Below are 144,179 nucleotides of genomic sequence, written 5' to 3'. Positions count from 1 at the left end.
TGAGCCCAAGCACAGAGTTCAGCAGTAAGGAGAGGACTTGAGACAAATCCTAATTGCAACCTGCAGATGTTAAAACCCACTGGCTGGATTATTCTATGTCCCTGCTAGCCTTAAATCCACATGATAGGTTACTAGACTGAATCTGTGCACAAGAGAAAAGATATGCATCTATGATTTAAATTACAATATTTCATTTAATTTTTTTAGGTAATAAGCTGTAATTAAGTTCCTAAAATATGAAAGTATAGCAGATTATAAAGAATTGAAGTTACTAGTTCAAGAAAACCAATTTATGTAACCTAATTACTCATAAGAAAGTTGTATTGTGGAAGGTACAAAATTTACTCTCTGATGTTGATAGTTCTACATCTATGAAAACAATCACACTTTGTAAGTTAATAACATGGTTTTACAGCTCAGCACCGTAAGATTTTCTCTTATGGTTAGGCTGTGCACAGGTATTTAATTGCAGGAAATATGAAAAAATGTGGTGTCATTCTATGCAAATTAAATATCAAACAGTAAATCAAATTACAAAATATGCTTTCTAGTTTTTGTTGAAAAAAGTATTGCAAAAGTGTGCAGTGTAATAACATATATGAAAAAAGACACTTACATTTTGTTCCAAAGTAGTTATATCTTGTTCAGCTTTTGAAAGCTTAAATTTGTATTCACTAATTTGTCTGTTGGCATCTCCTAGACAAAAATTGACATGAATGTGTTAGTCAAAGCAACTCTCTAAAGTAGTAGTTTCCTTTTTAATTAAAATTCATTAAAAATACCATTTTATTGAGAAACCCATACCCAGGATCACAAAGAGGTAAATGTTCTTTCAGCAGTCTTACAAGAGTACAGAAAGGAAATAATTTTGTTTTATTTAGAGAACACAACTACTGTCTCTATATAATGTGCATTAAATCTCAGGTACACCAATGAGATACACACCTTGTTTTAAAACACATGTTTAGATCAGCGAACTAATTCCTTGCAGAATAGAATCAATATAATAATCAACAGACACTGCAAAATGCCAGACCACAATAAACATAATACCAGCAGCATTCAGCTTAGACATCTGTAATAGTATTTGAATAAGGATCATCACAAGGCTTGAACCTGACTGACAAACTCTTAAGGAGCTTTGCAATTTATTTTGGTGTTACATTTGAGCCCTCACATTGCCAGTGCTTTGTTCATGTTCATTAACACAAGCATATTAAATAACAGTCTCTCAAACAAATAAGTTTTCAGCTGAATAGCTTGCTTGTAATGAAAAGCATCTTATGCTTCTATGAAGCAACACTAAATATTAAGTTAAATTTTCATGCTTTGCTTCAGGACAGTAGTCTTCTAGACTAGGTTTCTATATCAAACATTGAACAAAATAATCCCATAGAATATGTATTTTTAAAAAAATCTCATCTGAAATTCTATTGTCTAAAAATTGTATCCAAGTAGTGGCACCCACTTTAGGCAAGGTTATCAACTGAAAAATACCTTCCCAAAATGTTCTCCAACACTGAAAGAGGCAGATTTTTAAGGTATTCTGCAGTGAGAAGTCATATTGCAACAAAGACATATTCCAACAAAAACCTATCTATACAACAATATAGTCACTTACAATACTGCTAGTGCACAAGAGGAGTTGGAAGTCCTCTCTGCAAGAAGAAAAACTCCGAACAGTAACCATATACCTACTTTGCATTTCAATTAGCTGCAAGTCAGAGCCATTTTCCAAGTCTATTGAATCTGGATTCATGCTATCACTTTTAGAGTATTTCTGTCGTTCTTCTTCTAACTGCATCTTCAGTTTTCTAACCTGAAAAAGAAAGTGTTTCTTTATGAAAAAAAGACTCCCAGAAGTTCAGTAGTTCTGTATCTAAATGTTCAATGGTAAAAAGGCAGAGTAGTCCTGAGATACCACTGTCTGAGAAGGTTCTGTAAACAACAATAGCAGAGCGATGCAGGGGAGTCACTCCCTGAGGTCTGTGGCTGTAGGCCCCCATCCCCATCGCTGGGCAAGTGCCCTCTGCATGTCAGTGCACAATCCAAGCCCACCGGTTTGGTTAGTACTGCAGGGATATCTGCACAGTGCAGGAGCACCTTGTAACTAACACAGCTCACTTTTCAGAAGAGGAGATTGTATTAAATTCCATTTATGGATTTCTTCTACTGTGTATCTTTTCCACTCCAAACACACACAAAGATATTGAACACTACCCTAGTGAGCTTACAGACAATAATCCATGGCTTTTTTAGGGGCCCTTTCTCACACTCCACCTGGAAACAATGGTCCTAGGCAAGTCTGTAGGGCACGTTAATAGTTTTTAATAGTTCCATTTCGTACTACAGCGCCTGTCTCTCAGTTTTTCCAGTAGTCAGGGAACATAGATTTCTCAGCTATGTGCCCTGCATATGGACATTATGAAAGAAGTAGGAGCTACTTTTTGGACACTCTCATAAAAATATAGTTCTACAGATTAGCAGTATGTGAGTTAACCTGCAAAATCTCCATTCATTATACAAATCAAATATATGATCAGTAATTTTTAAATTATACACTGATAAATATGTGCTTACATATTTATATATATTTAACACCATAACTTATTGGCAGTCCAAGAAAAGTTTCTATACTATAAGGTTCATTCACAGCAAACTGAAATATTGACAACAATGGTTTAAATTTGCAATGTCTTCAACTAAAAAGGCAAGAAGTGTAGTATTCTTAACAATTGCTCAATGGCTCTATGTTTGCCCGAGTCCTTTCTTCTCAAAACAGCTGTATTTGAACACAATTATTTTAATAATATTAATTTTATCCATGAGTTACCAAAATGATCAATGAAATAGTATCACTCAGCAATTTTGAAGAAAATGTCACCTGAGATTATGAGAGTGTAATTGTACTGACTTTAATATTTCTGCATAACACAAAATAAAAGAAAGAGCTTTAAGGATATGCACTAATAGCAAAGTCAGGATCAAGTTAGATTTCAGCTAACCAGTGAAATGAAGTTTCTTTACCAACCAAGATCAAAGTCTCATGGATAAGGACACTAGCAAGAGGAACGACTAATTCCTGGTAGTCAGTGAGGTAAAAACTTGATATTTTATTTTGCTTTAGTGCTTATGTATTTGATTAAGCACCTTTGTGCTTAACATTTGTTTATTACTTATATATAAATAGACTGCAAAATGATACACAAAGGTATACTTCTGAAATGAGTAACTTAATTTACCTGGGACAGTAATTCCTCCTTTTCTCCAGCCAGTTTTCGTAGCCTGATATCTAAAACCAAAGAATCCAATTAAAAATCAGATAAATCTGTAACTAAGAATATGTTTTCCATAACTTTTTGTTCCATTCCAAATGAAATGTTCATCAAAGCTAATAGCACTGGGACCACAAAACTTTGATACTTTGCTAATAACACAACAACCTTCAATAAATAGCAGGTAAAAGGGAAAAATACTTCATTCACACTGTTTATTAGTATAACAATTCTAAAAGCAAGACCTCAAGTTTTTAATAAATCTTTAAAGCAAATTAAAAACTGATGATTTTTTTAATACTAAAACAGTTTTGTCCCAATATCTAGAACAGCCATTTCCAACAGAAGTTTTTTCTGATTGTGTATTCTTTTCCCTGTCTTATTTGAAGGTTGTCGTCTCTTCAGGGAAGCCACTGTTTTCCCTGTATATTTAGAAAGTTTGCAAAAATGGTTCCCAAATGACAAAAAAAGTACCTGGAAAGGGACCCACAGGAATGCAGCAATATATCTACTTATTCACAAAATCAGTAATGACTACAAGCCATTGCTACAATCAAGCAACACTGTACTAAGACTAGAGCAGCTAGTCTTGTAACTTTGACAGAAATTAAGCATAATAACATTTGTATTCCCCTGTGAGGGAGCCACAGCAGAAATGCATATCTAGTCTAGTTTCTGTCAATATAAAAATATGTAACTATTACATATTATGTACAAGTAAAATTCAATTATATAGATTTTTTTCTACATGTTAACAGAGTTTTACAGTGGATTGACTTTGCATACAATAACTTGCCCAACCTAAGGATCAAAGCAAGTTCAAGTAACTTAACCCCAAATCCCTCAATTAGTGTCTCTGTTGTCCCTGTCATTTTATGAATGCTTTTAAAACTTCTTTTTCTAATGAATGTGATGGAACACTGCACTTGATGTTCTTTCATTGATTACGTATACTTCTAAAGAATTATTTTCATGAAACACAATGGAAAACATACTAATCTAGAAGATGATGCTTTTAAGCAATATGTTTTCTGTTAGTATTAGAACAGGAACTGAACCAAGAGAATTAATCTGTTTCAAACATCTAAGCACATATTTTTTCTTACTCAAAAGATACACGTCTTTTTACTCAGAACAAATAAAAATTAAAATCAATCCTGAAAGTTGTGTAAGCATATATTCCAGAAGCATCACAAGTGCTTGCATCTGCAAATGTAAGTCACACACACTGTGAGTGAGAGGAAACAAAGCCCTCAAAAACTCTATAAAGTATGCTAGGATACTTTTACCTAGTGGTCCTTCTCCTGCAGATTCCAAGACCTGAGCAGCTTCCTGTGATACAACCGTTATTGTACCAACCACTGATTCATGGTTTAGATCACCATTTGGTGTGCCATCTGGAATTATAACTAATCCATGTTTCTAAAAATGCAAAACAAAAAATAAACTAGTCATACAACAGAAGTGCTAAATATAAATCAACAGATAAATTTTTAAAGAGCCTTTCAAGTTCATTGAAACAGTTGCAATGATATAGACCATTTATCCTACCCTAAGGTCAGGTTTTCAGAGTGGACAAGAATAGTAACCATTCTTCCTCCTTTTTACTGACCTTGATTTCATGCCCCATTCCTGGATTTGTTACTGTAAAGTAACTACTGCGAACATACCTGTCCTCTCTTCATTGTTTCCTTCAGGTCAGCCAACTCCTCTCTGAGCTCATCTCGCTCATTCTTAATGCAGGCAAAGTAATCTTTCTGTCTTTCTAGGGCCTGGGCTCAGGCAGATAGCAAGAAAAAGAATGGCACAGAGAAAAAGCATATGACAGCAGAAAGATTTTCTACAAGTAAATACAAATAGCTCAATATAAGAAATTAAATGTGCTTTTTAAATATATAGTAACATACAGCCCTGATAACTGCCTTCTACAAGTTGCATCTAACTTCATGCTTCATTTGTCATGATTTTTTTTCCAGACAAGTCTTAGATTTTTTGAGAGATTTTCTTACTCAGTGAATTCTAGCCTTTGGTAAATTTTGATAAACTAAATTGAGTACCAAAAGAGTAAGTGATTCTTCTTCATACAGGCACTCTGCAGCAATAAACAAAATTTGCTGAAACTCAAATGGCAAAGATCCTAAATCATTACATCTACTGAACTAATTTCTCTGCCTTTTATAAGGTACAGAAGTAGAAATCATACCCAATGGAAGACCTTTAATGTATCCACTCATGAATACTAGTTTATTTACTTGATGCTTAAGGGTTACAACACCATTTACTAAACCCAAAGCAATCAGTTTTAGAGGAAAAAAAAGCAGCAAACACTAGTAGCACTATTTTAGCACAAAAAAGTATGTCAGCTAGAAGTATAATATGGGTGAAGATAGGTTTGCCTAGCTAAGCTGGAGAGGTTACCTGGCAGTTAGTTGGTCACATTTACTTGACTGGGCAGCATACAATACTGCATGCATTAAAAATAATCCTCATCATAAAGAAAGTGCAAAACTATACACAGTTTGGCCAAGAAAATGATCCAACTAAACATTATGTTATGCATGAATGTGTAGGAATGGACTGATACCATGAAAGAAATGCAGGTGTATATATTTGTTCTGTACTTGCCTCATGTAACTTCAGTATGCTAAATTTTAATAATAATCTAGAATCTGTATACTAGAGCAATATTTAAAGGCATTACTTAGTTTCAACAGAAAATTTTGACAAGTGCTGTTACACTTGATTTATTCATATGTAAATGTAACATTTAAAATAAAGGCAATTCAACATGAATGAAAACAGTAGCTGACGTCTTAATTTTAAAATTTGTAAGATGTCCTTTTATTTCCTAGATCTCTAACTACATTATAAATAGCGTGACAAACCTTATAATTATATAATTTTGTGCTCTAGTTAAAAGACACATATATCTTTTTAATTTCTGAAGAACAGTGGAAGAGATAGAAGGGGAAGTAAGCTCACCACTAGAGGAATTGACACAGTGGCCCAGGATCACAGACACAGACTGTATGTACTTAACAGTGTCCTGTGATGATGCTGACCTTCCCCAGACATATTTTCTATCCTTACTCCCTAATAACACAAGTGCTGGAAAACAGAAAATTCTGATGGGGGAGGAAGTGAAACTGATATAACTATGTATATCTACCTATGTAGATGTAAGTAATCATTATTCAAAACTAGTAAAAATCCTAGTGTTTGTACACTCAGGGTTTAATTTAATATGACATGGATTTTGCAAAAAATCTACCTCTGCAATTCTTCTGTTGGGGCAGGAAGCAGAAATCAGGACAACAAAGTTCTGCAGACAGATTTTACCATACTTATATGAGCAAAATCTGATAATATGCCAGAATCCAGAGATGTTTGGAATCCTATTTTCTAAATATTCCAAAAGCCTTTGTAACTTTTATACCAAACTAAGAGTTGCCATTACTAAATGAAAATTTGGAGCCACTAAACAATAGAGTAACTGTGTATTTCAGGAATATAATCCAATGTTGTAACTCAGTGTCCTCAAACTGATCTAATTTAAGATCAAATATAAGCACAAATTTCAAGCACTGTAAAAACAGGACAACATAAGAAGGCAGGTGTAAAACGAAGTTCTGCTATTTTGTTCTGTTTGCCTCCCTTTCTTTTTCTGAAACAGATAAAATGTCTTATATGCATTGTAAAATTCGGTTACAATTTTAGTTATAAAACTACATTGTGATGCATAGCAGAGACTTCTAAAGCTGGAATAGAGTAAAAATTAGCAACAGGAGGGAGAAAGGCTCAAAAACTGTGAGCTAAGAAAAGTATGTAAGTATTTTTAAATATAGGAAACAAGAGAGCTGGATTTTTACATTTTCTTCTCTAAGAGAGTTCAATTCTGAGAATTAAAAAAAAAAACTAACTAGAAAAATAATCAGTTATGGTGTTTACAAGAATACAAACTGTCAGGGTAATTTTGGCTAAAGGAAAATATATCTATCTTGTCATTCTGGCTGGTAGGTATATTTGAATATAGGATATACTCGTACTAATTCTGGCAATGCATTTGAAAGAGCACAAAAATATTGCATGAATTGAGACAGTCCAATATACAAATGTGAGAAATAAGTATGGAAAGGATAGGGTAAATTAAAGATAAAAAGCTTTCAGAAGAATGTTCAGAAAACTTTAGAATGTTGAAGTTTTTTTATGATGGAAGAGAAAGACTGAAACATGAAAAAAGGTAAGATAGCATAGTTTTTGAACTGGCCACCACCAGTTAAAAGGCAACTTTTCAAGGTGACTTGAACTCCAGTAAATAAAACAATTTCCAAAGAAATCTGCATATATTGCAATATGGTACAAAATTCAGGTGGAAAGAAATAACCCCTGAGCTGTCAAGAGGCAGACAATTAATTTTTAAAGACTTTCCAAATAACTCCCTATTGCCACCAGGCAATCTACTTGTGCCCTAAAACAGCCACAAGTTCAGAGACACGTAGTCATCACCGATGGTAAGGCTGACTCAGTTCTACGACATCTGCCTGCCCAGAAGCAAAGCTGACAAACCCTGCCTGACCTACATTAGCTGCATAGTATCAGCACAGTTCTTTCTGTACCACCCTCCTTCCTATACAGGAACCTTAGGGATGCTCCTCCAAAGGTCACCTACAACCATTGTTTCAATTATGATTCTCAACACCCAAAGTATTTCATGTATCACATCACAAAACCAGCTTGGTTCAGTGTTGCATCCAAGCTAACCAATTATGCAACTATCAGTAGTACAATACAGGAATGCACAAGTTGGTTGCAGAAGTTAATTCAAGATCATATCTTTTACCACTACGCATGCCATCAAAAGTTTTGCAAAAAAATTGTAAATTTGTATGTGTAACAGTTCATGTCATAGATTTAATTAGTACTACTTTTCATTAAGAAAGTAAAGTGTGGCTCATTTTCTGAAGAAAAGAAAGACTGCAAAACATTTTATTTAAGTTGGGAGTGGCCTTAATTTCTTTGGAGTACACAGAATTCCTTGGGGTGTAGAGGGCATCCATCTACTTCTAAATTTAAAAAAACAGCTTTCCTCCTATATTTCATTCATACCCCTATTTTTTTATCTTTCCAATTATTTGTCTCCTGGAGATGAAACACTTCTTTGGTTATGGAGTCTATATTCTCCTGCATACGTTGATTCGCCTGTGGTAAATAGGATGAGGGAAGAATAAGAGAGGAAAGAGAAGTAAGGAAATGGAAAAAAAATAACCCAAACATTAAAATAGATAAAGGAAACTAAGTATAAAAGTCAACTGAAGAGTTTATGAGCATGAAGTTACAGAAACAGTGTGCAGTTTAATGTAATGTATTTCTCATTAATTCATGCAAGAGAATGGTATTTAATTCTATTCAATCACTGCTGTTGGGAAATCTTACTGCAGCTACAGTTACTTTTCTTTAGTGACTTTTCCCACTGCAATCTGTGGATAGAAACAATTATGCTGCTGTACTTTCCAAATACCTTCAAGTCCTCTTTGGAAGTGAATATTAATGTTAACAATTGGTTTTATTAATTTTTTACAAAATAATCTTCTTGAAAGTATAAAGAAGGGAGTTTGAATCAAACATCCAGGAAGCAAAAGACAACTGCTGACTGCTTTCTGATGCTATGTGATGCTTCCCCTGCAAACATAATTAAAATGCTTAGCTATGAAGATGACGTAAGAATTTTAAGTGCTAGAGACAACTTTTCTCTTTCTTAAGGAGTGAACTTGATTTTACATCTGGGAACAGAAGACAATGTCTTTCTGCAAAAAGCTACATGGGTTCAGCTAGATTTTGTTAGTGTTAATAGATGGGGAAAAGACACAATAGGTGGTAAATATGAGTCAAATCTTCAAAGGGACTGGATGTATTAGTGACTATTTGACACATGCTACATTCTACCAAAGTAAACACTCCAGAAAAATCTACTGTACATTCATGGTTCATATACTTAAACCCCACCACCAAAGCCCCAAACAAGAATGTGCAAAGCTGTTCTTTAATTCTCAGTGAAGTCAAAGATAACTTAGAGCAAGCAACAGAGACACAAGAGAACTTTTTAGGGCTTTTGCTTGTCAGCATTTATGCAAACTCAAAATGCTGATACTTAGGATATCCTTTTCTTCTGCTATTAACATATCAACTCCAGTTCATGAAGCAAAATACTTCTAAAACAGAACTGGGACTTTTCAGAAACCATTTCAAGTTACAGTACTACCACCTAGAGAGCACAAGAATATAGTGAAAAAGTAAAGCATCAATGAACTATTACACAGCTTTTGAAAATGACAGTAGGGGACTTTGGCCTATGCACTTAAAAATAATCAATTTTTACTGCAACGAAGAGACAGTGGGAAAATTATGTAATAATTGAAACTACAACTTCCAACTAAAATATTTGGGAAATGGACATCCATATACTGCTGACAATTCATATATATATATCTCTTTTTGGACCATTTTAAAATGAAGACTGGTAATAGCTCTGGGATTTCAGGGTGGATGGGTTTGTTTCCAGAAACAAAAGGGAAAAGGGGAAAAAGAACCGTGTGAGAGGGGGAAAAGAACACACTGCACACCCAGCAACATGGTTGTGGCCCAATAACATGCTGACCAATGTTGCTGTGTATTATGCTTGATTGGTAAGCAAAGAAATATTCAGCATGGCAAACTTCAATTGTTGATACTCATAAAAATTAGAAATAACTGAAATGGAAACTTTTGGGAAAGGCAAAGAATAACATTTGGTATTATCCATGCATCAGAACTTTTAGCTATGGAAAATTATTTTGGCCACACAAATATTAATTCTTCCCTCACAACAAAGAAAAGATACTAGGAACATTCATGAGAGAACCACAATTCTCACAGGAATTAAAGGCTTTTCAAGATATAATACATTTGAAAACCTTGCAGAGACATTTTCAGCTTCATAAATTTGGGAGGATCAGTAGCTTAAATTCTACCCACTAAAACAAGATAAATTATTTATTAAAAATGCAAGATAGTATTTAATCCTGTTTTGTGTATGATTCCCATTCAAATCTTACAGCATATTTACTTGCACAGATTCTATCCTACACTCATATGAACATACCTCTATCAATTCATCTCTCTGTCGAAGGCCCTCTTTAAGTTCATCCAGCTTATGCTGCAGAACACTGCAGTTGTGTTTCTGTCTTTCCAATTCCTGTATTAAATAAATAAATTATTTATATTTATTTTGAGTTATGTAAGAAATTACTGCAAGGATTTGAGAAATTATACCTACCAAGCAGTTAAAAAACCACTGAAGTGGTCTAAATAAGTTGTCCAGACACTTACTACACAGAGGACTTTATTTAATAAAGTGTAGAGAGAAAAAATGCCATAAAGACTTAAGCCCAATACTAACAAGTAAAGCTACTCTGAATATTTTCAACTGTTCTTACTAAGTAGTCTAGATTTATGTACTTTATAAGTAGAAAAAAAAAAATACCTTTGACTTCTCTTCGTTCTCCCTATAGAACTCTGCTATCTGTTCTTCTTTCTCCTCAATAACATCCTTTAAAGTATCCACTTGGTAAATCAAGTTGTTTTTCTCATTGTCTAGTTGAGCATTGGAAACCATAGCTTTCTTGTACTTCTCTTCAACTTCAGCTAGTGAATCCTACAGATAGCAGAAAAGTTCACATTAGTTTAACTTTTTGATGCATTGTTATAATGTTAAAATACCACCATAATGTTAAAGTATGAGATGTTAGACATTAAAATTATGCAACCACTTTTGTTTCTGAAATATATTCTTTAGAGATACCAAGTAATAGTTTAGTTCCATTATTCAACTTCAGTCATACACAACAATGAAAAGTTATCATTACAAAAGCATGAAAAATACAAGATAATATTCCACTTGCTTATTCTATTCTTCCACATTCACAGCAACTCACAGGGATACAGTAATAATATCACAGCTTCACCTTCTAGTGAAGCTAGATAGTAGTAATTCTAGTAGTAATATCATTGCTCTCAAGGCATGCATGACAAAAGGGCTCAGAATGAGGCAACAAATCTAACAGAGAGAATGTGGACAATTAAATCAGTAAAAGAGACTACAAAAATAATTCAAAGAGTAGCTTTAACTTAATGCTCATTATTTAAGTGGTGCCCTATGACCTTAGATTCAAGACTTTAAGATAGCCATATTACTCCAATAAAAAACATTCGTTATTTAAACAGATATTTTATCTTTGGTTTACTTACTACATTTTTTTTAAAAAGCATGTAACTTGGTTCTCTACCTAAAAGTGTGCATGCCTCTTAGACAAATCTCCCCCATTTACTATTTTATCTTGATTTTGGCTATAGTTGGGTTTTTTTGTCAGATTTGTAACAAATGTCAACCATTTATAATTAGAAAACTATCATTCTAGGCACTTTTAAGCATGCCTTTATTTCAATATGCATTATATAGGGGTTGGGACTACATGATCTTTAAGGTCTATTCCAACCCTTTAACATTCTATGATTTAAAAGTAATAAAAATTGATTTTCAGCATCCTAATTTTAGAATTTAAAAATAACTATTAGGCCAATCCCTGGACAAAGTAGATCTGTGCCCTACTACAAATCTCATTGTACTTCATTGCCTGTTCCTTGAAGGCATAAGTAGCACCATCTCCATTTTTAAATATTTATATTTTGATAGTAGAAACACTAGTACAGGAAGGGCATGAAGCTTGGGTTTCCAGAAAATAGAACACTAAAACTAATATATTGAGAAGGTGGCAGCAATCTAAGTTTTCTAAGAAAATACTTAAGATCACTATCTGTTAAACAGTAAAATTATGCAATCATTTTTGTTCTGGAATTACAGTCGTGTCTTCTCTTTAGAAGTAACAAGTCACAGTTCAATATTCTGCTATAAGAAAGTAAAAAAAATTCCCTGCCCCCAAACACTATTCCATGCACTATTCCATGTTGTAAACCTCCAGTTTGGGAAAACTGTATTTTATATTTTATAATTTTATCATAACCACATGTATTTATTTCACTGAATTCTGGAAATGTCTAATGGAGAAATACAATTTTTGAAACCCCAGAAAAAAATAATTACGGATCAGAAGAGACAAAACAATATAAGTTGTGAAAATGTAAGACAAGTGCCATTATAGTCTAGGAAGCAGTAGGAAACAGCAAAGATGACTCAGGATAAGAAAAAAGAAAAAAAATAAAAACTAAATGCATGCAAGTAATTCTGAAGATTAAAACCAGAGAAAGCATTTCTTTTTGTGATGCTGTAAATACAAGAAATCTTGTAAAGACTGGCAAAACAAAATGCTAGAGCTAGCAAACCTAAAGACTTTCAAAGAATAATTCATCTTAGAGTAGAAAAAAGGAAATATTAGGATTATAATGAATGCTATAGTAATTTCACAGGGAGGTATGAAATTTAACAAAAAAAAAATGTGATTAGGGAAGAAGTCAAATTTGATTATTTCTGTCAACGTGGTGACTAGGGTCATGTAGTAATTTAGTTGGCAGAGATCCAGCTGGTCCAATCTCCTAACTAAAGAGGGTCAGCTGAGACCAGGCTGCTCACAGCTCATCTCCATTTTAAGTATCTCCAGAAATCTAGATTGCAGATGGTTGAACTTGCTGGATGACCTACACCAGTGTTTGCTTTCCTTGCAAAAACTCTTTTTTCTTGAGTTCTAATTGGATTTTCTGCTCCTACAACTCAACTTTTGTCTGTTTTTGTCTTTCCCTTGCAAAGAAGTCTGCCCTCTACTCTCCACTGCCTCCGATCAGACCTGCTAAAAACAGCAACAATATTGCCAACCACTACTCCAAGATTTATCAAAGCCCATTGTCTCAGCCTCTTACTGTGTGCCATGTGTTCCAGGACTCCAATCTTAAAAGACAATACTAGGTTGGGGCTTAAAACATCGTATTAGAATGTCACTAATTTAAAAAAGTAAGTTGAGAAAAAGTTGAGAAAAAGGCAGTACCTTTCTAATTAAAAAAAAAAAAAAAAAAAAAGGTTCCCAAAAGAATCTCTATGGAATGTGAACTAACCTAGGAACATATTATTCTGTATTATCAACAACATAAAATCCAGTTCAATTCTGAAAGCCAAGCACAGATGATGATCTTACTGTTGCACACTGTGCTCTTTGGTAACTGTAACGGATTATAGTAAATAATAATCCATTAACCACGAGTCAGAACAGTAATCATGAGATGCTGGCAAATGCATCAAGAGTGAGAGTTAGATCCATTCTGAAAATATGAAGCAGTCTCACATTACACTACATTTAGGTCTCATATGTCTATGTCTAATAATCTTGTAATCTACTGCTCTTTGAAATGCTTTTAATATTTGTATGTCAGTATAACTAAACCAAAGCATACTTCATCTGAACATATTGCCATCAGGTTTAATGTTTCCTTTAAAGGTAAAGTTATACTTCAAAGAGGAAATAAGTTTTGCAACACTAAACAACTCGTATTACATATCTTCCCCTTACTATATAAGCTAATGTATTGTTAAATTGAAGAAATTCAAGTAAGCTGATAAATGCCTCACCATCACATGCTCTAACTGATAAATACATCACCATCACATGCTCTAATACAAGAAGCATTCATTTAATTCAGTCTATATGGATATAAAACATATGAAAAGTTCTTTTTACTTTTACATGAAACACAATTACACAATAGAAAAGAGAACAGAAAAAATGTCTGGAAAAGATCTGTAAGCCCCATAATTTTTGAACTCTGTATCCCTTCAATATAAAACAGTGAAAAGCAGTATTGTTTTAAATTTACTGCACTGTTAATTGTGTGAAAATGCATAAAAGAAAGGCATACATACTAATTTAAACAAGTAAAACTAGAGACAAATCTCCTGTGGAAGACTACACCTAGCACAGGTAGTTAGCTCAGTGTGCTGCTGTAGTACAAACCGCAGATTGCACCCTCGGTAGGAGGAAATGACTGGAGCTTGCAGCACGAGCAGTGACTGGGCACTGAGCCTTTGCTCAGCAAGGTGCATGGGAACCTGTGGCACCAGCCGGGCAAGCGGCCACTCAGAGATACAAGGGGAGCCAATGGCCCAGCAGAAGACCCTACAGCCCTGTGTGCATGGACTGGGGATACAAAACCCACGTATTGCTTGGTTCAGGGTCCCTCACTGGCAGCACCCAGCTTGATCTCAAGCTAGTTTTGTGTGACTCTGCCATGATTAAAGTACTTAGAGAAATCAGGTAGCTGAGACTCTCTTATGGGAAACCTGTGGCTGAGCCTGTAAATAAACTTTCACTGACAGTGTGAGAATGGTGCGTAGCCAGTCTGGTGCAGCACCCATTGACTCAGTGACTCACTGGAGGGTTTTGCTCCCAGCAGTGAAAGTCTGGGGTGGTAGGAATGTGACTACCACAGTGGATACAGGATTGCCAGACAGGAAAGCTTCCTTAGCACTCATTAGCCTAGCACTGAAAAAACCAATCTGTGATTTAGAGAAAATAATGGGAATATAAACTAGCATAAATTATTTTTTTAATGACAAAGAATTAAAGGAAAATTAATTTTCTCCTGCAAGCAATATGCCTGCCAAAATTATTTGCAGCACATCTTCCAATATTATTCTTTTGGTTTTGCTTTATAATATGAAGTATTTGCTGAAACCTGGAGGACTAATTCTTAAATTCTTTGCCATAATAATCTCCCATTTCTTGTTCCCCATTTAATACCTAGTAATTATTTTGTATATCTGTTTATTTGCTAACAAAATTATAAAAATATAAACTGAACACCTCATTTTCTAATCAGAAAACACCTCTATATATCAAAACATCAAAAAGTATTAACTCTTCTAACTGTAATCAAATAATAAACATGCAATCTCATGTACATTTTAAGCTGATGCTTTTCATGCATTAAAAGTTAGATACATGCTTTAAAGAAATTTTAAAAATTGTTAGCAAAGCCACTCTACGTTAGTGAAACTGGTGATAACTCCATTATGCAGAATACCCATTCAGAATGCATGCTTGGGAGGAGCCCTGATACCTTTAATTCTTTAAGTCCCTGCATGTATCTCCCTTCTACATCATGTATCTGGTCCTTAAGATCATAGATATCCTGCAGGACATAGGAAGGAACCATTGCATAAGAAGTACGGGGAAATAATTTAAAGTTTAAAAAGCATTAAAAGGTTTACATGCACTTCTGTCAAATGACAAAGCCTGCAATAATTCCCAGAAATTAAAATTGATGGAAATTAAGGTTTTGTTTATAAACGTAACTCGAAGGCATTTCAAATAGCACAGAATTGTTTGAAATTCAACATAAATAAAATCTTATCTTAATAAGCTAAACTTTTAAACCATAATTATGAACACAAGTCAAGATAAAATACCAAGAAAGTAAAAAAATAGTTCATTATTGAAAATTACATCCTCATAGCATTTTCTTATTATAATATAAATTTTCTATTAAAAACAATCTTCCTATTTAAACTAGCTCCGAATTCTCTAAAAATGCAATTCACCCGTAATTCACTGAGGGAGGCATCAGGATCCAGCAAACTGCTTGCATCTCCGCTTCCTCTCCTAGATGAGTTGCCACTCTGAGGAGCTGCATTTACTGAATTGCGAGATGAGGGCTTAAAAAATGGAAAAACATTGTGTCAGGAATCATATGGTTATTTCTGGTACTCTTGATAATACTCTTTGTAAATTTCTTCAAAGTCACAGCATGGCTCTCTCTCTTGTTTTTCTTAATATTAGCTTACAGACAGTATTTTCCATTGAGTATTTTCCAGCACCTGTGTTTTTTCTTGGTAAAATGTTGGTTTCTTGTTGATGACTTAGTGTACCCAGAATATTAGAATTTTGAGTCATCTATCCAGAAGATCTTCATAAGATAGATAATAGTGCTGAAATACTGTAGACATTTACAATATTACTAATTGTTATAATTCTGTCATCCAGGATTCAGAAGAAAGCCTATAATGAGATTTTTCATATGGATTTTTATAGCCTTAGCCTCCTCAATTTTAGCCTTTCCTGATAAGTATTTCTCACATGAAAAATAAATTGTATAGAAAATGATTATTGGCCAAAAGTAAACTAAAGAATAAATTTTTTCACTCAAGAAATAAAAGGCATAAACCATTAATTCTGGGCAATAGAAAATTATATCTAAAAATATTTTTGCAAGCTAACCCTGACAAAAAATACAAAGAATACACTGAATGTATACTTTTTGAATTATTTCAACACTTGCAAATTTGTGAATGAACACTGACTTTAAATAATTCTAAAAGTTTCTAAAATTAAAATGTCTTACCCTTGAAAATATTTCTGAATGTGATTTTTCACTCTTTTCTTCCAGCTGAAAGAGAATTGGGAACATGATTACCTTTTGTAATAAGGAACTACCAAATTAGCATCTTTTGTTCCAAGAGACAGAGAAATATTTTAAATGAAACCATTTTTAAAATTCCAGATGTTAGCATAGAACAAGACAGGAAAAATAATATTTAGCTTAAAAAATAGTTTTTACCTCAACTACAAAATAAATGTAAAGAAAAAGGCTTGTAAATAAAAAAGCCAGGAACTTTTCTTATTTAAAATGTCATTATCAGTATCGAGCAACAAAACATGTTTATTCTTTTAAATTGCAAATATATTTAAATATATATTTCAAGTAGTATTTAAATTTCAAGAGTAATGAGTACAATACTAGATGGCATAACAGATGCAAAGCTTCATGCAGGTATGCACTTAAGGCAGTCAATGACAGCAGTGTGAATGCCCTAGTTATAGAAAACACATCTATACATTCAATCTCTTTAATGTCACCTGTGATTACATTATAATAAAACTGGTTCAGGTAAAAGTGTATAACTGAAGTGTACGAAGTAAAAGCAATCTACAAAATAATTTCAATTCATATTTTATCTACTGTAGACGAAGGAAAAGAACTACCACACTCCCTTCTTAGTTAGGAAACTGCTATTGCAAAATTATATTGTAGATATCCACATTTTCTACATTTCTGTGAATCAAAATAGGGATTAGACACGTATTTAGTACGGTATCACACACATCTTGCTTCTCAAATAACAGTTGTTTTTCTCTATGCCAGGGAAAAGTTTTGAAAGTCTACTGCAATCACAGAAGAAACAAACACTACTTGATAAGACTTTTCTTTTTCCTCCTGTTGCGGTTTCTATAAAAGCAACATTGCTTCTTCATGACAAATTCACCACATCCAGTGACGTACTAAAATGATAGATTGCAAATATTTGTCACCAGTATGATGATAGAATGATATGAAGAATCCGATTAATCTGAAGGATACAGTTGATTAACCTAAATAAAATTAGAAATATTGAATCTAATAGTAAATAATGATGATAACACAAGCAACTGAGAAGGCAACATAACTCAGTCTCAGCCTCGACATTTCTTTTAGCAGAGCATTAATTTCAGAAAGTCAGCTTTATTATGGGAAAAAAGAGCTAAATTTTAAGCTGGAGAAATAATTAGTCTCTCATGATTTGAGAATGTATAGAGGATAAATAATATGAATTATTACAACTTATACAGCATTGTAACAGTATTAAAATATCATATAAATGCAAAGTCACAAAGTGGTTGCGAGAGTAGTCTAGCTCTCAGTCTCCCATTTAAGGGAGAACCACAGCCAACAGCTGTGGCTTGATCTAGCAAAGTGTCACCAGCTCCTGAACACAGAGGCTCTGCAGCCTTGCTGTAACCTGACAGACTGCAACAATAATGTCCTTGTGGAGCTTCTTGGAGTGTCTGGTCTGAACTCCTAAACTGCAGTGTGAGGTTGCTGGCCCTTGTTGCACTGCTTGGTAAGGGCACAAAGACTTTGGCTCTCACCTACACAAGCAATTACACACTGCTGATCACCACAAAACATTCCTTTTGCTCAGTTAAATAAACACCTCCTCTGAGCCTCTCTGCCTACCCACTGCATGTGCTAACCCTAAATGCTATTTCAAAAGATACACCTAAGAACAGAAATTTGTCTTTTACTCCATGTTATTAAACACAAAAGTTTTGCCTGCAAGCAACAATAATTTTTAGAAGTTACAGCAGCAAGAAAGAGAAGGTGGCTAGGTTTGGTATAAACAATGTTCAGCCTAAAGGGAGCTGCACAGGAAAACTATCACGATACTTTTCCTGTAACATGATCTGTTGGATGACATGGGATTCTGTACAAGTGCACAGCCAGCAAGGCGTGCTTCAGTAATGGATTCTGAAAAAATCTCACATGGGATGAAGGAACACTAATGCAGGAACAGTTCTAAGTATTTTTGTCACGAAAAGAAGTAATAGTATTCCAAAAGTACACAAAAACCTCCCTAGCACAGTTAATTTCCATAAGAAAAAAAAAAAGAAAAATATTTGTCTTTAGAAGATTGCTAAGCTTATCACACACACACAAAATTGTGAAGTGTTACACTTGTCACATGCTTCTAACAACAGGCAAAATCTCCTTTAAAATAAGGAGCATGCTTTTTAAAAATCCACTCAGTGCATTTTTATATGAAAACAAGCCCCAACTCCACAACAAACCAATTTTCATTTAAGTAATTTAGACTGCTTTAACAGTATTTACTCTTCAGAGTATTAAAAGAAAATCCATAGTTTTGCTGTATATAGTGTAAATAAAAACATTACACTCACACTATTCAAAACTTGGCCATAATCTGCATTCGAAACAATGCTTCCCCTGTGGCTGGAACGACTGAAATAATCAGCAGCGGTTTCACTTTGATCAGAAAAATCAGAGGACTTCAAAAGATAAGGAGAAGGTGAAAGATAACTGAATATGATATCACTGAATGAACAAAAGTTTATTAAAAATCAAAAAAATCCTACCTGAAATCTCCATTATTGCACTAAAAAAATGAACATTTTTATTGATTTATCATTGTCAATTAGAGTAATATGAAAAAAACATAAAAGCAGATACCAAAGGGTTTAGTATTAATTTAGGGTCAAAAACAAGCTACAAAAATTTCAAAAAGTTTGCAGATCATAAAAGACAGATTATATAAACTGATCAATAAAAATTATTTTTCTCTACAAATGCTGTCTTTTTTCAAATCAACACAAATCAAATGGTACCAGCTATAATTTGGGCTTCTTCTCATTCCTAAGTTTAAGATATCTTACACTAGAAGGCAAAATTACTCCCCAAAGATGTATATCAGTCTGGCACCTAAAGAGGTGGGGAAAAATGCTAGTGCTACACATTTCTTGTTAAAAAAGGCAAAATGTATCTAAGTGCAATTACATCTGCCATGGGAACTCAAGTGAAATATTCAACTGAGAAACATTATGCATGTAAAACACAATAGTAAATGGGAAGAGTTGGTTTATCATAAGTTTATTGATAACATTCTACTTCAAAAGGTAGAAAGTTAAAACTAAATACAATGTTCACAGTGAAAGTGATTATAGGAGGAAAAAACCCAATTCTCACCATCAAAAAAATCTTTATACTTGATCTATGCGATTAAAAGCTAGTAAGATTGTCTAAAAGTTACATATATAACTGGCATACAAAAACCAGTTTACTGATGAACATCTAGCTCAGACTATGCTATTTTAGGACTACAGCATTTGTATTTGTTTGTTGTCACTGCTATGTTATGTTCTAATTCTCTGACAACAAATTTTCCAGCTGTTTTTCACCTACATTTATATTTAAACCAGTATCTTAATTTTCATTAAATGTAGTTAGCTAGGTAAATTTTGATAGTTGGAAATTTGGCTAAACTTTCCTATTGCACTTGCATTTCACAAAATATAGAGATACTGAAGAGAATTCTTCTTATTTATTATGATCACAGCAAAAGAACAACTCAGGCTACAATCTATGACAGTATTGGTCTATCATTCAAAAGCCACTTCTCTTTGCTGTTGCTAAGTCCATATACCTAATTAATAAACCTTGCAGTCCCTCCTATACTTTTTGTAGTCCTAGTATCTTTCCTAACGAGTTCATCAAAACTGATACACTTTAAGATGGAGAAGCATCACATTGTTTCTCTCAAGTGTTTTCTACCTTTTAGATCTCTCCTACTTGCTCTTCTGATTTTCAAAGAGAACTAACCTGACTTCTCCAGAGTAAAACCAAAATACAAGCCGCAGCAACAGTAGGCAATAAATTAAGATTTTTACATCATCAGATTTTCAGGATTATTTCATTTTAAAAATTCTTTGAACTCTATTAAGCATTCACTAGTGTGAGTGAATATACATTGGCATTATTGGTTTAACATATACACAGTGAGATCTGATATATATATATATTCCTATGTATCTTAAAGTATATACTTTTAAGGACTTATCTTAGTGTCAAGAAAATCTGAGACAAGTTTTCACAATGCAAGAGACTACATATGTATGTCAGTACCTGTCACGTTTTAGAACTTCATAAAGCAAAGCAAAATTACCTTTTTCCTACACCCTCAAAAATTCACTCTGATATCTCTTGTAGCTAAAAACATTAGTTTCTGACAAATGTGGTTTTATTTGTTTAATACATATAACACTGTTAATAGGTGAGAAATTTAAAAAAGGACTGAACATTGCAATTTAGTCCATACTAGAACACTGATAACTTATTTTGTGTGGTGTGACAAATGAGCAACTATACCAATGAAACTTAGATGATTGTTCTGCAGCAGAAGCAAAATAAAACTCTTTAAAATCACTTTGCAGTACAAAGAGCCAAGTTTAGAATGACACTTTTAATACAATACAGACCCAGAAACAAATTTCTCTCATTTTGTATACTGGTTATCATAAAAATGAGCAAACTTTTTACTACATGATATAACAGTTTCCATTAACCCTCTTTCCAAAAAAAAAAAAAAAAAGACTTTTCCACATGTACTGTAGTGTGTTTCATGTGCTTGCTCCATCTATGACATAGGGTGGTATCCCCAACAATGTGCTATACTTCAACTAAAGTACAACTAAACTAGTTGTTTATTACAAACATTAAGAAGGTATTTAGAAAAACAAATTCCTTCTACAGTTTACTGTCTTACTGCTAAAAATTTACATCTTGCTAAAAATCACAACTCTGACAAATCAAAACTTCTTATGTGGAATAGAAAAATCAAATCTGTGTGTTGGTCAGTGAAACAATCCCAAGTGGACATACTCATAACTGCTGATGTGTTAATATCAAAGCATTCATCAAATCATGCATAGGAATGCTCACCACAGGACTACTTCGGACTGAGCTTGCTCTTGAAGAATAACTGTATTCAGATGGCTAAAGAAAAGTTATGAAGGACACTTTCACAACTTTCATACATTTTTGTCTGCAGAAAACAAAGATAATGAAAGAAACAACCAGAAGCCTATTACACTAAGAGTGCAAGAACTATTTGAGTTATGTCATCCATCACCACACAACAAGGCCTGAGAAAGAAGGAATGAAGCACCATGTATAGCCAGTCTCAGCCATTATTATGCCACACTCATATGCTGCAATTCCTATGCAGAGTCATGTACTTTCTTATCCTCTGCGTTTCCAGTTAGTAGCATACTTTTTGTGTAAAAAAAATATTTAAGAATCTCAGCAGCATTTAATATTACTACGAGGCATGTCTATTTCCATGTGTCACTAAGAATTCCCTTAAAAAACAGCCAAATACTTTTAAAAAATCAAATATTAACTAGTTGCATAACTAAATCGAACATTTAAATTGCAATTTGGTTTTAACTGCTCTGAGGCCTAAGAAGTTTTAACACACCCTGGGAACTGCAGCTATGCTGTACACTTAGCAGTTTTATTTTATGGTCACTCATGCACTTTCTCCTGAAAGAGTTATGTTTAAAGGTGCAAGGCTGAAATCTATTTATGCAGTGGATAATAAAAGAAGCTGAGAAACTCAACTCAAAAAGAAAAAAAAAATTACCGTTTCATGCTGCTTTGTCCCTCCCTATGAAGAAACCTCCAGCAAAAATTAGAATTATATACGTATCAGTGTTATATGTAATAGCAGTCTTTACTGTATTGTTGTACTGCTCACTGAATCTTCTAATATTTTCTTGAGAACATGCACAAAGCCAAAAAAGGTAAATCATCTACTTGTAATCCAAGTGCAAAAGAAGATCTCGCTAACTAAATACACTACATAATATTTGATGATTTTTTACACAGGTTTAGCATGTCTCTAAATGGCAGTGTAAGATGGATTTGAACTACTATAGCAGCAAAAGGCAACGTTCCAGACATTCATACCAGTTTTAAAAGATAATTTTTTGCAGAGCTACCTTAGCCATTCTTATGGCACTACTAGATACTCTTGATTTTGTAAAGATGCAGATTAGGTTTTCATGCTATTAAATTTAATAAACATAAAAAAATGTAAATATGGCATCCTATTTAAAGGTATTCAAAGTGTATTTACCACAAACTTCAGTAATCCCCTGATTTCCATCCAAATGCTTAACTTTTTAAAATATTGTTTTTAGTATTATACATGCAGTTGTCATTTAGTATGCTTGAATTAACTTAATAACCCCAGTGCTCTTCAACATCATTGTCGCATTTACCAGATTTATGCTTGTCTGTAAAAAGAGCAGTAAACCAGCAACTACTAAAATAGTTTTAAGAGGCAATTTAACAACATCAAGAAAATTAAACTGAATGCCTCAAAAAAATTATACACAGAAAATGCTACTCTAAAAATAACCCAGAAATGCACATGTAATACCATTGAGCCTCATGGCCATACAATACACATTTAAGGCAACCATGCATAGGATGCTTACAAAATAAACTGGTATTTCTCATCAAATCAGTGTTTAAAGGAGACACCTATGAAGAAAAGTGTAATTTTGTATTTATATTAGGCCAAACATCTGAAGATAAGATATTGTTTTATATTGTACTAACCCTGTAACTCCTAGCTGGTGCCACTGGATCACTGTATAGAGAAGATGACTATAATGTGAAGAACAGAACAAGTCAGAAATACTTTTTCTGTATACATAAATTTTTAAATTTATGTTCTATATTCCACAGAAGTCCTAAAGATTTAAATACTAAATTTTAATCTATCTATAGTAGACAGAAACTTTCAGGAAGCGCACCTCCAGAAAAACTTGTTATCTTTGAAATCAATTTAAACATTATTAAACCAATCCAGTATTTTTTCAAGTAGATTCATGGAAGAGAGTGAAGAAATTAAGTAGATCTCAAATAACATGTCAGTTTTCTCCAGCTAGTTATTTAAACCTGGCCATGAGCACAGCTGCAGGTACTGGAAGATATTACTAATCTCATAATATATCAGCATTTTATAATTTATATTGAGATGGAAAAAAAGCACTGCAATGATGCTAAACATCTAAGATTTTTTTTTTTTGTTATTTTTAAAAGACAAGAATTTGAAACAGCAACTATTACAGCTGCCACTTGCTTTCTGTATACCATACAGAATCATGAAACAGAAGTTATTTTAAATTTAAAACCTCACATGCATAACAGAGTAATCTGCATGTTACACATTAATTTTATAAAACACAACCTTTACAAGCAAAAATTACAACTGTTACCACTTTTAACTGTAATAATTGCAAGTGTCAGAGAGATAAATTAGTGTCATATGGAATAAGTAAGCAAAACCACATATACATATTTTATATAAATAATTAAATTAATATAGAAAGAGACAGACCCAAACACGGTAGGAAGGAACTGGTTTACTATATCCAAGGCTGCTATAATTTCTTTGATCATAGTAAATTCCACTCTGACAGGTGAGGAAGGAAGGAAAGAGAGAAAACAAAGGTTGCATCTGTAGATCTTGCAAATGAAAGTTTTGTCTTAACATTACCCAAGTGTTCCCAAGCTTACACCTCGTGCAGAATGCTCTAAAGTTTTCCCTAATGTTGACCCCAAATCCATGTATCTTTCTTAAGCAAATAAATAATAAAAGCCTCAAAACTATTATGTACTTTGTATATCATCATTAACTGTATTTCTACATGCTCAAACAAAATAGTAAATATTTTGGTATTTTTCCTCCATAATAAAATAAAAATTCCAAAAGCTTGATAAGTGCAGCAATGAATGAAAAACATAACCGAAAAGTCTTGCTAATAATTAGTACAATTATTTACTTTTTTACATTAGATACCATTATGAATCAAAGTATTTTGGAGAGAGAGGACAGAAATCTCTAATAACTGAATTGGGGCTGGATGTTTATGTGACACTAGCATAGCCTGTACCCTGCCACTATTCTTTACACCAAGTGTGCATACTGGAATTCTAGCAATTATATTTTGGCTTATTTCTGTTGGGTTTTGACATTATTTACACAAATTGCATATATATGCACATGTGAGGCAAAAAGTTCATACACACATTAAAAAAAAAAGGAAAAACCAGACAGATAAAAACATGGCAAAAAGTAATGCCTGCAGTATACAGCACTTCTTAACTCAAAGGGCAACAGAAAGCAGAAATACTCATATTGCTCATTTGTTCAGGAACTAAGGGAACAGGAAAAGAACACTTCAAAAACACAGAGAAATGCTGTAATACAATAATAAGTAAATACAAAATCATTTCAGCCTAGTCTCAACAAAACATGCACTGCTGTTCTAACCTGAACCACCCCCCCAACCCCTAATGCAGTTGCTAATTCATCAGTACCAAAAACTGTCTGAAAAATTATATCCAAAATATTTCATTTATTGACACTATATTCACATGTTAAACACCAAACTTCCTGGAATAGTTTCTGCACAATCAAAATAAGCCTCATGCCTTTCTCAATAAGTCACTGGATTAGCATCAAGGTCTATGGCAAATTCAATCTGCTGTACATCTACATTTAAAATGCTTCTAACTATGTGACAGGGGACAAAGTGGAAGTAATAGGACATGTATCTCCATCCCAACTGAAAAAACTTTAATCCAGAGAATGCCACTTTTAAATAGTTCCAAGAGCCTTTTCCAGGCCTCCAGCAAAAGAAGATTTCTATTCAGCTGATTCCATTGGTGGCATTGCACTGATACGAAAGCAGCTTCAAATTGGAGGTCAGAATCTGATCAATATGAGGTTGTTTTTTTTTTCTGAAAAACATTTATGCAAATGTCAGGAAGCTAACAAGTTTCTCCATGATGCTACACACTTAGTATATTTATAAGGAATATTATACTAGAAAACTACTCAATAAACCTTTATGGGAATAAAGAGCTTTCTCCTTTGAACTTTGAGATTAATTGTAAGCATGACTCTAAGAATGAAATTTAGAGAATTAATAACACTATATAACAGCATCTTCAATCTTAAAATACAAAGAAGACAGACATAAGGACTTAAGGGTTTTATCACCTAAAACAGAAACAACACAGGAAATTCTAACTACCGAATTAGAAAAAAATAGGCCATGCTTCTATCACTGTGTTAAAAAGAACTGGCAAGTGAAACTATAATCAAATCTATTCTCATTAATATAGGTTTGGCTTAAAGCTAGTGCTCACATTTTATAGAATTTAAACCAATAAACAAACTAAAAAAGCTTAACAATACAGACTAATTTAAGCACTATACTGTGCTTGCCTATCTGCTAGCTAATTTAGATAACACTGCTATTTAAACAAATACAGCTTTTTAAGCTGCTTAAATATTCCTTTTGGTGGTACTTGATGCTTGCCTCTTATGAAGAAACACAGATTTTATGTGGCATAATACCACTGAGAATGTGATGCCATCTACTATCACTTCATAAAAATATGATAGATGTCTTTTAAGTAAATATATACAAACCAGTTGCTTATTCTCTGGACTGAAATAACTTCCCATTAGATTCAGTTAAAATTTTTATACAGTAATTGAGAATACAAATAGATGCATACACACTTTCTCCCCCCAAGGATATCCTCCAAGTCTAATCTGTATGGCACTTTGCAGCAAAGTTTAGAAATAACTAAACACTAGAAAGTGCTTGCTGTAAGACAAGTGTCTTGTCTCCCTGAAGAAAAAATCATATGTGTAGGCTACAGAAAGTGTTACAATTACAAAACTAGTCTAGGTCTGAACATATGATAGTACCAATTTATATACTTTTTAAAGTCAAGAATTTAAAGTCACTAGTTAGTACCATTACATCTTAGAAACAAAGCACAGAAACAGTCTTCCCTCAAAGCCATGCAAAGTATTAACATACAGGGTCAAATATCTTGCACATCTATCCTTTAAATAAAGTGAAAATCACAATGTTAAAAAAAAATAAATTGCTTTTATTTCAAAGAATGACTAAAAATACTTACAAGAAAATCGCAAGGAAACATATTCTACTAATAATGAAAATTTCAACATGAAGGAATAGCCATTTATCATGATCTGAAGTGCATTCTGAGGCTGGACCACCTAATAAAAATTAATCTTTTTCTCCAACAACATCCCAATTTATGAAAAGTGAGATAATTTTAGACAGCACTACACTATGTGAAATATTTAATGTGATTTTAGTAATAGAATTTTAAATAATTAAGCCAAGTCTTATATAGTAGATTTCATTAAACAGAGACAGCATTTATGAGGTTATGTAACAAAAGGCTCATCTCCACACAGGCAAAGCACTCTAAAGGAACATCAGCCCCACTGTTAAGCTGTGCAACTCAGCAGATGCAATGACCTTCCATGGCACCTTACGCTCAGGAAGGTCACTGCCTATGGGGTCCAGGGCATGAAAGACTTTACAGGAGGAAGGGAAATAGTATTTTGTGATCTGGGAGGAATTAAAGCTGGGAACAGAGGAATTAAGTGTTTTCAGGAGGAGCAAATAAATCCAGTATTAACAATATATTAAACAACATTTTAATATTGTAATTGTAATTTACAGACTATGGTCCCTTTTTGTTTTACTAAAAGTATTACCTACAGGATCCATAAGTCACTGGATCAGTTTTAATCAACTTATTTATTTTTTAAAATAATTACTGTCTCTAATTATTATCTCCAATAAGCAACCTTGCTATCAGAGAATGAAGACAGATCACTCACTTATCATCCCAACATTTAACTTATACTTTTTATAACTATTAACAGTCTACTAAAAAAGGTTTAACTTGCCTAAACTAGGAATACCACAAGTATACAGAAATACCCATTACTGAAAATGGCAAAATTTCTGTATTTCAGCCTTGTCTGTTGTTCTAAAATCACAACGTAAAAGAGAAAGTGCTTCCTGTTGTAACTTTCAATAACACGTTTGTACCTATCGAGGCTGATGGACAACCTTTTCCATTTTACTTTAGTTCTCTACTGGGGACATTGGGAGAGAGTGACTGAAGAGATGAATTCCCATCACATCTGTAAATGTTCTTTCTTTCAGCTTTCACATTTGCCATCACAAACTACTTGATTACATCAATCATTGCAGCATTAATACCATGTTCTATAAGCATGCTTTCACCAAACTACTGCTTTGGTAAGTAGAGAAAATGTTACAATGTGTACACATCACACTAAGTAAAAAGTGTGCTCATGCCAAGTTACACACCACAAGAGCTCTCCTTTTGGAGGTACTTGCTCTGCTCCTGTGAGATGCGCTGACATCGGAGGAACACTTGAGAACGAAATTATAAAAATATATCAAAATATTAAATAAATTTTAAATTTTAATTCTATTACTCTTCACTGAATGACAGAAAATAACCAAGGCAGTCAAAGAAATTCTAAGTAAGCCCTCAAAATCTGAGCTTAGTTATCTGCCCAATTCAAACCCTCTTGTTTAGACAACAGCCAATTACTTAATATCCATCTTAGCACATTTGCTATGTCAGCCAAGACAAGAGCAGATCTGAGCAAATCTGTACCAGCTCACAAGTTTCTAAGAGTTGCACATAGCACATTTTACATGTTTTCTTGATAAAGCATTTACTGTTCAAAATTATTTGGTAAAAATACCTGTGTGGCAAATTGCAGAAATACTTAACACTAGGACTTGCATGACATTACACACAATTCAGTTAATCAAAAACTACATTTAATTGCAAAGACCTCTTAGCAAGTTATAATCACCATTTTTTAAAGTCACACAAAGAAATGGCTCATTCCAACTTCCAAAATACACAAACCCAACCCTTTTATTTTAGTAATTTGTCCCTTTCCTGGCCTCTATACCCAGATCAATGACCAGCTGATTTCTAGACAGATCCAAGACCAGGAAAATGCTAACATAACCTCAATAAAACTGTTCTTTAGCAATAGATATATGGCCTAAATATGATATAAAAGAGCTTATACAAAAATATTTCTGTTAGCAGACTTCAGGATACCTTACAGCATTCAGCTAAATATTTTGCCATTAATGAGTAATATATTCCCAGCTTCTCCAAGAAAGAGATTCTTGCATTACACCAAACTCTTCTTCAAATTGTATCTTAAGGTACTGATACCTTTTCTTTCACAAATACTACAGACACACAGTAATGCTCAAAGTGCAAGAAGAGACTGGAAGATTGAAACATAAAAATAAACTACCTTTTTAACACTGATGGAAATAAAACACCAGATGAACTTAAACATTGTATGTTACTTAAAATTACTAAAACTGCAAATAATTTATGAGACTTGAAGTTTCATCCTTCTCCATTAGAAAAAGAAACCAGACTCCAAACCCTTTTTTCCTTTGGTTTGGTTTCTGAAGGTTAGATCAGAAAGAAAAAGTATACAGTTTGAACACAAACCAAAAGTGAATGTCGACTGGACTGGTGAGAGTATCTGGCCCTCTCTGCATCTTCCTGAGAAAGAAGAAATGCAGAGTTATTTCATAAGGAAGGGAAAAAACCCAGACACAATACCAGAAAGTCAAAGTGAGCAACATGCTATTAGCACTTTTAATGCTGTGTGTCATTTTGAATAATCCATGGTGGCAAGTAAACTCATTCAAGTCAGAAGAGCTCAGTTCACCTGATCTGAGTAAGCATGCCAAGATATCACACTAGGGGATATAAGTAAAGCAGGTTAATATAATTAATAATTAGTGTTCAGTACTCAGTTAGCTTTTCTTATGATTAATATATTAATGCAGGAAAAAAATCACAAAAGAATTTAAATTAAGAAAAGGAAAAATAGAGAGCTTTAAAAAATTGCAAGTACACTAGTAAGAAATGTACCATATAATTACTATATTCAGATTTTAAGTAATTTACGAAGTTATTTGAGCCCTAAGAGAAATAATTATTCTCAGTTGCCCTATATATATTTTGCATTTTCTTCTCTATTAGAAGAGCAAAGCTTCTTAAGAAAATTGACCAGTTTTAAGTTCTACAGATACTCTTGCTATACACTGACAGTGAAAATAATAAACCAAACTCATAAAATCTGAGTGATGATAACTAGATAAGGCACCTTAATATCTTTTATTCTGTTTAAAGATGAGAGAATGTTAATGTGAAAGAAGCAAGACAAAAAGCACAACTAATTTAAAATCAAAACATATTTCACATGCCATAAGCATCTCAAATTGTTACAGTATGAAAACATGTTAAGAATCACCTTAATTTTAAAACTATCCCATTTGAAGGCTACAACACAGTTCTAAAAGTAGGAATTCTTCCTTATTTCCTACAGTTTTCAATATATTGAACTATTCTAAAGATTGTACGCCAGTTGTTTATACAAATTAAGGCTTTGCCTCCAGAAAGACTAGATTTCTTATTGCTTATGGTCACATGGTTATCATCTGTATTTTCACTGGGTATTTAAAACTATTTCACAACAATTCAGTATTCAACAGGCCTATTTAAAACTCTGCCAGAAAACTGCTATTGGGGGGGAGTGTAGGTTCATTTCATAGTGACATTGCTGATTTTAAATATTCTTTGTATCTCTGGTCTAAATGGACAAGTACCTCTTAGTAAAATCTGCAGCAGGCAAGAAGAAAGTTTGCTACTTATATAAGATTCCTTTTAATTGGTGGGTAACAAGTCTCTTCCTGACATTCCAGCAGAAAACAGAATGCCTGTGTTAAATGTTCAGCATATTTAGGTCAAAGGATTAGGTACTACAGTATGTATTGCAAACAGGTGCTGCTGGTATCTCTCAAGCTTGACTTCTAAAACTTCTGAATAATGCACGTTATCCAATACAGAGGTTACATCTCCCAGTCCAGGAAAAGAATACACATCTGTTTAGAAATCTCCTGCAGCAGATGTACCATTTAGGACTGCAAAAGGAAGGTGGCATTGAGTGGCATTAATTTTGAGTGAGATTGCTTGTAAATACCATGTTTTGGAAACCCTTGATCTCAAGTAAAAAAACCTTCAAAAGTACTTCCACCAAGAAATACAGAAACTATGCTGATCTTGAGAACTAATGTATACACAATTATCAGATAGGCAGAGAGACAATAAAGAGCGAATACAATTTTGTAAATAAAATTCTAATGACAGTCCTAAGATTTCTCAACAGATATTAACTGCCATTGTAGTTTTAACTATTTGAAATGATGGCTAGTCTCAGCACGTATTACTTAAATCTTGGTGATTCAAAACATTCCTACAGTGAACACTTTCCTAAAAACCAGAAAAACCCCTGACACCTCCCATATACCCTTTTAAGAGGCACATGAATTTTGTGAAAGGAATCCCTGAAAAAAATTCTAAAGAAATTTCTAAAGAAACTTTGCAATTAAGTCAGCCTCACTCCTGTGCTGGGTAAAATAATGGAAAATCCTATTCTGAGAGGTACTGAAAAACACCTGGGAGAAATTCAGTCATTGGTCATAGCCAGCGAAATAGCTGTTTTTGGAGTTCACTTAAGTTAACAAAACGAATTAAGCATTTATATTCTAGCTTGTAAAGTTATGTGTTGAATTTTAACCTTTTACTTAAGAAACCTCTGCCATGGTACAAAAGGGCATAAGAAAATGCAAATTTCTGAAGCTTCTTGCACAAAGAACAATGCCGGAGGGGACCGAGGATGCAAAGAACCCAGATAAAGGGGCTCCTCTGTCTCCAAGCCCATCAAGACTGACCGACATACTCAGAGAAGCACCAAAGGACCAAAAGTGCATGCGCAAAAGAGAAAAGTTCAAAAGTTCTACCATGAAGAAGACCACAATCTTCAGCCTCAAGACCACCAGAGACCCCCCACAGGACCACCATGGCAAACCACGCATGCCTAGAAGGGCGTGGACCTATTTAGCATGAGAGGCGAGGACAGGCGGGGCCAGGGGTTGAATATGCTAGCAAAGTTGTGTGATGTACTGCATATGGAACACCTTTGTGAATAAAAGTGTGGGTCAGACTGAGACTCGGGGCACAAGTTTTTGGAGAGATAACTCGCTTGTGCCAGACCCTGACAATACATACCCACTTCATAACTACCCCAGCTTGTGGAGTGTATTTATTTATTCTGCATATCGCTTCACCAGGATGGTTTCATGAGGGAAAACTCCTGCTTGTCAAACCTTATTTTGTTATACAACAGGGTAATCTACCTAAGTGACCTAGGAGAGTTGGTAATTTTATCTTTTTTGACTTCAGTAAAGCTTTTGATACTGTCTCACACAGGATCCTTCTAGACAAAGTGGCCTGCACACAGCTGAATAACCATGCTATACAATGAACGAGCAACTGGCTCACAGATTGGGTACAAAGGGTTGTAGTTAATGGGGTGACATTCAACTGGCATCAGCTCACCAGTAGGGCTCCACAGGCTCATCTTAGGCCCAGGTCTCATAAATGACTTGGATGTGGAACTCAAGGAATAGTAGGTTTGCTGATGCACTAAATGGGAGAACCTCAAGGCAGGGAGGCCCTACCCCAAGATCTTGGTAAAACAGAGAGATGGGCAAGCACCAACCATAGTGTTGCCATAAAACAAGGCAAACAAACAACAACAGTGGGAGTGACAACAAACAGAACCAGCAACCCAGTGACAGCCTTCTCTTGGCTTGCAGGCACTTTTGCCTTTGGTGCAGTTACAGTCACAGCCGGCAGGGCGCTGGTGGCTCCTGGCCGGGCAGCGCAGGCACGATGAGTCCCTGCACATGGAGGAGGCACTGTGGCACAAGCCCAGCTGCCTCGCTCCAGGTGAGCAATGGCGGCACAGCCAGCAGGAGAGACAGAAAGTGGCTTCCTTTACAATCTCATGGGAAGCAGCTGGTCCTGGTGCCCCTCTGGATGATGAAAGAGACTGTAGCAGGCACCCTGAAGCAGCAGGCTGGAAGGCAGGCACACCTAGGGTGGTAAAAAGCCAGAGCCATACCAAAAGCCGCAGGGTATCCCGGCAGGCAGAGGCAGGGGATATCGGGTTAAAGTGTAGCAAAAAGCAAGCAGCAGCAGCAGCAGAAAACAGCAGCACTGGGCAGCAGCAGAGGGCTTTCTACAAGCAGCTGCTGAAAGCACCAGGAGGCACTCCCTACAAAAGGGAGAGGGGGTCAGGGTCCTAGGTTTTCCCCTGCAGCACCAAGTAGATGGCAAGGGTCACTTCCAGTGAGATTGGGCGTTGAAAAGGCCCCAGTTCAACAGCTGCCCTTGCTAGCAAAGGCTCACCCATGGTAAGGAAAAGCAGTACACAACAGAACTCCATGTTGACAACGAGTTCTCCCCACAGCAGCAGCCCATCTCGCCCCCTGCCCCACCCCCACCCCAAGAGTGAGAGAGCAAGGGACGAACCCAGCCCCTCACCCCCCAGCCAAACTCTCACCGTATCTCTCCATTTCCTAAGAGAAAGCCCCCCAGCTAAGAGACTGCAGCCAGCTGCACCCCTTCACCCCATCTTGGCCACATCCTTTGCTTCTCTCAAGTATCCATTGTTCTGGTCTCTTAGGCAACAAATGGGAGAAAAATTCCCTCAGAAAGAAAAAAATTGAACAAATCCTAACCTCCAACATGTATGAAGTTTAACAAGGGCAACTGCTGGATTCTGTACTTGGGATGGGTCAATCCAGGACAGACAGACTGGTGAACAAGACACTGGAGAGCAGCACCACAGGGTCCTGGTTGATGGCAAGTTGAATGTAAGTCAGCAGCACCCACACAGACAAGAGTGCCTACTGTGTCCTGGGTACATCAGGCACAGCATCCCCAGCTGAGCAAGGAAGGGGTTGTCCCGCTCTGCTCTGCACTGCTTCAGACCCACCTCGAGTCCTGTGTGCAGTTTTGGGTGCACAATATAAGAAAAATACAAAACTATTACAGAACCCCCCAAAAAGGGCAACCAAGATGGTGAAGGGGCTGGAGGGAAAGCTGAACAAGGAGCAGTTGAGGTCACTCTGTCTGTTCAGCCTGGAGGAGACTGAGGGGTGTCCTCATTGCAGTATTAAACATCCTCACAAAGGGAAGTAGAGAGGCAGGAGCTGCTGTGGTGACCCAAGGGAAAAGTCAGTCAGGGGGAGGGTTGCCCTATGTACATATATAATTGAGCCACATACATATATAGTTTATATGACTGTGTGTATATATATATTTGATACATAATTAGACACTTTGAAATAACACACGGCAAACCATTAGTAAGTAAATTACTTCATCCAAAATCCTGTGTTAGTTCTCTGAGTGGCAAAATCATGCACAACAGGTGATTTTAGCCTACCATCCATTTCTGGATATGAGCCCATTTTCTATCATATGAATGCTGAGAAAACTACAGAATGTAAAAAGAAAACCAAACAAAACATTTAAAATATAAATTACAGTCACCACACAAGATTGGATTCCCAAGCTGAAAACTCAGAAAGATCTACATCAATTATCATGCAATCTTCAAAATAATAGCAGATATCTATAGCAATTCAAAAACTCAAACTGCGGTACAATGAGAACCATATAACATTGAGGCAAAAAATGTTCTGCATATTTTGCTAATTACCACAGAAAAAAAATCCCACAACAACCAAGTATGAGCATTAATGGATCTGAGTGTAACCATGATAAATAATAAATTCTCAATGTTTTATATGCAATGTCAAAACTGGATTGCAACAACCATGCAATAACCAGACTGCTGAAAAACCTAGTTTCTAGAATTTTTTTTCTCATGAAATGCAAACTTTTTTTAGGAGAAACATGTGGAGCAACACACGACTGTAAATGTAAATATTACCCCATTTAAATAATATTTTTAAAAGAAATATCTTGACAACAGGTATTTACTGTGAATCCTTTCAGTATAATCCGATTCTAAAGCTGAAAATACTTGCACAAAACTGAATTACACTAAAAGACAAAATCTTATGGAAATGCAGAAATAAGACACATTACGAATTTTTGTAATGGTTTGCAATAATTCCTGGTGAGTTACAATACCTCTTTTTGCTGACGCTCCAGCTCTCTCATACGTATATCTCTTGCTTCTGCTCGAGCTGCCCGTTTTGCTGCAAGTCTGGCTTCTGCCTACAAGTAGATGGAAAATAATTAAAGTTTAAAGAAACTTTTTAGAATAAACTCAAATCCCTTCACAAGTACACATTAAGATTTTAACATCATAATACAGAAGTAATAAAGAATGACATTTCAAAAAGAATATGTACCTAACTCTTTAAAGATAGCATTGCTAGGCGAAAGAATTAGATAATCATTTAAAAAGTCATAGAATGGCTTGGCTGTGAAGGGACCATAAAGATCATCTAGTTCCAATGCCCAGATCAGGTACCATCAACTAAAGCAGGCTGCTCAGCACTCCATCCAACCTGACCTTGAATAGTTCCAGGTATGGGACATCCACAACTTCTCTGGCCAACCTGTTCCAGTGGCCAGGAACCCACCATTCCTCTAGTAAGACTTTCCTCCTAAAATCTAATCTAAACCTACTCTCTTTTAGTTTAAAACCATACATTCCCCTGTCCTAATGCTATTTGCCTGTCTAAAAAAAACTCACTCTCCCCGTTTTTCATAAGCCTGTTTCAGGTACTGGAAGGTCAGTGAGGTCTCCCCAAATACATCTCTTCTCCAGGTTGAACAACCCCAGCTCTCTCAGCGTGTCCTCATAGGTGAGGTGCTCCAGTCCTCTGAGCATCTTTGTGGCCACTAACAACTTCTCCCAGTCTGGACTCACATCTGAGACTGCCCTGACTGACGTGCAGTATCTTGTACTTGGACTTGTTGAACTTCAAGAGTTTTTCATGGGCCCAAATTTGTCCAGGTGGCCCTGGATGGCACCCCATCCTTCTGTTGCACCAACTGCACCGCTCTTGTTCACATATCTGCAAACTTGCTGAGGGTACACTGAATCCCACTGACAGTGTCGTTGATAAAAGTATTAAACAGCCCTGGGAATACGATGGAATAAATTTTGCCATATAGCTAAAGTTTCAAGAAAGCACAAGCTCAGTTTTTTTCTTGTTTGAATAATGAGTTGACAAAAATTCTCTCAAATTCTTTAAATATTAAACCACTGAAGACAGGTTTTCCACTGAAGATTCCAGTTTTCTATATAATGTTAGTTAAAAGCTTTTTGAGAGTCAGCAGCAGCTAAAAACTCAGAACTCCTAACAACCAACCAGTTATAGAAGTTCTTAAAATGTAAAATTCCAATGGATTTTTGACTTTTCCTTGCTTTTGCCATTGCCACAGCAAATGTTTATGTAAAACATTGGAAACCTATAAAACTGTTTTACTGTGCTTCAGGAAAATGAAACAGGTATATAACTTGGGACTTTAACTTCAAATTATGATTAAACTACAGGCACAAAAAATACCAAACAATGACAGGACAGAAGGCAGACTCACTATAGTTTTGTTACTCAAAATAGTTTGTCCTAACTCCAAATGACTCATGAAGATTATTTTTTCTGAATTTTCCATATGCAGATAAAATAATTCCAAGGCTGTGTCAACACTCTTGACTGCCATAATGTAATCTTTTTTCAAAGCAGCATAAAGCTACTCTTCTTTCCACCTGATGATAACACACAATTAAAGCAAGGAAATTGCCTTGCAAGAGGAAGCACTTCCATTTGTAGCCCATTATTGCTCTGTTGCATACAAACTGTCACACCAACAGGTATGCAGCACAGAAGGAAAAAGGACTCAAAGAGCTGATAAGTTTGGGTTTAGCTTTGTCTATAAAATAGCAGATATATGCATTTGGCCTTTATGCTCAGGCAAGGCTTTACTGTTAAGTTACAAATTTAATACAAAGATAATACTGTTAACATACAAAGTTAATTGATTTATTTATTCACGTTAAAAATCAATTCACATTTCACCACTCTCTCCTAGTCGTACACCCAGAGATCTAACTTTAAATTCCTACAGTAGAAGGGAAGCTCCATTTCTTATCATTTACTAAACCCTTGATAAAACACAAGTGGATTTACAAATATTTGTCATAAAATGGGTGCCAGATATAGGTGGCAGGAGAAAAAGAAAATATTTTTAGATTTTTTTTTATGAAATGAGCTAATATTACATTAATTTTTAACCTGAGCAACTAGATTCCTGTAAAAAGCACATAATCTCAAAAAAGACAAAAGACAAGTTAACTAAAAGGACAGCTCTCAGGCTTCCTTCACTATACTTCAGAGCAAGAGACAAGTTGCAGTACCATTAGAAAGGTCATAAGGTCATAATACCAAGCAATTCTTAATTCTCATCAGATCTGTTAGAGCACAGGCCTCATGCTATTGATGTAGCAGTCACACAAGTCTTCATAGCTACGTTATTGAAATTTAAAATTAACAATAATAGAGAAACAACCATAATGCAAAAGGACATAGTTTTCTTTCCAGGTGCTGCTATTCACTCTGTTGCCTTACTGAAAAAGCCCATAATAATTGTGAAACAAATTACCACCAAAAAATCCTTAACAAAAAATTTCATCAGCTGCATTGAAATAAAGTCTTTAAATATCTGCTAAGAAAAATGTAGAGCCACAATAACTTTGGATAAAGTTTGGATTGTAGGAGCAGAACAGAAACACTAGACTACTTGTTTCGGGTTTGTTTTTTTTTTTTTAAATAAACCAGCAAAAGTAGAGGCAGTAATGTTATCATGCCTTTCAATTCAACTAGTATTTGACTTGAGAGAGCATATGAAATACATCCCTATTCATTGCTCATAGTAGCTTGGGAGCCAATACAGATTGCTTTCTACAGCCTGCATTAAACAAAGTCCAGTCTTAGAAAAGGACAGACTGGCCACTACAGTCTTGATTTCAGATTCACTGGTCATTATTCTCTATACAGTCTTTAGACCAGGCACACATTAATAAAAAATATTCTGATAAATATCCATTTTAATATTATCTAACTGAAATACAGCTTATTATAAAGTGATATACCAAGTTTCTATTTTTCTGAAGTAAAAATTCAACTGTGTATTGTCCAAGATCTAGCAACTCTGACACTATTTCAAAAGCTTCCTAAGGGAACTTTCAACTGGTAAAAAGAAATGGGATAGTTGAATTTTCTTTAAGACATTAACTGCAAATAAGACATGAGGTATTTAAACCTGGTACACTTACACTAGTGGCTTAAATGGAAAGAATGTCAAAATCTGGAGGGCAAACAGCCATTGGGTAAAGATACAATAATTAAGCATGGCATTTATTCAGAGAATTTATCAAAAAAGGACATAGAAGACTACAGAGAAGATCTTTGTAACAAATTAATTGGGTAGGAAAACAAGTAAGAGGTCCTTGAGAATTTACTTGGTAAAGAAAAAAATAATTAACTAATTATTGATTTATAACTAAATCTCTAAATTCTCTTTTGTATAGGAACACATTCACACTATTCATATTTACCTTCTACTCTGGGACAAATTTGTGGTTTTAAACCAATCTTGTATTTCTTTGGGCATTAGCTATGGTCTAAGTAACAAAACAAAGCAATCAGTTCACCACTGAGTTCTGGAATTCTTCATTTCAAAATAAGTAACAAAAACCATTACCTGGACAAAAAAAACACCCAGTGTTTCTTAGTGCCTGCATAAAAAACATTTCATTCTAGAAGATTATTATCCTGCCTGTTTTCAAGCAGTTAAGCAGTACCTTACAGCAGTATTCAATTTGATTGGTTTATTTTATTGCATATATTTAGTAAATACAGAAGTAGCAAGACAACGTTCTTCTTCCAGGGGGTGACACAGTCAGTTCCCTGATTTTCACCTAAAAACCAATTATTATAAGCTATTTATAGTCATTTAGAAAGCCATCTCTACTTATTCAATTTTTTCATCTTTGTTTTTAAAAACTTATTCTACCAGAATCTTTTGAAAACTTTTAGCTCAACTTTCAAGGATAACATGTAGTTCTTCAGTTAAATCAAAAATATTTTTGGAAAGAAAGAAAGAAACAAAGCAAGATGAGACTTTAACTTGAATGCCTTTGTAAAGATTGAGTCTGAAGTCTCTCCTTTCTGATGTATTTTTCTTAGACTCTTCATAGCGACAATCATGTTTTTTCCTAGGTAAGCAGTATGATATTAACATAGAATTTATATGGTAGAGGCTTCCTTCCATGCTGAGCAAAGAGAAGCATAACATCTAACTACATAGTGTAGATAGGCATATTTTTCCTTCCCTTGCCTGCAAGAAGGAATTCACTAGAAAGCAACAGTATTTTATTTTAAATTTTTATACCCTGGAGAAGGTGATTCTTTAATTAGCTCGGCTTCAGCATAAAAGCTTCATAAGGTTAAAATATAGGCTATCCTAAAACGTTATCCACCTCTGAAAAATTATTTTGTCATCATGGGCTGATGTATACATATAACACAGAACCGTTTCTCTCTCTGCCAAGGGATATGCAGTCCTGCAGTTTCCAACGCAGGAGGCCCGGTTAAGGAGCATTTAATTCTTCCACCAGATGGCAGCGTTAAGGGCACTGACTGCCCCTGCAGGAACTGCTTCTCCTGTCTGCCACAGATGCATGGAACGGCTCTAGGACACCCTGCCAGCTCTGGCTAAGCATCAAGGTGAGCATTTTAAAAATGTTAATAGATAACTACATATAGCAACTTAATTTCACCTTTTCTCATCAAGCAAACAAAGGATTCTATGCCCAATTCCAACACCCCATGGCAGGGGGGTTGGAATAGGATCATCTGTAAGGTCCTTTCAATTCAAACCATTCTATGATTCCTTCTGCTGCTCAATTCTTCTGTATTCTCATTCCCATGCTTTTTGTCAAAATCTCCATACTGTCTCATGAAATCAAGGCAACACCACCACTAACGTGCCTAAAGTATTTCTTATGGCTCCTCAGAAACCTCTTTTCCACTTATTTCTCATGTCTCTGCCCCAGTTGCCTACAAAAACCAAAACATTTAAAAATATTAAACTTTTAAAAACTCAGCTTTTTCTATCATGGCAATATCATAACATTACATCTCTATTAAAGTAAGAACTGCACTCTACTCACAGTTGAGCTACTACAAAGTGAATTTTAAATCAAAATGAATCTTTATTTTCTCCCATGAGAAAACACCTAAAGTTTTCCATGCTCTTGCTAGATAGTGAAAATAGTCATAAGAACTGAGAGTGCCTGAAAAAAACCCTACCAAACCAAAACACAGAGACAATATCCTGCAAGGCAGAAACCCAGTGAACACTGTTGCAATGTTGCTTGTCCACAACCTCTAGCTCTCTGTCACCTAGTTAACACAGCACTGAATAATGGAAGAGTTGCTGATGATAACATCCAAAAAAAGGCTATGAATGGTAAATCCTGATTGTCCCTTCAAACTCCTGTTTAGCAGGTTGAGGATGGTGAGATGACATGCGTCAGACTCTTTATCACTCTGTGCCATGATATTTATTGTATCTGAGCATGAACCACAGGCAATACAAGAACACAGAAGTGACTGAAACCTCTGTTCTCACATAATCAGACTGGTTTTGGAGAAAGAGGTCTCATGTAATCCTAAAAAATGGTGATGACAGATTACTGCTATATATTTAAAATTAACAATTTGTCTGCAAATACAAAGACAATTGAAGCAGCCAATGATATTCTGTCTTTACATGAATTTAATAGAAAATCCCCACAACACACACAGAGAGAACATCTTGAGATCATATCAGGTGTATTCAACATACACTGTAAAAATAACCTTGAGAAAAGGAACCTCAATTTTCATTTACATAGTTACATGGGAATTTTCAAGCAGTTACATCTTTTTGTTTAACAAATGGGAATATAATGCTGCCAGGAGCCTGAAGTTACACTAGACAATCATTACCTGTACTTTGGGAAGCTCAAACTTTGCACAAGATACATGAAACTGTCTTCTACACCAGGTGACTTAGCTTTCTAAGATTGACAAAGAAGAACAGTTTCAGAATCCATTACAAAAGCTAGAGAAAGAACCAAAAGGAACTCTATATTTTCAGGAGATAGGCTTTTTTTTTTTTTTCTTTTAAGAGATAAGCTGACTTTCAATTAACCTTGCTATAATTAGAATACACTTGCCACTACTCCATTTTAATGATGTTAGGTGCTTTTACACCCACAGTTCCATTATTTCCTTGCAGGGAACACAGCTACACCTGCTCCTGCAGCTTTTGAAAAAAGCATGTGTGTTTTAAATTTTGTCTCTTTACATAATGAGTAGGAAAGAAAACGCAAGTGTTAGGGAGGAGAAGTGTTCCAAAGGTTTTATTATTATTATTCTTTTAGTTTCTGTTAATACAGGTTTTCTTTATACCCTTTTGAAGTTTTGAGCCTGCTTTGCCTTCTTCCTAATCCCATCTCACAAGGAAATAAGTAAGCATATTCTAGTAAGTGCACTTGCCTTTAGCCAGCACTAAACCCACCACATTAATTAGTGTGTTGGCCAAGAAATGTCAAATTGGCAAACCAAAACCCTCAGACAAAATTGGTGTTCAAACTAAAACTGCCACAGCATGATACACTGTTGCACCAGGATAAGACTGCCGAACTGATCAAATGCAAATAATCCCACTTCAGTCATGGTCAAATAGGGAGAGTGCATTGCTTCCAGGGAAGGACGCACAGATAGATCACTGTCCCTGGAATATGTACATCACCTTTACTCTTCCTCAGTTCCGGTGAGCAAGGAAATTCAATGCTGGGAAAAATAATACACCATAGTATATAAAGTAGGTCCCTAAGAAAGAGGTTTAGCAACTCAGAAGTTCTTGGAATAAGGTAGAAATTCACTCTATTGTTGATGTTTTAGCATATTTGTGTGTAACACAGAGACATTGTAAAAATGCTTGTCTCAGTGCATGGTCCCACACCAAGGAAAAGATGTGGAAGAGCTCTCTACACAACAGAAGTTAAGTACAAGAAATAAAGGGGAGGGGACAGCCAACAGAAGAAAAATTTTCTGATGTGAAGGAAAGATGGGAAAAAATTGAAGAAATATCAAAGAGGAAGCAGTCTGACTTTCATCCCTACTTCAGAATTCAAGACACTACTAAGTTAGCAAACCTCTCTGGCAATGTTGCTTAGAGCTTCATCTTCTGCAGAAAATCTGTCTTTCACTGGAGTTCTCTTCCGTCCTGATCCAGGAGTTCCCATTTTTATTCTCTGAACCTGTATTTGAAAACACAGATAGGACAAAGCTCAATTTTAATTAAGATCTGGAATTAAAAACAATCAACCAACCTACACACCAAAATGTGATAAGTTTTCCAATCTTTAGCTACATAATACTCAAGACATTTACATGCAATTGACATGTAATCAAAAAACTTTATCACAAAAGTTTGTGGCAGCACTACAGAACACCACTGCATCCTTCAAGGTGCACATACAGAATTTTTCTACTGAACAGAACCCATCAGTTTACCTATAGCTTCAAAGTCAGGCACAACTGGAAACTGCTCCTGGCTCAAAAAGGATACCTCTCTTCTCAGTCAATTTATGTAACTCCTGAAAAGATCTATCAAGTTACAGATGTGGAAAAAAAAAGCCCTATGGACAACAAAGTGTTCAAGAATTAAATTTACATGATCATTAGAGTTCTCCTCAACACAGAAGAGACTCAGCAGACAAACTTTACTAAGCATCCAGGTAGGTACATATTAATTACTTACATTTTAACACAGCACTTCTCATGCAACTGAACTGCTGTCTTCAAAAGCAGAAGTTTTACTATAGCAGAAACAGACACCTTTATGCAAAAAAACCCCACTATTTGCCTAACAAGATTCTCAAACTGGGAAATAAAGAAACATACTACCATCATATACCCAGAATATATAAGATACCTTTACTTTTCCTCCAGAAATCTCTTATGAATTGCAAGCATATAAAAATGACCAACAAAACAAAGCACAGCCCATGTGAAAAATGTTACACACATACACACAAAAAACCTTCAAAAACCACAACTACGTAAGTTTTTTTCAAATAGCCTAAAGAAATCCTGTTTCCAGACATCCAGGTCCTCTGAAATGTGGTAGTCCAGCTAATTGACAAGATAAGTAACCTACACATGGTTTGAGAAAACACCTTAGTTATAATAAACATTTCTAATTTTATTATAGGAAGAAGAGATCTAAAAGGTAAATAGTATTGCCTGTCCTTTTGAAACTGAACTGGTACAAGAACTACCTTTCTTACTGGATCTAACTAGCAAAGACTCAGGAATTGATTATAGTTTAGTCAAAAGGGAAGGAGGAAAAAACCCCAAAGTGATGGTTATTTTTGTACAAGCAGAGTATTTACTTTATTACTTTTACACAGCAATAACAAAGCCAAAATATATTGTGGTATTTTCTGGCACTGAAAGATATCAAGTAGCATCACTGGACTTTTTTTTTCCTCTTATATTTTAGCTTTTACACCTTTTCATCACCCTTCCTTTAATAACTTCATACTATTCTCCTTTCTTTTCCTTGCAAGCAAGAAGATTTTTTTACTGTGCTTCAAATTTTACAGGTACTTTACTATTCTTCATCTGCTCAATATTGTCACTGATAATCCAATTGGCAAAAGTCTGTATTTTCAGTCTTAAAAATAAGCAAGTAAACTTATGCCTTGTACTCAAGAAAATTTAGACAAATATATGCACAGTTTGGAGATCTCCGTGGCAAAGGTTTAAACTCAGAACTACAGGCTGCTGTCCACATTCTGAATGTCTCAAAAAATCCGCATCTTTTTTCAGTAATTCTTATTGGCTGACTTCAAATATTAAAAGCAGACAGTGCCCAAACTGCAAGTTACATGAACACAATATAATACTACCCCTACTACAGAAGGCTTTAACAACATTACACACTAGCCACAAGAAAAATCATTAAATGTTTATTACAATAAATAGGTTCATAAAAGAACAGAAGTCAATCTACTAAAAGTCACAAAGCATGTAATTATTTTAACTGACACATTAAAGGCTATATCTCTCTAAAAAGTATTTACCACATAAGTAAAAACTGCAGAATAACTGCACATACCATAGACTTGAACTGCATTTGTTGACATCCTTTAAACAACACACCATTTCTAATAGACAACAAACTTTGGTTTGTTAACTCAGTGAAATGCTCTTAGCTGGCACACTGATTTGGGGAATGTAATGGCTTATAGCTAAAATATAGGTAATTTTACTATAGTTATATTCAGTTTACATGACATACTAATCTACAGAGTAGTCATTTCATAAAAATTAGATACTGATGCTTTAAATGAGGAAAACACACTTCATCTCAGTCACTGTGGAGGAAGGCAAATGTGGCATCCTCGCCAGCAATCTACACTTCTCACCTAGAACAAGGACAGAACTCCTGACTGAGTCCAAACACAAGAGAGAACATGACAGATTACCCAGAAGGTATACAGAGATGTTGCCTTTGCCTACAAGGAGGAATTAAGAAAATCAAAGCTCGACTGCAGCCAAAACTAGCAAAAGCTGATAAGGACAAAGAGAAAGGCTATTCTAAGGACATCAGGAACACAAGAAAGACTAAGAAAACTTTAGGGCCACTGTTTAGTGACACAGGTGAGAGTGGTGGGTGCTTGCCAAGCCCCACCCTTGGCAGAACAGTCTGGATAATAACAAATGTGAAGATGGGAATCTGTGTGTGTGAATCAAATATGACAGGATACCAGATCAATGTCTGACAGGGCACAGGCCCAAACGTGGTCATGTTACAGAGCAAGAGGCTTGTCAGTTACATTAAACAGAAACTACGAAATTAGACAGAAGAACTTGTTTGAAGTAAGGGAGTCTTCTTGAAAATAAAACCAAAATCAACAGTGACAGTAGTAGTAACTTTGGAGGGATAACATGATCAGTCAAACCCCAGTTTGATGCTGTCAGAAGTCCCCCAACTGATTGTATGATATCTGTCCAGGCTAAACCAATGCAGCATCCCTCCTAGTGGATACAAGATCCTGAACTCCTGCTAGCAGGTGGTCAGTACAGGGAGCGTCAGCACACATCTTAAGTGTGTGAATGTGAGCTTGTTAGGTATGCTCTCACTGGCATATTCATTAGGACATAGCACAGCACATATTAGAGAACAGCACAGATATACACAACTTGGAGTGTCCACATCTCCAGCAGAAATCATGTGCAAATAGGGGACCCTGAAGTTGAAGAAAAGAACAGTTAAACACCAGCCTAGAGAGGCTGTGAAATGTCCATCCCTGAAGATGGTAAAAGCTTAACTAGACAAGGCTCTGGAAAACCTTTTCTAATTCACAATACTTTAGGCAAAGGGTGACCTCCAAAGAATCTTCCTAAAAGAAAATATACGGTTCTACACTTATTATTGTTCTCAATTTTGAAACTAAACCTCCATATATGCTTTCTTTAATTAGCTGTTTTAATATTTCTTCAAGGGTCTTGTCACAATTTCTTCCATTCCATTTAACTTTTAATTAGGCTGATGTATGTCAGAGTATTTAATTTCTTGTTACAAAGTTCAGTACTACAGAAACCTAGACATATTGCTAATATGCTGATTAGTCTAATACTATAAATATCATTATGTTACTTCTCAGGAAAATATAAGATATCAATACTTCACATACATGCAGAAATACTTCTGGGATGTTTCACTTCAATAACTTTCTGACTACACAAAAAGTTATTTTCCTGCATGGTACATGATGATTTTAAAAAATTAAGATTTTAGCTGAGGGTTAGAACCAATTTATATTGAAGTTAGATACACCAATGATAGGTTAATGATTATTAGATGCTTAAGCTAAAGCTAATTGTTATATTATGAACTCATTTATAGAAGGAAGTGGAGCAAGTGAACCATTATAGGAACATATTGAAAACAGTAGAACAATGCCCAGCACCTGGACTCTACGTTAATCCATCATGAAGCAGGGGGCTTCAGACCATGGCAGAGGGTAACAGAGACCTGGCAAAGACCTTCCTGACTTCATCCCTGGGACCACTGACCCAATTCAAGAACAGAATTGCACATGTATGAAGTACTAATAACCTCATTTTAATACAAAGTGAGGATGGGATGTGCTGGGGTGATGCATATGCATTATTATGGGAAATAAATAGAAAGCAAAAATCCTTGTGTGATGCAGTTACACATTTAGGGGATGACCCTCCCCCCCTCCCCCGTGCCACCTGCCAGCATAATGAACATACCACTTTCTGACTTTAACTAGTTTCAGTTTTAATGATTCAATGGGATAAAGAATTTTGCTGCAGGATGAGATAAAGAATTTAAAACATGCTGTCACATTAGAATTTTCATAAAAAATAACTAAAGAGACAAATATAACCAAGACAAAACCAGACAAAGAACAGTTTGCTATTGTTATTTTATGGTTTAGAAAGATAGATACAAAAGGAAAGAACACTATAATATCTGCTGCATTTACAGTTAAAAATTCTTGAGGCATGCCCATTTCATGCCTAATTCTATAGGCATGGTAACACATTGTATTACACAACTGATGAAGTCACATCCTGTTGCGTTTCATTCCAAAACACAGAAGTGTCTGAAGTCCCCAAACAAAACAGAAGACCTATGACAAAATCTGTCAAATGCCCTCTCATTTGTCTTCACTTCCGGCATGTATACATTTTATCTCTTCCACAAGTCTTTGCTGTCTAGTCTTCTTCATATCACCTTCTGACTAAAGGTTCTCCTTGTTTCTTTTTTACTTACCAGAAAAAAGTCTGATTTGTCTTAGAGGAAAAAAATAAGCTACACTACAAGTTCAGGGCCTATCACTCACTGCCTTCCTGGGTGTATGCCAGCATATTTGGCATTACATACATAGGATCCAGATACCTTAGTGTGAACAGGCTATAAATAACAGACCAAAATTCCCCTTTTTTCCAAGATCAGTAAAATTCACCCGTGTAGACACCATCTCTGTATAATAGATTCAACAACAAAGAATGACACTTCTCTAGAACTAATGTCTTTCAGAAACAGAATATGAATGCAAAAGTATTAGTACTACAACAGTTGCATTCATAATTGAGAAGGAGCATAATCATATTGGCAACCACAATCTTGTTGCTCGATCTTCAATCTTTGTCTAAGTAAACTTCAAAGGAGACAAAGTAAATAGACATAGAAAAATTTTAAATTATGCAAGACAGATGTAAGAGTCTTCTTCAGAAGAAAGACCCCATACAAGGGTACTCTTTTTGCAATTAATGTTTGCTCATAGGTCCAAAACCACCCATGCAAGAAAAAGGGCTGCAGGATCACAGGGTGACCATGACCCAACAAAGGGACATGTAGGAAGAGATAGAAATACATTAGGTTTTAATGCACTGAGAAAGAAATAGACTGAGTTTTAAAGTGATAATGAGTCCTTAAAAGGACTCATTTGAAATTTTCATTCAGAATAACCTAAGAACTATTACCACAAAAGAGCTGCTACTATGAGTGAAAGAGGCTAACATTAAAGAGAAAATGCAAAGACTGAGAAAAACATATAATTACAATCTGCCAAAACATTACAGTGCTTACCACTATCTTGGAGGCAAAGTTATTCCAGCTGATGAATAGTGTTTCTGTTTTAAGAACCTGTTCATCTCTAATCATGGCCCACTTCAAAAAGTGTTAGCATAAAGTTTCTGCTCTGAGTGGACAGGCTTACGTTAGCTTTTTCAGGAAAAAAACTTACTCTTTAGACAACTGCATAATTCACCCCCTTAATGCAATGTATTTGCAGTTTATTTGCTGTTTTAAAATCTGAGAAATACAATTTCTTAAGAGTTCATTTAGCAATAGAATTACAATTCCTTAGAGGGAGTTGAAATCCCTCAGTTTGTTGGTGTTAGGAAGTTAGAGACCAACAGAAAGTCCCCAGTTAAAACAATCAAAAAGCCATCATGCAGCTTGCAAGAGTCTGCAAGTGCCTGATGAACCCATGAAGTGTAACAGTGCCTGACTAGCATTGGCACACATAAAGCATTGCAAGACAGTCAATGTACTAAAAGCATCCTACAGCCCTGTAGAACTACGAGACGCCTCCAGACCTACCAAGCTATCTTTGGTGACCTTCACCAGTCTTTGCAAATTACCAAAATTCCAAAACAACATCTTGCAATTTTAAGTGGTGGCAACTTGTTTTATGAAGTATGAGTTCTCTGCCAGTCAGTTGCCAACAGCTGCAACTGGATATACCATTACTGCAAAAAGTATATTACATACACAATATTATCATCAGTTACAGGCAGCATCTGGAAAGCTCTTATAATGGTGACTCGCCAGAGGATCTCTCAGGGCACAATATAAAACATACATAACTTTCAGAAAAGCAGCCTAACACAGATTGACTTTTCTAGAATCAGTGCTACTACAAATGCTGAAGATCCAGGAACAAACTAAGAATTCAAATGGAACTTTAAAACATAAGGGGGTGACAGTACTAAAATCAGCACAATAAAAGAAAAAAAATGAAAACACAAAATAAAAAAAAACCCCACAAGGATCCAGAAGTGTTTACTCTAAAATGAAGCAAGCATTGTTTTTATACTATCAGCTTATTCAAAATTAGTACCCTTTCTGTCATTTTGCAAAAGAATGATTCATTGCTCATTAAAAAACCAAACACTGTTGCTATACTGAAGCTCCACTTTTTTTTTTTTTAATGAAATGGAGTGCCCCATGGTAACAACCCACATTCTGTAATAAGATGCAACTATTTAAAATATTTTTCCCCCATCAATTTAATAGACTCCTACACTCTTTCCTACTCATGCTATGGTTACAGTACAACGAAGAAGAGCTACTGCAGCAAGTGAAAAAAAATTGTCCTGGGTACCTCTTAGAAGAAACAGCAGTTGGAGGAAACTATCAGCTGACATCATTCCTACTGACTAGTTCTCTGTTATGGTATCAGAGTTGGTAGGCTTAGAAACACCTATGTCCACCTGACCTTTCTTCTGTAAATACCCCGTCACCTCTTTCCTTAAAGCAGACCTAATACTGCTATCTTAGCTCAAGGAAATGTGAACTTTAATATCACCTTCACAAGCAAACAGTATTACTTACATAAACTATCTTGCAGAGCATGTAATGCATAAACACAAACTGTCCTTTACATACAATTACATGTTACCTAGTTTCCAGATATTAAGAAAATCTAATTACTGTCTCAAAATGTACTTTTAGCATTTTTTGTAATGCTACTGGACTGATACATTACTATCACCATACATTTTCACATTAGGATCTTACAAACAACAACACAGTATCAAATCTGTTAGTTATTTCTTAGCCTCTGCTTACATTATGTACCAGAGCTATTCAATTATGTATGATACTGATCTAAGTGGTTTTTTGGTATATGCACATGCCAACTTGTGTGCTATGTGAAAATCTAGACCTTAATAAGCTCTACAGATCCTCACTACACAGAGTCTAACCAGCACTTTCTGAAAGCTTACATGTATTAAAGTACTATGCCAACTTCTGAGAGAATGAGACTTTAAAAAAAGCTCCTCTGGAGTCAATTCATGTGAAATACTGGTGTTTAGGTCAACAAGCTACACCTGACACATTTCACACAACCATCTTCTATTCACACGTTTCCAGTTACAGCCAAGAATTCAGTTCAGGTAAGACTGACTTCACAATAAGCTAAATACCTCCAAATCAAAGTAACAGAAAACAATAGGAAAATTATGTCATGTACGTCAAACAATTTTGTACTGCTAAGGCATCTTTTATCTATTCTTACATCATCACTAAGCAATTACATTAATCGAGGAAGCAGATGTATATTAAGAGGGTAACTGTTTCTGGGCCACCATACATTTAAATATATCATTTCACAATCAAGACACAATGAGCATTTAAAGAGCTCAGACAAACACTGATTTAATATTATACTTTGTAGCAAACCTCTCACCTCGCATCTCTAAAGATGTTTCACCCTAATAATGATATTTTGAAGGGAGAAAATTGATCCTAGACCTTCCTAATTTCAAGCAAAAAATGCCTGTAGCTCTGTCTAAAATGAGAAAATCACTGAGTATATAATATAACAGCACTACTTCATCTACAAAATATTTTTATTATCAGTGAAATTCACAACACTGCCCTTCAAAGAGTCACGCTAGGATTCAAACTGAAAATCACTTATAACACATTGAGCAGACCACAGTCCGGAGCTGCTTTTGGGCTCCTTCCAAACTCATGAATGTGCTCATCACTCTTATCATCCTCAACAACGTTATTTACAATTATCGCAATAGGGTATGCTAAAAATAAAACAGCGTGCTCCAAAATAAATTTTAAAAAACCAAAGGACTAAGCATCAGCAAGAGTGACCGACTCCGTGCGCAGCTCGCTGCAGAGGGGGCACGCCCTACTGTTCCGGGAACAGCGAAGCCGCCGTAAGTGCTCCGAGGAAGTAGGAGAGAAAAAGGCACCGGAATACACACAGCTGTGATTTCTGCACATACTCCTTTTTCCCTCATTCCGCCGTTTCCACTCAGCCCCCAAGGGGCGCACGGAGCTTCCCGGGGATCGGAGGAGGGATCGCGCCCGGCGAGCCGCAGCAGCCGCCCGAAGGGCTCGGGCCGGGCCGGGCTCGGCTGCCCCCGGTCCGCCCGCACGGAAGGGGCCGCACGCTGCCGCCCCGAGCTCCTGCGGCTGCTCGCCGACCTGACCGACGAGTTCCGGCTGAGCCGCTCCTCCAAACCTGAAGAACCGGGTTCCCGCCCCGCTTCGTCCCCGCGTTTTGTGTCCGTGACACCTTCCTCCTCCCGGCCCTCGCCCTGACCCTGCCTGGGCCCCACAGAGCCTTACCTGCGGGCCAGCCTGCCGCAGAACCGGGACGCTCCAGGAGGGACGGGAATTGTTTCACTCTTCCCTCCGCCACTTCCAGGGGTGTGGGGGGCTCGCAGATCCCGGAATCACTTCAGGCTCCTTCCTTGCCTCTCTCCCTACGCCTGGAGATAGGGGAATGCTGGCAGAAGCCGCCCCAGGGCAACCACAGTGCCCGTCAGACGCGGACCGCCCACGGGCCGCGACAAGGGACCTGCTGCCTCACCTGACGCTCTCCACCGTCCCCTACCCCCGTTCCCGTGAGGGGCCGGGGAACCCGAGCTGCAGGCAGAAAAGCCGCTCCGCTCCAGGCCGCCCTTCTCTTCCCCGCCCCGCGCGCTTGCCTCCTCCCCTTCAGCGCCAGGCGCTTACGGCCACATCGAGAACTCGAGTGAGAGACTGCGGCAAATTTCAAACCGCCTGCAGGGCCCTGCGGAAGGAAGAAGGGGCCGGCGCTGAGCAGAGGGAGAGAAAGCGAAAGCCCGACAGCCAGACTGCGGTAGACACCGAGACCCACGCTGGCACCGGCAGCACCGCACTGGCCCGGCCCCCGCACAGGCCGGGGGCGCAGCGCGCAGGCGCTGCGGAGGAGAGGGCGGGAGGCCCGCGTGCGCAGAGCGGGCGCGGCTGCGGCGCCGCGGGGAGCCGCGCTGGGCGGCGCCGCGGGGAGCCGCGCTGGGCGGCGCCGCGGGGAGCCGGCCGAGCTGGGCGGCGCCGCGGGGAGCCGGCCGAGCTGGGCGGCGCCGCGGTGAGCCGAGCTGGGCGGCGCCGCGGTGAGCCAGCCGAGCTGGGCGGTGCCGCGCCCCGCCCGGTCCCGCTGCCATGGCCCTGGCGGCTGATGGGCTGCGGGAGTTCCGGGTCGGCGTCAGTGACTGCGTCCTGTGGCGGCCTTTCAGCCTAGGGAAGGCGAGGAGGCGATCGGAAGGAGCAGCGCCCGCTTCTCCTTTCCTCAGCAGGCAGCGAAGGGAGGGGGTCGTTGTCTGTAGCGTGTCGTACTGCAGTGCGCGCTCTCCGCCTCGCCCCCCCTTATCACCGGGCAGGCTGGCTCACTCAGTGCTGTGGCGGGTCTGAGACCGCCTGCCTTGTGCTTCGTTCCCGGGTTCGGCTGGGGCTTGTTTTTATTGCTCGGCCTTCCCCAGGGAGCGGCCGTGCGAGAGCTCCGGGAGACCGTGGCCGCCGCTGGAACGGCGGCGCGTCTCGCCTGCATCAGCCGCGGCGGGCTGCGGGGAGTCGCCGTGCTCGGTCGTGTGCCCAGCTCCCACCGCCTGCACATGGCACAAGAGCGTTTCGGAAGATTTGCTGGATGGGTGCCGGACAAGGTTTATTGAGTAAAAATCGTTCGTGGACATTGGCATCTTCGCTAAACACGACCAGACTTCTGTAATATCAAAATTTATATACAAGTAGCCGGCATAATCCCCAAGGATAAAATACAAGTGAAAAAGAAATTATTGTACCATCAGATATATTGCGGTTTATACACAGACAGTCATGAAAATTGATGAGATTCTGCTGTGAGATAGACTTGGGATCACACGGGTAGTAATTTGCTTTCCAACACCTCTGTAGTTAAATGCAGGGTGTCTTAAGAGTGTAGAGATAATTAGAGGAGATGGCATTTTGTATGTTGGAAATCACATGGAAATGAAAAAGCACTGTTAAAATGACAAGCATGGTGGTAAGACTAAAAAACATGCACCAGATGGAGTTCAAATGTCTTACTAAAATAAGCTTCAGTGGATATGCACAAAGTAAGGAAAAAGGGATATACAAATTATTTAAATCTATCAAAGGAGATGTATAATATATTTCTTGTGTTTCATTAGTATTTTATAATTATCTGTATGAGAAAATCTACACTCTCTCAGTCTTTTTTCCTCATCTGATCATACAGTATAGCCTCACCATCCTTATTTTTAACATCACATTAATTTCTGTAGTAATAGAGGATGATCTCGCTGGAGGAAGGTGAAGTAAAAAGTTTCTCATAGACCATCTATAGAAAAGATGAAAAAAGGTATTGGCTTAAAACCTTAGTTTTTATTTTATATTTATTCTTGCAGAAAGACACACCTGCTGATTTTCTGGGCTTTGTGAAGAATCATCATTAAAAACATCTTGGGCTGTTTTGGTTTGCCCTAGCTGGTGGGAGGAGTCTTTTATTCATTCTTGAGTAGAGGGTTTGTGTAGAGCGTTCTGAAATGTGGCATGTCCCAGGTCTTTTTGGGATCTCTATTAATTTATTCCTGTTAAAGAGAATTTTTTTTTGATCATTTGTACATTCTTCTACAATTAAGTGTTGATTTTTTTTCATACTGCTAGTCTTTTGATATCACAGACTGCACATTTTTCTTTAATGATGCAGTAAAATGTATATCTCCTTGAGAGCAGGCATGCATTTTTGTCACTTGAAAGAGCAATTGTTTGCTTGACTGAAAAGCAGTGTACAGTGCAGTTAAAACAGGCAGTGGTACAGGATGGCACAGTAGCAATTCTGAGTTCAGCATTTTAAATTAATTGCTAAACGTGTTATATACAGTTTCATTATAAATCTTCAATTAGAAGCCAGAAAGTGAAAGTTATGTTTGAATTTTTGCTATGTAATGGCTCAGTTACAAAAGAATCAGTTATGAATATGCCTTGATTAAATTGTTACTGAAGCTAGGATAAAGCTTGCTCTATTAATAGTGAATTTCAGCTAAAAATAAGTAAAGGAATAAATTAAGTATCACTGGATCTGTCTTTGAATATTTTTTTTCTTCACTGTTGTTGTTTTATACAGTAGATTAATATAGATCCCTTATCATATGTAATTGAACTTGCTGATTTACTGTCTCCCATTTCTCTGGAAATCTGTCTCTAAAACTGTTTAGCACAATTAAGGTGTTCTATGGGTGGACTCTTACTTAGTCCTTTTCAGAGTGATTATCACCTAAGAAATTATTTCTAGGATGAATCTGTAAATCAGTTAAATGGAATACTTTGAACTATGTCAATTTTCTATAATAATATGTGTGCAGTTTTAAAAGATTTTGTCACTGTAACAACTTCTATGAGAGAATAAACATATTTACCTCTGCAATGTTTTCTATTTGTGCAGTTCTGAATATCTGTTTTGTTGGTCCCACACTTTAGCATTTCTAATTTTCCCTTTAATCTTTTGTTTCATGATTATTGCACTTTCTGATTAAAAATGTAATAGTGTTGCACACATATAGGATCATAGCATAACTTAATGCTTGATGACAATCTATTTTCCTTTCTGTGTCCTCTCTATTCTTCTCTCTCCCACTCATCCCTTTGTGGAAAGAATAACTTCCAGGTATTAATTTAACTGGCAGATTGGTTTACTGAAGAAGACTCATTTATATAAGAGCATTTAAAGAAATTCTAACAACCTCATCAAATTGTTTCTGTCATTTCCATTTTGTGTCCTTCCTTTCCAGTAGTTTCCATCTCCTCAGTTCAGATGCCATCACTCAGCAATTCATTTGACACAATTGAACAAACTTTATTTTTTTCTTTTTCCTCCCGAGCTGTCGTAGATCCTCTTTTGGAGATTCTCTGTATTGTTAGCTTGTTCACCCTTCCCCACAAAAAGGGTGTTATAATGTGGGGTATTGTGTTTGTTAAAAGGTGATAATGGTTCTGTTTACCAGAAAGGCCTGTAGGAGGGCACAGCAGCAGGCTGGGTGGTTAGAAGTCAATTGCGGGGGGGGATAGACACATGGACAGGTGGGTGGTGAGATGCATGGACAGCAGCATTGCAGTTGAGCAGCCAATAGATGCCCTTCTTCTGTTAAGTTTTGGTTATGTCCGGTGGAAGCTAAAGGTATATAAGGGAGGTGTTTTCTACAATCAAGTGATTTCCTTTGTATGCACAAGGGGGTCCGTGTGTCTTTGTTTCTCATTGCTACGTTATAATACTCCCCTGTGACAGGTGGAAAATCAACTTTTTGTGTCTACACTGGAAATTAAGTGTAAACTGCTTTTGTAATGTAGGGAGCAAGTCTTGCTTTTTTATTTGTTTTGCTTTTCAAAACAATTATTGGATGTGCGTACAGGAGCTTCTGCCAAGCCCTTTCAGTCTTGCCCTCCATCGCCTTTTGTTAAGAGTTTAATTTCTACTAAAGATACATTTCTGTCATCATATATAGCCACAAATACATATTAAATCAGTGTTTTCAATCCCAGCATTGATATGTTTTTTTCAAATTTCAAGAGGAAAAGAAACACAAAAAATGCCTTTTTTTATGTGACCTTTTGTATGTGATCTTCTCTCCACCATTTTTTTAACTCAGAAATTATTAGAATATCTCTACAAAATCTTTTGAATCTTCCACAGAATTTATTGGAATGTAGAGGGACTACTGTCAGACTTTACAGTTTTTGCATACATATAACATTCACCAAGTTGTGGAAAAAAAACAGGCATTCAGAATTCCCAGCTGTTTTTTGTGGACATACACACATTTCACAGCTGTTATTATAAACAATGAAGTTCTAGGTACTGCAGAATGAGTGAGATTTAGTTTTTCCTTTTACCTCATTTTCTTTAGCACTGGAAAAATCTGTAGGATACAGTAGGAATTATGTACATTATATATGCATTTTGATGGGGTTTGGTGTTCTCTAGCAGTAGAACTGCATGAGTTTCCATTCAGTTCCAATCCATTGCATCCTCAGCAGGAAAAGAATTAGGCTGCCTGTTGAATAGCTGTGGGTAGAGGTAACTAAAAAATTTGTATTCCAATGTTTTCCAAAAAAATCTAGACAACTAAGTAAATGCAACCTTTTTTAGAAAATTTCCATTTAAACACAGATTATTTAATTAACCAAACAATTGAGAACAATGTTCTCGATATTCTAGATTTTCACTGTTTTGGTAATTTTTGTGTGCGTGTATTGGTTTATTTCTGTATTTGGAGTATTTTAAATCTTTCAGAAACAAGGTAAGCACTAGAATAATGTGATTTATGTTTAGAATGTGTTTATAGGAAGATTTTTTTTTAATTGCTGTGGATCAGTATCCATGAGTCTTATTTTGAAAGACAGGTGTCTGCCAAGGAAGGTGGGAATCTCCCTTGGAAAAGAAAATGTGACCCCCTTGTTATAAATGGGAACACACTCCCAGTATTTAACTGATTTCAGCATTTTTTATAAGGCCTAAAGCTTAGGGGCCCTGCAGGTCGAGCAGGGGCGTTCCCATCAAGGATGCTGCAGCGCCGGCACTGGATCTTCTTCCTTTCTTGAGCAGTGATGTTCCCGATGTTTTGGGTGGAGTGGCACAGTCTCACTGGCTCAGATGCCCCCTTTTAGAGTGTTTCTTGTTCCTTTGGATTGGTTTCTGTTGGGATCCTTCATTTGCGTGAAGGTTAAGGTGCTTGATTGGCCCTTACACTTCCATCCAGGCTGGCTCATTTTGGCTTGGGGAGGGGGTTGGTGCACTTTACTTAGGTGTAATACGGGACATTCAGTACTATATTTCTTATAACTATCCTTTTAACCTCTTTTACAACATAATAACCAAACTTTTTAACAGTGCATATTTAACAATTATAAACTATTTTACAACAGTTTCTAACCTATTTTTGACACTCTTCCCTCCAAATTATTATAACTTTGACATTACAGGCTGTCAGGCAAAACTATGGGAAAAGGAATAACAGTTCTTTACTAGTGTGTCTGTGTATATATATATATATATATGTATATATATATATATAAAACAAGGCAAACAAACAGCACCAAACAGAAGAACAGAAACCTATTTAAGAGGCTTAAATAGGTTTCTCAGCTGTGGCACTTGCCCCTTTGGTGTAGTTATGGTCACAGCCAGTGCTGTTGGCTCCTGGCCTGGCACTGCTGGTGTGATAATTCCCCTGTTACTACATGGGTTGCTGCACATAAGCCCAGCTGCCTCTCGACTGTTTAATGGCAGCATTGCTGCGGGAAGAGATAGAAAAGGGGCTTCCTTACAAACTCATGGGAAACAGGTGGTCCCAGTGTCCATCCAGATGGCAAAATGGGCTGTAGCAGGAACCTCAGAGCAGCAAGCTGGAATGGCAGAGGCGAGCAGATCCTGGGATAGCAAACAAAATGTAGCAGAAACTCTGCAGCCATAGCAGAAGCCATGTGGGGTTGAAAAGACATGGCGTCTCAAATTAAAGAGTAGCAAAAAACCCAAAGCAGCAAAAGAAAAGAGCGAGACTGGACAGCAGCAGCTGGGCTCCCACCAACAGCCATAAGATACTCCCTTAGTAGAGGAGGGGAAGGGATTGGGGTCTTAGGTTTTCTTCTGGAACACCTGGGTAGATGGTGAGGTCTCAGTTCAATGGCCGCTCTTATGACCAAAGGCTCACTCATGATAAGGAAGAAGCAGTAAAGGACAGAACTCTGCAGTGGCAGGGAATTCTCCCCACAGCAGCAACAGCACCATCTCCTCCTCCAGTCTTGAGAGTGATAGAGAGTGAGGAGCTGAGCCCTCATCCCTCAGCCAAAATCTCATGGTATCTCTGCACTTCCAAAGAGAAAGCCCCCCCAGCTCATAGCACACTGCACTCTTCCTCCTCCTTGCTGGCTACATCTTTTGTCTCTCTTAAGTACCGTTGTTATCTTCTCTTAGGCAACAAATGTGAGAAAATTCCTTGAAACAAAAAAGAAAGAAAAAAAATCCTAACATCCAACATCATGGTTATATAGTACAATTTTAAGCACTGGAGTTTCTGAAAAGTGTTCCAACATCAACTTCTTCTTAAGAATTACAGGGAAGATGCATTATTTTGATCATCCCATTTAGATGAAGGTAAATTATGAAATATCATAACAAGGTACTCTGGTTTGAAAGCAAAAACAGTGAGAAAATCCAAATCGGAACTACATTTTATTAGGAAAAAAAAAAAAACAAACAGAATACATGCAATAATTCAAAAGGAAAACCACAGACAGAGTCAGAATACAACCTGACAGCCTTTTGGTTGGGGTAGGTAGCAGTCCAAATTGGAATGGCTGCAGTCCTCCTGAAGTGGCAGGTGTGGTTCTGTTGGAGCAGTGATCCTGTAGAAGGGTGTAGTCTTGCTCCGAAGGTCCAATGGAAAGACCCAGCTGTTCCTCTGGGAATCTAGTGGAAAGGCAAATCTACTGTCCCAAAAACTCAGATTATATCCAGTTAGTAATGCTTGGCTCCTCCCTCTGGGCAGAGCATCTCACAATGGGATGCTGTAACTTTTATCAGTCATGCAGCGACATTCAATAGGCCATTAACAGCAGATGTCTCCCCGGAGGGAGGATTGGTTGGTGGAAGAGATAAAGAAAACTGCCCAATTAACAGAAGATATCTTCCACAACTCTAACAGATGGCAGATATCTTGCAGAAGGCAAACATCTTGCCTTGCAATCTAGGACACAAGTTTTGTGGATGAAGATTTTTTTTGTTAGTAAAAAAAAATATGAAACAATATTCTAAAATACTATTTCTAAAATTAAATTTTTATTATAAAATTTGGAGATGTTTATACAATACATAGCAGTATATTTAATTTTCACATAAAGCTTTTCCATTCCAGCCAGAGATCCAAGTGTCATCATCCTTACAGACCTGATAGACATACTTCTAGATGTCTTATGTTCTGTTTGATCTATATAGAAATGCTGATAATTTCCTATGCTAAGATCCTTCTTGAAAACTCAATCTAGAAGTCCATTCTATCTATTCTATATGTTCTATATATCCTGAAGAGAGGTTGTATAAACGTTAATTGATTTTACTGATGGTGTACAAGCCACAAAGAATAAATCACTTGCTTTTGCATATTTTGTTGAGCTTGTAAAACTTAAAAGCAGTGACTGTGTTGTGTGAGTAAACATGTATCTTTCAGTATGTACTCATTTTTCTTTGCCACTTTTCTGACTCCCATTATATTTAAAAATTTAGAAATGTCATTGGAATGAAAAGTTTAAATATAAATTTTTAACACATTTATATTTTTATAACACACTAAAATCTAATGACCATTTATTATAACTCTTCTATGCCTGATGTCCCCACAACCCAAATGATCTTCACCTATTACAGTGTTCCCATCAGGTATGCAGAGATAAAGAAATTCTTCATTTTGGCATTTTTGGGCATTTTTTAGAAAAAATAATAAAAATTGAAATGCTCTTATTTTTTTCCTATCTGAAGCAACCAGTCCTTCACTAATCTCTTCAAAATCTCAAAAGCATAGATTCTTCATACAGCAAAAATAGTTTTCTCTAAACCTTCATTTTCTCCAGCAACAAAGCTGATGCTGTGTGATGTATTTTTAAAATAACCAAGTGGGATAACTGACAGCCAGACAGAGAGAGATGCTTCTTTTCCATTAGTGTTGTGACTATGCTGCTCCTCGCAGCTTCAGTTCACTTCTCTGTTGGTCTATGTCTAAGATTAATTTGTGGCATCATTTGAATATGAAGGTGGATTTTCCTTCACACAAGTACTGTTAAAGTGGAGAAGCAAAAGACACTGAAATTTAAAATTCTAAATCTCAGGGTCTGAACTGTGCTTCTGAAATTGTCCCGTTTGTTTTATTGCTTACAGAAAGAGTCAATGGTAACCTTGTATCTTCTTTTTTATGCTTAATCGCCAGCTCCTGAGCAGTTGCTGCCTCTTTAGTCAAAGGCTGCTGTGTATGATTAGCGCTCCTGAGAAAAACAGTCCATTCCAAATAAGCAGATTTGGTTTAATAATTTTGTTTACTGAACTGAAAACCGGAAGGCTGGGAATGAAGCAATATTTGTCTATAAGGTACATGCACCCCAGATCTAGAGCAAAACCAGCTTTGCAGGTCATGTTAAGAAGATAATAGCTGAAACACTTGAAATTTTAGAGGTATCATGCTATACAAATGTTTGTTGGATTTTTGTGAGTTTTTTTAACTGCAAGTTTATATTCTTAGCATTTTAGAGAATTTAGGATTTAGAACATTTAGAGAAATGCAGAGCTGATAGAATTCAAACACTAGGAATCAATGAGGTAGAAGAAAAATGTGAAAAGTTCACATAATCATTAATTTAACTAAAAACAATTAAATAAAAAATTAATTTAAACTAAATACAGTTTAAACCATGTCTTACTTACCTGTAAAACACTGCCTGATTAAATTTGTCTTTAATTTAGTAATTTACTTTATATAGGGTTTTAATAAAGCATATCCACCTGTAATCTGTCTTATGACAATATGTAGATCTTTCCTTCAATGAAATTAATGAAGCTACCAGAAGACTCCAAATATCTAGCTGTAACATTCATATTGGCCAAAGTGAAAAGTGAAGAAATAATTTAAAAATTTAAGCAAATTAATTAAACTACATTAAATTGATAATACTACTTGAATATGCATTGCATTTTAGAGCTTGAACATACTTGCTTAATTTGATATTGTAGCAAATTTATCTTTATGTGTACTTTGTGTTGAATTTTCTGAGGCTGATGGCAGTTGAACCTTTTTAAGCCAGGAGTAAAAATCAATATTTACGTTTCTGTATGTCATGTGTAGTTTTGGTCTAAAAATAATATTGTAGAATTCTGTATTTGATGAATGAACAAAAAAAGATTATATTCAGTTTCTGAGATTTTGTTTGGCCTTTTCAGGGTTTATTAAGATAATCTTGAAATAGTCATGATTGTTAAGGGACATCCTAAATTATACCTATGTATAATACCTGTGTAGTTCTGTGAGACTTCTTGAATTATATTAGCAAAAGTCAAACCAATTGGAAGAGAGTAAAGAAGGCTATAGATTACTTAAGTGGAAGAATCTGTCTTCAACTGTTTCTACGCTGAACAAATGTAAAAGCACTATAAAAGCAATATGTCACTCTAAGTATATACTGGACAATTCTACTTCCAGACATGATTTAATTCTGAAAAGTGACATGACAGTCATGTTTAACACTTCTGTAGAATTTGAAAGGAGAGACAGAGTAATTTTATGATGATTCGTGCCTGAATATTTTTAACAGTCTGTTCTGACTAGCTCAGTTTAAAAAGTGAGGGAGATCACACACAGACTGGATTATAGCTACTTGTGCAGACTGGTTTATAAGCATCCACTTGAGAGACAGTTGCAACTGTTTAACAGATGTCACAAAAGTCAAACTTTTTAAAAATGGGATTATACAGTTGTAATGAGGATACCATTTTGCAAGGAAGGACATTTGTTACAGGAAGTGGGATGGGAGCAAGAAATAATGCTGGGTGATTAAAGGAGCCAAGGCTGGTTTTCTATGTCTGGCAGTTTTCTTTGTAAAAAAACAATACCTGCTAACTCACCAAAAAAACCCCAAACAAAACCCCAAAAAACCAAATCCCATCTGTCTACATGACTACAGAAAACATATGTGATGTCAGAATCAAGGCAAAACAAATAGGGATCTTTTTTCATGCTGTTTTTATGAGAGATTTTCTGAGCAAAGCTATACTTTGAACCACATCTTAAGCTTTTATGCAACACCTTAACTTTGCTACTTTGTTACAGACAGTTTATTTAATCACTTAAGACTGAAAACAAAAACTTCTAGGATTTGTAAATAATAGAATGGGTTAATCCACCAATTCAGTAGTCCTTCAAATCATCCACTGAATTTGTAACTTTTGATTTTATATATAAAATACAGATACATGCAATATATATAAACTAGAACATCATATGCTAATAAATTAAGTATTAAAACTGATACAGGCTGAGCAGAATCTAAAACACGTCCCAGTGTCTAATGACAAGCAATTACTTAAATAACCATTTTTTGTTGTTAGGTTGTTACTTCATTAAAGATATTATGGTATTCTCCTAACTCTCCTAACTCTGCTTTCTCTACAGTTTCTCAAAACTGTAGAGAAAAAATTCAAATAGACACCAGACCAGTGTACTGACTTTTCAAGCTTTGCCTGTTTTCTGAAGGTAATATTACAATTCTCAATTCCTGTTAGACAAGACACACATGCATATTTTTAGAAAAACCAGTTCTGCATCTGTATTTGTCTACTTTTTATGTTACGGGGAGAACATTTGGCTGGATTGCTTGCAAAAAATGGTACCAAGAATGACCAGTAGGATGAAAACTGCTTTCTAAACACAGAAGTATGAGTTAATATAAGTAGAATTGAATTGACTGGATCTACATAATACTAGTTGTGTTTTGCATAATTTGTCGTTGATAACAGTAGAAGTAATATCTGCAGAGGAACAGGAAAACAAGTGGCTTCCTATCTACATGATGTTACCACGACATACTGATAAAACAAACACACCTTTCTTAAAAACAGAAGAAAAAAGGCCCCCATTGCAGTTGAGACAGAAGCAACGACACAAAATTCTGTATTCGTGCAACAATAGCCAACTTACTGAGAGCTGTTCGCCTTATACAGCTTTGAAAGTCCGCGCAGGTATTTCTGATTGGCTAAATTAGTTGCCACCTGGCTAAGTGGCCAATGGATGCTCTTGTCCCCAACAGCCTAGACCTGATCCCCAACGGTCCAGACCGGTCACGTTATATAATTAAGGTAATGATATAATTACTTACATTTCTGTTATAAAATTATAATTGGGATTAATTAAAACTGTAAGGCCTCCAGGCCAGCTGTTAGCCATGACAGTTCCCCCTTTTTGATTTTAAGTACAAAGGCAGTGTCTGTCATCCTCTGCAGGGCCCTTGCAAGACAGGGTGACAAACACAGCACAATGTACAGAGCAATCATGATTATATAATCTAGGAGCCATCAGCTTCGCAGGGTGGTATGCCAAAAACTCTTCACAACCATAACCCAATTATAACAAACACCTAACTTTCTTACAAAATTGTTAAACCTTAGAAACTACTATGGGTAACACTTTACAAACACATAAATTATCTTCAAATCATTAAACCATAAAACCAGTTATGGGTAACGTTTTGCTGGTTTGTTTCCATTGAAAGGTACAAATCCAAGTGCTTAGTTTTGCTCCCAAAATGCCTAACTTCTTGAGACTAAGTAAAGATATGGGTAGAGGTAGATTGTCATTCCACTGGTCCCACATCTTCCTACAGTGGTGAGGAATGTCATTCCAATTACTGCTCTACAATGTCTGCTGCAGGATTGTCAGGGAGACATTGTTGGGTGTGAACCCAAGCAGGGCGTAGAGCAGGACACACACGCCAAACGCCTGCTTGGATGCCAACATCGGTGCAAATGCAGGCATACCCACATCCCCAAGTAACAAGGTCCTAGGGGCTTTCCCATTTATTGGTAAGGAGGTTCTTAATCAGCACCTTAGGTCTGGGTGACTGAACATCACTGGAAGATTGCACTGATAAAAAATTATTTTAAATGAGTAATGGGATATTGGGACACAAGACAGAGGATAGACTTCGCACCTAGTTAACATAAGAGATTTGATAACAGGATGCCTTGGCAAAAGAAATGGACCTTTAAAAATTAGACCTAGATTGCAAGAAGATTCAATCAGTCAGGTTTTCCAGACAAAGAAAATCTCATTAAACTCTGCAAGCAAGATATGTTGTTATATGCATAAATTTGTGTATATGATTTTAAACTAATCATTAGTACACATTACTAGTCTCCCTAAAATAGTATATAAGTGTTTGTATCCCACAATAAAATTGGATTCTGATCACCGAGTCTCCCCATCTCTCTCCATTGCCAACATGGAGTGGTGATATTTTCTTTAATCTCTTTTTCTGTCCCCCACCTCTTTTCTACTTCTTTCTCTTCCTTTTCTTTCTCTCTCTCTCTCTCTCTCATATTTACTAGTAAATAAAATACATACTATTGACTTTGGCATACAGTCTCATTTGCACCTTAATTCAGGCAGAAGTATTTCTAATAACTTTAAAAAACTAGGCCGTAACAATTCTGTTTCATATATTCCAGAAACTCTGATGCAGAGAAGTAGTCTAATTATTTCTAAATTGTAACTTTCTGTATTCCACATACATCAGTTTCATAAATTTGATGCCATAGAAGGAAAGTGAGCATTTTTCTTAATGACCTATCAAATTATACAGTACTCTAAGTGGGAAAAATACTTTCTGATTCTCCTTAAAATAGCTGCTTATTTTGATGGTGGTGTTATAGGTAAAAATTAATCCAGCCAAATTAAAAATAGTTTTTATTTAGCAATCAAATTCTATCTGAGCCAGCCACAAAGAAAAGGACAGTGCCAAGCCTGGGCACTGGGTGAGACACAGGTCTGACCACTACAGCATAGGGTCCCCTATGTTTCACACCAACCATCCTGCTCAAGCAGTTTTTATACAGTTTATTTTGCTCGAGGCAGGGATTTCAGCAATCAGGCTTTCTTTCCATTCAAAGTCCCACGTATTCATAGTCTCTATTCTCTGTGTTGAGTTGAACAAAACTGTGTCTGGGAAGCAATGTATGCCAATCAGAGGGTTACTGGAACTAGACATTGAGATGATAAATTGATCAATATCTCAATGAGATATTTATCTCATTGATAAATATCTCAGTCTGGGATATTTATCGCCTGGGTGTTCTTTGGATCACCTTGGAGAAGCACCCATCTCTGAGCCAGCCATATCCATTAGTTTGCAAATTAGGTCCTTTTCTCCCTGCTGCCAGCTGCAGTTTCTAAATACTGTGAAGCAACCTTCCTGTCCTGGCTTGAGTGCTTAAGAAAACTTACTGGAATGATTCTTACCAATATAATATATTTCATACCTCTGTTTCTTGCAAGCATGAATTATCTAAAATACACATGAGCAGGGTCTATGCCTTTATTAATGTTCAGCCCTTTTTGTAGGAGGTGAGAAGACATGCAGATTCTGTCCCTGGAGTCTCTGTGGCACACTGGTAGCCAGAGGTGAAGAGGTGTCCAGTCTGTATCTGAAATCCCAGCAGACCGTCTTCTCTCCTTTTCTCCTGGCACACTGGCAGGCAAAGGGTGGGGGGGATGTGCAGAGCCTGCTGCCGAAGTCTCTCTCCTTCCCTCTCCTTCCCTCCTAATAACACCAGGAAGAGTGTGCTCCTATGTGCCTGCTTCCCACAGCCCAGTCCAGTCTGGTCCTCTGCAGGTTATAGTGACAGGTCAAACACAGACTAGGGATGGGTTTCCCTTTTCCCCAACCAGCACACCCATCCAGCCCCCTCCACTGTGCCCAGCCTTCCATTTAGGGGTGTTTTCATCCCCCAAACCCCCTCCCATGATTCCACTGGTCTCCCTATTTTGCATCCCAGTCCTAGAATGGTAGTGAGAGTGCGGTAGTAGGTGATTCCCAGGAGCAATTAGCTAATTTACATTTCAATGTCAGTACTTAGATCGAGCCAAGTGTCCCAGCCAGGCTGCTTTGTTCATAACACACATAACAGTGACAAATGTTATTCAGCACATTTCTTTAAAATGTCTGTTATGCTATAACTTAGTGACTTTTCTCAGCTGTGTTCTGCTGAATGCAGCATCTCCAGGGATGTGATTTTAGATGTTCTGTATTTTAGCTAAAGGAATCATACATATTAGGGTTTTTTTTAGCTCTTCCCAACTCAGTGTCTCAAGATCTTTTAATGAATTATTACTTCCGCTGACTAGAAATTATTAAGCAAAATAATTTGCTGTTTCTTAATGTCAGTGTATAGGGGAAAATATTATCATAGAATAAGAAAAATCCCAGCAGTCCTAGTTGTGTTTTATGTATATCTCACAACAACTAAAAAGCAACTAAACAAGCAGTCATTCCTTTGACCTTGTTGGGGTTTAGGATTCCTCTTTTTGTTTCTTTCTTTCTGGGAATTTTCTCCCATATGTGCTGCTAGGAGACAACAAGGACCGGGTATTTAAGAGACACAAAAGAAGTTGCCAAGCTCAGGGGTGGAGGGCAAGTAGCTTCACTCCTCTTATCTGAAGGTTTCTCTTGGAGGGGCAGAGATACCTGAGAACTGGGCTAAGAAAAAGGGGGCTAGGACAGTTGATAGAAGAAGAAGAATCACTTTGGGGAAGAAATCACTGCCAAAAGAATCCACCATCACTGTGGGATTCTGTCTTCTGCTGCCTTCTATCATTAGCGGAGCTCTGCTCCTTAGAGCAGCCATTGCATTGGGACCTTATTAACACCCTACCTCACTGAGAAAGGTCTTTCACCATCCACTCAGGTGCCTCTGGGGAAACCCCGGGATCCCTGAGCCCCCTCCCCCTCCAAGGGAGCCTCTCTCTCCTGGCTGTGTTCAGGAGTCCATCAGCCACTGCCCAGCCCTCGCTGGTTTTTGCCAGTGCTCCGAGGTTTCTTTGCTACACTGCAACTCACACCCCTGCCCTGCAGGGACACTCCACGGTTCCAGCTACAGCTGCTGAGCTTCTGATACACCTCATCTGCCACTCCGGCACTTTGCTCATCTCTGCCTTCTCAGCTCGCCACTCTGAGGTTCCTGCTACAGCTCCTTTTGCTATCCAGAGAGGGCACAGCACGGGGGCGGCTGCCCCCTGTGAGTTTGTAAGTTTGTAAGGGAAGACTGTACTCCATCCCTTTCTGCAGGCTATGTCCGCCATTACCGTGTGGAGCGACACTCGCACCACAGCGCCCCCTGCAGCCGCGGGGGAATCACCGCACCCTCCCTGCCTGGCCGGGAGCCACCAGCGCCCCTGCCGGCTGTGGCCGAAACTGCACCCAAGGGGAAGTGCCGCAGCCGAGTGAAGGCTGTCACTGGGATCCTGCTTCTGTTTGTTGCTGCTCCCACTGTTGCCTTGTTATCCATATACATACTAGTAAAGAACTGTTATTCCTTTTCTCCTATCTTTGCCTGAAAGCCCCTTAATTTCAAAATCATAATAATCTGGGGGGAAGGGGGTCATATTTTCCATTCCAAGGGAGGCTTCTGTCTTCCTTAGCGGCTATCTTGGTCTTTCAAATCTAGACAAACCTTTCTATCATGGGCTGGGCAAGATAATAAGAAAGTTAACCATGTGTTTGCAGGAAATTGGATAGGATCACTGTTTCTCATAAAAATACAATAGAAGCACTAAGATGCAAAATAGCATTCCCACTACGGGTAACTAGGATACTGGAAGATCTAGGAATAGAGCCTAGGTCTCCTTCAAAACCAGCCAGTTCCTCTGCTGTGAAGCACCTCTGTCTTTCTCTTTTTTGATCAAGGTCCCTGCCCATATAGATTTGTTTGGGTGAGGGTATGGAAAGGAGGGGAATGTTTGGGGGTTTTTTGTTTATATTGTGATTACAGAAATAAGGATGAAAGTACTCAAGTGAGCATCTTCTGCTAACTAATTTAAAGTCAAACTCATTGCTAGCATTACTGTTGATAAAAACGGTTCCTGGTTTACAGCATCATTAGATCCCTTTTTGTGGCATTTAGAGTTTTTAACATACAATTAAAGTAAAATAGAATTTAAGAGAAAGGTTCTGACACTCTAGAGAAAGCAGAAAGGAAATACCATTTAATGAGGTAGTGATAAAATTAAGAATTTTGTTTTAGGAAAGTCAGACACTTGCAAGGACAAATCATGCCACTCAATTTTAAATATCTTGATCTCTTATATTCCCATTCATATAAAAAAAGATCTCTTGAGTGAGGCAGTTTACTGCAGTGGTTCTTATTGGTTTATCTTTAGTGACTGAGCTTGCACTCTGTACTTTTGAAAATACAGGTATGTGGCATGAAATGTGATCTCAACTCCCCCATTAAAACAGAGAAGTTCTATTCCCTCCCAAGGTGCAAAGCAGCGATGCCTATTATCTTTTCTTCTCTCTGAAGTGACTTAATTCCTCTTATCTTCTCAGTGTGAACAATTTCAGCCTTTATGGTACTTTTCAGCATTTTCAGACAGTGCTCTTGCTCTTTTCACAGCCTTGTGCATTTTAAACATGTTCACAAATCTGACTTCTCCCTCATTCTCCCTCTTTCCTTTGTTTTACTTGTACTGAGTTCGGGCCAATATCTGGGCAGGTGAATATATGAATGCATAAATAAACAGCATGGACTGTTTGCTATGAACTCAGGCATGTGCTAAAGAAATGTTGTATTTGGTATCCAGTAATTTACTTTGAGCAACCTATACTTTGTACAGAGAAGGATTATACAGCTGACAAAGAAACTTCAGGTTTTGTTTGTTGCTTGACTTGAATGGTGTTAAACTCCTCTCTCGTTGTTGGTATGGTTTTGCATTTGTAATTCTGACAATGACTGCAGAGGCATAATCTCCTGGAACAGTGTCATCTGGTGGTGATTTTAAGTCACAACATCTAAATAGAAAAGTAAAATTAGCAATCAGATCCGGCTAGAAAAATGCTCTGATTATCTCTTTTATTTAGATTAAAGCTTTTAGAGCTTGTTCAAATCATAGCACTATAATGAATTCACTTTGCACAATTGCTTCTCATTCTGTAGGCTGCAGGTATAATGAGTTGCCACAATTTTCACAGGTAATTTGCTGTGTTTTGTAACATTTGTATTGAAGTAAAAACCAAAATGCTTCCAAACTGAAACTGATTACCTGTGCAACGGTGCAAGATACACTCCCTGACTACTTTAACATCAACAATAGTATTCTGATTTTTATGAGTAGGAGTAGAAACTGCGAATATTACTAAATGCAACATTCTGAAAACTGCGTGTAAAGAACAGTAGTTTGTACATAAGCTCTGGAGAGTAACTCCTGTTACATGATCAGTGTCCTTTATTCAGAGCTTTTTAAACTCTATTAGCAGTTCTTGTTAATTTATTTTAAAGTAATTCTCTCAATGTCAAATATTATCCAGGTGGAATAATAGGAATATTCAACAGTGTTTTCATAGCATAATGATGAAGTAAAGAAAAATTCAAACATGGAAAATCTCCTTCCCAAAAAATATGAACCAACATTAAAAAGTTACCAGAAATGTTACATATGTTATGTTACACTTTTCTATATCTTTTAATATTTGTGTTGGATAACTGGATTGAAAGAACTAGCTGCTAGCACATTCATATGTCTGTCCTAAAGTATTTGGATTTGAATGTGTGGGAAAGTGTATTGAAAGCCATATTCATCATTTATGCCCATGGCTTTTTTGTGACTTCCAGAAAGCTACAATTTTAGATAGCATTTAAAAAATTATATTAGATTGGCTAAAGACTTTATGTATCAGTAGGCTGAAGGCGAAAGACTTCAGCCATCAGTAGGAACTAAGATATTTCAGATAGTGTCAATACTTCCAGTAACAGAATTGCTTGTTATCTGAACTTGAAGAAGCACTCAGTGGGATTACTTGAGTTTAAAGTTAAGCAAATTGCTCAGCAAAGAGCAATCTGAATGTTTGTGAGCAATCTGAAATAACTTGCAACATAAAACTGTCCAGCTCCTGACTGTCTATATCTCCCTTGCAGCACCTCTAGTTCTCAGGGGAAACTCAGCACAGTAAATAAGCAGAAATTACTTGTTCTTTTTCTGACTGAACATGCCAAAATGACTAAGAAGATGGTCTCACAAGCACTAACAAAAGCTAACAAAAGGCAAGGAATGAGATGGCAGGCATGTGTGAGCTGGTGTTGCTGATGATTAGAAAAATCTAGACTAGCATGAGAATAGTCTTTTACTCTATACCCTTTCCCAAAGAAATACCTTAATGACTGCTATAAGCTGAATTTAAGCAGACCTTTATTCTTAATTATCTACCATAACCAGTGCCTTTTGCAAGTATACATTTATCTGTTGCAGACAATACCATGATGTCATATTTCTCTTTTTAAATCTGTTAACTGGTGTATTTAAAGAATATAAAAAAGGAGGGGCATATATTCACATTTAACTACTTCTTTTAATTTTACAAATAAATCTGCTAGGATCAGATCAACCCTTTAGAAATAAGGTATCATGCAGTTAAGGATGGAATTTTGACATTCTGTGTGTAAGAATGTAGTTTGAGACATTTTCTCCAGGACTTCTGTAGGGTTTAGAATAAACGCTTTTTATGTTTCAATAGGTTTCAATCAAACTTGCTCAGATGCTAAAACATTTAAATCCCATTTAGAAGGCTTATGATAAGAGTTTTGCAGAGTTATCATACATATCTTCAGAATTTGGATACTGCTGCTTAATGTGGGATTCCACTTTGTATTGTTGGAGCACTACTAGACACATAGCTATGTATCACAAAAGATACCAATTCAGGAGCACAAAAATTCACATTGAATTTTTTAAAATGCACCAATCTATATATGATAAAATAATATATATAAATGATATTTAATCTCTTTCTAAAATGCAGGTTAGGCACCTACTGTGAAGAACAGGAGATGATTAAGTATCTTGAAATTTACACAACAAAAGACCTCGCTGTAGTAAAAAAAGTCCCCTAGAAAATATCCAATTATCATATTATTACCAGATTAGTATTATTGCAACCCATTATCAGTTGCAACTAATAAATCACCCTTAACCTTTTTCTGTAGTAATTAAGAATTAAGTGTAGGAAAAATGACTTATTTTTTCATAGTTTCTCATCTCAGATTTGTTCTATTCCACAGAGCCTTTAGTCCTACAAAAACATCAGTACATGGGAAACATTCACAACATACCATTTCAAGCTTTAAGTTTTCCACGGAAATAATACAGAGTCTCTTTTGTGTTGTATACATTTTATGAATGAATTCAAAAAGCTGCACTTTTCTATTTGATAACTACAGGAGCTAGTGTCCTTTCAATTATGCATCTGTCCATCAAATTCACATATTACATCTAGTGACTTAGGTTTAAATCAGAAGAGTTATCTGAACAGAAAAAGAGAATATGAGCTAGCATTTGTAATAGAAAACGTAGGTATGAGACGGTAGTGGATTTATTAGGTTATTGAAAGTTGTTAAAGGGTTTCCCAATACATTCACCAGGCAATGCTCCTCTCATTTGATAATCTCTGAATTTTACCACCATGCTGCTACATGTCATATTTAGAGGAAACAGAAGCTACCTCACTGAAGTAGAAAATGTTTAATTTTTATGGATGCAATAAACTTAATTGCTCATTTAATCTTATTTCCTTATGGACTGCTATTCAGATAGTTTTGTCCTTTTAGTCCTGGTGACTTTTTCCTGTAATTCTGTTTCAACCTACAGGAAAGATACTCTACAAATTTTCAAGATACTTATCTGGCTATTACAGCTTGTAGGTTCAGATTAACTTTTTTCCAGGTGTTTGAAGTCAACAGTTGTTGTCACCAAAAATCAGTAGTGTGCAAGTCACCAGTGTCATCTGAAGTATGCATAGTAGTCTTAACAGGAACACACAAAAGGGTCACTACCAATCACAGTTTATCTACAACTAAACAGATTGCTAAAAAGTTTTTTGTTTAAAAAAAAAGTGTTGTTTTTTTTTGCTACATCAAACAAACATAAAATATGTTTGTTTAATGTAGCAAAAAAACCTAGGAAAACCGGTTTATTTTTTCTGTAGATTTATCTTTATTATTTTTTTTTTTAGTCAGTGTAAAACAAATGGGAAAATAATTTCCTAACCACTTTTTCCCCCCTCAAATTACTTCGAGATTTCAGGAGCGTACTTCAGCGTAAACCTTTCTGGGCATTTGTGATTACTGCATACAGCCTTCCTAGTGGGAAGCTTTACAGAAGAACGCGTGGTTCATCTTTTCTTGCCAACAGCACCATGTATTTTTCAGCCTTCATACAATGTCAGTGCCAACACGGTAAGTTTCAAAACAGCCCGCTGTTGGAGAATGAATGCTGGCTACTGCTGACAGCGCTCTGCATCTACATTCGCAGCGCTGAGCACACACGCACAAACGCCATCCAACAAGGGACCTAAAGCCAGAGGTTTTAATCTCGAGCAGCCAAGAACATTTCTGCCATAGCTTCGTGGAGACAGTGGTGACAACAGGAGCAGCAAACACTGCTTTTCCACCGTCAGTGGTACTTTAGCTGTAACAGTGTATCTCAGGTTTACAAACAGAAGGCTACTCAAAAGAAAAACGTGGCGACTTTATTATTAGCAGATAGGTTACCAAGCAGCTTCAAAAAGCAGCTATTGCGCATTTTTAGTCGGAAACTTCTACAAGCCTTAGAACCGAACACCTTTTGGTAACTTTGCTGTGCGGTTCTTCGGCTTGTGAAAGCTCGTCCTCGACAGCGCCGCTGGCTCCGGAGGAGTGACGCGAGCACTGACGGACCCTCCGGGCGAGCGTTCAGCACGCCCAGCGCCGCCGTGCCGGGGTTTGCGCTACGGCATCGATCGGCTGCGGCGGCGGAAAGGAGCAGCGCGGCGGCAGCTTCTGCAGAAGCGGTCACTCCTCCGCCTGCTACATTTCCCAGGACGGCACCGCCTCCCTGGCTCGCCGGGAGAGACGGAGCAAGTGAGGCCAGGCAATGCCCGGCTACACGTCCGCCGGGGCGGCGGGCGGAGTAGCGCCGGGCTTGCCTGCGGAAGTTTGTGCCTCGGCGCGCACCGTGCGGGCCGGAGCGCTGGGCTCCACGTTGGCTGCGCAGGCGCAGCGGCGGCGGCTGGCCGTGCCCCGCGGCGGGGCCCGAGGGCGGAGCGCGGCCGTTCCGCGGCGCGGGGAGCTCGCCGCCGCCGGTGCCCGGGCGCCCCTCGCCGCCGGAGCAGACGGCCCAGACGCCGTCGCCGCATGCCCTTCTCCCTCCCGCCACCATGTTCAAGAAACTGAAGCAGAAGATCAGCGAGGAGCAGGTGCTGCCGCGCGGGGCGAGCGCAGTCCCACCGCAGGTACGGCGAGGAGGGGGCGCTGGGAGGGGACGTGTCCGCCGCACCTCGCGGCGGCCGTGGCGGCCTTTCACCCGGCGGCACGGCCGCGCTTCGCCCGGGGCGGCCCCGCCGCCTTGCGGACCGGCCCCGCCGCCTTGCGGACCGGCCCCGCCGCCTTGCGGACCGGCCCCGCCGCCGCAGCCGTGGCCTGGCCGAGCCGAGACTCCGGGTGGCAGGAATCGCTGCCCGCGTCGCTGTCAGCGCCGGGCGGCTCCGCTGGAACTTCGTCATCTAAGCTTGTTTTTACGGGTCTTCCTCCTGCCAGAAACCGTGCTTCGTTTTGTCCACTCTACAAAAGCTGTCTTGTGGGAGAATGTAAAAACCGTCTCTTGCCTGAACGTCGAACGGCGTGAAACAGAAATGGGTTTCTTCCTTAGCGTTTAAAGTAATGATACTTTCACGTGTAGTGAATAACAATCCAGCATTGAGTTCCCTAGTTACCCTTTTCCCTCATTTTAATACTTGTTCTTTCAGTTCTGTACGTCCCTTCTGTTAACATCTCTTAGAGGGCTGGTTTGCTTACCTCATTCTTATTCTTACCTTATTCTTGCATTTTTTCTTAACTGTAGATTAATTGAGAATATAGTATAAATCTGAGAACAGGCATTTATTTATTTGTTCTAGTCATAATTTAATTGGCCATTTTCCTCTTGCATGTGCTTACATTACCTTCACTAAGTTATTATAAATGTATTCTAGTGAAGGCTGTTTTTAAGTGATAATAATATTCACACTAGATAGGACATGTGTGCAGAGTATCTGTCTAAGTGAAATTGGCCAAAAAAGAGTTGTGATGATTTAATGCATGTGTCAAAGCAGAATAAACTCTCTCTTTGCAAATTTTGGCTAAAAAGACTTCAGCGAGTTATCTTCCTTTTGGCAAAGTCTGCTGATAATGTCTGCCTGTGTCTCATTGCTAGGTTAAGTATCCTGTGTATCTTGGAATCTAAAAGCATAAAAACTAATATAAACTCTGAATCCTGTGAATGTTAAGCTACAGACAGCTTATTTTACAAATAGATGATTAGTTGGCTGGGCTTGATCTGAGTATAATTTGAACCACTGGGAGATTTGGTGCTGCATAGTCTCAGTATTAGACCATGGTTTCAAAACTGCTGACAGTTATGTTCTATTCTTTGAATCACTCATTTGTGAAATAGAGGTAAGATTTTTTGAAATTGATCTATTGTGAAGTTTTATGTAGCTTGCTGTCTTACTTTAAGGCCTTCCATAGTATTAAATCTGTACCTTCTCTAGTTAGGGAAGTGTGTTTGTGTTAGTTACAGTTTAGAGTGCTGTCTTAATTGCCATATGTGGTAAGCTATCAGTGCAGTGTAAAAGAGATTGATCTTCAGAATTTACTATTTTCAATGTGCAGCAGCTAAATTATGATACCTTTCACACAGCATTGTAATCCACTTAGTTCAGGATACTCAGTGCATGTGTTCAAGAGTTAGTACTTTCTGAAAACCATTCTACTGAATAAATATGGACTTACATGCAAATATATACACCCAGCAACATAATATACTTTAGTCTTTATCTGGCTCTTGAAAAATTAACGTTGAAAAATACCCTGAAACCTGATACGAGAGCTTATAATAAATTATATCTAGTCTATAAACCTAGTCTGTTGTACTGTCGACAGAGCAAATTATGTAACTCAAGGGTTGACATAAATGGAAAGGCAGAAGCAAGAAATTACAACATATTTTTATTTTCATATAAAACAGTTGTCTTGCAATGTTTCTTACTCTTTGGTTGCTCTCAAGTAATGTTAGGGGGAAATAGTTAAATTAGATCTTAGAAGTAAATTAAGTTTGTCTTCTCACTTCTTGTATCATTTGAAAACAGAGTCTCTGAAGGAAGAAGTGAGAATTTGAGGCTTATAAAATATACTGTAGTCTTGCAAAAAGTGTGTGATATGCTTTTTTCCTTTGCTTTTTTTCAGCTCAGTAATTCAGATCCTTAAAATGCATTCCTTCCTGTCAAAACCTTTTCAGACCAAATTTTCCTAACTCTTACAATTTCTTAGTTTATGAAACTTGTGTTTGCATTAATTTTTGCTCTTTTCTTTCCTACACCCTGTTGTAGAGAGGCTTCACTCACTATGCTCTATACTGTCTATGCTCTACTCATATCCCTTACTTTGAGACCTAGAACTTCACATTTGTACTTCAGTTTGTAGTGTCCAATACTAAATTTACTACCTTAAGACTGGTGTAAACCTGGAGGTAAAATTTCTCAAGTATAACTTGAGAAATATAACCTTTTTTGAGGAGGTGTTTGTAGCCCTTCCTCTTTCATATGAATGGTTAGCTGGATGATGTAATCTGTTAAATTGAGAATGCCTGTCCCTCACAGTCTGAGGACCAGATCTCTTTCTGATGGCTGACAGGGTGGAAAAAAGCACTATTGCAATTACAGTGTCTTAAACTGCTGCTTGTCCAAGGCTGTCACCTGACAAATAGGGATGAATTAAAATGGAGACAGTACTTTCTTTGCCTCAGTTTTTAATAGTACTGACATACCTTGGTCTGCCTGGTCCTGAGTCAGAGGACCATGACTGCAGGAACATTGACTTCCCATTTGTGAACACAGAAATTTTAACAGACAAGTTATGTCAGTTGAATGCATGTTTATAATTTCGTGGGGCCTATGGGATTCAACCCAGGGTACTAAAGGAGCTAGCAGATGTTATGGTAGGACTGCTCTCAATCATCCTGTCAATCTGGGGAGATCCCTGCTGACTGTGAGCTAGCCAGCATTATTCCAGGTTACCGGAAGGGCATGAGTGAATATGCAGGAAGCTACAGAGTTAACCTCAGGACCTGGAAAAATTATTAAGAAAATCATACTGTATGCTGTTGAAAGACATTTAAAGAACAGTGTAATCATCACACAGTCAATGTGGGTTTACAAAGGGAGAATCCAGTTTAAAAAACCTTCTGCAGTAAATTCACCTGCCTGGTAGACAAAGGGAAGGTGGTGGATGTAGTTTTTTGGGGTACTGTAAAGGCTTTTGTTACTGTTCTTCCCAGTATTCTTCCAGACAAGTTTTCCAACAGTGGGATGGGCAGGTATGCAGTGTACTGGGCAGAGAATTCGTTGAAGAGCAGGGCTCAAATTATTGCAGCAAATAAGACATCTGGCTGGTGACCAGTTACCAGTGGTGCTCCTCAGGGCTCAGGTCTAGAGGCAGCTCTGTTCAGTCTCTTTATCAGTGATCTGGAGGCTGCAGTTCAATGCACAGATAGTCAGGTGATGATACCAAACTGGGAAGTGCTACTGACTCTCCCATGGGACAAGAGAGATCTGGACAGACTGGAGTATTGGGCGATCACCAGCAGCATGAAACTGAACAAAACCAACCAAATGCTGGATTCTGCACCTGGATGGAGTAATTTCAGACACAAGTCTGAGCTGGGAGATTAGTGGCTGGAGAGTAACCCTGCAGAAAGGGGTTTGGGAGTGCTGGTTGGCAGGAAGCTCAATGGGATCAGCAGTGTGTGTGCCCTGGCAGCCAAGGGGCCAAACCTCATCCTAGGGTGCATCAAACACAGCATCACCAGCCAGCCAAGAGTGGTGATTATCCCACTGAATTCAGCACTGGTGCAGCCTCACCTTGAGTACTGTGTGCAGTTCTGGGCCCCACCATTTAAAATGATGTGAAGGTCCTTGAGCATGTCTTGAGAAGGGCACCAAAGCAGGGGAAGGGGCTGGCAGGAATGTGCTCTGGGGAGCGCTGAGGGTGCTGGGCTTGTCTGGTTTGGAGAGGAGGAGGCCGAGGAGTGACCTCACTGCTCTCTACAGCTTCCAGAGGAGAAGTAGAGAGGGAGGTGCTGAGCTCTTCTCCATGGTACACAGAACCAGAACATGCAAGAGTAACTCAAACAGTGTCTGTCATGGGAGATTAGGACTTAACATGAGGAAACACTTCTTTACGTAGAGGGTGGCCAAAACATGGAATAGGCTTCCTGGAGAGCTGGTTAGTGCCTTCCTCACCCTTGCCGGTCAGTGCTGAAGAGGCATTTGGACAGTGCTCTTAAAGCCATGCTTTAACTTTTAGTCAGTCCTGAGCTGGTCAGGAAGTTGAACCCTTCCAATTTAACTGTACCATGCTGTTTCAGCTCTTTCTGTTTTTGTGTAAGATCAATTAAAATTTGTGCTGCAAAGCTTAGTGCCACTGAAATGACTGTAAATTGACAAGAAGTCTGAATGCAGCAGTGAGAACTGTAGAACCATTAAGGGCAGGGCGAAGAAATGTGTTCATACTGCTTCTAAGCAGTGACAAAGTGTCCTTGAATGCTTCTGGCCCTCACCAAACAGAAGGAAATTGATTTTCAAATAATCTTTAAAACCCTGGCATTAGATTGAGGGTAGAAATAAAAGAAGAGTAGGCTGTCAGCATGAGTAGATTGGGTTTTTTTACAAACCTTATGAATGCTTTGATATGATTATTTTCAACAATACATAAGGCTTTCATGGTGAATAGCTATTTGGTAAGCTGTTTGACTTTTGGGTAGTGTTTTCAATTTAGGACATTGGTCTACCTCTTCAGACCTGTAACTATGACTGATTTTAGAATAATTTTGTTATAAAAAAGAATAAATATAGCTACCACTCCTGGTTCCAGCAGAGTTCAGCTGATAGACATTTCAAGAAGAGGTAGGGTCAAAACATGCATGTGCCTGCCTTATATCCTGGGTTAAGTACCCAGGGCCCTTCCCCCAGGTGGAACTTCTGGTCATCTGACCACTCTGGGCTGGGATTTGGGCTTCAGGGGCAGAGTATGGCACATTTACTCTGGTGTGCCGGGTATTGGCAGCCACTGCAAGACTGGGATACAGGTCCAGAGGGGTGGGATATGTGCAGGAGGGCATCACCTCATCAAAGCAAAGCCTGACCTTCCTCTTCCTCCCACCACATGCCTGAAATATTTTGAGTCCACAATCCTTCCAACCTTTCACAATACTTAATGAGAAATCTTGCTAATTACTTTCCTTTGTATAGGTCTGCTTGTTGGTACTTTACTACTCATTACATTTATACTGAAATTTTATATTTGAAATTTTGCTTTTGATAGGATTTGATGAGGCTGGCCAGGTAGTTTGAGTTAGTGTGACTTTTTAGAACTTCAATTTGAATGAAATTTTAAAATTTCTGTGAATAGATGTTTAGTTCTGATAGGAACAACAAGTACATATTGACATCAGAAAAATAAAGCAATTTATTTTGTCTTTCAAATTGTTTAATTGTTTAGATTCAATGTTGTAAATATTACAAAATTAACATTTATAATTTTTCTTAGTGTAATTTTTGTTGTTAATTTTCTAAGTTCTTGATCAGATTCCATTGCACTTGTAAATGTTTGAATCCCTAAATCAAATCCCTAAGTCAAATCACTAAACTTAAGCAACTGTAATATTTAATATGTTCCTAAAATATTAGGAGGCTTGTTTTTCAAATATGGTCCAAGAGGACCATAGTTGGAAATAATAAAAATAACCCATTTTATTGTTTGTTCTTGTGGCTGATTCATGACACATTTTGCTCTGGGGACTTTTTAGTAAGGTAGGACTTGCCACAGACAGTTGCTTTCTTTAAAAAGCACTAAACTAGTCTTCACTGTGATGATATAGTTAGTAATTCTTGAAGTAAATTATGACACAGAATAATTAGTTCTGGAGTTAATAGTATTACTTGTTGATATACATGATCTCTCTGTAGGTCCCTTCCAAATCCCCTCCGTCAACTGGCAACAGAATCCGGACAACTTCATTTACAGATCAGAATCATGAAAGCACTGTGACGCCAGACAAAGAGGTCAGTTGAGAACTGTTTTTCTCTGCTTTTCAGCTTAAAAAACCTAAATTTATGTCCTTCATTAAGTTTTTTTTTAATTATTTCTCAATCTCACTATTTTCTGTGTATTTATAGATATGAATTGTCTGTTTTTTAGGTTAAATACCTAAGTGTTTAATAGTAATAAAACAGATCTTTAAGTAGTGATTAACCCCAGATTAAGAAATGCTTTAAGTCTTCAGGTCTTAAAAATCTTACTCCTGAACTGAACTCAGTGAGGTAGTGGGACAGAGGATATATTCAGAGAGACTGACTTTGTTTTTGTTTTTGTCCCACTTTTGGTTAAAAAGCTAGGTGAATCCAGGTAATTTGAGGTGGGTGATCCAAAAAGTTTATACAGAACATTTGTGATTGTTTCTAATAGTGCCAGTAATAAGTATCAGACTCAAAGTTATTTCCCCCACTCCACTTCCTTTCTCCTCTGTTCCCAAACTTAAAACCAACCCAGTCCCCCTCACCTCCTCTCCCCCAAAATACCACTGAACAACAAACTAAACTGAGTCTAAATTATCAGTCATAAAATATCATTAAAATTATTATCAGAATGATGGATAACCTTGACTTGCATAGTAAAGCAAACGAAGAAGATAATGTGCACTTGCCTTGTTTCATATTAAGTACTATAGCTCTTTTGAAGCGACTTGATTAAAAAAAAAAGAAACAAGTACAAATAAACAAAACATTTTCCTGACTTAGTGAGCATGGACATAGGCTGGTAGCATAAAGGAGGATGGTTCTGTGATTCTGTGAACTTTTTCAGAGGAAATGTTGTGTCCTTGTCAGAAAATTTAGTTGCTTTGTTTTGCCACAAAAAGAGATGTGTTTTCTTGCAGTGGAACAATCCACTATAATTTTAACACCATAATTTCTTCATGAGATAATCAGCTATACCTGAAATTTGCAATAGATTTCATTATGAATGCTATCAGTGATTACAGCTTGGCAGTTTGCTTCCTGCATTAATAGAAATTTAAGGGAAAGTACTTCATGAATTTAGTTTGTATTTTGGAATTTTTAAGAAATGCTTATTTTTTCTATTGTGATATATATATATATATATACATATATATGTATATATATATATATATATATACACATATATATAATATGTGTGTGTGTGTGTATACGTTTGTAATGAATTCCCTCTCCCATTGGAAAAAGATTTTCTGTTAACTGGTGCTCCAGAATGTTAGCAAGCAGTGTCACCCAGGATAAATTACCAGGTTTTTCAGTAAGGAGAGTTTTCTGTTCTTAATACAGGGTATAGAAGTAGCATATTGCCACATGAGAACTACTACTATGGCCTAGAAGGAGTGAGTTGTTACTGAGAGGTGATTCCCGTGTTTTTTTGTTTTTATTTATTTATTTATTGTATAATATGCAAAATAACTGATTCGGCCAAGGTTTTCTTCATGATTTCTATTGAAAACTACATTTACTTAATTAGATATGTGTTGTCCCCAGCAAACTTCATTTCCAGAGTGCTGTTCCAGACAAACAGGAGAAGCAAAAGATTCTTTATAGCACATGCCAAGTAGCATTGGAAGAACATTAATCTCTAAATAGACTGGTTAGACTGGAATGACCAGAGAGGCAGAAGGAGAAATAAGAATGGAAACAGAGGTACTAAAGTACCATCAGATTTGCAGTTATCCTTTGTCTTAGGGGAGCTGCCATAACAGATTTACTTGTGAAACACATCCTTTAATTAGAAATTCAAGAAGTAGTGAGGTCCTAAGGGGATAAAAATCTTTTTTTTTTTTTTTTGTAAGGGCTGGTTTTACATGAAACTGAATATTTTACAAAAAATTAAGTTTAAATGATTAAAACAAGAAATCTAATTTGTCCAAAAATTTCTTATAAATGTTGGAAGTATGATTAAAAGCAAATTGTCTTGGAACTCTGTTGGATTAGATTTTCATAAAATTCAGTTCAGCAGCAGTATACAATGCTTAAATAAGATGCAGATATTGCATATTGTCACTGAAAATATATGCCCTGATTATATGAATGCATTTTGTCTTTTGGAGGGTATTTTTTGTGGTGTTCTCATTTGACTAGGCAGTTGTTTTATGTGCAGATATCAGGGGCATTACAGTGAAATGTTGGACAATGTTTAATACACTGAAAATATTTGGTCGAAGAGTGTTGCATGCTAAAACATTTTTGCAGTACAGGAATAATTGCTAAGTGAATGCTAAGCAATATTAGTGTTTCATAATTTTTTTGTATATTTTGTGTCCTCTTCTATGAGCTATGTTTTAGTATGTCTTTAAATAGATCAGGTTTTTATATTTTAACTTCCGTAGTATTAAAGTTACAAGTGGTTTTGGTTTATTCTCGGAATATTTTTATAATAAAAATAATTTCAGAATTAGTTACAGTTGTAAATTACATCATTAGTCTGATAAAATAATTTTAATAAAACATATGTGCCAACATTCTTGCTTTGTACTCTACAATGAGAAGATTTTAAAAATTCTTTAATATTTCAAAATTCCAAGATGCTATCAGTTTAAAATAAACCTACAACTTGTATGCTCTATTTATGTAATACCAGGTACGTTTCTTTTTCATGCCAGCTTTCCTCTTTAGCTTGTATTTTATTTGAAATGTGAATCTCCCATAGCAGACTATAGAAACCTCAAATTTTTTTAATGTATAGGAAAGGGCAGGCATCTTGACTAGTTCTGTATTCTCTAACTGCAAGTATCTTGTAAAACATGATCACATTGTGAGGTAAAACTACTTCTGCAGAACTTTATCAGACAATTTGTATATCCATTGCTTTCTGATTTGGTATGCTACTGTTTGAAACAGCCCTAGATTATTAAAATATACTTATTTAGTGTGTTCATTCTTTTCTACGGAAAAATAGTGTTCAGTTTTCAAACTGTTACCACATTGACATTTGAACAGAGTTTGAGGTGAAATACATAAATTGTATTCACTATAGCTCTTGTAAGTTAAAAATGTACTTTTTGTTCTACAATATACTTGTTTACAAGTGTACAAGGCCCTACTGCAGAAGATAACAAAGCTAGCGCTAGTTTGCTATCAGCAAAGCAAGCAGCTGATAGATTGCTGTGGGTGACCTACCAGTCATGCATCCAAATGTCACTGATATCCTAATGAGTGTTATGGAAGTGACAGCAGAGCACAATATATATATATAGCACTTAGACCTAAAGATACTTAGCCAAGGTACTTTTTGGTCTAATTTTAATGGTATATAGTGACTGTGTTATTAAATTAGTTGAAATGCTTCTTTAATATTAGCTATTACTAAAACACGACAAGTAAAGCTGAAATAATACTCCTTCGGTACCTACTCTTATCTTTTCTGTACTCATATACTTTATCTGAAGTAGTTTTAAATAGCTGTTGCCATGCAAAGATGTTAGTGGTTCAGATATATCTGTATTTTTTTCCTTTCTGATATTTAGGACTAATTTTTGGAGGCTGCATAGGCTAGTTTGAATTTAAACTACTTTTATTGTATATTGTATATCAGAAAAGACCTATTTGATTTCTGTACTTTAGCTTTCTGAAAGTGCATTTCAGCTTTCCTGGATTTTTGGGACTTTATTGCAGAGAGAAACTCTTGAAATTTTAGTTCTTCAGTTTTTCCTATTCCCTTAGGACAAATAACCAAATTTATTTATATATTTTACTCTGGGGAATGACTTCAACTTGAGTAAGAGTTGAAACAAAACCTTTACCTGATAGTTGACATCTGGCTACTTGAACTAGATGAAGAAATGGTGGCTTTTCACTTAGACAAGTTGTGTAGTCTCATCCTCTTCTGTCTTGCTGTGATGGTATATAACAGCAAAACTCAAGTACAGTTATTGAAGCTTTTAAGTGTTAACATACTACAGATACGTATGCTATGATGCACTTTTCTAACAAGATGTATGAATTTTCAAATTTGCTTCATAACCGGCTAATACAAAATTTGGAACTATTGAATCTCTTTCTGAAAGGGAAGGATGATTATTTTTGGCAATCAAATATATTATACACATGTAACATGTATAATATTCACCTATTGCCATCTCCAGAGCAGTGAGAGCTGGGTCAATCTCTGATCCCTGTTAAATTTTGGGGTTTCTTTTACAGCATATTAAGGAACCTGTTTGATGTAGGAATTGCATATACTTCGACCTTTGCACCCCACTCACAGAATCCTTATGAAAGAAGATTTGAACATGTAATTCTTCAGAGGGACGAGGAATAATAATAAGAACACAGTCATTTCTGGAGTTCAGAAAGTCCTTAAAGATCAAGTAAGGCTGCTTCATTGAGGCCAAATTTGAGGACTCCAAAAACTGCTCAGAATGTTGAAAATACAAATTTGCATACATTATTTAAACAGTAACTGTATGTGTCCTTTGATAATACTGAAGGTAACGTCATCTGGTGTTTGGGTTCATCAACCATTTTACTTCATTTGCAGCTTTCTATCCAAGATAGAAACATTTGTTACTCAGTAGGATTTTACTTGCAGAAAACCAGAATAAGACTTAAATATTGTGGCAGAAGATCAGTAATGTCACAGTTTGTTAGGGAAATGTTCCTGTTTGACCACCCATGAGCCGCTCTGGCAGTCACACTTGCACCACCGCAGGCTATTGCTGTTGGGACTGAATCCCTTTCACCTCAAGGAGCTCAAATGAACTGACTCCCCACACACTCATATGGAGACAAGTTTCATGACACTCACATGTCAGACAAGTTTCCCTCACTGCCTTGATAGAAGGTTTCCCATAGCAGAGTCCTAGACTCTGCTTCCTTTAAGAATTTTTATCATGGTTCAGCAATAAAATGACAGATGGAGTTAGGTGTCTCCTTTAGGGACCCTGAACAAAGGAATGTCTGGCTTCCATTCTATGTGCCTGTTTTAATGGTGGTATTTGATTCTTTTTTCTTTTCCTCAGTTTTTAACAATAAGACAGGTTTTCCTCAGGACAATTGGTGTCCTGACCTATTAGACAGAGAATAGCCTCCCTGCAATCCAGAAACAGTTAGTGACCTAATGAGTCACTCAAAATGCTCACAAGACTGTGGGGCCAAATGGGATACTAGGATGATGAGTGAGCTGCCATTCTTCCTCACTTATCATCAGTCTTGGCTAACTGGGGAGGTCTGAGATGATTGGAAACTAGCCAATCTGATGCCCATCCATCAGAAGGACAAAAAGGAGGCTCCAGGAAACTACAGGCCTGTCAGTCTGACCTTGGTGCCCAGCAAGGTTATGAATAGATCGTCTTGAGTATAATTACAGGGTGCCAAGGGATCAGAACCAGCCAGCATGGATTTAGGATAGGCAGGCCCTACCTAACCAACCTGACATCCTTTTATGACCAGGTGTCCCACCTGGTGGATGCAGGGAAGGCTGTGGATGTTGTCCGCTTGGACTGAGCAAAGCCTTTGACACTGTCTCCCACAGAAAATCCTGGAAAAGCTGGCAGCCCATGGTTTGGAGAGGTGCAGTCTTAGCAGGGTTAAGAACTGGCTGGATGGTTGGGCCCAGAGAGTGGTGATGAATGGTATTGCATCCAGGTGGTGGTCAGTCACTAGTGATGTCTCCCAGGGATCTGTGTTTGGCCGAGTCCTGCTTGATCTTTACTGATGATCTGAATGAAGGGATTGAGTCTACCATTAACAAATTTGCAGATGACACCAAACTGGGTGTGAATCTCAATCTGCTGGAGGATAGGAGTGCTCTGCAGAGTAACCTGGCTGGATCAATGGGATGAATCCGATGATACGAGGTTTAACAAGACAAGTGCCAGGTCCTGCACTTTGGCCACAATAACCCCCTGCAGCGCTACAGGCTGGGGACAGAGAGGCTGGATGGAGGCCAGGCAGAAAGGGACCTGGGGGTACTGATTGGCAGCAACCTGAACAAGAGCCAGTAGCCTGCCCATGTGGCCAAGAAAGAGGCCTTTTCCCTTCTGTGCTTGCCTTTACTCAAGGAAGAAAGGGCGAAGCTGAGATGATTTAGAAATGTTCTTGCATCTTCATCAGAATCAGTGAAACAAAACAGAATTTTTAATTGCATTCTACTGTTTGTGTAAGCTTTTAATTATGATGGAGACACTGGAGTTGTATGTCTGCAAGTTCAAGCAGTGCTGCATCAATTTCCTTAACTGCTATATGGATTGGCATATTTTAAGCAGTGGATAATTTGGATCTCTGTGTTAAAACAGGATTGCACGTCCCTATCAGTCTACCAGGTAGTTTGAGTGAATTTTAAAAATGAACTTATGCCATTGCTTAAAGTTCTGTCATCTTACCTGTATGTTTTGGGTTTTATAATTAATATTTTGTAAAAGAATGAGTTTGTAAATTTCTGAATTTATGTCCGAACCTCCTGAACCTGGCTGCACTAACATGGTCATGGAATTCCAGGGATTACTGAAAATCTAACAATTCATAGATGCTGAACAAGCTGACAGACCATCTTTTTGGGGGGGGGGGGGATTAACTAGTTTGAGATCAAATAAGAATCCTTTCTAATGCAAACTTTTGGTGTACTAAATAATGCAATTAGGATTAAGCAAAGTAATGCTAGGGTAAAATGTCTCTACTTAATATTTTGAGCACAAGCAGGCTGCTACTGTGAAGAGATAATTGAAATTGTCTGTGGTTCCTGAAGTTCTTGACGGTCATATTGTTAAAAGTGATTTAATTGAACTGAAAATAATATATGTTACATGTTGAAAATGTTCATTATCTTTTGGTTAATAATATATGCCTAATCCATTTATCAGTGCTTTGCAAACTGTCTTTCATCTTTGTAGTGATTTTGATTCACTAATTTAAGATCTTTCTAATTTTGAAATGTTCCCAGCTAATGCACTAAAGAATGTGATGGGTTCGGTGCTGGCCCATTACTAATATACTTAAATCTTGCTGTGAGACAGGATTAGGAGAAAAGTAAAGCAGGCTCAAAACTTTAAAAGGGTACAAAAGAGAATTTTATTAAAAGTAACTAGAGGGAAAAAGAAAAGATAAACTTTTTAGAACACTTCCTCCTTCCCTCCATAACCTTTTCTTTCTCACTGACAATGTAAATAAACTAAATGTAATATTTTTAGTCAGTTTACTACCCTTAAAAGAGTCTTTGTTAGTTCAATGAGGGAGAGAAGTCCCTCGTTAAGATTATAGAGACTTCTCTATAAGTGGAAAAAACAGTTCTCTTGTGGCTCTCAATTTTGTTACAAATAGCAACTGGCCAGGGAACCCTGCCATTGCGAAACCTTTCCCATTTCTACAAGCTTTCCTACAGCTTGTCAATGGGCAATGTTGTCTTGTGGGGTATGGTTTTAAAGATGAGCTGTTTAAACCTCATTGTCTATTTCTAAAATCATCTTCATCTCTGGGAACAGAGATCTTCTGGAAGCAGAGGACTGCTCTTCTTCTGTTTAAACTTCTCATGGGATTGCAGCTATTTTGACATCTGCCTATCTTAGCATGGAGGCTTTTGCTCAATATTGGTTTGAACACTTTAATCTCCTTATAGTTTCATGTATTATAAAGAAAAAAAGAGTCTTTTCTCTATAGCTTACAAGAGGATTTCAGCTCTAAAAAAAAGCATCTCCTCACTCTTCTCACCTGGACTTAACTTCTTCCTCACTGACTTCGATGTCTTTATGTTTCTCTTTTACATGCTTGTATCTTGTTCCTTTCTCTCACTGGAGAGAAGACTGAAGAACTGAAAAATTTCCATCACACCTGACCTTTTCAAATAGTCACCTGACCCCTAGTCGAGCTTGGTGCTTTAGATAGCAGCCAGGGCAAGCGACTCAAATCTAATAAGCCAGGCCAGAACTCAGCAGCAGCACGCCGGGATCAAAGTGTGAAGGTGGGGGGGCTGTGGCTTTCTCTTTCCCCCTGCCAGATGGTTGCGGGCAACTTCCACGAGGGTAAAATCCCATCACTAACCTAGAGCTGCTCCCAGGGCAGAGCAGGCTGTCAGGCTTGCTTGTATTATTGCTGCTGTATGTTTGTACACTTGTTTATATATAGTGCATGCCTTTTATTGACATAAGCCTTTTCAAGAGAAGCAAGAATTTATATCAACAATTCACATCAGCAGTTGATGAAGATTTTCTGGAACCATTATCACTTGTCAGTTTTGTCAATTTCCTTATTTTTGTATTTTCTGAAAGCTCAGAGGAGGAATAAAAGTAGGTGGGTTTTATGTACTGGTATGAATATATATATATATATACACCCATATACATACATACATATACACATACACATATATATATATACACACACGCGCACACACACATTTAGATATATATATATATGTATGTATGAGGAGCTTTTGCACATTTTATTCTTAAGAATTATACTTCTAAGAGGCAGAGAGAAGAGAACAACAAACAATGTGGTGTTGCTACCACAGTGAATGCACAGGGCAACTGTGTTGAGGCTCTGGGGGAGTGAAGAAGATGGAGAGCATGAGAAGTGTGACCATCTTTTTTATTCGCAGCTCATTTTTGCAGTAACTTAAAAGTGAGAAATTTCAGTTTTGTTGGCAAATAGTTATTGGCAAATCTGAGGCTATTTATTGTATATGGCTCTCACAGAACATCTTACCACTTCTTGCATTTAATGAAAGGGTTTGGTGCACATAAATTCAAAGTCATGAAGGGTTTGGCAAACGTACATTCAAAGTCTTGTAGCCTTTCCGATCTTAGCTGTGAAAATCTTTCTCTCAATTTGAATTTATGAAATTAATCTGCTACAGCACTGGAATAAATGTAATCATCACCAAAAAAAAGTAATTTAAATTCCTAACTTATATTAGTATTTGATTCCTAAAAGTACTGTTTAGTAACTTTATAGAGGAGTTTGTCTCATAATTTCAGAACAATTTTGTTTTATTTAGTTTGGTTCAGTCAGCAATCAGTACAATTCCGAAATCACAAGCTGTAAGGAAGTTGAACCTTGAACGTAGGTATGTGAGTATAATCATGAGAGGAATATTTTTGTCTGTCAGTTACAGCATCCTAAATGCATTAGATTGCATTGCATTACATGTATCTGTCCAATTTTAATTCAAATTCCAGTCTCTTGGCTTCATGTTTTCACCTCTAAGAATTTATATATTTTCTTAGATATTGACTTGATAAAATGGTCAAATTCAGCTTATGATATTTTTACAAAATAGTCTGCTAGTAGTTTTAAAAAATTGTAAGGAAATTTTTAAAATGTAGACAGCATTCTAGTGTATAAAAGCATCAGATAATAAATAGTCAAAAGCAAGCATTTTAGGTTATATATAATTGAAATACTGATGGGATTTTTAGAATAATGAGTTGTTAATGAATAACTGAGAGCAAATAGGGCTCAGTGATATATGAAGACAACTCATCCACCGAAGTTAAAAAAAATTAAAATAGCAATGCCCGAAACATTATTTTTATCTTGGGCTAAACTGGGTTCTTTTAAATAGTATGCTTCTTTTGTTCTAAAGACGTTTTAATCAAAACTGTATTTTTGCTGTTCTAAAATGATCTAGTGCATATTTTCTGGTTACATCCTCCCTTTATCAATATTGGTTGTCTCATAAACTTCTGTATTGTTTTGTTATGTTTTTAATAGCATGGAAAAATTAAGTAAAATTTTGCAATTTTCCTTATTGCTCGATTTATTTTCATTTTCCTCCTTTTTGCATTGAATAACAGCTGTTAGCTGGGATGATAGCAGAACCTGCTTTTCTGTCTGAGTATACTATCTTTGCTTTGGATCCCACCAAACAACCTAAGCCACAGAATGACGGTGTGGTGAGTCCTCCCCACCCCTCTTAGTGATGCCTTTAGCAGGTGGAGGAGAGTAATGTACTAGAAGGCAAACTTACTTGCTTGTGGCTTGTTCTCACAAAGACTTTTGCCTTAACTATCTTGTTGCTAACCATGCACTAAATTTCACAGAGGTAGTAGCTGATAGTTCCTGCCTGTTAATGCTGGTATGATGTGAATTTATTTGTAACATTAAAAAATTAACATATTTTTTCTTATACAGGCAACAATACACAAATTTAAATAACTGTTGCATGAGTTTGTATGTGTGTTGCATAGAAATTTTCTCTTCATATTTATGTATGTCTGTATGTATTTCAAGATAAACTGATAGAATTATCCATGTGGGATTGGTTATGTGTAAACTTACATGCTATTTGATGTATATGGTGAAGTGTAGCATGTAATTTACTTCTAATGGTAGCAGGACATAATTATTTCACATAGACACATAAATTAATCTACATCTAGTTGATAATCTGGCAGTTCTTGTTGTGAGGATGAATAGGCTTTTTTTAATAATTAGATTTTACTTGAAATACATGCTTCTTTGCCTGGAAATGTTGTCTTCACTATATATAAATGGAGAAGCTCAGTGAGAGGAGACAAGAAGTGAAGAAAAGGAAGCCGGCAGAGGGAGGAAGTCAGACTTCTGCTTTCTGATATAGGTACATGGAAACTGTGTTCTTATTGGCACAGGACAGGAATGGCATTTTTCACATGCTTTAGAGGCATGGCATTCCCAAGTCCATAAGTGGTTTAAAGCACAGTAGTTTTTAGAATCCCAGCTTATCGTGATACTTCATTATTACTTTGTAAGTACTCTTTTCCTGCTCGTGGTTAAAAGTGACCAGTCACTGAAAGTTATAACAGGATCAAAATTTAGCACATATACACCATAGCACAATACACTTGTGCTGGACTTGTCTCTCTCAAGCTAAACAAGATTGGACAGAAACAATGATTAAAATGGTGGTCCCTGTAAAGTGTATTCTGCCCATATTCCAGGTCCAGCAATCATTATTTAAAGATTCACTGCAATTTAAGTAACCTTTGTTATTTTTCACTATACAACAGGATTATCTCAAAAAAAATTCATTTCACATAACTGTTTGTGTGAGTGCTCCAACGTTGTCTTTATATGACCTTTTAGTATGTACTTCAGCGGCATATTTACTGGCTCACATATTTATATGCAAGTTTTCAGAAATGAAACAATTATTGTTAATGTGTTACCAGTGTGTATTAATGTTACCTGTAAAACTCATTTTGTTCTCTGGACTTCTTGAAAATTCTAGAGCAGTACTCACAATAAGAACTGGGAGAGGAAAAAATTATTGGAAAGTTTATAGAGAATAGGATAACTGATTAAAAAAAACATGTTTACAAAACCTAGATACAGTAAAAATACAGGGGATGAAAGTTTCACCATCACACACTAATGCATATTCTGCTGAAAGAAAACAGTATTTTATCTGTATATGTGATCTGAGAGTGAACGGCATAGAGAAGTGACTGCAACTGTGGATTTTTTTAGCATAGATGAAGTTAGTATAAACTCTTTACTAGCTGAGCCACAAAGGTTTTGTGCATGAAGAACATGAAGAAACAGTTAAAAATATTCTTGGACACAGTGAGTTGGGTTTTTTTAAGAAAATATAAAAGGAAAATAAGGGAAGAAAACATTAAGCTCGCCTTCCTTTCTCCCTTCATAATTACTCAGTTTTGGAATACTAGAGAAAGTATTACTATTAAAAGCAGTAAAATATTTCTAAATAAAAACATTTAAGCTTTCACTTGTCATGCTTGTTAATCTATTTATACCTTTAAGAAAAAAAGTATGATTTTGCATTTCAGAAATAGGGAAGTAAGTTGACACAAAAGTTATTGGAACATCCTAATGTGCTCCAGTTGAAACTGAACTCTGATTTATACATCTTCATAATAAAAAGCAACTTTTTTGTTAAAGATTGCAATTATAGCTGTCTTTGGATAGAGATATGGGTGTTATGTTCGATGAGTTTGTGGAGGAAAAGCTTTGACTGGTCTCCAGAAACCCTGATGTAACTGCTGGTTTTAACACTTTCAAAGTGGCTGCTTGTGCTCTGTGAGTCTAATTTTGCTGACAGCTCTCTTCAGGCTTATGAAAGGTTAGGGCTTTTAAGCTTTTCAAAGCTTCTTGGATCTGTACTTATATAGCAACATCCATTCATGCTTACCATTCAGTGTGTAGATACCCAAATACAATCCTTTGCCCTAGAGCACAGTGATGTAGCCTTTCAGCAGCCAGATACCTATGGTGGTCCATTTTTTATAAGGAAGATTGCTAGTGTATCCCTTTTATTATTTATGCCAATAGAAAGTGTAACCCCAAATGTGGGTTCTTTTGTTCTCATAGATTGCATACAAAGATGCCTGCATAATGAGTAGGAAACTTTTAAAAGTGTCAGCACTAGTTTAGCTGTGAAGTTACATTTTTAAGGATCTTTTTAGGTCCTTAAATGGCAACTTTTTAAAGCATCTTCACAGAAACAAACAGCATCCATGGGTTTTATATTAATAAAAACCTTATTAAATTTAATAAATCTACCTAATCTTGTGTTTTAAAACAGATGTTAAATAGTAAATTATACTTACAAATTACATGTACAAACCCTCCAGAGTTTCCTTTAACTCTTTTTTGTGTGTATCAGAATACATGATTTTTGAAAAAAGTGTATTTAGTTTGTAAGTCACAGAATCACAGAATTAAGTAGGTTGGAAAAGACCTCTGTGATCATAGTGTCCAACCTATGACCTAACACCACCTTGCCAACTAGACATGCCACTAAGTGCCATATCCAGTCTTTTCTTAAATATTTCCAGAGATAGTAACACCACCACCTCCCTGGGCAGCCCATTCCAATGTCCAATCACTCTTTGTGATGTCTTGATAAAGTGTTTGTCTTCCTCTGTTGTCAGTCCTATAGGAGCACAGCAGATGCTTTGTAAATTATAAAGCAAAAGATTTTTTTATTTTAGTTATCTTATTATTAACTTTTCCTGTTACGAGAAAAAACAAGAACAGGTAATGGAGCCAAGAATACAGTGTAGAATGCTGCAGTTTAAAACCCATAAAAACTGTTAATCCACTAGAAGCAAATCCATTGCCACAGGACAGTGTTCTGAAGCAGAATACAGATTTTGTTCAAGCTAGGTGAAGTACAGTTTCCAAATCCAGACTTCTTGTATGGCTCGTTTTGTTTTGTCTGCATATGGGTAACTGCTCTGTTCTCTGGTTTCCTTAACTATTTGGATTTCTCTTTGTTGGGTGTTATTTCTGTACTACCTCAAATTTGCTGTATGTCAGATCTTTTTGAAGCTCTTTTATCATTCCTTTGCCACATTAGCATTTAGGTATGCTTATTGGCATATCCAGAGTAGAAGCTGTGAGTGTGATCATGTAGGAGATATATTTACAAGGGTGATTGTGATTGAGATTTCAGTTCTATGTACACCTTAGATTTTGGAGCTTGCATGTAACTGTCAGGGTACAGCTTGATTAAAAGTTAAGAGTTACGCTGCTCTTAGGTGAATTTACCCATATTTTGTTTGATATGGCTCAGTGTTTCACTTCTGTTGAAAAAAATCCATGTCCGAGATGGCTTCTAGCATATTCTGCTAATTCAGTTGGAGTGGATTTATACAGCAAAAAACATCTGGATTTGTGTAAGTTAGAATCATAAAATATTCTGAGTTGGACAGGACCCACAAGATCGACCCAAGTCCTACTCCTGTCCCTGCACAGTACAGCCCAAAGAATCAAACCATGTTCCTGAGAGTGTTGTCCAGTCACTTCTTGAACTCAGAGAGGCTTGATGGTGGGACCAGTTAATGTGGGGAACCTCTTCCACTGCTCAACTACCCTCTCAGTAAAGAACCTTATTCTAATATCCAACATAATCTTCCCTGACAGAGCTTCATGCCGTTCTTGAGTCCTGTCGCTGGTCACCACAGCTCCTGCCCCTCCACATCCCCTCATGAAGAAATTGTAAACTGCTCTGAGGTCTCCCCTCTGTCTCCTCCACAATGAGCAAGCTAAGTGCTTGCTCAGCTGCTGCTTGTACAGCTTCCCCTCAAGGAGCTTCATCATCTATAGCCCTTCTTTGGATGCTCTCTAATAGCTTTGTATCTTATATTGTGGCACCCAAAACTGCATGCAGGACTCGAGATGATGCTGCAGCAGAGCAGAGTGGGACAATCCCCTTCCTTGCTCAGCTGGTGATGCTGTGCCTGATGCACCCAGGACACAGTTGGCTCTCCTGGCTGCCAGGGTACTGCTGACTCATATCCAGCCAGGACCCTCAGGTCCCTTTCTGTGGTGCTACTCTCTAGTGTCCTTATAATAAAAGGAAATCAGATTTAGCAAGCAGAAGTGTCCCCTTGTGAGCCCATTACTGGTTGTGACCAAGGATTGCTCTGTCTTGAAGTTGCTTTTTAATAACTCCCAGAAAAATAATTTCCATAATTTTACCAGTTAATGAAGTGAGACTTAAGAGACCTGTAGTTTCCAGGGTTATCCTTCCTGAAAATTAGGACTGGATTAGCAAACACCTAAACATAGGACACAGGAAAGGCGGGATAGACAGAAATAGCAACAGAAATGTCTAAACTCTGTAAAAGAAAACCAAAACCAATAAAAAAAACCCTAAAACCCAAACCAAACAACCAACCAACTCCAGATTATTGTTTTTTGTTGTATTGGTTTTGTTGTTTTGGGTGAGGTTTTTAAATGTTTTTTGTGTCTTTTGTTTTCCTTTCTTTGGGAATGCAGAAGTTTTGTTAAAGATATATTTTCTGAAAGTCTAATTTTCTTTCCATGCTTGTTGGAGTTATGAACAGTTTGTTACCAGCACTACTTTTCCAGATAGTTTCTGCCCCCTCCAATGCAGTGAAACAGAGAAAGATGGTGTTACAGCCAACTCTTACTCATATTGGCTGTAAATTCTAGTAATCAATTAGACTTTTCCCTGCAATAATTGTGTCTTTTTGGTGTGTCTTTTATTTGTCCATAAATGTTATATAAATAATCATTATGGCTTACTTAATTGGAGATGTCCATATTTGCAGATGTCTCATACTAATCCATGCACACATAGCTGCTTTGTAGTTCTGTATACTGCAGCAATCTGTTTTGAATTTAACAATCTAGCTTGTTTGCATGAAGACATCTTAATAAGCTTTCTAAAGAAAGTACTAAAAACACAGGCAAAGAAAAAAGCACTGATGCCGTTTCTTGGAATCACTGAATTACGGCCCTTGTACTCTGTTTTTTCTAACAGTTGTTTTTACCTCCTGTAGAACTTGAACAAACAGCCACTTCCTGGATCCACAGAAAACAATGGAAGTGAACCTGTCTCTCCACAGGTATGTGGAGGGCATGGGGGTTTGTTTCCTCCTTCACTGCTGTGTTGTCTGTTACATTGGTTTAAGTACCCAGTGTTTCTCTTCATGCTGAAGTAGGGATAAGTAGTTGCCTGTCAGAATACTCAGATACTTTGTTTGTGTGTAATCCCACACACAAGTATGGTATTAAGTATTGTCACTGGTATGTGGAGCTTTTCTTTTTGTAAGGACTGGTTAGCAGACTTCCAGCATTGAGATGCATCTTGTTGCACAGCATTAAACTCACTTTTTAAAGTAGAGGGCCTATTCCATATCTGGAAAGCTGAAAGGAAAGAGCTAATAGGCTAAAAGTCTTGTTACTAGTGATTAAGATGTAGGTAATTTTTTAATATGACTCAGGGAAACATTTAGCTTACTGAAATGGGATTAGCGGTGGCTTCTGGCACGTGACTCCCAACATCGTGCAGTAATGCTTTCACATCATTTCTGTAGCACCAGCAGTAAAGGTTACCACAGCACAGAATCTTTTGGTATAGAATGAAATAAGTGCTATAGCTGCATAAATCAATAATTTTGTTCTATGTAAAATTTGTAAAGTAATTTAAAATAAAAATAAGGATTGTTCAAGATGGCTTGCTAGAACTATTATTAGTTCTACAAGGATTTCTACCATTAATTTGTTCCCTTTATCATAGGAAAGTATCTATATATCTTTGAGATAAATAGCGTCTTCTGTGTAATACACTAAAAAGTGAGTCAGTTATATTTTTCAAGTTTAAGACAATAGTAAATAACTATTTATATTAGCTACACATTCCTCACTTTTTACACAGAAATGTATTCTCCTAAAAGTTTAAATCAGAGCTGTAGTTTATTAGATTCAGGTGCTGTCTGAAATTGTGCACATCTGGTAGTTGCATGCTTGTTTTTCCTATAAAAGGAGATGATTCTTTTAAGGGAGTAGCAGCTATTAGGTGTCATGCATGTGTTAGACAGCAGTAGTTTCTTTGCACAGGTCAAGTCTCTTTCCTGGACTTTAGTGTGTCTGTCTGCCTAAAAGCAGTGCAGAAATAATTACTTTATTTCAATTTTTGCAGCAAAGTGACAGTCAGTCTTTTGCCCAGAAGCTTCAGCTTCGAGTTCCCTCCATGGAGTCTTTATTTCGAAGCCCAGTAAAAGAGACCCTATTTCGCTCTTCTTCTAAAGAGTCCCTAGTCCGAAGTTCTTCAAGAGACTCACTGAACCGACTAGACTTGGAAGCCTTCAGTCCCACCTTTGATTCACCTTCTGACATTGAAAGCGAAACTGAAGAGCCTCTTGGAAATACGGACACCTTCAGCAAAGAGCAGCTGCTGCAGCGTCTGCGCAGAATGGAGCGCAGTTTAGGCAACTATAGGGGAAAATATTCAGAGGTAGGCAATGTGACTGATTTAGCTATGCAGAAAGGGGAAAGAGATTAGGCTAACACATACTGCAGCAGTGGACACTCTTTTTGTTTTCCTATTTGGAGCAAATGTTTCAACTCACAACTAACATGTTAAATTATTCTAAATCTAGTTCTTTTTGACCTAAAAACATCAAATGTTTTTCTGCTAATAAAACATGAAAATGTTTTTCTTCTTTTGTTTGTAAATAATTTCCTGATGCCAGCAGTAGAGGTTAATTAGTGGTTACTCACACAGAGCAGGCCTTTTAAAATTTCAGGTGAAAGTATCTAGTGGGGGTGAAGATCACTACAGAGATGAGCATGACTCGTACTCTCATGACAGCAATTTTTCCAACTTGTTTTTGAAATGCACAGTGTATATTCTGTCCATGTACAGTAGGCAAGCATTTTGTTTTCAGGAAACAAGTTCTATTCTTTATAATTTCTAGGTATTCCCTGGGAGGACTTAATTCAAAGATCTCATTTTTTTTGGGATATTTTAGTGAAAACCAATTATAAAAGTAGTATCACTTCTCATTTTCCAAATTACTGGTCAAGGTAAAGCTGTCAAACAGAAGGTGGTGTTTTGGTATTGGGTTTTGTAATTAGTTTTGGGGTTTTGTTTGGGTTTTTTAATTGTTTTTTAAGTGTGTGTTGTATTTAAAACTGGATGTTTGTACTGTTTTTTTACAGTTCTTTTAATGTTTGCTGCCCTCTAATACAAAAATTCCTGTGCAGACTTCTGTCAAAATCTCTGAAATCTAAAATATGTATACAATGACTGCAGTGTTCAGCATATGCCTTAAAAAGCAGTTGTCTCACAGTAATTTTTCCTTCACTTCCAGCTAGTGTAATAAGTAATTTTTAAAAGTTTATGTAAATAGTACTTGCTAAAATGAAAATTCTTCAGTTTGTGAATTTGTTCTAGTGCTTTTTTTGGTTGTTTGGGCTTTTTTTTTTTTTATTAGTGTAATCTGTCCACCAAGTCCATCTTTCTGTCAGAAAGGCTTGGGCTTTTCTCGGGCTTTGTGAGTTTCTTCAGTTCAATTGAAAATAATTGTTTTGCTGGAACTTGGAAGAAACTTGTTGCAATATATAATGAGTAATTAAGGCAGAAATATTTTTTCCCTCTTAAAGTAAGATACAAAGTTAACATCTCAAGAATATGGTAAAGGAAACACCCCATAGCAGTTTTGATTTTCTTATAAAGGCAAAATATATATCACTTTGAAATTAAAATTAATGTTGAATTCTGAAAATAGTTTGTTTTGAATTAGAATTTGAAGATATATTTTGACTTTCTCATTTTGATGTTTTAGATTTGTTTTTCTTAAATTTTTTTATCAATTTGAAAACAGTGTTCTAGTTCTAAATGCTATTATGCTTCTTCAGCATAGTGCTACTTGGCAGTTGTAATCAAATATTTAAGTAAACTAAGTTTTGCTGTTATTGCCTTTATCAGTTTACAGTGAGAAATGAAATACTGTCTACTTTCAATCTGTCTTTGCTGGATATATGTAAAGCATATGGGATGAGAACATTACACCTTTTTTTGTAAAATTTGTAAAATTTAGAAATGTATTTTTTAATGCAGGCTTTTTGTAAAATTATTTTTGCTTAATCTCCCTGGGACATGTACTCTTACAAGTGGTCACCCGTGTGGGGTAGCTGTCTGGGATGTAGCTTTCTGATACTATTGTGTTTGACCCCCTGTGTTGAAGGATGGTGTGTGGTATGCCGTCTCAGGGAAGGGAAAACTGTGTATGAATGCTGAGTAACATCATTGTTTTGTCATGTAGGCTTGCATTTTTTAACACATTGGAGATATTTTGTAGATGGGAAAAGAAAACATTAAGAAAATTTAAGTACATTTATATCAAAAGAAAGTTCTCAAGTGGAGCAAAGAGTTTGAAAATGCAGGTAGTGATACAACTAAGGAAATTATTTTGATGGGTATATGCAGATGTATTATCAACTTTATATCCTATTTGTGTATTTTAGCTAGTGTCTGCTTATCAAGTTATCCAGCGGGAAAAGAAGAAGCTACAGGTAAACATTACTTCTCATGCTCTCTTACCTGCATGCTTTTTCCAATCTTAAAATGTGTAGTGACAATACAGATTTAGTTTTCAGTGTATTGTGAGTATGTAACAGATGATGATTTCTTAGCTGGCATTTCTAAGGAAACCAAGGTAAAATTAATTTGCCAAAATAACTGTGAAGTATTGTAGTCCAGCCTTTTCTGTTGCATCAGCTAACTTCAGGTGATAGAGTGACAGGTTCCCAACCCACACTTAGAAGTTTATGACAATACTTGCATATCAAGCATGACTTGAAAGAAAAACAAACAATTACATTTGTGGATTTTTTGAATTTATTTATCAATTAAAAAATTAGATTTAATACACCTGATCTTTATTCTTCCATTTTTCTTAAGAGCATTCTGAGTCAAAGCCAGGATAAAGCACTTCGCAGAATTGGAGAACTGAGAGAGGTAATTTCCTTTATTGATTTCATGGTTACTTTATATCACACCTATAGATCTTTTTCTGCCTAGCTTTTGACTTTTTTGATCATAAAATATTTTCTCTTTTTTGTTCTTCTTGTTTGTATGGGGTTACTCCTCTGGCTTGCTTCCCATTCAGCAGCTTATTGCTATACTCTTAAGACAGAGCAGTGCATCACCAACTGAACTACTTCTCTTGTTCACTGTGAAAGTGTGTGTGGTTCTTGCAGAATTCTTGGGCCCAGCCATAGATGTCTCTGTGCAATTTGTTACTCTTCTATTAATGACAAATACTAATTCAGGCAAACACAAGTAACAGGCACATTTCTGTAAGGATTTCAATGACTATTAAAAAACCAGGATAATAAAAAAAAAATATTCTGTATCTCAGTTGTAATACTTACATTGTTTTACGGATTTTACTATAGTTTGGTTTCAATCATAAAGTCAAGTAGGTTGTGTTATGATTTGCCTCCTTAGGTTATAGTGAAATTAAAAGGTGATGCACTAGTGTATTTGGTATTGATAATAAACACAATAGAGTTAAAAAACAAGTATAGATGATGGGGCAGAACAGATTAAAAGGGTAAAATCAAAAATGCCCTACTGTCAAACCCTGATGAAGCACAATGTGAAGCTGAAGCTGTCTTATTGCCTCAGGAGCTAGTGCAACACCAGATTTGGAGATGGGTGTGCAAGGGCCTCTGTGTTCTTATGTTGCTGAAGAGCTGGGTTCTATTTAGCCCAAACTCACAGGCTTTGTCTTATGACTGCACACCTTCTGGCATATGCAATGCTGAGCAGCAGCGCTGGCATGGAGGTTGCAGGAGCCATTAGGCCATGGTGAGGTCCCACCTTTGTCTGAAGGCAGACTCAGTCCAGGCAGTTGGGTGTTTTGCCCACAGGCAGGGGCCGGACCTGTCCCCTTCATAATGAGGAATGGCGACTGTGAGCCTCTGGCCATGTGCATACTCAAGGCTCAAGCTCACCCACAAGGATCTATCCCTGTGACTAGTCAGGCAGCCAGTCATTTCAAGGGAGGTTAATTGGCAGGGCGTTCTTCAGCGATCCGGAGAGTAATTCAGGTGAGCATGCTGTGAATTGTGTGTGTGCTAGTGGGATAGCATTTTCGTTCACATCTGTGCTGCTTCTGCCCCAGCAGCTGAGAACAGTGAGTCAGTGCTGGAAGTACCATGTTTATCTGAGCTATAGACTGTGTCTGAACTGTCACAATGTCCTAAGCTAAACTGTCAGTGCATAGGAGGGAAAAAACGTTGCTTTCCTGTCAGAATTGGCTTGCCAAGGTTGTATCTTTTCCAGATCACTACAAGGTCAAATGAAAAAGCTTTTTCTGAGTTAGGTCCATATCTGCATGCTCCTGTAGGATTGGTTTTCCAGTTTATTGCTACTTGTTGAAGTCAGGAAGGCAAATGTGGAACACAGTTAAATCTTTGGCATGTGATAGAGTTGGACCATGTGCATTTTATTCTTGACTTCTGTCATAAGTCTTTGTGATTCATAAATGTAGATAAATTACACATATATTTCTGTTTTATATATATACATCTGTATATGTATATTTTATGTAAAATTTAATTTCATTCTTACCAATCTTGTAAATTTAAATATTCCTTCAAATCTAACACTGAAATTCTTTTTCATTAATTGATACACTTCAAAAAGTGTTTTTCTGATCCTTTGGAAGCCCAGGTGTTGCAGCATTAGGTAAAACGCACAACAAAGGAAAAATTACAGATAAAATGGTATATTTCCATTGTGGAAGCTTAACATGGTCCAAAGTAGTTCATTCATTGATGTAGTAATTTGTTATTAGAAATTAATTTTAATAATATTTTTCTTCATAATACAATCAATTTTTCCCATAAATATGTTGAATCAGGCAAGTTTCTTCTAAGAGGGCCGTGTATGAGTAAACTGATCTTCTTTTGAGGCTAAATTAACAGTGTGGCACAGTCCTTAGAAATAAATGTGGTTTTCCTTACCTTAGTTTCCTCCTGTTAGGAGTAATTCCTCAAAACCAGTCTTAAAGTATTCTTCAGTGCTCTCTTTCACAGAAAAGGATCAGAAGGGACTCTGAGATCCAAAGAGGACCATTTACTTGTTCTTACACTGGCCTGCTTTGCTTTGTTTGAAAGGAATTACTTCTAAAGCTCAGAAGCACAGGGCAGAAGTGTGATCAGTAATTGCTGGGAACATGAGGCAATCAGTGTTAAAAAGCGGGTGTAGTTGGGAAGAGAGTAATGTTTTTTGCAGTGATGCTTTCCCTCACCATCGTGCCTGTGCATAGTAGGGCAGGCTCAGCTCTTACAGCAGTGGTTTTCAAAGCCGGTATCAGCCTCATCTGTGGCAGGGTATTCACTGTTGGAGGTAAGGGATAGACAGCAAGACAGCATAAAAATAAGACTTAGAGTTGGAGGAAAGCAATGCAGGAAGCATGCAGTGCTCTGTTTTGTCTTATTTGCTTTTTCATTATTTGTCTTTCTGTCATCCTCTGTCTTTGCCTGGGTAATGAAACTCACGTTTATGGGTGGTGATTGCTTTTATACAAGTGATCTTTGCAGAATAACAGTAATAGAAGCATTCCTTTCCTGAGGTAAATCATGGGGAAGATATATATGGATGAAATAAATACATAAATAAAAAAGATTAAAAAGTTTCTGAAAATACATGCAGTGCATGCATGATGTGTATGTGGTTCTGGTTCTCTGAATAAGCAGTTAGATGTGAATTAATTTAGGTACATTTATTTCCTATTAGAATAATAATTATTTAATGATTTGAATGTTTAAACTTTAAAAGCATAGGAAGTAATTAAAAAGAACTCCTTCAGAAAATATAAGACTCTGTAGATATTACTAAAGAATTTAGGCAATATCTACAAGCTTCTAAGAGCATTCAGCCAAACAAATGCATGTAAGTATCAAGTAAAGCCACATACTTAAATTATTTGAATTATTTGTCATTCTCTGTCTTTCTCATTTGAGACATATTTGTGGAATAAAAAGACCAATTTTCTTCTCTTATACATGGCATTTGTCATTTTAGAATGGTGGCATATTGAATGAACATAATGAATTTTATATTTGTGCTCTTTATGTTGTCTTATGCTAGTGGCAAAATGAAGAATCTTCCAAAGTGCAGTCTTCAGCTTCCAGGAGAAATGAGTGTATGGAAGAGAGTTTTTCAGGAGCAGGCTTGAAATGCACCCTATACAAACATCCTTTTAGGAAAAAGAATCCTTGATAATTTTCCATCAAATCTAGATGCTTGCTGGTTTAATCCTGGTATTATAAATTGGATGTTCTTTCTATATTGTGTGGAATGTTGTATAGTAAAAAAAAAAAAAAAAAAAAAGTACTTCAGGGTTGTCTTTTGGGATCACAACTATGAAAGGTATATTTTAGATGTTATTTCATAATATTTTTATAAGTCTTTTGAGTTCACATTTATTTGAGATGTGTTTGTATTATCAGGAGCTCCAGATGGATCAACAAGCTAAGAAACATCTCCAAGAGGAATTTGATGCTTCCTTAGAAGAAAAGGATCAACTAATTAGTGTCCTGCAAACTCAGGTAAAATAATTTACCCAGCAGATGTTGTTTAAAACTACCCCTCTTACCTTTTCTTTTTGGCTTTATATTTCCTATAATGCATATCCGTGTTTTATTATAATTGCTCTGAAGTTGAAAAGCATCTTGTGAATTTAGGATTTTCTAGAAATTAAGTGTGTCTTTGTTGTAGAGGATACCTTTGTAAAAATCTCCCTCATGTTAAATAGGATTGGCTGATTTGCACTTAAACACCTTTGTGATGTTTTGTTATCAAGACATCAACATTAGCAGATGTCTGACCTAAATTTGCTTTTGCAAAATTCATGTATTTTGCTTAATTGGTCTTTGTTTCTCTACCTATAGTAATTTTACTTTTGTTAATTGGAAGCATAATTCTGACTTGAAAAATGGTAAAAATCTCAGATTTCTCCTTTTTCTACTTGCTAATATCAATGTTAATTTAAATCTTTCTAATTTTGAAGGTTAAAAAATTTTCTACTTTGAATCCTTGGATTTTTTTAACAAAAAGAACATTTTGTTTAGGTGTCGTTGCTGAAACAGAGGTTACAGAATGGTCAGATGGGCACTGAATTGCCTGATCAAAATGTCCAATCAGAACCAGAAGTTCAAAGTCCAATGAAAGAAGTCAGTGCAGAAAGTATTGTGGAACCAGGAAGTAATGGTAGGTTATGTGGCTTTTTTCCAGAGACCTTACATTTTGGGGAATAAACCTGTTGTTATTTATGATGGAGTAACAGTATTTAGGGCTGACCATGTCATAGTAAGGATATATTTTCTAGAAGAAGACAATTGTTTTGAAAACCATCCAGCAGCTAGAGGAGAGTTTCCTTTTAGGAAACTAAAATAAAGATCAATTTTGATATTCCTGCTATTGAATAATCTGAGTGTTCCTCACATCTGGAGGTTTAAATTAGTGGAATTCTCAATATTGTATATATTTGATTACTGAGCAAGAGACATTATAATGCCAGAAAAAAGGGGACATAATAAAAGTGTTTTTCATTGGTACCCTTCATAAAAGGTAGAGTTAAGACAGAGGTGAACATACATCTTGAAATTTTATTTGTTCAGCATCTGCTATGGTTTTTATATGTAGGGATGATAGGAAGTGTTAGGTGAGAGATGTTCTTATCCAGTGCCACGGTTTTTGGATCACTTAGTCAATAATGAAAAACTGTGATTGAAGATGTTTTCTGTGTGTGAGTCTGCCTCTGGACTGTAGTGTGCCAGGCATCCACCAAAGCAGCTCTCTCACTCTGCTTCACAGCTGGACAGAGGAGAGAAAATTTAAAGAAGCGTTCATGAGTTGGAATAAGGCCTAGGAGAGATCCCTTACTAAATACTGTCATTTCCAAACAGGCTTGAATTAGAGCAAATTTATTACTAATAAAATCAAAGCAGGATAATAAGAAGTAAAATAAAACCTTAAAAACACCTCTCCCCCCCCACCCCTTCCCAGCTTTACCTCTTTCCCCAGAGGGGCAGGGAATCAGGGTTTATAGTCAGTTCACCACCTGGGTTTCATCTGCTGCTCAGGGAGAGGAGTGCTTCCCCTGCTCCACCATGGGGTCCCTCCCACAGGAGACATTCTCCAAGAACTTCTCGAGCATGAGTCCATCTCATGGGCAGCAGCTCCCTGCGAACTGCTGTAATGTGAACCCATCCCACAGTCCTCAGACTGCTACAGCGTGGGTCACTCTTCCACAGGGTTCAGTTCTTGAAGGACAGGCTACTCCAGAGTGGGCCTCTCTCCTCTGGGCGTCCCACAGGGTCACAGTCTCCTCTTGGACATTCATGGTCTCCTCTGTGGCTCTCACATGGATCACTCCATCCCCTTGGTCCTTCATGGGCTGCAGGCACACGGCTATTTCACCATGCTCTGCACCATAGGCAACAGTGTAATCTCAGCTCCATGCCTGGAGCATCTCCTTCTCTTCCTTCTCCATGGATCTTCACGTCTGCAGAGTTGTTTCCCTCATATGTTCTCACTCTGCTTTTCTTTGCCTACAATTACAGTTGTGCAATAGCTTTTTAGTTATTTCTTATTTTTTTTTATCACAGAGGCATTACCATTTCTAATTGGTCCAGCCTTGACCAGCAGCACATCTATCTTTGGAGTTTTACCAGGGATTGGCTCTGCTGGACATGAAGAAAGCCTCTGTCAGCTTTCTGGCAGCTCCTTGCAGAAGCCATGCCTCTAGTTCCCCTTCAACTACTGAAGCTTGGCCATGCAAATCCAGTACAATGTCATATACCTTTGCAGCCTCCAGAGCATCATAGCAGAAGCACACAGTAAAATACTACCAAATGTGCTAGTAATACAGTGATTCAAACTGAGAGGGAGTAGGTTTAAATTATAGATATTAGGAAAAATTCTTTACTATGAGGGTGTCAAGGCCCTGGAACATGTTGCCCAGAGAAGCAGTGGCTGCCCCATCCTTTGAAATGTTAAAGGCCAGGCTGGATGGAGTTCTGAGCAACTTGTTCTGTGAGGTGTTCCGGCCTGTGGCAGAGATTGGAGCTAGATGATCTTTTAAGATCCCTTCCAACCAGTCTATGATTCTATGAGTACTACTCAGAAAGACACTAAGTATAACCTTTATCCTGCTGAACGTAATATTGCCAACCTGGGTATTTGAGAACTAATGTCATACCCGGCCTTGGGAAAGCAAGAATCTGTGTGCATGGCACTTGAGAGTTGTGATTTGCTTTACGTCACATTTTTCACTAGTTTTGCATATTCTGTTAGTAGCAGCAGGCAGGTTTATAAATCATGATGACTTTTTAATTACGTAAAAAACCTTGTTGATGAATAGCTTCATTTTGAAGCTGATAAAGTAATTGGGGTTTAGTAAGTTAACTTGGTGTTAAATACTCTTTACATGTGTATGTGTAGAATGTTTCTGGCACTTACAGGAGGAACTAGGAAGTTTTGTAGACTTCACCCAATTTTCTTTAGAGACCTGTGAGCCCACTGCATTGTGAATGATGAATGCAGATCTGCATTTTGGAAATGGCATGCATATAGTAATGTTGGTATGTTGTCTTATAGAGGGTGATGAAGATTCTGTTAAAACACTGGAAACTCTTAATCAGAGGGTGAAGCGCCAAGAGAACTTGCTGCAACGTTGTAAGGCGACTATTCGGTCACATAAGGAGCGCTGTGCCCAATTAACCAATGAGAAAGAGGCACTTCAAGAACAGCTGGAAGAGAGGCTTCAGGAGCTGGAAAAAATGAAGGTATGGAAAATGCTCTTAGCTTTATGAGTAACCATGAAAATACAGTAAGAACTCCAGTATTTCCAAAATTTATTGCTAGAGCAGACCATGAAACAAACTATCCCTGTACTTTTTTGGAGAAAAAGGTTCAAAACTGACCTTGAATGAATACACTCAGCAATTATTCTAGAGTGGTGAAGCAGGGTATGAAAACTTACTGTATAAATAAGCATCAGAATGGTATTAGAAATAAGTAGTTGTGGGAAATTGGGGTGAGAAAAGGACTCTTAACACAGAAGACAGAAGGTAAAGTGAGAAAAGTGGAGCAGAGCTAAATCTTTAAGACATAGTGAATGAGGCATTAATTATGTAAATTAACAGAAAAAAAAAAAGGAAGGCAGGGCAGTGGAGATCACAATATAGTGACCATAAGTGCAATCCCAAAGCTAATAAATTAATACATTGCTCAGTTTTCCCTTTAAGGCCATTAATGCTGAGTGTGGAGCGTAAGTAAGGTGGCTAATAGTAATGAAATCTGAAAATGTGCTAAGTATAGCTGTACTTAACTTTAGTTACAGAGATCAGATTCCCATCTCTGTCTTCATCTCTGAGCACTAGTCTGGTTTGAAAAATCTCTGAAAGACTTGAGTATTTTAATGACATTTTCTAAAATATGGCTAGTAACAATAATTTATGTTGCATTGCTGAGATCTTCTTGGCAGGATCTCAAGAGATCAAAGTGCAGGTAATAGAGCAGAAATCTTAGACATATTTCTTGTTTTACTTTACCAACTCAGACCTCCATGTGTGGAGGCTCTAAAAAAAACCTTCAGATCTCTGAATTATTACAGAAGCCATAAGGCAGCCTACCTCTGGGAGATGTAAAAGTAATTTAAAACTGCCCACTTCAGTTTCCCTTGATTGTGTTCTCTGTTCTTCCTCCAAGGCATAGTGCAGGGTCAGAGCCAAAGTGAAGCTGTTTGTCAACCAACTTGTGGTTGGGATCTTTTTTTAGGACCTTCACATGGCTGAGAAGACTAAACTGATTACACAGCTACGTGATGCAAAGAATTTGATTGAGCAGCTAGAACAAGACAAGGTAAACAAAGCTGTAGGTTTTGATGGAGATTGTTTAAAACACAAAATATCTAGCTTTTGGTATTAGAAGCTGCTTTTAGTAGTCTGATGATTTACTCTATGTTTTAATAAACAAGTAATTTAAGCTACTTAAGAATTTTATTGTATATATACCATAAGATATGTCTGTTAAGTTATACTTAACACTGAAACGTGATATTATTTAGGATGAAGCAGATATCCTGAATACACTCCTTGATGCCAATTCTAAAACAAACAAAGAAACCCCAAACACAAATGAAGATGAGATACAATTAAATTAATTTAAAAGTAATACCAGTAAAGTAAAGTAACTTTTTTGATAGACAATAAAGAGTTCTCAGTTTTTTGCTTCTTAGAAGTTTTTTTAATCATAGTCTTGTTACCTGGAGTAACTTCTGGTGGTGTCATAAGTGACATGACTAACATTGTATGGTGTATTCCCAAAGGAGAATTACAGACTCTACAATGCTTTTAGTTTGGGTTTGTTTGCAAATTCCATGTTTCAAAGGAAAGTTTCTGTACCAGAAGTAGGAAGTTTTTGGGTGGTCTTTGTTTGCTGGAGTTCTTTTCACCACTAGATAAATTTTGGATACTCTTAAAAATAATTGCTATTCTTATCTTCTTTTTGTTAACATTTTCTGTTTTTTGACATAGAAAAATCTTATGATCTCTGGTCTTGTAATAAGAGACTGCAGTTTATTCTTGGCAAGGATTGTGCCCTGGCTTGAAATTGTTTCAGGTATATGTCCTATTTATTTGCTAGCTTTTTATCACAAAGACCTTTTCCACAGGGCATGGTAATTGCAGAGACAAAGCGGCAAATGCATGAAACACTGGAAATGAAGGAGGAGGAGGTAGCCCAACTGCGTGCTCGAATCAAACAAATAACTACAAAAGGCGAGGAATTAAAAGAGCAGAAAGAAAAATCTGAAAGAGCTGGTAAGAATATACCTAGATTATTTGCTTTCACATTTGAACATCAGAAAGCTTCAGTGTGGTCTTTTTCTACAGTTGTTGTTTGGAATGGTTATTAAGAGATGCTCTTTTTTCTGTTGTTCTACATGTCACCTGTGCCATCATTGCTAACTTCACTTCTGGAGAGCAGAGTTTAGGGATGCTTTTGACTGATACGTATGTTACCAATAAAACTGATTTAGGAAAGAAACTTCCAAAAGGCAACTGTTCTTCCTTGTTTGTATGAGAAAAAATTGATACAGTCTTCTTCTGGTCTAATTTAAGAAGAGAACCTTGCAACTACCTATAAATTGTCATTATAATGCCATCAGGGATTCACATAGAAAACACAGCAGTGAGTGTGTAAGAGTTTGTGAAGAAGTAAAAATGTTATAACCATAGTAAACATTTTCTTTCAATTATTTTAATGGAAGCATTTCTGATTTAAGTGAAACAGCAGTGATGGTTCTTTTTGCCTCAGGCTTGTAACAGAGGAACAGTTATGTAACTGTTATATGATGTAATTTGCTTTTTATGGAAAGTAGGTAACATTATGTGTGCTTAGAGTTCTACTATTGCATGAAATAAAGTTAAGCCATTGTTTTTTAAACAGTGAAATTGTTTTGTACTACATAAGAATTATTTTAGAATAATTTAATTTGCTCTCGTGGGCATGTAAAGAAACTCACTTTTTGGCAAAAGCTCAGGTGTTACTTTGAATAAAATATACGTATTTTCTTTCTCTAAAAAGCAATGAAGAGTTCAAACAATGCAGTTCATAGTGGATTATTTAATATCTATATAGATTTAGATTAGAACTTGCAATTTTAAAGATCAATTTGGATAGATCATTCTGCTGTAATGCAGAAAACCAGCTGGAACATCCATCTTTTGAAAGTAACATTTTCATTAGGTGCCTTCCTCTCCTACCCTTTCAAGGTTGCATGTGTCCTTTTAGTTTTGGAAATTCATACTTCAGAAGTCAGTCAGTCCTACTAAAGTTTTATTTTGTTTGATACTGGGAGACTAGGAAGCTCTTTATGATTAAAAAAAAGAAGGTGAAGAATTTCTTAATATTTCTGTAGATATGAAGTTATTATCATAGCTGTATGCAATAGTGTTTCTTGAGGAAGGAGAAACAATTATGAATTATAAATGTACTATCCACACACACTAATTAATACAGTAATTTCTTCAAGTTTGCCTGGCCAGAAGCTGAAGTCAGGTTAGAGATGATTGTGTAGACTACTGAAAAACTTTCTGTTGTAATGAGAAGTAATTTAGTTTGAATTAATCTTGTGTTGAATACACTACACTTTTCTAGGGGGAGATTTGCGTGTTAAATTGCTCTTTTTTAAACAAAAACTGTAAGTGCTTTGGTTGATTTTACAGTGCATAAGTATCAACTTTACCTTTGAGTGCATTTATTTATTATAGTCTTTTAAGCATGCATATATGTGTGTTGGAACCCTTGGAAAATTAGCTAGCACTGCTTTTAAGACAGAATTGTAAGGTGACCTTTATTAGATTTTTCTATTACATCCTTGGCTTAGTACATTCCAAAAATATTGCAATCTACAGTGTTAGTATGGTTCAATGCAGTTGAACTAAATTATTTGAGAAAACCACCTTGCATACCAGGAGTGCCTGAAATTGCTTTTTAAGCCTCAACCTTTAAGTTGTAATGGTTTTATGAATTGGACAATTTCATATGTTTAAGGTCAACATTTAAAGTTCTGGTTTTTGGATAGTTAATGCGAGGTGACTTTCTCAGAACCACAGAATTGGTAAGGTTGGAATGGACCACAGTGTATCATCTGGTCCAACCTCCCTGCTCTGCTAGGGTTATCATAGACCACATGGCACAGAACTGCATCTAGACTGTTAAATTCTAGACATCTTTTTCTATATCATGGTTTAGTGAAGTACTGAATTCTTGGAATGAAGTAGAAATATTAATTTCATTTATGTTACAGTAAAATAAGGATAAGCATAATACTCTTGAAATTTACTTTTGTAGTGCTGCTTGGAGACTAAAAAGTGGTATAGTTTTCCATGCCATCTTGCCTACTATTACATCTCTGTCCTTTTTCTTTGTAAGTCAGGACTTCGGTGAATTGCTCCAGTGTTTAATTTAATGTGAATGCATTTTTGTGTAATAAAATAGTGAAAAGATATGTATGCTTATTTTTACGTTGTGTACAAAACAGTGTAAACTGTAATTTGGTCTCCCCAGATAAGTTATTTTTCTTTTTGTAGTTAGAGGAGCCTTATGTTGAAATCTCACAGAGCATCTTGTTTTTGTGCATCCACACATGCCAGTAAATGAATTAGTGTGCCTTTCCCAAGCCTTGTATGAACAGGACTGGGGTAAGGGCGCTTTTTTTTTACATCACACATTGAGTGCTTGAACTGGGTTCTAAAAAGTAAATTCTTTGCTTCTCGGGCACTTCTACTTGAGGTAACTGCAACACATTTCTTTTTTTTCTTCAACAAAGATCTTTTTAGTATTTGTAAATTTCCAGCTAAACTTAAATTTTTTTCTCTTGAGAAAAGTCATAAATGATTTATGACTTTTCAGGATGCAGATTACTGACTTACTAATAGTCTATGAGCAAACAAAGTCTTCAGAAAGCAAATCCTATTTGTAGGCACCATTTCTTTAGCAAGCTTCAGTGAAAAAAAAAACACTTGCACTGTGCATTTAAAGTTCTGCCTAGATGAACAAATTAGCTATAGGAATTATTTCAACCTTTTGTTTTGAAATTTGGACATGACACCTGCTCTCAGCCCTCAGAAATTGAACGTGAATCCCTCTTTTGCCAGCTGGCTTACAAAGCTGGGTTGCTTCCTTCATGATGTTTAGCACTAGGAGGCACTCTAGGCAAAGAGAAAAGGTATGCAGTGCCAGCAGAGGAAACTAGAAGTCTGCCGTGCAAAGTGTTACTCTGGGTGGGAGGGGCAATGTGAAGGGAGCAGAGACTGGTACTTTGGAGTGGTGTAGGTAAAGTAGTCAACTATCCAGCATAAGTTGTATAAAAACCAGGATTGCAAACCTTGCACTCCTTAAACTCAGTCTAATTTTTTGTGATTTACATACTGCAGAGGAAGGTTTTCAATTTGTCTGGCTTTGTTACATGAATGTGGTTTTGCAAAATGAACCTGAGACTTTGTTGGTGTGCTTGTTTCTATTTCTGATTTGCTAATGTGCCTTTGTGAGACTTCATTCAACCAATACTTGGTTGAAAGATCTTCCCTGAACAAAGTTCTGCAGGCTGGAGAAGAATGCAGAGGCAGTGCCTTTACTCTCTACATTTAGAGTAGGTATATTTAAATAAAAACATGGACTTTATTTCATGTTTTGATACAGAGAATTAAAATCTCTCACACATTAAAAGTAACAGTGATAATAGAGACCCCAATCTGTCTACTTGATGGTACTTTAGCCCTCTGCTGGTTTGAAACTTGGTTGCATCCAGCTGCACTAGAATTAACTACTTTGAATGAAAATATTCTGTTTTGCTTAAGGGCTTAATGTGACTGAGATGCATATAATTTAACTTTTAGAGACCTAATTGCATTTCTGTGAAGTATTGCTTCTTTGTGCTTGGCTTTTAACCATCAGCTTTTGTCTAGTTTTTGTATTAGCATTATGGTGATGCAGCTTTTGTACTGCATGTTTCTCAGCAATTAATGTCAGTAATCAGTCCTATTGTGAACCTGGATCTTCTCTTTGGCTGATCTGTGGGCTATGGCAAATGTATTGTCTTTCCTTTTGCAGAGGGAAAGAGAATACAAATGAAAATAATGTTTTCTCAATTGAAAATAACATACATGATGCTCAGAACAAGAATCAGAATGTGTGTATGGAAAAGTGAAATAACCTAGTGTTCTACTTGCAGGCTTTAGTTTCAAGCTATACTTTGCAAAGGTCAGTAGGGTGGGGTGGATGTTTTATATTTCTCTTTGCTTGTTTGGTTGTTTTTTTGTTTGATTTTGAAAAAAGATGATGTTGTAATACTGAAGGACTTTGCCAGTTTTGCTTGGCGTGCTTTTGTTAGGACTGAGAGAAGCATCAGGGAAGTCATTACCATTCTCCAAACACAGTTTTGCATTATTTGCAGTATTCATAATCAACTTGAGCCTGGTTGGTGTTGCAGTAGGGGAGAACTTGAGTCCTGTAGCTGGCAGGTGGCAAAATGCCTTTATAGGGCTGTGAAGAACTGTGCAAAATAAGGAGCTATAAGCCTTGTGCATGCTTGTATTACATTTTAGACTGTTTCTGCTTGAAAAAATCTCTAGTGATCTTAATTTTTTTAACAGTTTTAGCATTTAAGCAGAACCAGAAGTTGAAAAGTGGGTACAATGGTCTGCTTTGGTATTGCCTGTTGCGTTGTGATTTCATGGTTTCCCCAGACAACTGGTTTTCCCCCCTGAAGTTGTCCTCCCAGGTGTGTCAATCACTTCTCCTTTCCCTACCCTGACCCCTGCCAGCACTGTCTGTCACTCCTGGCATTCCAGAAGTGTGTTGAGCGATTGGGCAGATTCAAAAGATGCCCTCCATCCCCAGGGGGGTATTGGGCCATCCAGGTGTCCTTTGTCCCTTGAGACCTCCTCTGTCGTGTGTGGTTGGTGGGCTCCCTATCCCTTTTCCCCTCCCCTCCCCCAGGTAAAAGAGAGGGGAACCACGCCATCCGGGGGGTGGGGGGTGGTTCTGATGGATTAGATTGGATTGATTGGAGCTGATTGGATTCAGAGGCCTGCAGGGGAGTTCTTCTTGGAGCTGCTGCTACATTCAGAGGCCTGTGGGCCAGAATAAAAACTCTGGATTAAACCTTCCATCAGAACCGACTCCTTTCCTTCACCATAGCCTTAAAGGATTCTACGATAGCGGAAAACCTGAGGAGTGGAACCTCTCCGAGAGGGAGCTTCATCCCGCCACCACCTGAGCTCCGCCATGTCTGGGCTTGTCTCCATGCGCCCAGCTGCAACATCCAGCTAAAGATGTCTCTGGGGTGAAACACCACATCTGCTGCCATTTGCTCCAGCAGCAGGGGCCAGACAAGCCAAGGCATGTCCTGTTCCCGATATTGGTAACTCCATTAATTGCCAAAGTCAATAACAGCCCCGTTTTGCCTTAAAACATGATTGTTGCTGTGAATAGTCAGAAAAAGTCTTCCTCAAAAAACAAGAAAATTCCGTAGAAGGTCAGAATTTGGGTGAATCCAGTTTTATGGAATTAAGTTACTTGTTATTTGCAGCACTGCCTCAAAAGTATAGACTGTGATTAAAATCTTCAGTTTTTAATGTCAAAAGATGTAGAATGGAATTATTGTTCACTTCTTGAATATGCATGCTTCAGTGTTATTAAAGATAATTTCAAAAAAAGCAAAGATTGCAATTACTGCTGTGAATGCCTACTAACTAATGATGAATCAATAAAACTAGAGATGTGAAAGACTATTATCATTTTCTTTTGGGACAGAATTTATTGGAAGAAAGTTTAGCATACGAAATAACACTTCAGAAGTTATTTTTTTCTGTTTCCTTGAAAAGTAGAGTCCAGGTAGTCCAGGGTATAATAGAATAATATACTTCTAGGAGGCTGTGCTCTGATAAATTACAGTCTTGATATTGGTACTGTGTTTTTGGATTTTACAGATGTGTTTTGCCAAAATTCTGCTATGCAAAGTACTAACCATATAGTAGGATGTTCTGAGACGGAATTTTTATAATATGCTCTAGGGATTTTCTGTTGTGGCAGGTGGAGGTCGTGGAGTGCCACAACCTTCCCAGAGAAGTGTCTTTAAAAAGACATCCTGGGTGCACAGGCACATCTTGCTCTTGCCATGTGATTTTTGCTCTCAGGTGATTTCAGCCATGAGCGACGCAGAAGGAAGGGACGGAGTCTTCATATGGGGTTACATGGGCTCCTAGCTTGAAGGGGTACAGCGACAAAGAACTCTTTTAGGCGGAGAGAGCAGGGCTTTATACAGAGATAGCGAGGGGCGGGGCAGAACATCAGAACGAATGAGATGAGGGTACAGGGGTGGAACAAAAGAGAAGGCCCAATGGGATTAAAATAGAATCAACATACGGCAACAATGCATTCTGGGGGAAGCATTTTTTCTTGCCATGACCAGGAGGTTGTTGCTTAAGGGTTGTCCCTCCAGGGGATCATGGTAAGCTTTTCCCCAGACGGTTTACTGTCTTCCACAGTTTTCCACATTCATGATCCACTCAGGAAAGAGATTTTCTTAATAATGATTGAACTCTAGTCTTGTGTAATTCTGTATGGACTCTGACATCAGTTGTAGTGAGCTTTAGTGGTATTGAATAAATAAACGAGCTCACAATAATGGAATTTCTTTGCTTTCTTTTTATATCTAAATGATAATCTGTGAAATGAACAAAGCATGTTAGAATACTTATCCTTAACATGAGATAAAGCTGTGGAATTATTGCTTCTATTTTGTAAATTAAAATGTGTTTCAGTGAATTTGTGCATTCTGTGCAAGAGTGAATAAATCTCAACAATGCAGCTTGAATGTTCTTTTGAAACAACTTAGAGCTATTCAAGTTTTCTGGGAGCAAATCTTAACTTTTATTTTTTTTTATTTTTACATTTTATTTGTGAAGTTACAAGTGCCAGACAGTCAGCTACTGATGGAAGTGTGCATTAAATGTAAATGGTGAGATAATGAAATTAACAAAGCCATCTCTGTGGGCTCTTTGAAAAACAATTTAAAGAAACTATTCTCTAGGTTTTACAGTTTGGAATTACTCTTATGTATATAAAGTGCCTGATATTATACATTAGTGTTCTATTCAGGAGAAACTTCATGACCCACTAATAACTGACTTGCATAGTAGTCATTCTTGGTTAGTTTCTGTCTGTTTTAGTGTGAATTACTTTTCTTTGTGCAGCTATTTTCCACATCCTCAAAGTTTACTCAGGAGGTATAGGCAGAAGAGGAGTGTTATAGTACATTCATTAATATGGTTTATGCATTTTATAGTGATTTTAGGCAAAGAAATAGAAGCTACAGAATGTATTGGAAGAAATTCACATCTCTTTGTCCGTTCTCTTTCCTTTCCAGAAAATAAACATGTGAATTCCTAAGTTTGTTCTTTTTTTGTGAAATTCTTCTATCAAAATATATAGCTATTTCTCAATTATCATATACAATTTTTTTTCTTCGCAGCTTTTGAAGAGCTTGAGAAGGCTGTAAGTATTGCCCAAAAGACAGAGGAAGCCCGGAAAAAACTGCAAATAGAAATGGATGAAAAAATTAAAGCAGTAGAAAAGGCAAGTGAGGAAGAGAGAGTAAATCTTCAGCGGGAATTAACCAGAGTGAAACAAGAGGTGGTTGAGATTATGAAGGTAAAAATTTTATTACAGTTAATCCATTGTTGTAAAATATATCAATTTGACAGAACTCTGTTATAAATCTTTTGCTATTTAATAAAACCCATAAAAATTACTTCCTGTGATTAAATATTTACTTAACAAAAAATAGAAACCTCTTCATAGATTTTTTTCTTCTGCAATTTAAAGTAGTTAATTAATGGCATGTAAAAATAAATAGTAGTATTCTTTGCTTCACAGTATTTAATAAAATTAATTATTAGAAGTATACTTGAGACTTTAAACAGAGACAAGAAGATATTAATGGCAGGAAGCTCACACACCTCCACCAGGATCTTGGGTTTTAATCACTTTTTAGCTTTTAATCATTATCCTAGCTGAGTCTGTGTAAATGTTTAATAACTTGTTACCATATTGTTTGCAGGTTAAAATAATTTGCTTTATCTGGTGTATTTATATAGGAATTGCTGAAATACTTCACATGCCTTGTAAAGCTGTAAATTTGAACACGCTTAAGTTATAGTTCTTGTAATTACATTCATAATGGTATTAATTTTTCCAAGAGAATACACTGATGCTTTAAGGGGACCAGTGATGTGCTTTACATTATTCTTAAATAAAGCACGTATGTAGGTTGTAGATAACTGTCTACATAGAGTATTACCACCTGACTTTCTGGCTCATAAAATAAAAGCTACCAAAAAAGTTCATTTTTCAATGTATTATCATGTTTGAACTGAAAACATCAAGTTTGCCTTGGAAGAAGATTCTTTAGAAAATGTGGTGTTTCCTTTAGTACAACTATGAAAGCCTTGAGAAGGAAGATGGATAACCGAAAGCTTGAAAGTAAGAACTGTCAGGGCTTAATATTAAGTAGCCCAAGTGATCATAACTTATTCAAAGGAAGCAAAGAGATGGTTCTGGTTTCTTTTGTCTGTTGCACTATTTTGTTATTAAGAAAAAATTGAAAGTATTTTGTTAGTTAATATTTTGAAATTAGTTTTTTCTGACTTTGATTCACAGAAATCTTCAGAGGAACGAGTTGCTGAACTAGAAAAAATACATAAAAAAGAACTAGATGCCAAAGATCAGGAGCTAAATGAGAGATTACAGGCTCAAGAAAAGGTATTCCAGGAGAAGATGAAGGCAGCTCTTGTAAGTAAACCTAAAATGCATAAAAAGCCATTTCTCTGGATTAGAAGTCTTGAGCTGAGACTATTCCACAGTGAGAGTCCTCCTGTGCTCAAAGATAGAAGTGCTTTCCAAAAGTCAAATAGCTCAGAGGTTTCAGCAACATGAAAAGAAAGCAGCTGCAATGATCCAGACTGAGTAATGATAACTTATCACTATCAGTACTCGGTAACAGCTGTATCTTGTGGAAGCTATTTATTTTTTTGAAATTTTTTTAGACTTGCTTTTTTAATATCTATCTGTGGATCATCGGCAATCAGGCCCAGGAGCTAAAGTAAAAGAAATACAAAAAATGAGGCTGTTTGAAAAGTGTTTGTGTAGTTATGTCTGGTTATATTGTGTTATGTGAACAGGGTTAACTATTCATAGTGTTCGACATAGAAGAAGAATTTTCTTCAAAATCAGACTGAGAAGAATTCTTGGAATTCTTTGCACTTTTTCATGAACTGTAATCAATCCACTATAGATAATCATGTAATTTTGCCTAAATATTTGATATATATGTAACAGATATGTATATATATAGTCTATGTATATCTGTTACAAATAGTGGATTGGTTTTTGTGCTCCTCCGTGGTGGATAGTGACTAGGATTGAGAGACTTTGTCAACCTTGTCCTGAGTATATTCTTCTACCTGTTTCACAGGTTACTTCCTTAATTGTAAGAAACAAGCTTAAAAATATCTTAGCAGTGGAAGCAAGTGTGAACAGACATTATTCCTGTCTTGCTTTACAAGACAGGTGTCTGCTAGGGAAGGCAGAAAAATCCTCCCTTGGAATGCACAATGTAAACCTCCTCCCTCTGAACTTTTAGAATTGTGAAATTAAGGGGCTCTCAGGCAAAGATATGGGAATAGGAATAACAGTTCTTTACTAGCACATATAATAAAGCAAACAAATAACAACAACTACAGCATTAACAACAAACACAGCCCAGAACCCAGTGACAGCCTTTTGGCTGTGGCGCTTTCCCCTTGGGTGCAGTTTCGGTCACAGCCGGCAGGGGCGCTGGTGGCTCCCGGTGGGCAGGGCAGGTGCGATGATGCCCCCGTGGCTGCAGGGGGCGCTGTGGCATGGGCTCGGTGAGCATGTGGCAATGGTGGCTTTTGTCCGAAGATGGGAAGGAGTGGCAGAGAGGCTTTGCTCCACAAAGCTGGCTGGGACAGCCAGTTCTGTGCTAGCAGGACTCTCAGAAAGCAGCAAACTGGGCCAGCAGGATAGCTCAGCAGGCAAGGGGTGAGGGGCTCCCAGCAGGGCAGGGAGAGCCGAGCTCAGGATCCCGGGTACCTGGGCAGATAGTGATAGTTCTCTTTTTTACTGAGGTGGGTGTTAATAAAGTCCCAGTTCAGTGGTTGTTCTCATGAGCAGAGACTCACCCTCACGGTTGAAGAAGCAGCTCTGGGCCAGGCTCAATCAGCAGCAGTGGAATTTCTTTCCCCAAGAGCAGCGGCTCTGGCCCTCCTCCTCTGAAACCGAAAGAGAGTGCAGCTCCTTCCCCCAGCCAGAAAGACAAAAAAAACTCCCAAAAAAACCAAAGGAGTTTCCCCCTTTCATCAGTGCTTATTAGCAACTCAACGGGAACAATATTCCACAAATAACAAGGAAGGAACAGGTAAAAGAAAAACCCAAACCAAAACTCAACCCCTAACAATTCCTCACAGATGTTATTCTCAATTAATAGTGGTAAATGAACCAAAATAGAAGGCTTGATTGCATTATGTTTTTCATGCGAAGACAAGATGTGTCAGAAGACTGAATAGAAAAAATGGTACGGCGCTGAGAGGAAAGGATTTTCCCCACCATGTGCTCACCCACACAATGGAAGTTTCGGCTTTTTAGCACTTTAGCCCCTCCCAAAATTCTGTCCATCAACTCTTTCTTGGTGGAGTTTACTTCCTCAAATCCTGATTGGAGGCCAGATGTCACCAGTGACAAGCCGACCCTCCCAAATGTCCCAACCCCATCTGTCCCTTGATAACAACACAGGGGTTAAAACATAACTATAAATCTAGAAAACGTTTCTTAACCTATATATGTGATATTTGTTTGTCAATTGTGAGAGTCAATCATCACATTACTCATCTATTACAGGGGGTTTCCAAAAAAAAAGAAGTGATTTACTGCAGTTACGTTTTCACAAATTGAAAACAAACTCCATTTGTTTTTGCGTAGAAAATAAAGGTGATTAATGTATGACTACTATTTACTGACTTGAAAAAATCCTATCATAATGTTCTTGAAGGTGTGATGACTATAATTATTACTTAGTTGAACTTCTTCATGCAGGAAAAAAGTCAGAGTGAGTGCTCAAAAGTCCTTCAAGAGCAAAAGCAGCAAGAATCCCTAGCTTTAGAAGAATTAGAGCTGCAGAAGAAAGCCATACAGTCTGAGTGTGACAAGAAAGTTGAGAAGATGCATCAAGAAGTAGAGACTTGTAGAACTGTGAGTAAAGATTCCAAAAAACTAAGCATTTACAAGTATGTGTTTAACTGTGATGAGTTTACAAATGGTGATTTGTTGTGATTGGGTTTTGTGGGATTAAAGTGACAAAAGTTTAATATATTGCCATGCTATTCTGCAGCCCCTATTTTTTTTTAAGATGAGGTGACATGATGTCTTGAGAGGCTGATCAGAGCTAAGAGAATAAAGTAGGTATTTATTGAAAGGCCTTAAAAGGATACACCTTGGGCAGTACAAGAGCCTGGCCAGGGCTACACCCAAGATGGATCCAAAATGGTCACTAGGTTTCACACTTTTTAAAGTTTTGGTCCACTTGCATATTTGGGTTAATTTTCCAATTCCCGCTTCAGATTATGAAGTCAAATCCATCTTGTTCTCTTCAATCCAATGTTGTTCATGCTTTTTGGGCCTGAAATTTGTAATGGCCATCCTTGGTCTCAAGCTGAAAAAGGATTGTTTTGTCTGCCTACCCTGTGAAGAGAGCTTACTAACACTTAATATGAACCTCCAGGTTATACACCTAGGAAGCACAGAATCTGAAAAATGAGAAAGCTAAAAGTTAAGGCATCAGCAAAATATAGAAATACATTTGCTTTATAGCATTGTGTGGGATATGAATTCATACCCATTTATTTAATTTTTAGGTATGTTATAAAGAGTAGTTAAATTTCAGGCTGTTTAATTTCTGGGTACTGCTACCTTACAAATGTTTATAAGGATACTTTAGTGTTACAAATGAGTGTTTGAGATCACTTAGAAAAATCAGCAGTAAGGGTATCAGTGAAAACCAGATTTAATATTAAGTGAGGTAGGTGAACAGCACAACAAAGTTGGTTGTCAAGGTTCAGTCTGCTACTTAGAGGGCATTTAAAGCACACTAAGGAAAAACAAGCAACTACAAAACCAAACAAAATCCAGGCAGAAACAGAAATGAACTGAGAACTGTCTAGGGGATGTGGGTGGGTGGGCGGGTGTGTGTTTAGGGTGTGACAAAAGAACTGTGAGAGCACAGATGAAAATACGGCCTAAAAGTTTAACAGCACTCAAACTTAAGAGTAATTTAACTTAAATTATACCTTAAACCTAACAATCTAACAAAGGATTAACACTTAACTTATCCCTAATTCAACTTACAACCTTACCTTAACAATTTAAGAGAGGAATAACATTTAACAGCATTTAACCTATAAGTTAAAATTAGCAACTTCGCAAACAAAACACTTAGCATCATTCCACTTAGTTTATAACTCAGTGACTTAACCATACTACACGTCTAACTGACATAGATACCTAAGGTGCTTAAAAATCTAAGAAAGCAGCATTTTTCCTAGCTTTGCTATAGCATAGGCTCATGGGCATGCACACAGACATAAAGACTTAGGTGCCTGCCAGCAAGGTGCCTGTGAAAAATTCCCGTCAAAGGTAAGGGTACTCATTTCGGATGCCTTTGCACCTCCCCAACAAGTGAAGGGTTGAACCTTGAGGAGTGAGGATGTTGGCCCAGTATTTATAATTTTTTTGTCGATCCTCCAAGTACAAAAATCTTGAGAGTGCACTAGTTCTGACAGGTGTCCTACTTAGAGGGGGATTGCTGGCTGCAGTCTGCTGTGGTCCAAGAGAGCTCAAAGGGCCCCATTTTGAACCGCTGTTTGCAGGATAACTAGAGAGTGGGATTTAGTCATAACAATGTTTCATCCTGGTTACAGTTGTGTTGGCACTTTCTTTGAAAGTGAGAACAGGGATATTATGCCATTCAAGCAAGAAAGATAGTTCCCAGTGCTATTCGTAAGGAAAATCTGAGCTTGTTAGACAGCAGCAGTTCCTGGGAATTGACAGGTTTTTTGATAAGCTTGGGAAGAGCTGAGTCTAGGTACTGTTTTTTCAAGGCTGAGGCCTAAGGAGCATTTCTCATGTATCCGTGCAGCCTGAGAGGAGGGGGGAGTGCACCACCACAGTAAGCAAAAAGATTTGCTTACATTTTTGAAGTATCCTTCTCTTTATGTAATACGACTGTATTTTCTGCTAATGCAAGTACATTATTCTACCACTCCCAGATACTTGTTTCAAAGTTTTGCCTGAAGAACAATTAAAGCTTTGCAGCAGCATTTCCATGGCAGGTAGAATTATGATAAATCAGTAGGCGCGTACAAAACTCCATAATACTATTGTAAATACCCTATATTTTTCATCCTGTATATTGGTACTTTAGTTTAAGAAGAAAATGTGAACATACCTCTCATAAATATCACAACTTACTTTATTTGAATTAGTTACATTATTTTAAATATGTTGTGTTTATTTGCACTGCAGTGAGATAGGGAGTTTTTTATTAATTAGCTAACTCTCCATAATGGAAGCAAAAGTGAGAACCAACCAGATGAATGAAAGGCTTATTGAAGAAGTTGACATTCACTAAAAAAAATGGAATAAGTAACCTATAGTTATGTGAACCTGGTAAGATTTTTAAAAAATTAATCAAATTTTTACTTTTTGAATATTCATATTCTTTTAAAACTGTATTTTAACAGAGGATTCTTGAACTGGAAAGCTCTCTTGCAAAGTATTTGCAAGATGACAGAAGGCAGTCAGAGGAATTAAATACTCTTCTAGAGTGTGAAAAAAACCAGCACAGTAAGGAGATAAATGATATGGTTGAAAAGCACAATAAAGAACTGGAGAATGTGAAACAGCAACAAGAAAAATTTTGGATAGAAAAACTTGAAATTTTAAAGCAACAACAAATAACTGAAATAGAAAAAATAAGAGAGAAACAACAACAAGAGATACAAACCATTTTGGAAGAGAAAGAAACAATTTTCTGTGCACACATAGAAGAGATGAATGAAAAAACATTAAAAAAACTTGATGTGAAACAAACAGAATTAGAAGCATTGTCTTCTGAGCTATCAGAAGCATTAAAAATACGTCAAGATTTAGAGCAAGAGCTCTCAGAATTAAATAGTAAAATGTGTGAAGCTAAGCAAGACTTGAAAGGGAAGTTGGAAGAAGAGAGGAAACGGCACAATAAAGTAATTGAAACAATGTTAAAAGAGCATGAAATGTCTATTCAAGGTGTTGAGAAGGTACTCAAAGAGGAACTCAACAAGCTCAAACAGTCACTGGAGGAGAAGGACAGACTTTTGGAGGAGTTAAGAGCACATGAACGGAAAATGAAGGAATCTGCAGAAAGATCTGAAGCTGAACTTGTCCAAGTGTCTGCAAAGCTAGAGGAGCAAAGCATTGAAGATACGAAGAAAGTAACCACTCTAACACAGCAATATGAATGTCAACTGAAGGACCTACAAAGAAAGGCTGATGAGATGAAGAGAAGTCTGACTGAGAAGGAAAATGAAATGGAGCATGTGAAGAAGTTACAGAACGAGCAAGTGGAAGAGCTTAAACAGAAACTATTAGCTGCAGAGGAAAGAATTAGTTCTTTACAAGAAGAGTATGAAAGTAAACTGAAATATCAGGAGAAGAAAGTTGAGAAAATGAAACAGAAATCAAAAGATTTACAGGAAACTTTCAAAAATAAACTTGCTGAGCAGGAAGCTAAACTAAAAAAAGAGCTTGAAAACAAGCAGCTGGAATTCAGTCAGAAGTGGAGTGAATTCCATACTAAAATTTTTGAAATGGCGCATGCCAGCTCATCTGGAATCAATGATGCAGTGTCAAAACTGGAATCTAATCAGGAAGAACAACTAGACAGTTTTGCTGAGGACCACATAAGGAAATTGGAAGAAGTAATCCAGTGTTGGGAAAAGAAACTTAATCAGCAGATTGAAGAGCTCAAGGAACAACATGCAATGGAACTGCAAGAGAAAGAGCAGGAAGCTGGAGACCTGAGACAGAAGCTTTTAATCTTCAGTGCTGAAAAGGAGGACTCCAGAACAGAAATAATACAACTGAAGGAAGAACGAGTGAAAATGGAGGAATGCCTGAAGGAATTGCAAGAACAGCTAAGGCAGTCAGTGGCTAAAGTGAATACTTTGTCAGATAAGGAAAGTGATATGAAAACACAGTTGAAAAAATTGGAAAGTGATCTTAAACAGTCCCTGAAACAGCAGACAGGACTTCAGGAAGAACTCAGTAAACAGAAAGCAGTTGAAGAGAAGGACAAAGCCAGAATTACTGAGCTGGCTGATACACTGAGAGCCGTTGAAGAAAAACTCCAAACTCTGCAATCTTTTCAGTATAAAGATCATGAAAATTATGACAAAAAATTAGAAACAATTCAGCTAAAAGAAACAGAGTTTAAAAGGTTGTCAGGAGAACTTACAGCCCAGTTAGATGCTTGGAAGAATGCTGAAGCTTCATTGCAAACTAAAGGCAATGAATTAATTGAAAAATGTAGTGGAAAAATTGGCATAATAACATGTAAAATTGCAGACTGCGAGCGCCGAACTGCAAAGGTTAAAGAAGCAATATTAATCAAAACAAGTAAGATAAATGAACTAGAAGCTCAACTTAGAGAAATAACAGAGCATCATTCTTCTGTTAGTACTTCTTTGCAAAAGTCAATGCAAGAACTGCAGAAGAAGGACAATTTAATTATGTCCTTGAGAGCTGACATCGCACGACTTGTAACAGAAAATGAACAATTGCAGAAAGAGGGAGGATATCATCAGCAAGCAGCATCAGAGAAAGAAACTTGCATAACACAGCTGAGGAAAGAGTTATCTGAAAATATCAATGCTGTCACATCAATGAGGGAAGAACTCCAGGAAAAACAGTCTGAAGTGTCTGCTCTCAACAAAACAGTTACTGATCTTAATATTAGACTTGAAAGCACAGTAAGTTTAACAGAGAAGGAAGCAGCCATATCTCTGTTAAGCAAACAACATCAAGAGGATCGGTTACAGTTGTTAAATCAAGTAGAAGCGTTATCATCCAGAGTTGAGATGCTGAGTCAAGAAAAAGCATCAGCTCTTGATCAGATAGATCATTGCACGGCCCAGCTGTCAGAGTGGAAGATGAAAGCGCAAACCAGGTTTACACAAAATCATGACACTATCAAAGATTTGCAGAGCAAACTTGAATTAAGCAATACTGAAGCCAATAAAAAAGATGAAGAGCTAAATAAACTGAAGGAACAGCTGGCTAAACAAAACAGGAATCTTGATTGTTTAAAAAGTGAATTGGAACAAAAGCAAAACAGGAGGGAAAAGGAAGAAAATGAGTTAACCTCAAAGTTAGAAAAACAAGCAGCAAAAATTGCTGAACTAGAAAAAGACCTTGCTCAGAAAACATTAGAAAATGATTCCTTGTTGGAGGAACTTAAAAAGTGTAATGAACAAAAAAACACAGAGAAAGAAGAAATAACTTGTCAACTCCATCAGGCAGAGATGGTGGCTTGTGAAAAGGATAATAGATATAAGAAGGCTGAAGAAAAAGTGCTTAATCTTGAGAAGCAGATAGGTTCACTGAAAGCTGATTTTGAAGCAAAGGAGAAGGAATTTGATCAAATGAAGTCAGTGATACTTAAAAGGAAAGAGGAAGAACTGAAAGAATTAGAAGAGAGACTGAATGCAGAGAACAGCACTAAGCTGGCTGATCTGAAAAAGAAAGCAGAGCAAAAAATACGTTGTGTTAAAAAGCAATTACTGTCTCAGATGGATGAAAAGGAACAGCAATTTAAGCAAGATAGGGAGGATCAGTTAAGAAAGTTGGAGCAGAAAGTACAGGAGAGAGAAGCCAAAATTGAATCCTTAGAAGAAAAAATTAAGTCAACAAGAGATTCCACAGAATTAGAGAAGGAGATGTTGGAAAAAGTAGAGAGTGTAAAAGCTGCTGTAGAACAAGAAAAAAATAACTTACTTGAAAATGTCCAACAGGCATACGAAGAAAAAATGCAGGTGTTACAGAAGGGCTTAACTGAAAAAGATGCATTATTACAGAAGTATGAGAAAGAACAATGTGAGAGTAATGACTGTCATCTAGAACTGCAAAACAAACAGAAAGAACTCCTTAAAAAACTAGAATGTGTTGAGAAGAGCCATCACGAAGAGCAGGTTAGGACGAAAAGTCTCAGGAAAGAACTTGAGGAGCAAACAAAAAAATATTCATTGTTAGCAGATGAGCATGCTTGTTGTGGCAGTGTTTTAGCAAGCAGTAGGGAAGAATTGAAAGTTAAAGAACAAAAAAATCTTGATATGGAGAATATAATTGAAGACCTACAAAAAAAAATGCAGGAAAAGGAGGCAATCAGTCAATCTTTAGAACTGAAGATAAAAGAGTTAGAAAATAATGTAGTGAAGAAAAATGAAATGCTTAAGATTGAGATGGAAGATATGACTTTAAGATATGAAGAAAAGCTAAAATGTCTACAGCAACAGTTGGGTGAAAGAAATGACAGTCTGAAAACTTTTGAGGAAAATGCTGAAGAAAAGTCCAGATCTGTTTTGGAGCTGCAGAACTTACTAGTTGATATGCAGAACCAGAAGAAAGACTTAGAGACTAAACTGGAAGAGACTGAAGGAGAGAAACAGAAATTACGCAAAGAGGTGAATAATCTTCAAAAAGACATACGTACTCTGCGAAAGGAGCATCAGCAAGAGCTTGACATAGTAAAGAAGGAGTCATTGGAGGAAATGGAGCAAAAAATCAGGTAAATTCTTTATTCCTGTCTGTGTTACCATTTCTGTATTTTATCTCTAGCCACTAAAACTTCAAGAATACTTTTCTAAAGCTCAGTGTACAACAAGGAAATAATGACTCATGTTTTTTTTAGTTGTTCTAAATAGACTTAGAGAAACAGAAAGAAAAGAGATTTGACATTTGGCAGAGTAATACTGTTTCTGATATGTTTCAGTGATGGTAATTTTCAACATTGCTGAAGCATATAATATAATTCTATTTTTCTCAAAGTGGAAACAAAGTTTATTAAAACTTAGTACTGAGAGCTTCATGTTCAGCTGATATCAATAATTGTTCATACGTATTGCGGAAAATGCGGTGTACTGCTTATCACTTTTAATAGTTTCTTAAGCAATCCTAAAAATTCTCAAAAAATTCTTTTTATGGCATATTCTTTTCTTCCAGTTCTTCAACTTCCTCAGCAAAAACTCCATATCTTTGGAAGGGTTTTATTCTGGGTTGTTTTTAAATGAAACACCTATGCCTACCAGGTGAATTAGATAGGAGAAGAAGATAAAGCCTCCCTGAATCTCTCAGAATTCATATAATTCAAAACCATCCCATTATAAAATAGTTTTCAAGAAATTCACAGATCTCTTTCCTTGCCTTGTGTTTTCACACACTCTTGAAATGTTATATTTCCTTGCTGTATGTTTTGACATTTTTGTACAGATGTGAACAAGAAGACATTGAGTTAAAGCACAACTCCACCTTAAAGAAGTTAATAAGAGAGTTCAATACTCAGCTCGCTCAAAAAGAGAGAGAATTTGAAACAGCAGTAAAAGAGACAATCAGTAAGTGCAATATTAATATAACTGCAATCAGTAAAATATTCAGAGAACTAAATCTTCAGTTATTGTTGTTTTGGGTGAGCAATTTTACCTTTTACTGTGGTAAACACAACATGTGTTTTATGAATGTCTAGAGAACTTAGGGGAAGAGCTTGTCTTGCTCAGGAAATAACTTAAATATTAATTGTGGTAAAATTAGGAAAATGCATATATAGCTATTTTGCAGGACGGATCTTTGATCTAGCACTCTTTACATCTGTCATGGCAAGAGTTGTCCATGATAGCCATAGGTACCTATCTTTTATCTCTATCACCTGGAGAGAGACTTACATTTTAGAGAAACTTAGATACATCTGAGAATCAGAATTGTGTTTTCTTAGCTGCATCTTGCAGACTTCATTCACTAACCACTAACAGGTACCAACTGGATATGATGTCTGATTGTAACACAATGTGATTATAACTAGAGTACAACATATTTCATCTTCTTGGTCTTGCCACTGTAGTGTAACTTGGAGATTAGAAAAGTGAGAAAAAGGTGTGGTTTGATTCCAGTTATTAGAAGTACACCTACAGGTGAGGAGTTTCTGAAGATTGCAAAAGTTTCAGTCACATCTCTAGATAGAATAGAATTAGTTAATAAATATTGGTTGTCATCTTCTAGAAACTAGTTCCAGCACCAGCTAGAAAAAATTGCTCCAGATACCAAACTGCAGGCAACAAATTTTGTACATGTTAGGATCAAGGGCCATAATAGTAACTGAAAGTGTGGAAAAATGAATTTTCCTGGCAAGTTTTCCTTATAGTTACTTTAAAGCATTTTTTAAGTGTAGTAAATACTACACTTACTTTTCCAGAGAATATTCTGTATCATAATTTGTACTCCTGAGATTTTTGAATAGAAAAAAATTTCCATCCTCAGTTCTGGACTTGTTATCAGTTATGATGTAATTAAAAAAAAAAAAAAGCCAAAAACCCAATCCACGTGTTTTTAATACTGCCTAATTTTTTTTTTTTTTTTTTTTGTAGGTAAAGCCCAGGAGGTAGAAAACGAACTGATAGAAAATCATCACATAGAGACAACACAGTTGCATAAAAAAATTGTTGAAAAAGATGATGATCTAAAAAGAACTGTGAAAAGATATGAAGAAATCCTTGAGGTACCTTTTTGAAAAGTGTTATGAATACATAAATTTCCAAATTAGTCTTTTTTGATTGCATATCTAGATAGAAAAATTGTAGTTCTTTCTAGTAAAGATCTTACTGCTTGAATTATACTTGATATGTCTGGTGACCTAGCTTTCAATTCAAAGATTTATTTCTGTAATTTATGGTCATAAAAGAACATCAGAAATTAAGCCCTAACTTTGACCATTCAGTAAAAATTAGATGGCCAAGTCCTTACATCCTTGAGCAATTTGTGTGCCAGACTGGAATGAGAAAACTGAGTGACATTTAAGCTTTTACTAGAATTGTGGTGGTGGTGGTGTATTGTTTTTTATAAGTAGAGTGTTTATGGGGCAATCTCAGTCTCTGTCTCCTTCCTCTGATGCCCTGCTTAGATTAGTGCCATAGTCCTTAAAGTAAGGTTCTGTTCCATGCAGGGTGCAACGTGTTTGCATAGTTTTTATACTAGTAAATTTTTTTTTTTTTTGCTTGTAATGAACAGCTTTTCTGCATGATATTTGCAGATAGACATACTTTTCCTCTAGCAGTATTTCAACCAGAAGTTACCAGCTAATTTCAATTTAAGTATATATCTCCAAGGTTGCCTCCTATTTTAGCCAAGTAAATTTTCCCAGTCCTGTCTGTACATGTTGGAAACATTAAATGGTTTCAGCACTAGACTGTACATCATATGGGAATGGAGGCTTTAACCTTGTTAATCTTAGTCTTCTTTGCACAAATAGTGTAATAAAAGAGACTATTCCATGAATACAGCCAGTAGTAATAGATATAAGTGGACTGTTTGTGATCAGTTACCAGTCCAAAGATCTATGCACTTAACATTACTGAGTGCTTCATACTAAAAATTTCAAACATGTAAGCAGACTGGTATGTTTCACTCTGATTTTTGAAGTTCTAGCAGGATGAATAGCATTAGCAGGGTTTTACATTTAGAGTCCCCTTCTTTTGTTTCCTAATTTAGAAAAATTGATTGATATTAAAAAAACAAGGTTGTTTTTTGGGGGGGGCTATGGGGGGGCTTTTTGTTTTTGTGGTTTTTTTGGGGTTTTTTTTGTGTGTATATGTGGTTGTTTGTTGGTGTTTTTTTTTTTTTTTTTTGTTTTGTAGGGGTTTTTTCATAATATGGGTCTAAATTCTGCATTTCTGGAAGATTTAAATTTTTCTGACCTCAGTGTGTAGTGTGTTGCCATTCAGGTCTTTACTTTATGGGCCCAGATAGGTGTGTGATTTCGAATCATACAGGTGGAATTCCTCTGTGTTTTCTTCTCATTTCATCTTTAATGTCAGAAACAAGTGTGATGTAGTCATTGTACAATCTTGAGGGTTTAGGCTAATTTGACTTATATGACTTGCAGGACATGAACACTGTCTTTTTTTGCATCTCATTGATATTGGCAATGACAGTTAACCTGGAACTGAAATAAACTGTAGCTTGATGTTCTAAATTACAGAATACATGGGTATTCTGTATATCTGTCTTTCATAGGTATATGTGTGAGTTTTTTATTTCTGTTATTTTAGGGGATTAAAAAAAAATTAGAGTGTTTTTTTCCCTGAAAGAAGTATTGTAAGCATCTCAAGAGTTGAGAAATAGTTATGTTAATTTGATGTGTATCATGTTCACTGGCATCTCTAATAGAAATAGGAACATATGCATCACCAGATTTAGCCTAAAGTTACCAGTTATCACCTCACTTATACTTGACTTGGCTAAACAAATTTCATAAATTTAATATTGATAATTAAAATATTGATAAATTTCATATTGTGCAGAGGAGTTTGTCTCAAATGGTAAGAAGATGAAGCAAAAATAAAGCCAATTGCGAGAATGAATCTTGTTCATATAACTTTGTTGCTCTGTTGCATTTTAAACGTGGTTTATGCTAAAAATTCTCTAACTTGGTTTATTTATCCTTAAAGACAAGCAAGAATCATTCCATCTATTAAACTTAACATGATTTGCTTGTGAAGTGCTCCACTTCTACTTCATGTGTTTTATTTTATGAAAACTTATATATAAGATTTCATGAAAGTCTCCCTAATTAAAGTATTTTTAGATCGGCATAGACTCTAATTAGTGAGCTGAGTATTTTTTCTTCAACTAAATTATATCATTAGAGAAAAATTGAACACTGTTTTCCAACTAGTTTATTTTAAGTCTAACTATGAGCTAAAAATAAAATACCTAACTTCCGTTATGTGTCATTTGTTGTAATGCCTTCCATGAGAGTACAGGATAGGCTTTCTGATTAAGATTTGGGAAACTATAACTTTTTTGAAGTCTTGGTCTATAACTGTAATTAAATCCAAACAGCATGTTGTTTATTTTCAGAGTATGCCATATGCTATATAGAACAATAAGTTCTTACTGTAAATGCAGATCAGAAGCATTTTGGAACCCCACTTGATCACTAATAATTTTAAATTAAAAATAATAATCTCTCTTCAAGGGTTTATCCAAATATTTGCTCACAGGTATGTCCCTTTTACAAAAGTGTCATTCATCATTTTGAGTTTAATTTATTTTCAGCCTTTCAACTACCGTTTATAACTAAGAATGAAGTGTATTCAATGTGGTTTATTAAATGAAACAGTTGTTTTCAAATTGTAAAATTTTAAATTCTTAGTGGACCAAAAAAATTTAAAAATCTGCAAAAACCAAAACAACAACCATCCTTATCCCTTAATATGCCAGATATTGAGAAATTTTAAACTGGATAGTATTAAAAAAAAAAAAAGGTTTTTTAGAAATTGTTAATTACTGATGCACTTCTGAGGGCATAGATAAATCATGGGAGTGAATAGAGGCTAACACTGTTTGGAGGTCATGATGTTTGAGCAAGGTTTTCCTTGAACATGGATATTTTTTAAACTTTGAGGCTGTAAAAATTGCTCAGATACTGCATAGTGTTGCTCAAATACTGCATCATACCCATTATTTGTGGGTAGATTTGCTTAATTTCTTGTTGATGATGCAATCTGGACTGAGGGGCTGCATGGGAAGGTGTTTCATTCATAACTCATGTGCAAGGAACACCTTAAAAATTGTTCTTAGAGGGAAGTAATTATTTTATTAGTAATGGAATACCCTAAGTCTTTTAAGCCAAGATCAGCGTTCTAGTCCTACACTTACTTTTCCAGAAAATATTCTGTATCATTATAATTTGTACTCCTGAGATTTTTGAATAGAACAAATTTTCCATCAGCAGTTCTGGACTTGTTATCAATTAATTAATTTTACTAATTTGACTTGAAGTACTACTGTGTTAGTAGAGCCATCAACTGACTGACTGCCGTGTACAGTTAGCATGAGAAAAACTAGAGTTTTAGTTTTGTTCAGCAACAGAGATATGCACTAGAAATTGGAGTGTTGTTTTATAAGGTCCCTGACATATTCTCTCATAAAAGGACCAGAGGGGACACAATTTTAAAAAATACTTGTTTTTGCAAAGTGCCATGTAGATGGATTAACTTCCTAGGATTTAGGTAATGGTATTTTCTCCTATACAGGAAGAGTTAATTTCCTCTCTACCATTCTTGTTACTGCTTCTTTCCTCTACACTGAATACTGCCTTCAAAACCCTTGAGAACAGGAAATTGTTGGTCATTGTTTTGGAAAATGTGCTTAAAACTGCTTTCATAGCATCTTTGTGAGAGTGGCTGAGGAAAGGATTTAGGTCCTTGTCACTTCCATAATATAGGAATTAATTCTGTGTTGTCATCTACCCCTTCCATGAAGGTCATGACCATCATGCACTTACTGGATTATACTTGAATGCTGTTTTAGTGCCCAAGAGAAACAGGCCTTTTATGGAATTAAAAAAAATGTAGCTGTAATTCTAGCTATGTAATCTTTCTTGTTGAAAGCTACAAAATCATGTTAAGCACCAGTTCTTTTTCTTGGTCTTTTCTCTAGGAGTCTGGTGTAACTAGCTTTTACACAAATATCAAGCATATTTTTTTCTGTGTATAGTATAACGTTTATTGATTGCTTTATGTCCACCATAGTTAAGTTTTGAGTAGTTAAATGATTAATTGTATAAGTAATTTTTGCCTGTGTTTTGAAGTCCCGTGAAGAAGAGATGACAGCAAAAGTTCATGAGTTGCAGGCACAGCTGGAAGACTTGCAGAAGGAATACAAACAAAGGATTGCTGAAGAAGAACATTGCAACAGTGAAAAAGTGAGTTGGCACTGACATTTGTTTTTATATCTCTAAGTGTGAAATTTTTGGTCCATGGGAAATTCTGTAGTGTATTCGTAATTGGACTTTATTTATGTATCTGGTCTTCACTTTCACATACAAAATGAATCTCTTTAGAATCTGCAATATTTGGTACTACCTTTTTAATTGGTATGTTGAAAAGTTCAGTTCTGTTGTTATTATTAAAGTGGGGTTTTTTTATCCTCTGCATGTGTTTATGTTGGTTTTACTGGAAGCTCTTTAGAAGGAAAGAAGATCCCATTAAGTCATTTTTAGAGTGATTTTTTAAAAAATTAGCATTTCAGAGGTGTCTGAAGTAGTGCCTTGAATATATCAATTATGGACAGAGAGGCCTTCATTGAAAGAAGACTGCCTTCATTCTTTTGGCTTTCTGAGATTACATTTTAATTTGAGGAATTCTTTGGTGAAAATACTACTAACTGTTATTGTTCTGAGGAGAGAAGAAGTGTACGAGTTGTTGAGTCATTGATGAGAATTCATACTGACCTTACTTTTCAATTTTTTCATTTTTACAACAGGTAGCCCTGGGGAGAGTAAATTTATATATTTGACATTAGAACCTGAAAGTACAAATTATCTCACTGTCCTAGTGTTTGTTACTTCAGCTTTGCACTTGCGTACAAAACCCTTTATATTACTTTTCTATGGTTTGAGTTGTTTTCATAACAGGAAAAGCAGAAATCTAAGACTGCCTTGTATTCTTAATTAACCCTTGTTCACCTACTGATAGTCTTACATAATCTTATTATCTAGAGGAAGATTCTTAAAGAGACTCCTGACTTCTAAAACATGATTATGAAAAGTCTGAAGAGTACTTTTTCTTTAGGACTTCTTTGTTAACTGTTTTACTCCTAGTTTGTTATAGCAGTCTGCTATAAATATAGGCAGTCATTAAGTATTGTATTATACATGCATCTTCTGGATTACTAATATGATAGTTATAGCAAATTTATATACTGGCAATGGTATTTCATGTATTCAGCTCAGAAGCAATGCATCCCAAAAAGGAGTAAATCAAACAAAAATTCCAAAAGGCCACCTTGGATGAATAAGGACCTGCTGCGCAAACTCAGAGTAAAAAAAAAAACCCAGAAACTTTTAGGAAGTGGAAACAAGGACAGGTGGCCTGAGAGTAATATGGGGAAATTGTACAGGAAGCTAGGGACAAAGTTAGGGAAGCCAAAGCCCAGTTAGAATTGTTGTAGCCAGGGAAATTAAGGCAAACAGGAAGGGCTTCTATGCATATGTTGCAAACAAAAGAAAGACTAGGGATGATGCAGGCCCTTTTTGGAAGAAAATGGGAATCCTGGCTACCCTGGGCAAAGAGGAGGCTGGGGTTCTCAACAACTTCTGTGCCTCTGTCTTCAATGTCAAGTGCTTCAGCCACGCCACCCAAGTCAAGAAAGGCAGATGCAGGGACTGGGAGAATGAAGACCCTGAGCCCACTTGTCATGGTTTGACACTGGCCAAATGCAAGGCAGACATTAAAGCTGCTCACTCATCCTCCCCTGCCACAGCTGGTCATAGGAGAAGAAATTTTTAGTGGAGGCTTCATGAGTTGAGGTGAGGACCAAGGAGAAAACACTCCAAGGGCGAAACAGGTTCAACTTAGATTTACAAAGTGAATTTATTACTAACAAAATCAGAAGAGGATAATGAGAAGTAAAATAAGCCCTTAAAAACACCAAAACCACCTTTTCTTCCCCTAGCCCCTCCCTCCTTCCCAACAACAGCACAGGGAGAAGGGACGAGGGTTTTGGTTAATTGATCCCTGAAGTTTTCTTCTGCTGCTCAGGGAGAGGAGTCCATTCCTGCTCTCTGTGAGGTCCCTTCCCATGGGAGACAGATCTCTGTGAACTTCTCCAACCTGGTACCAATCTCATGAGCAGCATGCTGTTCTCCCAAAACTGCTGCAATGTGAAACCCTCCCATGAGCAGTCTTCCCAAAAGGACCTACTGCTGTGGTGTAGGTCACTTTCCCACAGGGTGCAGTCCTCCAAGGACAGGGTGCTCCAGCCTGGAAGCAGGAGCCTCCCTCTCTCCACAGTGTCTCCCACTGGATCACAGCCTCCTCCAGGGCATCTACTCACTCCAGTGTGAGCATCTCCCCCATAGGGTGCAGGTAGATCTCTACATCTCCCATGGACTTCCACGGGCTGCAGAGCACAGCTGCTTCACCATGGTCTCACCACAGCCTGCAGAGGAATCCTGGCTCTGGCACCTCGAGCACCTCCTGCTCCTCCTTTTTCACTGACCTTGGTGTCTCCCTGTTGTTTCCCTCACATGTTCTCACCTCCTCCTCTTCTCCGGCTGGAATTAAAATGCACTACCCCTTTGCTTTGATTTTTTAAATATGTTATCATAGAGGCATTACCATTATCTCTAATTGGCCCAGCCTTGGCATGTCCATCTTCAAAGCCATCAGGGATTGGCTCTGCTGGACATGGTAGAAACTTCCAGCAGCTTCTCAGAGAAGCCACCTCTGTAGCCACCACCACTATCAAAATCCAGGCCGAGTAAAACCAACACATCACTGTAGGATAAAATCAGGTTCAAGACCATCTAAATAACCTGAATATGCACAAATCCATGGGACCCAAAGAGGTTCATGTGTGGGTCCTGAGGGAGCTAGAGATTAAGTTGCTGAGCCACTGTCCATCATTTTTTGAAACATTGTGTCAGTTGGGCAAGTCCCTGATGACTGGAAAAAGGGAAATATAACCCGCATTTTTAAAAAGGGAAAACTAGAGTATCAGTGAAACTACAAACCAATCAGTCTCACCTCTGTGCTAGGCAAGATCATAGAGCAGATTCTACTGGAAACAATGTAAAGGCACATAGGACAAAAAGAAAAAAGAGGTGACTGGTAACAGCCAAAATAGCCTTACAAGGGGGAGATTGCACCTAACAAATTTGGTGACCTTCTCTGATGGGCCTATAGCATTAGTGAACAGAGGCAGAGCAACCGACATTGTCTACCTGGACTTAATGCAAAGTGTACACACTTCTGTATGACATCCTTGTCTCCAAGTAATACAAAACAAAAGTAATATTGACCCTGAGATCAGCTGAGTTGGTTAAAGGCATGATGCTAATTATGCCAGAGTCTCAGGTTTAATCCCTTCATGGGCCATTCACTTTAAAAGTTGGACTCTGCTCCTTGTGGCTCCCTTCCAGCTTACAATAGTCTGTGATTCTGTGAGTACATACTAAGCCTACCTTAAAAAAAAATTCACACATGAATTACTTTATGTTGAAATACTTATACTGAAGCATTATTTTCTTTAGAGTTGAAACAGTGAAAGATAGACATTTCAGCGAAGACATTTTTCTGTACTTCTTAAACATCTTTGCAAGATGTAAAGCTCATGAAGGTCTTATCTGAAGCTATTTTCAGGTGTATGTTCACATTTCTAAATGTGACTTGAATAATTAAGGCAAAACGTAAAATATTCTGAATAGTATTAATTGTAGTTAGGGCATCCTGTGATGTATTTCATATTCATTCAGTTATTATTCATCTCCAGTATGCATTTCATGAAGATTTGGAAACACTAGGTTCTTGAAGTTGTATTTATGACGATTGTCTACAGAATCAAGTGAGATAAGTTAAATATTGGCTTTATATACTGTCAATACAAATAAGTTAAACTATTTATGAGACTAGTTGTTACTATTGGGTAATTTCAGTTTTTGTCATTCTCAATTACATACTGTATCAGAACTCGATTATTGATATTTCTTTCTCCAGTGCTTGATATAATCAGGATTTTCATACATTTTAATCTATATTTTTATTGTTTGTTACAGGTCACAATAACTGAACTAAAGGTAAGTCTTACATGTTACTGATTTTCCTTTCTAATACTTTTGTTGCAGAGCAGTTTTAAAGCTGAAATACTGCTTATAAGTTTGTGTGTGTTAAAAGGAGAAATAGATTTATTGCAAAGGTGTACCTATGATGTATTTTCAGCAATTTTCATATGTGACTGTCTTTTCAGGCACAACTTGCACAGAAGACAACACTAGTCAATGATTCAAAACTGAAGGAGCAGGAATTGAAAGAGCAGGTAAGGGTGACGTTGAATGAGTAAGAAGTATTCTTGTTTGGTACTCACTATTTGCAGTATTAAAACATTGGTTATTTTCAAGGGATGATGTGGTACATCTGTATACAAAGTACTATGAATATAATAGACAAAAAAATAGTTTTCACTCATACTTGCTCTCAGAAGATTTGTGTACTTTTCAAAGTATTCTTCTATCCCCTGAGAATAAAAAAACACATGCTTGTGATACTGGTTAGCAAAGGAATTGCACAGTGAGGAGGAACAGTGCACTTTATAAAATTCTAGAATTTTTTTTTCAAAACAAAACCTTTTTGATGTTTAAGTAAATTAAGTAATTTTTGTTGTTTGCTCTTTTATCTATTAAAAAGATATGCTTATATATAAAAATAGAAACATGAATATATAATATATGCATAACATCTGCTATATATATTTTTATGTGTATATACAGATATACAACATTGGGACAGCTTTTAATAAGACAGTTTCTAATGTTTTCCTTCCTTAAAAAGCAAATATATTTTGCTTTTATAAGATATTATATGGAAACTGTTTCAGTTATGCTTATTTTAGCTGCTGTTAGTTTTAACACCATTTATCATATCAACTGTTCTCTGTTTAGATCAATGTACTGGAAGACCAGCTGAAACATTATGAGAAAAATATGTATGTCACATCAGTTGGAACACCGTATAGAGGTAAGTACACAGTTTTTATCACAAATAAGCTTTTAGTTTGTTAGAAAGATACAGTTTGGTGTAGAAAATGAAACATCAGTCTTTTTAGAACACTTACATAATGCACTTATTACATCCTTGTTTTCTGTCTGTTATAATAGAGTTGGTGTATGATTTCAGATGAGCAAATCACACACAGTGTTTTGTTAGATGTTTTCTTTTTTATGTCAGCCAGTTAAAAGAGCTCTCTATTAGAATTCTTAAGCTCTCTGCAGTACAGGACCCAAGAGCATCCAGTAGACAGGGGCAGAGACGGGCACACCTACAGCAGGGCTCAGGTTGAGAAAGAAGGCTGAGCTGGGACATATCCCTTGGACCCTCGGCAGGAGATGTGGGGGTTCCAGGAGAGGCTGATCCCAGCCACCCAAGGCCTGTGAGCAGTCCCAGGACCCATGCAGAAGTAGACTTGAACTGCTCATGTACTGTCCTTTAGACACTGGTGGTTGGACACTTTGGAGATAGAGTAGGGGCTTACGGACCTTCTCTCTGGTTGTATGCTGTTCCTCTCAGGCTCCTTTAATGTAAGATAGAAAAATGCACAGGGAAATTAACACATATTGCTCACCTCCAAAAGATTTGCAGTTGTTTAGTTGAGGAGTATGTACTGCATGAGACAGAGGGCTCAAGCACTGAGCCTTGCTAACGTTAGAGATGTGGGGTTTTGCCATCCTGTGAAGACCCATCTTAGCTAGATGAACTCAGAAGACTTTCAAAAACCATGTCACACTTGCTTTTTTGCCAATTCGTGCAAATGGTCAAATTATCTCAGGATGATCTACATCTCTCATCCCCTCAGAAGGTCCATGCCTCCTTCCCTCAAGGTGACTGAGCCAATGATGAGAGATGGTTATTCAGTGCCTTCTACTAGTGCAGGGCTGGGAAGGAATGTAATCTGCATGTACTGGTAGGGAGAGAAGCATGAAGCGTACTTTAGCTGGAAGGGAGCAACATCAGTTTCATAGTCCAGTTGTGTGATCACTTCAGGGCTGATGAAAAGGTAAAGTATGTCTTTAAGGGCACTGTCCAAATGCCTCTTCAACACTGACAAACAGGCATCAACCACCTCTCCAAGAGGTCTATTCCAGAGTTCTTGCTAAAGAAATGTTTCCTCACATTAAGTCTGAACTCCCTGTGATAGATGAAGGTTTCAGCTGTTTTCCATGTGTCCTGGCACGGAGTATCAGGGAGAAGAGAGAGCAACCTGCCTATCAATGTCTCTTTAGGAAGCCATAGAGAGCACTGAGGTCACTCCTTAGCCTCCATCTCTCCAAATTAGACAAACCCAGACTCATCAGCTGCTTCTCAGAGGACATGCCTGTCAGCACCTTATCCAGTTGCAGAGGTACCCTCTGGGTGTATTCATGTACCTTCATATCCTTTTTAAATGGTGGGGCCCTGAACAGCATGCAGTACTCAAGGTGAGGCTGTGTCAGAGCTAAACAGGATGGGACAATCACCTCTTTTGACTGACTGATGATGCTGTGTTTGATGCACTTCAAGGTGAGGTTAGTCCTCTTGGCTGCCAAGGGCACATACACTGGTGACTCCTGTTACACCTCCTGCCACCCCCTTTCTGAAGGGCTGCAGTTACTCCGTCTAAGGTGCAGAATACAGCATTTGTTCTTGTTTGGTTTCATGCCATTAGTGAAACTTGGATTCAGATGAGTGACTCTTGGTATAAATATTCTCTTCTTTTTGTTTACACAGATGGAAACCTTCACCATAATGATGTTTCCCTGTTTGAGGAACCCACTGAGATTGAATACTTGAGGAAAGTGCTCTTTGAATATATGATGGGTCGTGAGACAAAGGTATGGAAATTTCTATATGCTGACAGATGATCCAGGTTAGAGTATAGTTTAACACCCTTGCCGTATGATGTGAAGTACCATGTGTTTGTGATTTGTTATATGCTGTTTATTTCTGACACAGAACTCAATAGGTTTTCACATTTTTTTCCCAAAGAGACATGATTTATAACTTCAAAAATTCATCAGCCTGCTAAGATGAGTGGTAGGTGGAGGGGATTTTCACATCTCTCATCACTGTAACTATCAAGACAAAATTCATTATGGTAGATACACTTTTATCAGCAAAAGTCTATTTGTCAGTCAAACTTGATGTAAAATGAAAGCTGGTATGCGGAATATTAGAAAAAGTGATATTTTGATGTAATCTTGACACAAACATGGTAAGTTACAGTTGGATTAAATAACAGTTTTTTAGTAGCTGTGTTACCAGCTGAAGATGTGAAATACCTGTTAAGTAGTTGCTTACAGATGTTTCATAGTATTCCCAAATCTGTATACCTTAGATGTTATTAAGTCACTCTTCAAACTAGTGAAAACCTGGACAGTAGGCTTCTTGATTTCATATGCTGAAATTATATGAAATTGATTTTTCCTTTCAGTCATTTCCTTTCAGTCATTAGATGTGTTTCTGGAGGACACCGAGCTTAGTGTCGGCTCTCTTCAGGATTATATAATATAACCATAAATCTATGGATATATCTTGAGAACTGCTTTCATCCTGCTACATGAACTGGAAAACTCTGACCAGTGATGATGTGAATGATAGAACTTTTTAAAACAGTTTTAAGTATGCTTGTAAACTATTACTGTGCTTTCACCACTGCTCCCAACACAGTTCCTAAGTTAAAATATCTTCATTGTAATTTATCTTCTCAGTACAGATATTCCTTTCTCTCAACTTTTTTGTTCCTGGACAAGAAGAGGCATTTTTTAAATCTAAATCTGTCTTGTAAGGTCATTTTGGTGGCCCTTCTCTATGCATGGTCCCCTTTACTAGTGCAAATATGTATCCCTTGTCTCAAAGGTGATTCAGTAGTGGAATTGTTGATATTTCTGGACATGCTTCCTCTTTTTGAACAGAGTTCAAAAGAATCTGGCTATATTGCCAGTTATGCATCCTAGTAAATGATACTGGAATGCAATCAAGACATTAATGAATGCACCAGTTCATCTACAGTATTGGAGACATAAGAGAAATGTGGAGGTTGATATGGATCTAAGAGTCAAGAATTGGTGTAATGACTTGTAATGTGGGTACTTACCACATTCTTCATAAACTCCTTTACCAAGGTTTGTATGTGTATTTACTGTCTTGCCTTCCAGTCCAACTTTATTATTTGTCTCTTGCTTGGCAGGATATCTGCAACAAGATTGACAGATTGCTTTTTCTAGGCATGCATTTTATCTAGTATGCTGTCTTATTAATGGACTCTGTAATTTGAGCATAGATGCCACAGAACTTACATCACACTACAGTAGCTGAAGTTTGTGACCATGTGCAAACATTGTTTTCATACAATTCACTTTATTTACAGTGTGAAACAAATAGTTATATCTTACTGATTTCACTGTTTTCCATTGACATTAATAAAGTAGTGGATGTGGAGTTATATATGGATAACCTCTATCTCTTTAGACAATGGCCAAGGTTATAACAACAGTGCTGAAGTTCCCAGCAGATCAGACTCAGAAGATACTAGAACGAGAAGATGCTCGAGCAGTGGTAAGTTATGTAAGTAAATCAAGTTTATGCAAGAGGATTAGATTTCAAGAATAAAGAATTAGAAACTTTTTATGTCTTCTTTCTGTGTCCACATTCAAGTGGACTCCTTTTCTCCCTCCTTCCCTCTTCTTCAGTGGAATATCAAATTCCAGCTCTAGGTTTGAGTTTATAGCAAGGGTGAGGAAAAAAACAAGCATATTTTCTTTACTTTTATTTTTCCTCGGTTAAGACAGATTTCTGATAGCAATGAGTACAATAGGACCAAAGCAAGTTCAAGCATCATTACTATTCTGTAGATAAATTTTCTAAACTAAAAAAGTAATTTGATATATTTTATATATATATATATATATATATATATATATATATATATATGTATATATATATATATATATATATATATATATATATATATATATATATAAACATATATAAAATTAGCGCTTCTTAAATTTAGAAGTTTTTGTGGAGTCATACCTGTTTTTATGAAAAATATATCAAGAAACATTTCCAGCCCTGGGATAAAATTTCTGGCAAAAGCTACAGGCATTTTGCTTGTAGAATACAAAATTTATTATCTCAGTCACCTGAGATATGTGTTTGAAGTGAGATTTGTACAATTTATCTTAAGTGGGTATCCTAACAAGACTGGGGTTTTGATTAGGTTTTGGGGTTTTTTGTGTGAGCCTGCTTTATTTTTGTATTGAAAAAACACCAAAAAAAGTTAATTCACTTTGGGCCAGGACAGGTCAAAAATAAGAGTCGTCAACAGTTTGGTTTTTATTTTTTTTCCCCAGTTTTTTTTTTTTAATGTATTTAGTATTTACCAGTTGACCTATTTACTAGAAAGGTGAAATTGGCTTTGAGAAGCAGATGCAAAAGGAGGTAAGATTATATGAGCACAAGCATTTCTTTGGTATTACTTTTACTGTTTTATGTATAGGAGCTACTTTTAATTAAAATAAAAACTGCCATAATAGTATCCTCTATATTGTATCTGGAATCAACACTGTGATTCCTCTCTTTATTGGTCATCTTAGTGAAATATTTAGGAATATAAGTGAGAGGAAGAATTGCATTCTGTTTCTCTCACTGACCTTGCATATGTAATTATTTCATGCTTGCAAATACAGAATAAAATAAAAATATTAATAATTTCATTTCAATTATAGATATATTAAAGTCATATTGATTCACTGAAAAAAACTTTTAAAGTATTTTCATCTTGCAGTATCACATCTGAGGAAAGTCCTAAATACTTCAGCATTTTCCTGTACAATTAGTTTGTTTGACAGCCTTGCAATCTTAAATATTTTAAATACTTTTAGAAGATAAAAATATTGATTATACTGCAGCTCCAGTAAGTATCATGTATCCCAAGCATGATTTTCTCTCTCTGACATTAAAATAGAAAGCTGAGACCTTTTTGTTTTGTTTTGGTAAGCCAGAGTAATATTTAGGAAAGATTTTGAGAACAGAGAGATGGGCCTCGTTTTGCAGCCACTTCAGCTTTTTGATACTTAAACCTGCTCTTCCTACAATAGACATTCACAACTTCTGATACAAAATAAAAATTTAACTTGAATGCATCCAACAAATTTTCATCCTTGGTATTAAATTTTGTCTAAAATACACAGTGAGTTTTTTTTGCAGGCTACAAGTGCTTTGATTTGTTAATAATATCTTCGTTCAAAGAGCTCTTGGGTTTTACATAGCAGTCCCTTCTTGGCTCATATCTAGCCTATGAATTTTCTCCTTTGCAAATCCACAAAGAGATTAAATTAGACATCTAATGGAAACTCAAATATTAGGGCATATTATGAAGGAAGAAGTTTTTTTTACTTCACTTTCAATGTTATATGTTTGTTTGCTGAAGCACAAATTATTCTGGGGATAAGTCTTCCATAATTCTGTTTAGAACTAAAAATTTGGAGATGTCTTTATAAATTATTTTGTCAAGAAATATGCTTGGTTTCTTTTGGTTTCTATTTATTAAACTGACATGGCACTAGTGTTTCTCCACACTTAATATTGGACTGATGCGGTATATGAAAATATCCAATGTTTAGCTCTCAGGAGTAATGAAGTTTTGAACTACAGCATAAATGTGTATTTTAACATAGAGCTTTTAGTTTATTGCTAAAACATCTGTAAGTAATTTTGGTTGTAAATTATTAACTTACTATGCTACCAGAGTAAGTGTGTGGTACTAAGTATCTGTGAATAATTTTATACCCTCTTAGTGGGCATATATTTAACAAGTTTCTGAAAACTTGTAGCAGTTCCTGGTTAACATATGCTAGATCAATATAATCTTCAGTAATCTGTTTTTTACTATGTTGTTGTTGTGATCTAACTGCAGCAATCTCATCCATAGATGTCCACAGAGTTCTTATTTGTTAACACTTCATAACACTATCCATCAAATAGTCCAATAAGCTCTTTTCTTCCTGGCTTTGTAGTTTGCCTCACCTCGCAGTGGTATCTTTTGAATATGCCACCAGTCTGTGCTTAGCTAGCATGTGGGTGAGTGAAGTCTAATACATTCTTGTTTTATTAAATTGAAATCTGTATCATGCAATTAATGATTCTTCTGCTTTATTTTCTTGTCTGCTTTCCATTAAAGAGCAAATTTTGGTTGTATATGCATATGATAATTTTTTTCCTCTTAATCATGTTTTGCTTTACAAAGCTGAGTTTGAAAATGGTAAATACTGATTCAAAACTGATCTTTTTGAGTGACCCTAACCCTAAGCATAACTTCAAATGTTGATTGAACCACAAAAATCTCAATTGTAGAAATAAAAATCAGATTTTAAATTAATTAATATGTAATATTGAATTTTATTGCACTTGGGTTTGTTTTGTATTTATTTGTTTTCTAAGTTCCTTTTTTGAATAGGCAGACAAATCAGATTTGTGGGACACATGCTGTACTGCTGGAAATTAATTTTTACATCTTGTAAATACGAAAATGCATTATCTTTTAAAAGATTGATGAATATTCTCTGCAGAGGGATTAGGATATGATTACATTTAAACATCAGTACCTTTCTGAATCATAGCTTTGGTTTGATATCAAGCAATGCTAAAGCAGAGATATGACAGAACAATTAGAGGAGCTTTATGCTCTCAATTTGTGTCTTCAAGTTTTGTTAAGCTACTTCAATTATGAATCTGCATTGCTAGTTGTAGCTTTGCAAGAACAGAACAGATGATGTAGGCATGAAAGTGCAGGTTGCATCCGACTAGCCTAGCTAGACAAGCAACACATATGCAGTATCTGGTTGACAGAGGACTGGGCTATGGAAGTACACATGAAAAAACTTTCTTCACTGGCTGATAAAGATTATTATTTGAATCACTAGTGGTGTATATGTATGATATTTAATAAACTCTGCAGATTAATTTTATAGGATATGGTCAGTTTAACTTTTTTTTCCCCCTTTGCAACTGGAAAGCTTTGCACAGTTGCTAGGAATTGATTCAGTGCATGTGAAGCAGTTGCTATCTTCTGGCTGAAATGCATTTGTTGGCCTAATGCATCACTGCCAGAGCAAAATTAATTAACTTAGGCTATTGGCATTTACCATTTACCACAGTGCAGTTGACAGGTTATCGTCCTCTCCTGCTGTCATGCAAACACAGCCTTCAACACAAAATAATAACCTCTTTAAAAGGAAAAAAAATTATTTCTCTAACAGTCATGGTTTCTACTTTGTGTTTTTTCCATCTTTGAATAAAGTAATGAATGCACTTTATTGCACTTAAAATGCAATAGAGTTTGGACTGTTTGCCAGCAGCCTTCATCAGTTCTGACAAAATCAGCCACTGTTTTCTCTATCCCTTTGTTGAAAAGAATTGAATTGTAAATACTGATGGAACAAAGCCATTTACAACACTATTGCAGAACAGGTTGCAGAAGATATGTTTGAAACTTACATTCTTGTCATGCTGTCTATAATGCTGGTGTAAAAAAATTCTGGTGTTCTGAGCTGCCTTTGAAGCATATCACAGAAAGGCTTGTTGATATTGACCTTAATGTCAGAAATTATTGGTTACACTTTCATAACATCAGCTGATGTATATGTAAACTGTTCAGACTTCATTATTAGATTGTAATTGCCTGCTTCATCTCAAGTATTCTTGTCACATATTCTTGCAGGTATATAACTTAGAAATTAAGGGGGATGCTGATTTCATTGTGAAGGTAATTGATATTTTCCTGTAGAGGAGGCTATGTGCTAGGTCCAAAATTCTGCATCATCATTTCACTTTTGATGATAAGCCTTATGCAAGAGAGTCCAAATTTGTTTTCCTTTGGATTAATATACAGTGATGTGGTAGACTATTTCCAGTGAGACTGCTGACTGTTTTGCTACACTTTGTTTTTATCAGTTTCTCAACTGTTCTGCAGATACTTGAATGGAGTTGCTTGTTCAAATAATTTGGCAGTTTAACTTATTTGAAATTCTTCTGTCTCATAATTGTATTAATAAATAATGCAATTATTTTAATATTAAGAGCTTCTAAGTTGTTTTTAATAATGTAACATTTGATAATTTCTTTTAAATTTCCTTTCTTCTAGTTCTGGCTACGACCATCCTGAAGATTTTGTCATGAGAATGTCTCATGACATGGCTGCTTACAAATAAGTTTATATCTCTTGTTGCCCCTTGAGAAGGGACAAGAAAAAAAGCTGTAATTCAAGGTCACAAACAGAATAGCAAGAACCAAAACTCAGCACCACCTTTGGACTGTGAATATAATCAACTGCCTCGGCAGAAATGCTAATCAGGGGTTATTTGGTTATTTCTCTTCTATTGAATACGGTCTTCTATTTTGTGTTAAAGGTTATTTTTTTAAAGGAAAGAAAAGATTTTATCCTAGGAAAGAATTGCCTGCTACTGTATCTCTATTCAGGTTTTACTGGGTGTTTTCTAAAATTGAAATAAATGATTTGTTTCTTCTATTTATTTTTTTTATTTTTGATTGAATTGTGCAATACATATTGGATGGATAGCAACTGAGGTGATTTTTTTCTGATGAACTAAACACTCTTATTGACTATTCTTTCCTGATGTGATCTTGATTGTTTGGTAGAGGGTCACTTCTATATGCTTTTGCCTACAATAAATCCAAATTGCAGTACCTCGTTTGTTTACTCCTAGCTTTTGTACTTATATTTTCTGAAGAAAAAGGTGTGTTCCTGTAAATTGTAAATAGTTGCTACATAACTGTATCATACGCTGATCTGTAACTGTTGACAGCACTAATATGAATAGAGCTGAGAAGAAATAAAGTTTATTTACTGTATAATTTTGGAACAACTTTGGTATGATTTTTCTTTTAAAGGAAACACCAGTTTTGTTCTTAACTCCTGTTGGACACATTGTTAGCTGAGATATTTCCAGGCTGAAATCACTCTCATAAGAACAACTATCGAAGTACATTAAATTGTAAGTCAGTGTATACATTCAAGTTTCCAAGGGGTCACAACCTGCAAAACAAATATATGGTGGGCTGAAAAGCTAGCATGGGAATGTAGCAAATAGAGAGGCTTGATTTGTAAAAGTTCTAAATTATCATAGAATTGCAGTCTGGTTTGGGTTTGAAGGGATCTTGGAAGATCATCTAGTTCCAACCCCCCTGCCATGGGCAGGGATACCTTTTACTACACCAGGTTGCTCAGAGTCCTCTCCAGCCTGGCCTTGGACACTTCTAGGGCTGGGACATGTACAACTTCTGGGCAACCTGTTCCAGTGCCTCACCATGCTCACAGTAAAGAGTTACTTCCTA

General features: G+C 36.8%; 2 protein-coding genes and 1 long non-coding RNA gene across 13 annotated transcripts in view; 1 reads left to right on the top strand and 2 right to left on the bottom strand.

Moving 5' to 3' along the window:
* Positions 1 to 51,122, bottom strand: part of LRRFIP2 (LRR binding FLII interacting protein 2) — a 53,130-nt gene extending 2,008 nt beyond the window's left edge. The window contains exons 1-15 of one of the 6 annotated variants that reach the window (XM_021546553.3): positions 50,758 to 51,121; positions 50,514 to 50,656; positions 41,740 to 41,844; positions 34,650 to 34,736; positions 16,653 to 16,697; positions 15,853 to 15,966; positions 15,372 to 15,443; positions 10,795 to 10,965; positions 10,414 to 10,506; positions 8,382 to 8,474; positions 4,946 to 5,047; positions 4,565 to 4,697; positions 3,243 to 3,292; positions 1,699 to 1,819; positions 617 to 696 (exon numbers count right to left, since the gene is read on the bottom strand). In XM_021546553.3, coding sequence (XP_021402228.1) covers positions 617 to 696; positions 1,699 to 1,819; positions 3,243 to 3,292; positions 4,565 to 4,697; positions 4,946 to 5,047; positions 8,382 to 8,474; positions 10,414 to 10,506; positions 10,795 to 10,965; positions 15,372 to 15,443; positions 15,853 to 15,966; positions 16,653 to 16,697; positions 34,650 to 34,736; positions 41,740 to 41,829 — 1,251 coding nt within the window. In that variant the 5' untranslated portion in view covers positions 41,830 to 41,844; positions 50,514 to 50,656; positions 50,758 to 51,121. Of the gene's footprint in view, positions 1 to 616; positions 697 to 1,698; positions 1,820 to 3,242; positions 3,293 to 4,564; positions 4,698 to 4,945; positions 5,048 to 8,381; positions 8,475 to 10,413; positions 10,507 to 10,794; positions 10,966 to 15,371; positions 15,444 to 15,852; positions 15,967 to 16,652; positions 16,698 to 34,649; positions 34,737 to 41,739; positions 41,845 to 50,513; positions 50,657 to 50,757 lie in introns of all 6 variants that reach the window. The other 5 variants (XM_021546563.3, XM_021546571.3, XM_021546586.3 and 2 more) reach the window with 5 other exon arrangements.
* On the bottom strand, positions 21,587 to 24,025 carry LOC110479352 (uncharacterized). The gene is made up of 3 exons (XR_002466913.3): positions 23,268 to 24,025; positions 23,144 to 23,189; positions 21,587 to 21,684 (listed from the first exon to the last, which is right to left on the bottom strand). It is a non-coding gene; the product is annotated as an uncharacterized LOC110479352 (long non-coding RNA).
* A 20,936-nt stretch (positions 51,123 to 72,058) lies between the features above and the next one.
* Positions 72,059 to 143,699, top strand: GOLGA4 (golgin A4). 6 transcript variants are annotated; one of them, XM_077786173.1, is made up of 26 exons: positions 72,059 to 72,251; positions 78,021 to 78,116; positions 87,866 to 87,964; positions 93,320 to 93,385; positions 94,462 to 94,776; positions 96,792 to 96,839; positions 97,228 to 97,284; positions 100,791 to 100,889; positions 101,412 to 101,550; positions 103,942 to 104,129; positions 105,124 to 105,207; positions 106,019 to 106,166; positions 113,387 to 113,565; positions 114,574 to 114,705; positions 117,028 to 117,183; positions 119,730 to 123,808; positions 124,510 to 124,631; positions 125,658 to 125,788; positions 129,884 to 129,997; positions 133,850 to 133,870; positions 134,041 to 134,109; positions 134,732 to 134,807; positions 136,554 to 136,657; positions 138,294 to 138,380; positions 140,843 to 140,906; positions 142,969 to 143,699. In XM_077786173.1, the coding sequence occupies exons 1-25, from the start codon at positions 72,177 to 72,179 to the stop codon at positions 140,870 to 140,872; spliced, it is 6,714 nt and encodes a 2,237-aa protein (XP_077642299.1). In that variant the 5' UTR covers positions 72,059 to 72,176; the 3' UTR covers positions 140,873 to 140,906; positions 142,969 to 143,699. The 6 variants fall into 6 exon arrangements, with proteins under 6 accessions (XP_077642299.1, XP_077642294.1, XP_077642307.1 ...); XM_077786168.1 differs by having other exon boundaries at positions 138,294 to 138,389; XM_077786181.1 differs by lacking the exon at positions 140,843 to 140,906.
* Positions 143,700 to 144,179: the final 480 nt, after the last annotated feature.

Source organism: Lonchura striata, chromosome 1 (genome assembly GCF_046129695.1).
Source record: "Lonchura striata isolate bLonStr1 chromosome 1, bLonStr1.mat, whole genome shotgun sequence".
Lineage (NCBI taxonomy): Eukaryota > Metazoa > Chordata > Aves > Passeriformes > Estrildidae > Lonchura > Lonchura striata.
Note: the sequence above shows the minus strand (reverse complement) of the source record. Positions and strands in the feature narration are given on the sequence as shown.

Excerpts from the sequence above, each read along its gene's own strand:
- GOLGA4 (XM_077786168.1), top strand. The coding sequence starts at position 72,177 with ATGTTCAAGAAACTGAAGCAGAAGATCAGCGAGGAGCAGGTGCTGCCG. Across the intron at positions 104,130-105,123 it reads AGGAGCTGGAAAAAATGAAG|GACCTTCACATGGCTGAGAA; the intron begins GTATGGAAAATG and ends ATCTTTTTTTAG. Across the intron at positions 134,808-136,553 it reads AGTTGGAACACCGTATAGAG|ATGGAAACCTTCACCATAAT; the intron begins GTAAGTACACAG and ends TTGTTTACACAG.